This window comes from Panthera onca, chromosome B1 (genome assembly GCF_046562875.1).
Source record: "Panthera onca isolate mPanOnc1 chromosome B1, mPanOnc1 haplotype 2, whole genome shotgun sequence".
In the NCBI taxonomy this organism is placed as follows: Eukaryota; Metazoa; Chordata; class Mammalia; order Carnivora; family Felidae; genus Panthera; species Panthera onca.
Window position 1 is genome coordinate 91,498,597 of NC_138342.1, and position 137,052 is coordinate 91,635,648.

Genomic DNA, 137,052 nt, shown 5'->3' on the forward strand with positions numbered 1-137,052 from the left:
TAAAAACTTGTGTAATATAATGTAAGCTTACCTACAGTTTTATTAGAATTTCTGTTAAGCTTTTGGGGGTTTGGACTGTATGCTGTCATCCTTCATTCTCAATGAATACATTTTTTTACGATGCTGTTTCCCATATATATTCCCATTGTCTGCAACAACTACCCCGACTTATTTATAAACTGCTGTCAAACTCTCAAAACTTTTCTGCCCCACAGCATACTGAACTGATTCTTTTCCCTTCCTCTCTCACTATGGATGGAGAAACAGATGATTACAAAGCTTTAAGAGGCCCTTGGTGGGTTTGTGTGGTGGGAGAGAGCTTGTGGAGAGAAAGGAGGGATTGGAGTAGAGTCACAGAAACGATTCCTGGCAAAATGGCTTTGCACGAGAGTAATTCCATCTGGGTGATACCTCGGTGCAAGCCTGTAAGAAGAGAGAGCCAGCAGTGTGCCAATGGGAAAAAGTGATGTTTCCTGTGGACTGGCAGTGGGAGTTTGTCCCGTCTCTTCAAAATGTTGTCAGGAAACCTCTTTGCCAGTGAATGCAGCCCTCGGCCACTGAACGGGGCAAACAAATCCACCTATGTGCCTCCAGGTGAGAAGCATAGGAAAAAGGTTTCCCCTCCCCTGTATCTAGGAGACCTAAGTTCCAGTTCTGATTTTACAACGAGTTGTGTGGCCCAGGGCGAAATCAGTTAGCGTCTGTGAGTTCCAGTTACGTTTTGTGAATAAAGAGGGGATCTTCATAAATAATCCCCCCGGCCCTAAAATTCCCTACGCCTATAATCTGTCAGTGTCTCTGGTAGCTTCGACAGAAGTAAAAGTCTGGTACAGCAGCTCTTCTAACGCTTCTATTGTCTAGTCCTGTCTATAATCGGGCCAAGTCCTGTAGTTTGTGGGATTAACATGAGGCACAAAATAACTGTGTGTCATCAGAAACAAAGAGTTTGGAAAAGACATTTCCCCTAACTAAATTAAATATCACTGCTCAAAAATAATAAAATGCTATAGAAAGAAAATATCAACGCCACCACAAATCAACATCTGAAGAACAGCTCTAGAAAACATCTGGAAAATAGCATTCGGTTAACAAACCACTAGATAAAATGTTTGATTTCCCAGTCACTGATGTTACTAACTGCAAAAGCAGTTAAAGGGTCTTATGAGGAATAATATCTTGGCACTGGATGAACGGCAAGAAACCCAGCTGTTTGCACTTGCTGTATAACAAGTGCCAATGTACATACCGTAATCCACACAGTCTGCTGAGGATAGAGCAGCAAACCACACAATGTGATGCAAAGCCCCGATCAGGTCAGGGTGATCAGGCTACTGGGACGGAATAACAGGCAAATGCCTCTTTTTACTACAACAGTCCACTTCCCGGGCAACTTCCTTGTGAAATGTTGTTTCTTGCTATATATTCATTCATTTGCTTTCACTAGAAATTTATATCACGGTCTGGAAAGAACTTCTATTTCCAGGCAGAGTCCCTCTAAATCATAACAGATGTTGAGAACACTATGAGACTGGCCAAAAACGAAAAAAAGGAGAGGCTATCAACAAAGACCACATCAGCGACAGACACAAAAGGAAGGGGCCCACAGGTGAGTGGACAAGAAGACAGAGACGCTGATGAACACAATAATGCAATAAAGCAAGATACAGTGAATCCTTCAAATTCCTCACCACAAAGGACCAGAGGATTATACCCATTCTGCAACTGAGATTTTGAAAGAGACTAAGGTAAAATTGCAAGCAAAGGAAAAAGGTAGGAGTGTTCAGATGTTCAGATGTCAGGACAGTAGGATTATCTGCAATCCTATTTAAGCACTCATTGGAATCAGCAATTCTTTGGAATTTCAAAAGGAAAGTCTGATCATCTTTGCTATTGTTCATCCAATGATTAATTGTTAAGCTCTTTACTATGTATCAGGAAAGCTTCTAGGTACAGGCAGGGTGGGCGGAATAACAGTAAACAAAACAGATAAGGTCTTTATGGAAGACTCATTATTCAGGTTATCTCATGAGTAAACAATCACCACCTACTGATAGATGTTATGAAAACAAACCAAAAAAGATATGCAGAAAAGGGGTTTCTTCTCTTTCCTTCATTTATACTCCAGAAAATATAGATAGGAATAAAATAACCATAAAAATAAATATAAAATTGCAACTGTTTTGAGTGCTGCAAAGGAGAGGCAGATGGTTCTATGAAAAAATAATTATAAGATTAGAATTTGCCAGAGAGAAGAGACGGCTTCCTTGAGGAAGGGACATTGGAACGTTAATTTGAAGGATGAGTGGGCTTTAATTAGTTGAAGGAGGGGATGGAGTACAGATGGGGAAGAGTTCTCTAGGAAAAGATCAAAAGAAATGGGCTGATCAAGGAACTGCAAGGCCACTAGTCAGGAATGGAGCATTCATAGGGAGCACGCTGCAGACTGAAACCAGAAGAAAATGTAAAAGCAAAATTTACAGGAGTCTGTGGATCATATTTGTCATCATTCTCAAAGTATTAAAGGGCTTTTTAACGGGGGAATAACATAATCAAATGTGTTGAGAAGATGGCTCTGGCTGCAGCGTGTAAAATGGATTATGGGAACAAGAATGGATACAGAAAGACTAGTCAGTAGATTACTTCAGTCCAAGTGATCAGAGACCACAGCTTGCCCTAGGCTGGTGGTGACAGTGGAGGAGATGGAATTTCATCTAGACTCAAAGCCAGAACAAAGGTAAGCAGGTTGGGTCTATGATTGGGTGGGGCAGGGTGGGTGGAGGCCTAACACATCCCAAGAAGCCACTTTTCATTCAAACAAGAACTCGCTTTGAATGCAGAAAGAAGACAATGGTGTTCTAGGCAACCGGACCAAGGAATGCTACCATATCTTTCCTTATTCACATAACTTCCTGATATTAGCGAACAATTTATGCCAAAAATGATGACACAGGAGGAGAGGGAGATATAGGAGAGCACATAGCTCCTTTTCCCTTTAGTCCATCCTTATTCATCAGGAAGCTGGAATGTAAGCTGTGCATGTATAAATAAGTGCAAAAAGAGTTGAGTTCATTTTATGCAGCATTTCCACTCTTCTAGTAAGAACAAAATGCATATGCATGTACAAGCTAAGAAGGAAAAAAAGCTTCTACATTTGCATTTAAACTGGTATTGCGCAATATAGAGATGAATGGTAAAGCTCACGTCGATAATTAAAATTTTTATTTTTTCTGGGATGCCTGGGTAGCACAGTCAGTTAAGCATCTGACTTCTGCCCAGGTTATGATCTCACAGTTCGTGGGTTCAAGCCCCATGTCGGGCTCTGTGCTGACACCTCGAGCCTGGAGTCTGCTGTGGATTCTGTGTCTCCCTCTCTCTCTCTCTGCCCCTCCCTGCTTGTGCTCTCTCTTTCTCAAAACTAAATAAATAAACAAACATTTTTTTAATTTTTATTTTTTCTTTATTTAAAACGACATGAAATAATAAAAGACATGATAAGTTGAGAGAGACAGTTTGAAGAAGAGACAAAACATGTATTAGTATCTTTAATGGTATTTGTCCCCTGTTTGTTTGAACAAGGTATCCTGCATTTTCATTTGCAGTGGTCCCCAAAAATTATGTAACAGGCCCTGGAAAACACATTCCTTATCAGCTTGCAATTGGCATGTTCCTACTAGACTGCCCCGCTGCTGACCACAGTAGGCAGGAAAGAAATGCCAAATAGACACAAATCTGGACATAGCTAAGGAGAGACTGTATTTAAAAGGATTCTTGCAATCAGAGAAAAGGGACTATTGCAATGGACAGAATGCACTGGCCATACAAACCATCTGCAAGTGTCTCAATGGTCTTTAAAAGAAGAAAAGATTTGGGGCACCTGGATGGCTCACTCGGTTAAGCATCCGACTTCAGCTCAGGTCATGATCTTACAGTTGTGATTTCAAGCCCCGCATCAGGCTCTGTACTGACAGCTGAGAGCCTGGAGCCTGCTTTGGATTCTGTGCCTCCCTCTCTCTCATTCTCTCTCTCTCTCTCTCATAAATAAACATTAAAAAATATTTTAAAAAAGAAAGAAGAGCAGATTTGAACACAGACGTGTGCACAGGGTGGAAAGACTGGGTGAGGACACAGAGAAGGTACCATCTGCAAGCCAAGGAGAGAGGCCTCGAAGAAATTAAACTTGCCGACACCTGGGTCTTGGAATTCCAGTCCCCAAAACTTCAAGAAATTTCTGTTGTTTAAGCCACCCAGTCTGTGGTATTTTGTTATGGTGGCCCAAGCAAACTAACGCCATCTTCTTATTTTTGAGATACTTTATTATATTCTGTATACAAGAGATTTTCTTTTCTTTTTTTTTTTTTTTCTGTCAGAGGTATGTATTGCAAATATTTCCCACTCCACTGACTGTCTTTTCATTTTCTTCATGGTGTGTTTCAAGGAGCAAAGTCTTTCATTTTCATGAAGTCACATTATTTAATTCTTTTGTATTTTGGTTTGTGCTTTTTGTGCAGTCCTTCCCAACTTCCCCCACTGCCTCTTTAAATCAACCAAGGTCCGGGGTGCCTGGGTGGCTCAGTCGGTTGAGCGTCCGACTTCAGCTCAGGTCACGATCTCACGGTCTGTGAGTTTGAGCCCCACGTCGGGCTCTGGGCTGATGGCTCAGAGCCTGGAGCCTGCTTCCGATTCTGTGTCTCCCTCTCTCTCTGTCCCTCCCCCGTTCATGCTCTGTCTCTCTCTGCCTCAAAAATAAATAAACGTTAAAAAAAAATTTTTTTAAAAATCAACCAAGGTCCAATCAGGAGACAAAAAACAACATCGGTTATTTTAACAGAAATGTTTAGCATCAGCAATTGTGAAGCAATGAAATGGTGAAGTGCTAACAGAGATTCTAAGAGTATTCTCAGGGGTACAGAAGTAGGAACTGCAGAGGGCAACTACTTCCTCTACAGCCAATGGAGAGTGAACAAGGAAGGAATTTTCAAAATCTAGAAGCATCTCTAGGCTGAGACTGAGACCTCCAAGGGGGGTATGGCTGCCACAGGAGCCGTCAGCCTGCTGGTGGCAGCAGAGATGCTGGAAGGCACCAGGGGATCCAGAAAATTGATGGAGGACACAGACCTCAGCTGGTGAACAGGACTCACTGACGGCAGCTCAGGTCTCAAGATATTTGTTAGTTAAAACACCGCTAGTGAGAAAGTGAGGAAAGAGAAGGAGAGGGAACTCAGGACCAAGAAGACTGAGAAGAAACCAGGCAGGAGCCAGGACAGAAAACAGAATCTAATGCTGCTGAGAGAACTGTCTCAATACCAGGTTTTTGTACTTGCAATTTCCTCCATGAGATTTTCTTTGTTATTCCGTTTCTGTTTAATCCTATTTAACCTTTGTACCTTTCCATAGTAGTTTAACGTATCTCCTCTTCTGAATGCCTTCTTACATCTAGCACTTGGTTAGCTGTTCCCTTGGGTGCCAAATGCATTTCCACTTACTCTGTGATAAAAGTTAAGCTCCTTGAAGTCAGAGATTGTTTATTCTGCATTGTGTCTCCAGATCACAACACACTTCTCAGCATGTTGTTAGTATTTCGGCGTTTGATAAATGAAGCTTTTTCAAAAATCTGAATAAATCACTCTTTTCTCTGTCCCAAGCCACTTTATTTATACTCCTGTCATGGGATGCATTACCTATGATTATTTTTCTTGTTGTTTGCTCTCCCAAAGAGTTAGTTCCTACTAATCTTTGCATTCCTGTGATTGACAAGCATTGTGTTTTGCAGAATAAGCATTTTCTGAATATTTGCTGTATCAATTTTAGCAAACTCATAAAAGGCGATTTTAATGTAAGTCGAACTGATGTATGATTGGCTTGTGAAGACATTTCCTTTTATAATTTTATCAGGAAGCCCGCAACAAGCTTGGAGGTATTCATTCAAATTCATTTGGGTGCCAGAAACAAATGAGCTTACATGGAAAGGAGGGGAGTTTCTCTCTCTCCCTCTCCCTCCCTCTCTCTCTCTCTCTCTTTGAGGTGGGGGGTTTCTATGAGGAGTAGGATTGTGGTTGAAACTATGGATTGGGCTGGAACCGAGCCTTTCATCCCTGGCTCTGCCCCTTCTACGCATCCTCTTGGCTTTGTCCTCCACTTACAGGGATCTTTCATACCTTCCTGCATGCTCTTCGTCCTTTCCTTTCTTCCCTGATAGCAGTGATGGAATTATAAGGCACAGGAGGGAAATGTTGGTAAGCATTCCCTATGGTTGAAAATGGCCTCCTACAGCTCCAGAATCTGCAGCTCCTCCGTTGAGACAAATTCCAAACTAGAATAACTGAGACTGGATTATTTTTGTGTGTCCCAGATGGCAGGTTGGAGGGACTCTGGCTTACTCAGTTTGTGTCCAGTGCTTACTCTGAGTTCAGTCAACTGAAGGGGCATGCAGTGAAAGCCTGTGACTATGGGGCATGGAGGAGTAGAGGATAGAGGTTAGGAGGGAAAGGAAACTAAATGGAACTAGACAAGAAGAACCTAATACATCATGCCCCACACCAAGCCACCCAGGTCAGAGCTTAAAAGGAGAAAATCCTGTCTGGGTGGGAGGAGGGATCCTGCACGACCATTAAGGGCTGGCCCTAAATTGAATCGTCAGCAATGCAATGCAGGGAGGGTAGGGTCAGCTTGGATGTGACTTGGCAGACTAGAAGGGCCTAAAACTTGCCCCTAGTCATAACAGATATGACTACTTATGGGGCTGAGGCTTTTTTGGAAGGTTCCCGTCAGGTTCAGTGGTAGCTTACCAATGAGTGAAGTCTGGCCAGTAGGTGGCAGCATTTGGCTGGGGACAAATGGAGGCTTGTGATTTCTAGTGTATTTGCATACTAGCAGCATATCTTTACCCAAATTGTTTTGGAAGGCAGCATTTATTTATATAGCTAAATATGTTTTGGTGAGTATGAAAAAAGTAATTTTATTATATTTTATCACATATCATACCATTTGTGATATATTATGGGAGAAGATGACATTGAGCCAGCTATATATTTAATGTATCATTTGTTGTTGTATTAATGGAAAAATAACAAAGGAAACTAATTTAAAAAAAAAACACCCTGAATTTTTCGATTTACTCTGCTGCCTATTGTCAATTGTAAACTACTTTCCTAGAATCATATGGACTTTAAAATTTTTAATTCATAGCTCATTGACCAGAAAGGGCCCCACAGCCAATCTAACCAAGGTAAATGTGCTGAAAGGCAGGGTTTTGGAACTATTCTGTGACGAGCACTGCACACTTCTTTCCCTCTGCCAGCCACATCTCTGCCCTAGCTTTTTTTTTTTTTTTTTTTTTTTAATGTTTATTCATTTATTTTGAGAGAGAGAGAGAAAGAGAAAGCCAGGGAGGGGCAGAGAGAGAGGGGGAGATAGAGAGAAGTTGAATCCCAAGCAACCTCCGCGCTGTTAACACAGAGCCCGAACTGAAAAGCCTTGAGATCATGACCTGTGCTGAAACCAAGAGTCAGACGCTTAACCGACTGAGCCGTCCAGGCAACCCTCTGCCCTAGCTCTTTAAGGATGTGTGATACCCGTAAGGCTTATCTGTATTTTAAAAATTAAAGGAAATGGGGTGGGGGCACCTGGGTGGCTCAGTCAGCTGAGCATTTGACTCTTGATTTTGGCTCAGGTCATGATCTCATGGTTCATGGGATCTTTGCTAAGAGCACTGAGCCTGCTTAGGATTCTCTCTCTCTCTCTCTCTCTCTCTCTCTGCCCCTCTCCTACTTGAAGGTGCATGTGCTCCCCCACCCTCAGAAAATAAATGAATAAACTTTTTAAAAAATGAATTTTTTTTAATTAAAGAAAATAGAACAATCTTACCAAAAAAGAGTAGATCCTCAATGTTGAGAGTTTAGGTGTAAGAGAAGAGGGATTATAGAAATGAAAATGGATGTAGATAGAAGACTTCCTGTCCCCTCAAATGACAATGCTGAGTAAACATCTCTACTTAAGTTGGTCCATGGTGCTGGAAGTAGTTATGAACTGATATACACTGTGGAGTGTGACTAAAGATTATTTTCATTACTTTGGTTCCACGTCATCCTAGTTTGTGATCCAACACCTAAAAGTGATCCCCCTTTATAATTACCAAGAAATAAACTGTTTTTGTCTATGGAGTTGTTATATTCCCATGCATTCCTTTCAGATTAATTGCATTATTATAAAACTCTTATTAATCACCCTCCTCCTCACCTCCTGCAGTCTTCTCAAGTCAGAGCACGACTGTACCTTGTCCACCAGATGGCGATGGAAGCCCGCTGACGCTTTATTCCACAAAGCAGGAGAAAAATTAGTTAAGCCCAAAGGGAGAGGTAGAACTTTCTAACTTGTTTTTAAACTTAATTGTTAAATGGAAGAGGGCTGTTGCATTTTACAGCCTCAGAAGTTGGGCTTTTATAAGAGCCGAGTTAAAAAAAATTTAGGGGCACCTGAGTGGCGCAGTCAGTGAAGCTTCTGATTCCCGATTTTGGTCCAGGTCATGGTCTCACAGCCGTGATTGAGCCCCATGTAGGACTCCAAGCTGAGTGTGGAGCCTGCTTAGGATTGTCTCTCCCTCTTTTCTCTCTGCCCCTCCCCGCTCACACTCTCTCTTGCTCTCTCTCTGTCTCTCTCTCTCAAAAAAAAAAAAGGTAAAAAAAATTACATATGCTAAAGACAATGTTTTTACGTTTTTAGTGAGCTAGATTACATTCTCTGTTGATTTTTTTTTTTTTTTTAATGAAGCAAAATGGTACTGAACACCAGTGCCTGGGTAAAGTTTGCCAACATATTTTTTAAGTTCTCAGTAATCTGTTTATTGAACCTTCTTGGCTGGGGAGGAATTGAAAGAGGCATTCCTCAATATACTTGAAATCTCCTATTATTTTTCATCCCAATTAAAGCATACAAGAGAAAACCATCATTATGGATATCATTAGCTACCGGAGACTGGATGAACTACCTTTGTACCTGGATTCTAGAGTCTTTCAGGCAACCCTCCCTTCTTCCTCTGTGACTTCCCCCATTGTTTATCCCACTCACTAAATGATTGAGATAACTGTGATCGTGGGGTGTTTCTTAATTCTTTGAGTTTCAGATTTCTTGTTTATAGAGTTTTTAAGTGTCTACTATTTTTGTGGAATTAATATACTAGCATACCTAAAGCAATACCTAGCAAATAGTAGGTGCCCCAAAATAGCAATAATTATTATTTCCAACGCTTACCTTATTTTAAAAGTGAACCTGTGGCTTACTAATTATAGTGATTTGTATACAGTTCTTATTATTTGTACCCAATGATCATGGGACAAAATTATGACTGTGCCTTCTGTTTACATACATGCTGATTAACCATCAAAATGTCTACATTTTGTATCTATAAAGAACTCATGTATTTGCAGCCATTAACATTTTTTGTTGCTTTTTCCCCCGGTTGGCTGATTGCAGTGACAAAATACACACACATACACGTGCACACATATGCACACGCAAAGAAGAAATGTTCCCTAAGCCCAGAGTGTGTCTCAAAACACGTATTTTCCAAACTTCAGCTAGGGGGAAGTTAATAGATACCAGACGTGCTGACATTCCCTGCCTTAGTTATAGAGAAAGTACATGGATTATATGGTTTCAGCTATACAACTTATAGCTCTACTGGAGTTCCATGGAGAACAAAGTAAGAACTCTTTGTCTCAGAAAGTAGACAGGAATTACCCCACTCATATATCAGAAATTTCCTAGATCCAGGAAATGAGAACAGCTGGGCCTAGAAGATGCCTTTTGGTTTTTTTTGTTGTTGTTGTTTGTTTTTTTTCAATTTTTTTTTTTAATGTTTTATTTATTTTTGAGACAGGGAGAGACAGAGCATGAACAGGGGAGGGTCAGAGAGAGGCAGACACAGAATCTGAAACAGGCTCCAGGCTCTGAGCTGTCAGCACAGAGCCCGACACGGGGCTCGAACTCACGGACTGCGAGATCATGACCTGAGCCGAAGTCAGCCGCTTAACCGACTGAGCCACCCAGGTGCCCCTAGAAGATGCCTTTTGGAGGAAGTTTGTGTAATCTACAAACAGAACCCAGTTGGGGGGGGGGGGCGGGGGGAGTCTCATTCAAAGATAATGAGACTAACTTTGATAAAAATAAAGATCTTTAGTAGGTTTCCGTAAAGATGTAATACAGAAGTCTTTCACAAGGAAAAGAAAAAAGGAAAGCTTCCAACGATATCTCTACATGTTTCCTCACTCCTCATGACAGTTAAAACTCCTTTCCTCTTTCAATCCCTCAAACCCTTCCATGCTGTTCTCCCATTGTTGCTTCTACTTTGCTCACTACCTCCTTCCCACGTGGTATAAAAGTGAGAAGCCATAAATTCTTGTGTAACCACACAGCAGCCACACATAGAAGATAGGCTTTCAGATCACTTCTTGGGTGAGAAGCATGTAGCATCCGTTAGGATGTATATTTCTCTCCTCCTGAATGTTTTTCTCTCTTTTTATTCTTTAAGTTTATGTTTATTTATTTTGCGAGAGATCGAGAGCAAGCAGGGGAGGGGCAGAGAGAAAAAGAGAGAGAATCTCAAGCAGGCTCCACACTGTCAGCATAGAGCCCGGCATGGGGCTTGAACTCATGAACTGTAAGATCATGACCTGAGCCAAAGTCAAGAATCAGATGCTCAATCAACTGAGCCACCCAGGTGCCCCCTTAATGTTTTTCTTAAGAGAAATGTTCTCAGAGAATTTCTGGGAAATAACATTACCCACACTGTTGTGTTTAAAAGGAGAAAACCTCATGGGAGAAATTCCTGTTTAAAATAACCTCTCCCATATCAACTTTCCTGTAGCTTAAACCTCATAATATCATATAAGTTTGCAGGAACGTGGTAAGGATTTATTTTAGTCTATTCCATAGCAACTGTGTATAGGAATCTGCTTGATTTCTACTCTTCATTAGTGGAGAAGAAAGTTGTTATAAGAAAAAACCTTTTTGAAAGAAATTATGCACCAAGAAAATAAAGAAAATCTACTTCAATCCTTGAACAAAATATAGAGGAAAGAGACCCCATAGGAAGAACATTGTATTAACTTGCTAGGGCTGCCATAACAAAATACCACAGACTAGGTGGCTTAAATAATAGAAATTTCTTTTCTCGTACTTCTGAAGGCTTGAAGTTCAAGATTAAGGATTCAAGATAAGGTTTCTACTAAGGACTCTCTCTCGGGCTTACAGATGGTTGCCTTCTCTCTGTCCTCTCATGGTCTCTCCTCTGGGCAAACAAATCTGTGTCCTAATTTCTTCTTATAAAAACACCAGTCATATTAGATTAGGGCCCATCCATAGGGCCCACTCATTTTACCTTAATTACTTCTTTAAATGTTCTATCTCCAAATACAGTCACATTCTGAGTTATTAGCGGTTAGGACTTGAAGGGGTTCGGACGCGCCCCTTGAGAATGTACCTCTTTGGCAAGCAATGGAGACCTTGTGCGCCCAGGAGAAACTTTTCTCACACCCTTAACTACATAGAAGAATCTAAATTGGAGGGTCTTTCCAGAATAAGAGTTATTAGCAAAGATAAATTTTATCCGAGTGATGGGGCACCTGGGTGGCTCAGTCGGTTAAGCGGCCGACTTCGGCTCAGGTCATGATCTCACGATCTGTGAGTTTGAGCCCCGCATCGGGCTCTGTGCTGACAGCTCAGAGCCTGGAGCCTGTTTCAGATTCTGTGTCTGCCTCTCTCTGACCCTCCCCTGTTCATGCTCTGTCTCTGTCTCAAAAATAAATAAATGTTAAAAAAAAAAAAATTAAAAAAAAAAATTTTATCCGAGTGACTCATCTACATGACAGGGCAAACAGATATCTAATTACCAAACATCTCTTCTTATCACCCTGTGAATAACATTCCTTTCCTCTGAAGACCCAGACCCCTACTACTTTCTCCTTGGTTCAGAATAACATATATACCTCATTTTGCCTGTCTGTGGAATTTCCATGCCTGTATGATTTCCTTGTACATATGCTATTAAATCAGATTTTCCCCTGTCACTCTGCTTCATGCCAATCTGATTTTTGGTCCAGTTAGAAGGGTCTTTAAAGGGGGCAGGAATTCCCGCTCCCTGATATATCAATTACGAGTGGACACAATTCAGCCCACGATAGAGATTCAAATTTTACTGGAATTTTAGTTGGGTATGCTTTTGAAGACTTTAAGGATATTAATAAATGACTTTGTAATTACTGAAAATATCAAAGCAAATGAAATCCAAGTGGCAAGTACGACATGTGCTGGAAGCCAAAATGGGGAGTAAGTGTACAGCACATGTCGTTGAATTTCTCTCCCATTGTGGAGATACCTTCTCCAGGATTCCCAAGAATCCTGACTGAACATATCCCATGTATCAAAATTCAACTCATTTGTCCTTGGTCTGGCATCTGAAGCAAAGACTTACCACTCTTCAGAAGAAAGCTCTCTAATATTTTAGGAAGTTTACCATTTTCCCATGAATTTATCTTCTCTCGTCCACCCCCTCCTCCCATATTCTTGCACATTTTTATATGTCAAGCTCTTTAAAACCTTGCCATCATAGTGATTGTTAAAAAGTGTGTCCTAACTGAATTAGCATGTTCGACATTTTTAATCTGGCACGTTTCGAAGAGAATTGTATTCACACAATTGATTTTTTTAATGTAATTGAAGTTTTTCCTTCCAACTAGAAAAAAAAATGAACTAAACCTGTAATATAGAAGCACCAGGCATCTGGGAGCCTGGGTGGCTCAGTCGGTTAAGTGTTTGACTATTGGTTTCAGCTCAGGTCATGATCTCACAGTTTCATGAGTTTAAGCCCCACATCAGGCTCGGTGTGACAGTGTCGAGCCTGCTTGGGATTCTCTATCTCCCTCTCTCTCTGCTCCTCCCCCACTTGCACTCTGTCTCTCTTAAAATAAATAAACTTAAAAAAAAAAAAAAAAGGAAAAGAAACACCCCTTCTTATGATGTTTTAACTCACACAGCTTCATAAATAAAAATCTACCTTCTGGAGGAATACTATATCAATTTTGCTTGTTTCCAGCAGATGGCACTGAAGATTGTGCACAGTAATTTTTGCCAAGGGTAGCACTTCCCAGCCCCTTCCTGGCTTAGCCCAGCTGGAAAATAAGAATATTTCTGTGGGGTAAACAGGGAAGTTGCAGCCCAAGGAGACTAGGCTGGGGATCACCTGAAAGCCCCCTCAGGACAATCCTCCAATGTCTGAGGAGGATTGATATTTGGCACGTCTTTTAATGCATTGCAGCCAACAGCGTCCCCTGGTACTCTGGTTGGGAAATTCTGACCCAGGTCATCTTCTTATTAATTTGGAACCTATAATGAGTTTACATTTTTATTTTTTTAAATTTTATTAGTGTTTATTTATTTTGAGAGAGAACACACGTGTGAGAGAGGGGGAGGGGGCAAAAAGAGAGAGAGAGAGAGAGAGAGAGAGAGAGAGAGAGAATCCCAAGCAAGCTTCATGCTGTCACCACAGAGCCTGATCTGGGGCTCGATCCCACAAACTGTGAGATCCTGAACCAAACCCAAGAATCAGACACTCAGTTGACTGAGCTACCCAGGTGCCCAGAGTTTACATTTTAAAAAAAAATTTTTTTTTAACGTTTATTTATTTTTGAGACAGGGAGAGAGCATGAATGGGGGAGGGTCAGAGAGAGAGGGAGACACAGAATCTGAAACAGGCTCCAGGCTCCGAGCTGTCAGCACAGAGCCCGACGTGGGGCTCGAACTCACGGACCGCGAGATCATGACCTGAGCCCAAGTCGGATGCCCAACCGACTGAGCCACCCAGGCGCCCCCGGAGTTTACATTTTTAAAGTGTACTTTACAAATATTAATCCCAACATTTTTTTTTTAAGTTTATTTATTTTGAAAGAGAAAGTGAGCACAAGCAGGGGAGCGGCAGAGAGAGAGGGAGAGAGAATCCCAAGCAGGCTCCTTGCTGTCAGCACACAGCCTGATGCAGGGGCTCAGTCTTACCAATGGTGAGATCATGATCTGAGCTGAAAGCAATAGTCAGACACTTAACCGACTGAGTCACGCACATGCCCCAAATGTCAACATTTATGTCAGAGAGAGAGCAGTGAAAATTTTGACAGTATTTAGGATAAGAATTTAAGATAAAAGAGGTTTAAGAATGGAAACTCATAATAATTAAATCTACAGTGAATTGGGACAAACCACTTGAAAGTAGGAGCAATTCTGAAGGGCAAACAGTGAACTCATGCCTTTACAAAAATGCCATTTGTTATGGACTGAATTGCACCCCACTCCAAATGTATATGCTGAAGCACTAACCCCCATGTAACTGTATTGGAGCTAGGTCTTTAATGAGGAGGCGATTAAGGTTAAATGAGACCAGAATGGTGGAGATCAGATCTGATAGAACTGGCTCCCTTATGCAAAGAGACACCAGAGACATAGCTCTCCGTGTTATGTGAGGACATAGAGAAGGCCAGGTTCTGCAAGCCAGGAAGAGAGCTCTCGCCGGAACCTTCCCATGTTGCCACCCTGAGCTTGGACTTTCAGCCCCCAGAAGTGTGGGAAATAAATTTCTGTTATTCAAGCTACCCAGTCTATTGTATTTTGTTATGGCAGCCTGAGTCAATACAACATTTTTCTACAACAATAATCAGCAAGAGGAAAAATAATGACCCAAATGTTGAATATGTGGTGAGATGATCAGTGTCAACATCGGGCACCCATCAACCCAGTAGGAGCAGGTTCAGTATCTTATTTTTTTTTTTTTTGCGGGTTCAGTATCTTAAAGGCATAAGAAAGTACTGCCGCTGTAGGAAGCCAGGGTAACACCAGGCCCAGTTTAATCTGTACCACATCAACAGGAGTGGGACCAGGGAGGCCTACACTGCAGCGGCTAAGTAGTTCCCTTATCATCCGGGCAGGGCATTTCTTTCCTCAATGGACTTTCAAATGTAATTGAAACGATGCCCTTTGGAACCCTGCTACTCAAAGTGTGGGTCATGGACCAGCAGCAGCAGCAGCAGCAGCAGCAGCAGCAGCACCCCGGAGCTTATTAGAAATGCAGAATCTCAAGACATCCCCAAATCCACTAAATCAGAAAACTGCATTTTAGAAGATCCTCAAGTGATTCGTAGGCACATCGAAGTTCGAGAGGCACCACTTTACAACTTGCTACCAGTAAAAAGAAAAGAGTAAGCTTGGTTCTAAAGCTTCAAAGAACTGGCTCTTTCTGTTTGGTGAACATGCATATGGGGCCTAGGAGGGTAAACTCTTCTACTTACTCTGGACTTGTGAATATTAGAACAATGGGGCTTTAGAAGCCTAAGCTGATCATATGTACAAGAGTTTCTAAGGTTCTAAAAATAGGTTGTGTGGGGCGCCTGGGTGGCGCAGTCGGTTAAGCGTCCGACTTCAGCCAGGTCACGATCTTGCGGTCCGTGAGTTCGAGCCCCGCGTCAGGCTCTGGGCAGATGGCTCAGAGCCTGGAGCCTGTTTCCGATTCTGTGTCTCCCTCTCTCTCTGCCCCTCCCCCGTTCATGCTCTGTCTCTCTCTGTCCCAAAAATAAATTAAAAAAAAAAAAAAAAAGTTGATAAAAATAGGTTGTGTATCCCTGCTGTCTCCTGAATGTGTGTGTGTGTGTGTGTGTGTGTGTGTGTGTGCAAGAGAGAAAGAGAAATGTCCTAGAGATTTCAAGTTGTATAGTAGATGCTCAGTAAATGGGAATTCCATTCGTTCAATTCCCTTCAGAATGCGAGGTTAGAAATTCTCAGATGGCAGAGTTGTGGGCTATGTTTATCATATTCCCAGTGGAATATATAGGGTTGTTCAACTTAACTAATTGCTTCAGACTGCTGTGCATTTTCAGTTCTTCCATTTTGCCAATTTTCTTGTCTTTCCTGTATTTATTAAGGCCACTGATAATGATTGCTGCTCTCAATATGCCTATATCAATAGTACCTCCCCCGCCCCATCTTGTGATTCATTGTTTCTAACTTGCTATGGGCTGGATAAGCGGATAGCTACAGAAATTATAGTACTATATATCTGAAATAATAGCCAAATCTTCTAAGAACTTGACAGAATTTTCTGCATGTAGTTTTGTGCACAAGTTGACTATATGGTAATTATTTGCCTAATAATCCCCATCTTTTTTTTTTCTTTTAGGATCTTAGCTGTGTCTTAGATATTCGAGACTTACATGATAATTAAATGACATAAAATTAAATGACATAAACATAAGCAATCACATAATATAAATGTCAGTGAAACTGTTTCTTCCCATCACAGTATAAGTGGTAGAACTCAATTTAGAATGCCATAATAAAAAGAAGAAATATTCACAAGGAACAGAAGAAAAATAATAGAGCAAGTTTATAGGGAAAAAAATCAAGAAATTCCAAAATAAAAAAGTAAGAATATATGTAAAAGATCCTGCATAAAATATTTGGGAACAGATTATATCTTATTCATCTGTCCATTGCCAATACCAGCTGTAGAAAGCCAGGGAAGTGCCAGACCCAGTTTAACCTGTACCACATCAATACAAGTGGAGCCAGGTAGGACTACACTGCAGCTGCTAAGTAGTTCCCTTGGTATCATCCAAGCAGGGCATTTCTTTCCCCAGTGAACTTGCAAATGTAATAGAAAGATGCCCTTTGGAACCTTGCTACTCAAAGTGCGGGCCTACTAAAAATGCAATAAATGTGTAAATAGATCAGATAAAGAAGGAGAAAGAAGAAAATTGTTTTTCATATTGGGAGAGAGACACCCAATAGGGAATGCTACTAAAAGAGAAAAGGTATGGGGCACCTGGGTGGCTCAGTTGTTTAAGCGTCTGACTCTCAATCTCTGCTCAGGTCATGATCTCAAAGTTTCTGAGATTGAGCCCCGCGTGGGCCTCTGTGCTGACAGCACAGAGCCTACTTGGGATTCTGTCTCTCTCTCTCCTGCCCTCTGCCCCTCCCTCACTCATGTTTGCACATGCGCTCTCTCTCAAAATGAGTAAATAAACATTACAAAAAACACAAGAGAGAAAAAAAGTGTTCCACAAAGGTCAGACATGATTTAAAAACTAGAGAATAAAAAAACCTGTCTGAGGATGGGAAGCCAGGCTACAACAGAGAAAGGACTGCACTAGCATCTTCTGAGATCCACATAGGTCTTCAGTTGTGAAGTCTCCCGCAACTTCTGTTATAAAGAATGTAAGTCCTGAGTTAGGGGTGACAAATAGTGGCACATGTGTCAGAATCTAACACTCAGCAAAAATTTCCCTCCTGTACCTGCAGAAGGGCTTAATTTCAATTACAGCACTCTCCCACTGAACACAGACTTGGAGGTCAGCGTTTGCTTCAACACCGCCTATCGATGAGAATCGACAGGCACTACCATATTTGGCATTTCTGGCACTGTCATCACACATCTAAAAACGATCACTTTTAATGACTGGCAAAAAAATTGATGAGACATTCTGAAGAAAAGGAGCATTACCTCCCAATGTGAAAAAAAAAAAACAATGAACCAAGTCACCTTAACTTTGCCATTCAAAAGCGGTGGTTCTCATATTTTCCTATGCGTTCAGAATCACCAGGAGAGTTTGCTGTTGGGGCCCACGTCCAGTGTTCAGTAGGTCTTAGGTGGGACCTGTTAATTTGCATTTCAAACATTTTGAGATCCATCATTCTAAAGAATACTGGAATACATTTTAAATATGCAAAACTGAAAATCCTTTGACAAGCAAAACAGTATATCATAATTAGCATAGCTTTATGAAGAAAAATGTAAATGAACCCAGCATAGCTTGTAGTGAATGGAGTAAAGATTTTGGAACTAAATAGACCTTGGTTTGATCTCTGCTTCTGCTATTTACAGGTTCATGACTTTTGCTAATACTGAGCTCTAGAAGTCTTAGTTTCCTCTGGTAAAATGGGGATAAGAAAAATATCCCGTAGAGTTATTGCGTTATTGTGAAGACTAAATGGAAATATATATATATATATATATATATATATATATATATATATATATATCTCCACATATATATGCATCTCAAGTGACTAGTACAGTGCCTGGCACATGGTAAGCATTCATTCACTCATTCAAGCCTTTATCCTTTTCTTCACTGATAGCTGTCACGGAACTTAAAGCAAGAGAGCAAAATAACACATTTTCATAAAGTTTGTAGGATCTGGAGCACCTGGGTGACTCAGTCGGTTAAGCGTCTGACTCTTAATTTCAGCTCAGGTCATGATTTCAGGGTCATGAGATCAAATTTTGCCTCAGGCTCTGCACTGTCAGTGCAGATTCTCTCTCCCTTTTTCTCTGCTCCTCCCTTGCCCTTACTCTCTCTCTCTTTTTAAATAAATAAATAAACATTAAAAAAAAAAGTTGTAGGATCTGACATGCAAAAGATTCTTATAACCATGCTAGAAAATAGAAAATACTATGGTAAATTAGTGGACAAGAGGAAGCAGCTCAGATGATAAAGATTGTGGGGAAGATTGCTGAAACATGGTCCCAGTCCTCCTCTTCAGGAGTCTGCCCTAAAACAGATAGGGCTTGCCTTCATTACATATACCTCTGATTAAAGGAAGATACATTCAGGGGCAAAATGCCAATTGCCTAGTGATTCCCTTACCCTCATAATGGTAGCCCTTAATCCAGCGTTTTTTGGGTTTTTTTTCAAAGAACTCCTGGGAAGCCTTGGAACCTGTAACCATGTAATCTCCTTGATAAAGCAAAGTGTGATTTTTGCTCATGCAGGGCTTAGGTTTCTGTGGAAAAGCTGGGAATGCTGCGGAAGAGAGCTTGCCACTTCTATGTGGAGCATGACGTCTCTTTGAAAACCCTAAAACTCAAAAGTACCTATCCAACTACTGCAATCCTATTTGTAGTCCATTTGATGCATTAAAGCACCAAATACCATTAATTCATGGGAACAACAAAAGGGAAGCTTTGCATTATTCTAGATCACACTACATGATTTCCATAATTATTCGGTAAATTAGACTTATCACTCCAGAAATATCTTGCTACATCCCATTTCAAATTCAATGTTTCTGAACAATTTCACTTTTTTTAATTGTTATTTATTTTGAGAGAGAGAGAGAAAGCACGAGTGGGGGAGGGGGAAAGAGAGAGAGAGAGAGAGAGAGAGAGAGAGAGAGAGAGAGAGAGAAAATCCCCAGCAGGCTACCCCAGGGCTAGATCTCAGGAACCTTGAGATCATGACCTGAGCATAAATCAAGAGTCAGAGGCTTAACCCACCGAGGGCTTAACCATCAGGTGCCCTTGAGCAATTTCATTTCTAATAAAGATGGTAGCACACTAAGGGTTTTAAGATGGAAAAATGACTTGGGTAATCAAGTCCAAGATTTGCTTGCCAGTTAGCCTGCTGGCATAGGCCAGGGATTCAAAGATTTCAAGGTATATAATGCAGGCGGAGTTTCTGCTTTGGATGCTATAGCTTCTCATCTAAACATCAACAGAATGATGCAACTCTTGGCAAAAATGAGGAAGATAAAGTTTGTCTTCCAGTTTCTCTTGCTCTATTTCCTCCTTCCCCTTCCCTAGATTTAAGTTAGTGGGACAAGTTTAGAATAACGCACTTATTTCGATCCTTGTGTTTATCAAAGAGAAATGTTTCCTCTTCCTTTGCTGAGGATTACAATTTCCTACAGACAGGGACCCCGAATGCCGTATTTCCTTTAGAATTAACATTGAGAGGGAAAATTTCAAGATGAAAAACCAAAAGTGAATCCAGGGTTCCCGTTCAGGAAGAAGGGTGGGTGGGGTCAGGCCATTGCGGCGTGGCCCTGAGCTCCGGATGTCACCCCGAGGCTAGGGTGCGGCGCGGATCCCCCTCCCAACCCCGCGGGGCCAGGCTCGCCGTGCGCGCAGCCTCCGCACAGATGGGAGTCCTACCGGGGCCCATCCCTTCCCTCTCAAAGCGACCGGGGCTCCGCCGGTGCCGGAGCAGTTTAGTCGCCAGGCTGGCGGGGAGGCCGCGGCCCCGGACCCCGCCTCGAGCCTGAGCTTGCCGGGCTTCGACCTGCAGGGGGCGTTGCGTCGGCGGCCCAAGGCCTCGGTGCGGGGAGCCACCCGAGTCGGGAGCCCCGCACTCAGGGTTTGGGGCGCGCAGCACGGCCCGACGAGGCGGGCCAGGGGCCCAGCACCTGCGTCCGCAGAGCGGGTCTCCCCGGTGGAGTGCCGACACCCAGCCGCGGTCCTGGGCGACTCCCTCGGTGACGCCAGGCGCGCTCCTTCCTCTTCCTTTCGCCTCTCCGGCCCCGCCTTCCCTTCCCTCCGCCCACCTCCCTGAAGCTGAGCCGCCGCCGCCAGCAGCGCCGTCATGTCGGCCCCCGCCGAATCCCCTCATCCGGCCGCCAGCGCCCGAATCCCGCCCAAGCTTGGAGGAGCCGCAGCCTCAGGAGCCGCCGCGCCCGCCGGCCCGGGCCCGGCGCCGCACCAGCAGAACGGTGAGGCGGGCGGCCCCTGCGGAGCGCGGGGCCTAGCGCCGGCGGGGCAGCCTGGGCGGCCACTCGGGGCGGGCTGGACCGGGCCGGGCCGTGGGGGGCGTCGGGGCGGGGGCAGAGGCGGGTAGGGGCGCGGAGCCGAGGCCGCGGGCGGAGGCCGCGTGGGGGGCGGACTGTGGGGGGGGGGGGACGCGTGGTACGGGGGGGGGAGGGGCGCCCTGGCGCGGGGGCGGGGGCCGACCTGGGAAAGCTGGGGCCGGGGCTGTTTACGTAATGTGACCCTAGGCCGGAAAGCGGCCGGGGTTAGTGGGGACGGTGGAAAAGGAGGGGCCCAGGTGCAGTTTAAAAACCCTCATATCCAGCCTGAGCGCAGGCGAGTTGCCCGGAGCGACCCTTTCTCCGGCGAAAAGCCGAGGCCGCAGAGTGCGTGGTCTGGAGAAAACTGGTGTAGCCATGGAACTGCATGGATTGTGCCTTTCCCGAGTCAGGAAAATTGCTTTGATTTCTGCGGCCCAGCGAGCACGCTGCCTTGTAGGGAACTTAAGTTAGCGCTCAAGTTTGTAGACAAAAGGGTGTAAATATGCAACATAAGAGTAACCGTAACCCTGACCCAATTCGGCCTCAGGATCTGTCATTGCTGCTGCGGCTGCTGCTCTAGCGTTTGGAGTTTGCTTGTCGCGTTGTAAAGGGAGCAGGTGTCAAACGGATTTAAACGAATACCTTTAGATCTGGGTGGCTTTTTTCCCTCAGCTTCACTTTCAGAAATAAAGCGTGCCAGAGTTGGCCCTGCTTTGAGGAAAGAAAGGCCTTCGTACAGGCAGCAGCCTGTGCAACTTGAAAGCCGCTTTCATGCTAAGGTCGTAGGCTTTTAGTATGCAGGAGATTCAAGTGAAAAATAATCATTTCTAGGATATTCATTACCTAATCTTGAGATTTGAATGTTTGTGGATGGAGCCACGGTAGGAGGAACTCATGTTATAGACTTGATAGTATTTTAGATGAGAACTCTTGGAAGTAATGGAATACTTCAGAAAAAGTGCCCTGTGTTCATAAGAGAACAAAACTACACTAGTACACTGTACTAATACACTAGTACAAACGACTTTTGGATGGACCTGTTTTGTCCAGTTTGTTAATGAAAATTCATTGGGTTATGTCAGTTCAGCCAGTATCTAGTTTTTACAGCTTATGCTTTTCTAACATGAAGGTTACCGTTTATCCTGACAATCAGTGGTTGATGTCTTAGGCTTCGTATCCTTTGGATCAACCATACTTGGCAATATTATATGCTTCCAATGGTCATTGTTTGCTGTCGTGGGTTTGAATGTGAACATTGTTGTAGGTTTTGTGTTCCTGTCCTGAATGTACATAAAGATATTTGTGAGCAGTTTTTTTCTTGTGAACTTAATATAAATTGTTGTTTTTTGTTTTGTTTTTGAACAGTTTTGTGTGTGAAGGAACGAGCACATGGTCATTTAAGAAGAGATCCCAAGTCTTTTAGAATATTGTAAACCCATGTTTAACAGTGATCCAAGGATTGCCTTTTCTTGATTCTGTGTGATCATTACTGTGTTAGTGAATGATTTTTAAAGTGGGAGATATTGATCTTAGCCTTATAAGTTTTGTGAATGCTCAAGAAATGCCAGAATATCAATTGTAATGAGTGTAGTAAGTCTGTAAGAACGTTAGAAGCCAGTTATGGATGATGCTTTGTTTCTACCATTTAACATAATTCATTAAAGCATTTGTGGAATGTTTAATACTTGGGTACTCAAGATTAGCTTAGTGGAAAGTGAATCACTGCCTTTGTCCTAAATTCACCTGTATTTTGGTGACATTCGACTTGGTGGTGACCTTGAGGTATTTGACAGGTATGGATAGGAAGGCAAGACTGTCTTGAGTCAGAGGTTACAGCATGGACAAAAGTCTCAAATTGTGGAAGTGCACGGCATGTTTAGAAGAGAAGCTGTCAAGAGACAAGAAGTGTGCTGGGTAATAGGGAGAACCCAAAGCATTGAAGCTGAAAAGCATACTTAAAAAGGGGTCAGGTTGCAGAAAGGCCTTGAGTATCATTGCCAAAGAATTTGGAAATTAAGATAAAAAACTAGGCCAAGAGAGGAAATGGTAATAGTTCTCATCACAAGAAAAGAAAATCTGTAACTATGTATGGTGACAGATGTTAACCACTTATTGTAGTGATCATTTTGCAGTTTATACAAATACCGAATCATTCTGTTAGTCTACCGGAAACTAACAGAGCATGTGTCCATTATACTTCAAAAAAATAAAGTAAAATAAAAAACTACAGTCAATTTTTTGTTGTTTTGGTGGAAGGACGTAGCTTAAGTAGAGAAGTAGCAACATCAAATCTGTTTTTGTCTTTTTTTGCTAATCTTAGAAAAAAACAATTTTTGCTACATTGTTCTGGCATTTGTAGATAAAGATTAAGCAATCCTTTGGGGTTTTGGTTCATTCTTTAGCCCTGCATGAAATAGTTTTCCTTTTAATTTTCTGTATGGAATTCCAGGCATGATGAAAAAGAAACATGTCAGAAGTATGAGGATAGAACATTACAGGAGACAGAATTGTTAAACTGGAATGGTATCTATAGATCACTTATTTAGTGGTTATCCAACCTTTTTAAAAAACATATTTATTGCTCTGAAGGAAATGGTGGATAGACCACTGATGGAAAAATCAGACAAAAGCAGAGCCGTTAGGATTAAAATAGAGGTGGATATTGAGATGTTTTTGGAGTGCAGCCTGAACAACACCTAGTCCACTTCCCTAATTGTACAGAGGAAATTGAGATCTGGAAGGGTTAAGTGGGTATGTTCTTCACCAATTCCTGTGTAAACTTGGTGAGGGTAGCAGTTTTGTCTCCCTCATCACTGCTGTATATATTCAGGCCCTGGAACAAATAATGGGTATTCAGTAAACATTAGTTAAATCAACTCCAATTCAGTCTTCCTAATTCCAAGTCCAGTTCTCTTTCTATTAAGAGACTGTAAAAAGTTTCTTTTTCAGAGACTTTTTTTTTTTTTTTTTTTTTGGAAAGGGTAGGAAATAGGCAGAAAATTGAGTCTTTATCACTTTTGCTTTCTGGGTTTAACTGTTCACATGCTCTTTCCCACTTGAATATAATAGTTCGACTTGAGCTTGTGACATACTTCTCTTACACTTCCTTTTGTGGACTTGGATTTCTGTACTTCAGTTTTTCACTGATCAGCATATGGGCTTTTAGAATTATTTGTATTTCCATATGAGGTGTTAGTTGAATATTTTTCAACTTTTACTCTGCCTTTTCAGAGTCTTTCCAAAGTCTAGTCCTCAAAACCTGAAAGACTGGGTGAAATAATAATCCTGGCAATAATGATGGGGTAACTCCAAAATTTCTCCCAACTGACCTACATTGAAAGGGGTAATTCAAAAGTTTTTTTTGAGGGCAGGCACCCAGATTTAAGAATAAACCACTGCTGTTTAGTTCTACTTTGGGGAAGCAAATGGTGCACATTTTCAAATGAAAATGTGTTTTCTTTCTTCCATATGCCTTTATTAGGAATGATACTGCTGGCAGTTTTATCATGTCAATTGCTAATAATGTGAGAAAGAGGAGATAGTAATGGGAATTATTGGACTCCATAATGGCATAAGCATGCCGTTCACTCAGCAGTACTATCTGGTCAGTTATAGGAAACCCTTCAACTTTGCGAGCACATGCAAAATTTAAAATGATATAAAGCTCCCTAGTGTGTCTGAAGAAAGTTCTTTTTGATCAGAGCAGCATCTGTGTCTCAGGTTTCTACTCTTTATAGCTCAGCAGAAACATCAGGTCCTCTGGTAAAGATACTGGTACAGCACAATGTGACCATCTGGATACATAATTTCTTTCTAAACTGAATATAACTGATTAATAGATAAGGATCTTAAAAATTATTCCTTATATAAACAAGTGTCTTTTATGTGGGTTTAAATTTTATTTTTCGTTGCTGTATGTATTGCATTAGTTATTTGCAGTGTCTTTTCATTCCCACTGCAGTCCCTCCTCTCAGGTTTCTGAGATTATATCTGTAATGATTTTTGTAAACCACATTCATTGCCACTGATTATAGCATTTGAGCTAACTTCATCTTTCTAATTATCTGTAAACCCTGAAGTATTAGATCCTTAAAAACATTGAAATAGAACAGATTTTTGAGCCAGTCTTCAATGGACTTTCCTAGAAATGAGACCCTCATCTTAGCACTGCACGTTAGAGCAGATCATGTTATATTCAGCCCTGGGAAAGCCACTCTTTCCAGTAGGCTAAGCATACTCGGAATTGCAGAAGGTGTGGGCTAGTAAGAAGTCGTTGGCTTTGATACAGCTCAGGGTTTTGTAGAGATAATTACTTAACATCTCTGAGTTTCAGGGGATAATAATACCTTTCTTCTAGAGTTGTAGAGAGAGTTTTATTAAATGAGTTACTATTTTTAAAGTACCTGGTGCTTAGCAAAATGAGATATTTAGCAAATGAGAGTCCCCTTCATTCCGTTTCCTTCAGAACACCAGGATATAAATTCTTTGGATGGCAGAGACTGTATGAGTTTTCCTTATCATATTCTGCAGTAGGCACTCAACTGAGTAAGTGAACTTGGCTTCATATTCATTATTATTTTTGAAGACTGACCCCTGAAAGGATCTGTGTATGGCCAGCTCTCTCTTAAGGCTCAATCACTGTTTCAGTCTTTTTATTATTTTCTTACACTGCTCAGCCAGCCCTTCTTTCCTCCAACAGATCTACTCTTGAAAGGTTTCCTTTAATAGGCCATCTACCTCAGCTAGCTGGCTGCAGGAAGGTGGATTTAATTGGTGCTGAAAGCTGCTTGTGATAGGAACTGAGGAAAAGCAAGAGGAAATAGGGAGGCTAGAGGGAGTAGTAAAATGCTTCGCCGAGCCAAGCGAATGGCCAAGTCTTAACTTGCTTGTTTTTCTCAGTATTTCTGAGAAACAGGTATTGTGAAATGAGCTTTGGAACCTGCAATGCCTAGCTTCTTCACTATTTATCAACTGTTTGAATGTGTATACGTTAGTGACCTTTCATATCCCCATTTGTCTGTAAAATGACAATAGTGACACTTTCACAGGATTGTTGTGAGAATTATATAAGATGATGTAGAGAGAAGTAATGTGCCTGGCATAGAGTAGGTTCTCAACTGGTATTGGTTTTCTTTTAGTCCCTTTACTCTTAGTACTCATTATTGTGGCAGCCAAAGAGGGGAACTGATGTACTTAATGCGGTAAGATTTCATCCAAATGGTTACATAGGCTATGTCTGTGTAGACTGTCAGCCAGCAGTGACTGGGTCAGTTACTTTTGTAGCTATTAGCCTTCCATTAGAAGAGAGTAAACCAGGGTATACAGATGTGATTGGAATTACTCATTTTCTAAATCACTGGGGTTTCTAATTGCTGATTTCTGTAGGGGTGTGTGTGTCTTTATGTTTTTTATGTTTCTAAAAAATTTTTATTTTAGCAACATTATTGATACTCTATTGTCAGGAATCATATATTCAAAATATTTAACAATCAGTGCTACATTCACTGACGATGGAATGTATACTAGCCTTGATGCTACAGCAGGATGGTGTTCATGAGGTCTTGAAGGTCTGGGGCAAGGAAACAGCATTGTGGGATACAACAGGGAAGCAGGGTCGGGGCTGTGTGACTATTTACCAACTGGTTCAGAAGTACTATAATATTTTAATAAGAATGGTTAAAATGCATGAGTGGCTGAATATTGACCTATTTCTTGGTAGTTTGGTGATGGATAAATGATGTTCTTATATCCTTATATCTGATTGTGCCCCTCACGTTAGTATGAATGTATCTTTATCAGATAGAGGAGCTTATATTTTGCTGACCTTGATATTGTTTATAAGATAATGAAAAACTTGAATCTGACTTCTAAAATATATTGAAATTTGATTCAGGAAAAGACTAATGAAACAGAGACTCGATATTTAAAACGTTACTTTTTTGGCAAGGAAGAGGATGAGAAAACTCATTTATTTAAAGAGAGCTTATGATTAATTTTTTTGTATAGTGACTAGACATCCGTAAAATATTTACCTTATAAATTTGGATTCTTGTGTCTGGTTTGCTTACAGCAAGAATAGAATCAATTTTCCTTTGGTGGGAATCTAGTGTCTGGAAGGAGATTATGTCCCTGAGGCAGATGTATCATTTGGATAGATCTTGTGATAATTTAGTCTTGCCAAGAAGGACATAGATGCTTATGGAAAACCAGAGGCCAGGAGTGCCTGGCTGGCCCAGTTGGTGAAACATGAGACTCTTGATCTCAGGGTTGTAAATTTGCACCCCAGGTTTGGTGTAGAGATTACTTAAAAATAAAATCTTTAAAATTTTATTTATCTTGTGATGATGTAGTCTTGCCAAGGAGAGCATAGATGCTTATAGAAAATCAAAGACTAGGGCGCCTGGCTGGCTCAGTTGGTGGATCATAAGACTCTTGATCTCAGGGTTGTGAGTTTGAGCCCCAGGTTTGGTGTAGAGATTATTTAAAAATAAAACCTTTAAAAAAGAAAACCAGAGACTGTATCTAACTGGTATATGATGATATCAGTCAGGTTGACCAGCTGAGCAGCTCCATTAAAAGGTATATAGGCTGGGGCGCCTGGGTGGCTCAGGCAGTTAAGTGTCCAACTCTTGGTTTTGGCTCTTGGTCATGATCTCACAGTTTGTGAGTTTGAGTCCTGCATCATGCTCTGCACTGACAGTGCAGAACCTGCTTGGGATTCTCTCTCTCCCTCTCTCTGTGCCCCTCTCCTGCTCACATTCTCTCAAAATAAATAAGAAACTAAAATTTTAAAAGTATATAGACTATTTCTTAAAAATCTTTTGTTTACTTCTCAGGTCAGATTGGTACCAGTGAGTAGATAATGTGTTAGAATATATGTTCTTTTATACAGACATACCTCACTTGAGGCTAAGAATGTAGAAACTTTTCAGAGATTGTATGTAACCTGAACTTCCCTGTTTTCAGTGTTTATTTGTTGATGCTCCTTTTTTTGTGAGTCACTGTGTTAGGTTATTTGGTGGATGTAGTAAAATTATTTTATTTCATTGGTTCTAAGACACTTTTGTTTCACATTTTTATGTCTGAATTTAGGGGGCATCTTAGAATTGGTGAAATTTTAAAATTTGTTTTACTGAAGTGATAGAAGTCATGATATAGTTGCGTGAAAACTTGCCATTAACAGCTGATGCAGTGAGCTCAATAACGGCCCCCTAGTATGTTTCCGTCCTAATTTTTGAAACCTTTGCCCCTGTGATTAAGAGTTGGGGATATTATCTTGGATCTGAGTGGGCCTGATATAATCACAACATCTGATTAGAGGGGACCTGGAGGAGTCAGCATCTAGAGGTGGGAGTAGTGTGCTTTGAAGATGGAAGAAAGGGCCATAAGCCAAGGAATGCAGGTGGCCACTAGAAGCTGAAAAAGGCAAGGAAATGGATTCTCTTCTTGGAGCCTCAGAAGGAACCATGTCTGCCCATGACCCTTTGACCTTAGCCCAGTGAACTGATTTTGGACTTCTGACCTCTAGAACTGTAAAATAATAAATTTGTGGTGTTTTAAGCCAGTTTGTGGTAATTCATTACAATAGCAGTAGAAGCTAATGCACCTGGTGAGTGTAAAAAGCAGCAGTATCAAAACACCTTAGATGTAGTTAAATACTGTATATTATTACTTTCCTTTCGTTTCAAAGGCTGTTCTTCTACTTGAACTAATATAGTTATATTATCTATAATATAGATCTATATATAATATAGATCAAAAAACTTAGATACGTGCATTTGTTCTTGTACTAGAGTATAATTTGCTTTATGTAGTGAAAGCTCTTAAAGTTTTGTGTTCTTTCTCTTTACTTACGTAGTCCTTCTTGATACATTGTGATGAGAGAAATGTCTGATACAGAAGTGTTTGATGATTATTTACTAGGCTTAATTTTTTCCCAAAAATGTAGGAATGATTTCCATGAGCCAGGCATTATGCTAAGCTTTAGGAATATGATAGAGCTGGGACCCAACTAGACTCAAATTTTTCACTTAGAGAGTTTACAGTTAGACAATTACAGTACCATGTGAAAAGTACTGTCATTGTGGTCCAAGATGCTGTAGATGCACCATTAAGTAGGCATTCACTTGCAGGGTTAGCAGATGTTTTCTGGAGGAAGAGTTGAAGTGAGATCCGAAGAATTAGAGTTGGTCAGATGAAGGGGTAAGAGAGGATTTTTGATGGTTCCAGGTGGAGGGAAGAGCCTGTGTGAAGGGTCAGAGATGAGCAAGCATGGCTTAAGAAAAATTTAGTATGGTCAACGTGTGTATGGATCAGTGATTCTTGGCCTTTTCATACTCATGGCTACCTTAGTGCTAAAGTTTTAGTTGGTGGCATTCTTGAAGAAATTAAACTTTGGACATTTCTAATTAAAAAAAAAGCAGGGGCATCTAAGTTGGTTAAGTGTCGGACTTCGGCTCAGATAATGATCTCACAGTTTGTAAGTTTGAGCCCTGTTTGGGGCTCTGTGCTGACAGCTCAGAGCCCCCAGCTTCCTTTGGATTCTTTGTCTCCCTTTCTCTCTGACCCTCCCCCACTCTCTGTCTCTCTCACTCTCAGAAATAAACATTAAAAAATTTTTATTAGAAAAAAGCAAATTTCAGAAAAATATCACATATTTATTTGATCCCCTTTACAAGGAAGGCAGCGTACCTATATTCTGCCCTAACCAACCTCTTCGATGGCCTTTTGAAGCAAAGCTCTAGCACAGTCTTTCCTTATGTTGTGCTCTGGCTTTGCTCTCTACCAGGTCATCATTCTGTATCACTTCAACATAATGATAGGCACCTTTAGTGTAGCAAAATTTCATTTTCTTTATTGACCAGACCTCAGTAGACCCATGTGAATGCTTTGAATATAGCGGTATATTAAGGCACACCTGCTGAAAATCACAGTGGGAAGGAGTGGTGAGTGGTAAAGTAGAAGTGAGCAGCAGTTAGGTCGTGCAGGGCCTTTGCATTCATTTTCTCTTTGCTGCTGCAACAAATTACCACAAACTGGCAGCATAAAATAACATGAATTCATCATCTGTAGGTTAAAGGTCTAACGAAGCTAAAATCAAGATCAGTAGGGCTGAATTCCCTCCTGGAGACTGTGGGAGAGAATCCATTTCTTTGCCTTTTCCTGCTTTTAGAGGTGCCCACATTCCTTGGTTCATGGTCCCCTCTGTCTGCCTTCAGAGCTGGCAGTATCTGGCTTCATCTCTGAAGAGTCTTCTGTAGTCACTTCTCCCTGCCTCTCCTCTGCCTCCCTCTTGTACTTTTAATTTTAAGGACTCTTGTGATTACACTGAGCTCATCTGGATAATCGAAGCTTTTCTCCCTATTTTGAGGTCAGATGATTAGCAGTCCTAATACAATCTGCAATGTCAGCTCCCTTTTGCCATATAAGCTGTCATATTTACATGTTCCAGTGATTAGGTCATGGACATTTGGGGTCAGGGAGAGATTGTTGTGCTTTCCACTGTCTTATAGACCATATTAAAGGATTTGAACTTTTTATTAATGGCAAGAAAAACCATTAGAGGGGGGCCTGGTGGCTCTGTCGGTTAAGCCTCTGACTTTTGATTTCAACTCAGATTTCAGCACAGAGCCTGCTTGGCTTCTTCTCTTTCTGTCCTTCCCCATCTCTTTCAAAATAAATAAACATTTAAAAAAATTAGAAAGCTTTAAACAAAGAAATAACATAATCAGATTTGATTTTTAGGAAAATCACTCTGGTTCTGTATGGTGCAGTCATTTGTCTAAAAAATAGTGTCACAGTCAATTTAGTAAGTCATTTCCAGCACTTTTTCCCTTTGATGTTGTAAAAACTTATTTTGCAGTAATTTTAGATTTGTGGAAGTGATGCGAAGATAGTACAGAATGCAGTGTTCTTCACTCAGCTTCCTTTAAAGTCTTAACATCTTCCAAAACCGTGGTACCTTTATCAAAACTAGAAAATTAACATTGCTGACATACCATATTAGCTAAACTATAGATTTTACTTAGGAGCACCTGGGTGGCTCAGTCGGTTAAGCATCCGACATCGGCTCAGGTCATGATCTCTCAGTTTGTGGGTTCGAGCCCCACGTTGGGTTCTGTACTAACAACTCAGAGCCTGGAGCCTGCTTCAAAATCTGTGTCTCCCTCTCTCTGCCCCTCCCTCACGTGTGTTCTGTCCCTCTCAAAAATATAAACTTTAAAAATTTTTTGAAAACTATAGATTTTATTTCTGTTTTCCCACTGTTTTTTTTTTTTCTCCTGTTCCTGAATACAGTTCAGGATATCATACTGCTTTAAGTGTCATGTCTCCTTAGTCTCCTCTGATCTGTGACAGTTTCTTAGCCTTTTTGTTTGTTTTTTAGGACTTTGACAGGACTGGTTAATTATTTTGTAGACAGTTCCTCACTTTGCTGATGCTTTCTCATGATTAAGTGAGGGTGAATTCTTAAGACTGTCAGTTTACTGGGGCACGTGGGTGGCTTAGTCAGTTAAGCATCTGACTTCAGCTCACATCATGATCTCATGGTTTGTGAGTTCAAGCCCGTGTCAGACTCTTTGCTGACAACGCAGAGCTTTGGACTCTCTCTCTGTCCCTCCTCTGCTCATTCTCTCTCCCTCTTGCTTTCTCTGAAAAGTAAATAAACTTAAAAAAAATAATTTATGACTTTTTAGAAAGAATACCACAGAGGTGAAGTGCCCTTCTTATCACATTGTATTAAGGATCAGATGATATCAACTTGTTTTATTACTGGTCATGTTAACCTTGGGCACTTGATTGAAGGAATGTCTTAGCCCAGAGAAAATGTCATAGACTGTGTGGCTTAAACCGTAGCCATTTATTTTCTCACAGTGTTGGAGTCCAGAAGTCTGAGATTAGAGTGACAGCATAGTTGGGTTCTGGTGAAGACCCTCTTCCTTGCTGTTGTGCTTAAATGGCTTTTCTGCATGCATGTGGAAAGAGAGGGATTTCTTCTTCTTACAAGAAAACTAATTCCATCATGAGAGTCCTTCCTACCATTGTGACCTAATCTAAACCTAATTACCTCCCAAAGACCCCATCTTAAGACCATCGAATTGGGGTTAGAGCTTCAACATACATATGGGGGGGGTGTGCATTTAGTCTATAACAGGGGCTGCCAGGTTCCTCCACTGCAAAATTATTTTTTTTTTCCTACTCTGTTTGTTAGGAGTTACTTAACTCCAGCCCACATTCAACAGAAAGTAAGTTGAGAATTAAGCTCCACCTCCTACAGTGAGGCATATCAAATAATTTGTGAACACATGCTGAAGTGATCACAGTAATTCAAATATTCTTCGGGAAATACTTGATTCCTGTTTCTCCTTAAAGTTTGGCCCAGTAATTTTAGCATTCCTCAGTGGCTTGCACCTGCAGTGATTTTTACTGTGGAATTCTGATGGTAATTTTCTCTTTTGCTCATTTATTCTACATTTATTATTTGAACTATTTCTGTAAGGAAGACACCCCTTTTCTCCCATTTTAAAATGTATGCAGTCATTTATTTATATCATTATAGACTCATGAATATTTACTTTATTCTTTGGATTATAATCTAAAACTATCATTATTTATATTTGTTGCTCGAGTTGTTTTGAGTTTTGGCCACTGGGAACTCTTTCAGGTTGGCTCCAGTGTCCCTTTACCTCCATCCTTTTGTCTTTTGACTGCTTCCTTACTTTCTGACACTACAAGGTACTCTACTCTGCACTTGCCCTATCCCAACACTGGAATCAGTCCTTTGTCCAAGGAGCCCTAGTTCCTTTTGTTGGGGCATGGTTTTTAGAAACCAAGACCTGGGCCCTGGAGGTGCTCATAGCTACTGGGGTGTCACTGCTTATAGACTTTCTCAGTAGACAGAGTTAGGAGATATTTATGTATATACTCAATTATGTATGTAAACATCTCTATAATTACATCTGTGCCTATTCATCTGTGTATATATTACCTAAGTATCCTTCACTCAGGTTATCATACATGTAATGCAGTTAGACTGATCTGTCACAGTCTTCATTCTGTCCTAGATTATCTTGACATTCTGGATGTTGTTTTACAATTTGCAGATAGTAAAACTTGCTTTTATTCTTTGTGGTGTACAGCTCTATGAGTTTTGGCAAATCCGTGCAGTCAAGTATCTACCACCACCGCAGTATCATAGAGAACAGTTCCATTACTATAAAAAATGTCTTCATGTAGTCCCCTGGTAATCATCATCTCTTCCTCCACCAGCCCTGACAACCATTGCTCTGTTCTACATTTCTGTCATTCTGCTTTTCCAGAATGTCATATAAATAGAGCCATAAAATATGTCTCTTGGGTCTGGTTTCTTTCACTGAGTTACATTCATTTCTGCTGTTGCATGAATCAGTTGTCTGTTCCCTTTTATTGCTGTGTACTTTTCTATGGTATGTGTATACTAGGATTGTTTAACCATCCTCTGTTGTTGAATATCTTGATTGTTTCTAGTTCTTGGTGATTGTGAATAAAGCTGCTGTAAACATTCATATACTAGTTTTTGTGTGAACGCAGGTTTTCTGCTCACAAAGGTAAATATGTGGGAGTAGCACTGCTGGGTCAAATGGTAACTACAGTTGACCCTGAACAACTCAGGATTGAACTGCATGAATCCACTTATATGCAGATTTTTTTCTATAAATACAGTAAGGTACTCTTAATGTGACCTCTTCCTTATGATTTTCTTAGTAACACTTTGTTTTCTATACCTTACTTCATTGTAAGAATACAGTGTATAGTACATATAACATATAAAACATGTGTTAAGCAACTGTTTATGTTATCGGTGAGGCCTCCAGTCAATAGTAGGCTATTAGTAGTTAAGTTTTAGGGAAGTCAAAAGTTATCCTTACTTTCAGCTGCACAGGGAGTTCATGCCCCTAACCTCTGCATTGTTCAAGGGTCAGCTGTATATATTTAACTTTACTAGGACTTGACAAACTCTTTTCCAAGGTGGCAAAATAGTACTATTTTCTGTTCCCTCCAGCAATGAGTGAGAGTTCCTTTTGCACCACATCTTTCCCAACATTTGATATTTTTATTTTTTTGTTGTTGTTTTAGTCATTACAATGGCTATGTAGTGATATTTCATGGTTTAATTTGCATTTCCCTAATGATTTATGATGAGCAGCTTAATGTTTATTGCCATCCATATATCTTCTTTGGTGATTATTTTCAGACCTTTTACCAGTTTTTTTGGTTGGGTTGTCTGTTTTCTTACCGTTGGATTTGAAGAATTCTTAATAAATTCTGGATATGAGACTTTTATTAGGCATGTGATTTGTAAATATTATCTCCTCATCCATAGCTTTCTTATAATTCTCTTGGTGCTTTTTGTAGAGTAAAATTTTTAATTTGATGAAGTCTCTTTTCTCAATATTTTCTGTTCCTGATCATGCTTTTTAGTGTCATAGGTAAGAACTTATTGCTAATCTCATATTTATCTATATATTCTAAATTTTCTCCTAGACGTTTTCAAATTTTACATTTAGATCTGTGATTCATTTTGACTTAAGTTTTGAGACCTTAGACGTGTTGAGGTTCATTTTTTTTTTTTTGAGGTTCATCTTTTGAATGTGGACTATGACAGCACCATTTGTTGAAAAGATTATCTTTACTTCATTGAATTGCCTTGACATCTTCGTCAAAAATCTGTTGGCTTATGTTTTTGTGGCTCTATTTCTAGATTTTTTATTATGTTCTGTGTATCTGTCCTTTCTCTGGTACCACACTTTCTTGATTATTGTAGCATATAAAGCAACCCTTGAAATTGGGGAATGTGAGTCCTCCAAATGTTCTTTTTCAAAGTTTTTGTTTTTTTGGTGTTTTAGTACCTTTGCCTTTCCATAGAAATTTCAGAATCAGCTTGTTGATATTTATTAAAAAACTATTGGTATTTTTATTGGCATTGCATCAAACCTAAAGATAAAAACTGAAATAATTTATATCTTAATTGCAAGTCTTCCAGCCCACAAACATGGTATATTAGTCCTTCCATTTATGTAAAGAAATCCTTGATTTCTTTCATCAGTGTTTTGTCATTTTCAGCATATAGATCCTTTACATATTTCATTAGATTTATATTTTAAGTACTTCTTTGTGATATTATAAATAGTATTTATTTGTTTATTTTGAGAGAGAGCATGCACACGTACTTGAGCAGGGGAGGGGCAGAGAGAGAGGGAGAGAATCCACGCAGACAGCACAGAGCCTGATTCTGTGCCACAAACCAGGATATCATGACCTGAGCCAAAGTCAAGAGTTGGACGTTCAACTTACTGAGCCATTTAGATGCTTGGTTTTGTTTTTTATTGTAATTTTGAATCCTATTTGTTCATTATTGTTTTGAGGAGTGCATTTGACTCTTACATGTTGACCTTGTATCTTGTGACTTTGATAAACTCACTTATTTTCTTTCTTTTTTAAAGATTCTTCAGATTTTTCTACACAGCCCTGTCATTCTGCAAATATAGTTTTATTTCTTCTTTTCCAATCTGTATGCCATTTCTTTGTCTTTTTTTTTTTTTTTTTTTTTTTTTTTTTGCGTTTTTAAAGTATCTAGTAAATCCTGAACATTGTTGAATAAGGGAATGGCTTTTATTTTTTTACTATGAGTGCATGGTAGTGAAGAATACAGTACTTACTAGAGTTGCTTGGTGCCACTGCTTTACTTTATGCCACAGGGCCAGTATGGTACCCGTCATTGCTTCTGTGCCATTAGTACAAATGTCAACACAGCAAAGAAGGCAAATACCATTTTAGTACTCTTACGAACATAGTTTCTACCTATGGATCCCCCATGAGTCTCCAGTATTACCAGGGTTCTGTGTACTACACTTTGAGAATTGCTGTTCTATATCCTTACTGTACAAGTTTCCCAGGTCTGCTGTAACAAAATCCTACCAACTGGGTGGCTTAAAACAACAGAAGTTTGTTCTCTCCCGGTCCTGGAGACTGGAAGTCTGAAGTTAAGGTGTCGCCAAGGCCATATTCTCTCTGTAGACTCTAGGGGAGAATCTTTTTCTTGCTTCTTCTAACTTTTGTTTGACAGTTGACGTTCCTTGTGGCTGCATCACTCTGCTTTACCCTCTCATTGCCTTTTCTTCAATGTGTATATCTTCTATTTACATGCATCTTATAAAGTTACATGTGTTTGCGTTTAGGACCCACTTAATCTCAAGACCCTTAACTTAATCTTGTCTTTTGTCATAAAATGTAATAGTTATTCTTTTCCCTATAAGATCATTTTCACACATTCTGGGGATTAGGATGTGGATATATCTTTTGGGAGGCCGTTGTTCAACCTTATTGTTTACATAAATGTTAGACTGCTTCATCTTGTTCCACAGGTTTCTTAAATTTTCCTTTTCTTATGTTTTCTCTGTTTTTAATTACATCATTTTACTTATTTATTTATTTATTTATTTATTTATTTATTTATTATACTATTTTGTTTCAACTAAGCTCTACACCCAATGTGGGGCTTGAACTCACAACCCCGAGATCAAGAGTCACGTACGCTGACTGAGCCACCCAGGTGCCTCAAATTTGGATCACTTTATTGACCAGTCTTTAGATTCATTGATTCTTTCTTCCACTATGCTGTTGAGGCCATCTAGTATATTTATTTCAGCTTTATTCTGAATATTTTCATTTTCAAAATAGTTTTCATTTCTCATTTTATATTATCCGTTCAGTTACTGATTTTTTTTTCAATTCTTTGAATATATTTTCTTTCTTCTTTTGAACATATTTACAGTAGCTGCTTTAAAACCTTTGTCTGCTAAATTCAACTTCTGGGACGACTTTGATTCTGGTCTCTGCTGGGTTTTTTACTGGGCATCTCGATGTTTCTCCTGTGTCTGTCTATACAGTTAGGTTGCTAACTAGGGACTTCGCCCAACTATTGTAACTGATAGGAAATTACTTTCAGAAGAGTAAAATGAATGAACACACAGACTTAACCTACAAATGTATTTATTATCATATTGTTCAATATTTTTAAATATGGAAAACAACCTAAATGGCTATTAATAGAGAAGTGATTAAAATATGGTAAATCTATGTAATGGTATGTTAGAATTCTATGTAATTATATAGATTCTAATTTATAGATTCTATAAATCTATGTAATGGTATGTTATAATGTAAATGTATGTTATAATTCTACTTTTGCTTAACTAAATTAGATATATCCTAAAAGAAATTAGTGGGTAGTTATACATCAGAATATTAATAGCAGTTATCTCAGGTAGTAAGATTATGGATGATATTTTGTTTGATAATTTTCTATACTCCTTTTTGCAATTATTGTATATCACATTTGTAATAAGAAAAATACTCCTAGAGTTATTTTTCAAAATTTTGACTATCTACATATATAACTAATTTATCCTTTCATCCACAATCTTTGTCTCTCTCCATTTTAGTAGTTGTAAAATACCAGCAGTCTTTTCTTATATGCTACAGAACCATTTTGAATTCACAAAGAAAGATGCACATCTAAATAATCCCAGAAAACCAGTTATTTCTCTTTTTTTTTTTAATTAGTAGCATTAATGAAATTTGGTAGTACCTAAAAATACTTTTGTAATTAATATTTCTACTGATGTCCAATTTAAATGTTTAGGCCTAGGGGCGCCTGGGTGGCTCAGTCGGGTAAGCTTCCGACTTCAGCTCAGGTCATGATCTCACAGTCCGTGAGTTCGAGCCCGTGTTGGGCTCTGTGCTGACAGCTCAGAGCCTGGAGCCTGCTTCAGATTCTGTGTCTCCCTGTCTTTCTGCCCCTCCCCTGCTCATGCTCTGTCTCTGTCTCAAAAATAAATAAAAACATTTAAAAAAATAAATATTTAGGCCTAGATTGAAAGCATTCCATATATGCTGACATTAATTCACCTTTTCTCTTTGTATTTTTCTGTCTTATAGTTGTATTCAGTAGGAGTCTAATGCAATCTGCATATGTAATTTTAAATTGTCTGGAAGTCGTATTAAAATAGCTGAAATAAGTACAATCAATTTCAGTTTATCCAGTTACCACAATATATAAAAGGTTGTTATTTTCACATGTGTTCATGTTCAGTATTAAAAAGTTACTGAGAGGGGCACCCTGAGTGGCTCAGCTGGTTAAGCATCCAAGTCTTAATCTTGCTCAGGTGGATGATCTCACAGTTCATGAGATCCAGCCCTGAGCTGGTCTGACAGCACGGAGCCTGCTTGAGATTCTCTCTCTCTCTCTCTCTCTCTCTCTCTCTCTCTCTCTCATGCACTCACTCTATCAAAAAAATAAACAAACTTTAAAAAGATAAAAAATTAAAAGTTACTGACCTATCTTACTTTTTTCATATCATTTCTTTAAAATTGAGTGTGTGTTTTATACTTTTTTTTTTTACAAAGGTTTTTTTTTTTTTTTTTTTAATGTTTTATTTACTGTTAAGACAGAGAGAGACAGAGCATGAGTGGGGATGGGGCAGAGAGAGAGGGAGACACAGAATCCGAAGCAGGCTCCAGGTTCTGAGCTGTGAGCACAGAGCCCGACGCGGGGCTCAAACCCAAGAACTGTGAGATCATGACCTGAGCTGAAATTGGACGCTTAACCAGCTGAACGACCCACGTGCCCCTGAGTGTGTGTTTTATACTTAAAGCACTTTCAATTCAGATTAGCTATGTTCTAGTACTCGATAACCACGTGTCGCTAGTGGCTACCATATGGGGTAATGCAGGTCTGTCACATGTGTCTATGGTTCCAGTTGTTTTTACCTCTCCTAGTAAACCTAGTTTTCAGCCCTTAGTTTTTTTTTTCATTCTTTCCTAGTGTACCTGATTCAACTCTTTTTCTATGTTTTACGTAAGCTTTACAGCTCTCAAGTAATATGTTATCTACAAAGGAACTATTTTTCTAATGGAATAGGACAACTTAGTGCATTCTGTACATATGTACACATAATTATATTCAACTGATTTAAAGATAACATGTTCTTTTGTAAGAATTATCGAAACTGATGTCTGGACTTTTAAGAATATAGTACATTTTTGTGTTAAGTAAAGTTGGATGTAGTTCAGTTTTAGAATCTGGATTCTGAATTTTTAAAAATAGTAATTAGTTGCTGTGTCAGTTGCTATTGGTATATAACAAATTATTCTAAAACTTAACAGTCGAAAACAACTATTTTATTATGCTCACAGATTTTGTTGATCAGGAATTTGCACAGGGCAGAGTCAGGATGGCTTTTCTCTGCTCTATGATATCTAGGGCCTCAGCTTGGAAGACTCAAAGGTGTTTTGATGACTGGAGTTTAGAATGATCTGGAAGGCTCATTTATTCACATGTCTGGCACCTGGGCTAGAATGACTCAAAAACTTGGGAGTTCAAACCTGGGTGCCTAAATGTGACCTCTCCATGTGGTTTGACTCCCCCAGACCATGGCAGCTGTGGAATAACTGGACTTCCTGCGCAGCTAGCTACTCAGGGGTCCACATGCACATGTTCCTTCAAACAACGTAGAAACTGAATTGTCTCTGATCAAGCAGGGAAGTCACACAGCTTCGCTTCTGCCATTCTTTATTGGTGGAAGCTATTCAAACCCTGCTCGAATTCAAAGGAAGGAGACAGATTTCACCCTTTAATCAGAACAGTATCAAAGAATTTCGGGACCACGTTTTAAAACTGCCACAGTTGCTGAGGGAATTATAGGAAATACAGGCAAATGCAAGTGCTAATACTACTGAAATTTCGATAACTTACAGATTTTGTTAAAAATAAAAGAGCATAGGTGTGTGTAACCTCTGTATTTGTAATATTTGTCAGGTTCAGTTTTTAGTATGTGTAGAAGAAATTAAACTTTAATATTAGTTTTGGTATTATACCCTACTACAGTTAGTAGAATTATCTAATACATTTTAAAGTTGAAGAGGAACGCCTGGGTGGCTCAGTGAGTTAAGCATCTGACTTCAGGTCATGATCTCGCAGTTCATGAGTTCAATCCCGGTTTCAGGCTCTGTGCTGACAAGGCAGCTCAGAGCCTGGAGCCTGCTTCAGATTCTGTGTCTCCTTCTCTCTCTGCCCCTCCCCTGCTCATGCTCTGTCTCTCTCTTTCTCTCTCTCAAAAATAATAAAAACATTTAAAAAATAAATTTGAAGAAAATTCTCTCTCAAAAAAATAAGTAAATAAATAAATTTTTAAAAAAAGGGCACCTGGGTGGCTCAGTTGGTTAAGCATCCAACTCTTGATTTCAAGGCCATGATTTCATAGTTCATGACTTAGAGCCCCACATCCGGCTCCGTGTTGATATTGATAGTGTAAGGCCTGCTTGGGATTTTCTCTCTCTCTCTCCCTCCCTCTCCCTCCCTCCCTCCCTCCCTCCCTCTCTCTCTCTCTCTCCCTCCCTCCCTCCCTCCCTCCCTCCCTCCCTCTGTCTCCCTCCCTCTCCCCCCTCCCTCCCCACCCAGTTCTTCCCCCCATTTATGCATGCTCACACTCTAAATAAATAAGTAAAATTGAAGAAAATGTGTTTCTTGTTAGGTCACAGTAAGATAAAATTTTTAAAAATATTTTACTTGTCCTGGATACCATTTTCTTTTCATTTAAGCTGATCTTATGTTTATTTTTTTAAGTAGTCTTTTGAAAATTGATTTAAAATATTTGAAAGGAAACATTTTACTTCCAAAGGAGTCTTGATTCATTTATCATTTGAACCAGATTATCTTCACATACTTTTCATATATTCATAACATTTGGATCTTGATATTGAATAAAGATTGGTAATCATCAACATATAATTAGCTATTCACACCTTCACATCCCCTCAAAGTAAGTAACTTTCTTTGATGGGCTGAAAAGTGAAAAAGGTTTCCTCTAGTAGGTAGTTCACTTCTGATAAACATTAGCATGTACAACATTCCTGTTAGCTTTAGAAGAATGGCATTTGAATAGCTTGGACATACTGATGATTATTTCCCTGTTTTCAGATCCTATAGGATGGATGAGCCACATCATTTATTAAGTGGATAGATATTTAAACAGACTTATCTAACTCTGATGTGGGTCTTCTCTTGATTGATAATGCCTTACCAGTATAGAGTTTAGTTTTTTGTTTTTTTTTTTTTCTTTTTGCCTAATTTGTAAAGTAGGTATAATTATAACTGTTTACTTCAAAGGACAGTGAATGGCACATAATGTAATATGTTTAATGATACTTGTAATATTAATAAAAGAGCACTGGGTGTTATATGTAAGTGGTGAATCACTAAATTCTATTCCTGAAATTACTGCACTGAATGTTAACTAACTTGGATTTAAATTTTAAAAAAATTAATAAAAGTAATACTAAGGTTAATGTTAATTTGAATGGTATTGATACAAAATATATTCTGTAGTGATCAAAAATATGAATATATGTCAATGGAAATATTAAAAGTATTAGAGGAGGGACGCCTGGGTGGCTCAGTCGCTTGAACTTCGACTTCAGCTCAGGTCGTGATCTCAAGGTCCGTGAGTTCAAGCCCGCCTTGGGCTCTGTGCTGACAGCTCAGAGCCTGGAGCCTGCTTCAGATTCTGTGTATCCCTCTCTCTCTGCCCCTCTCCCGCTCATGCTCTGTCTCTTTCTCTGTCAAAAAAATAAATAAACATTAAAAAAAATTTTTTTTAAGTAGTAGAGGAAAACATAGGTATATATTTTTATAATATTAGAATGGGGCTCTATTAAGTATGACTTAAAAATTTATCAAGCATGAAAGAAAGATTTTACTATATAATAATAGAGAAACTATAGCAAAGGGCACCATGAACAAAGTAAAAAAACAGTAACCCAAGGGAAACAGTAACCCAAGGGAAAAAAGAAATTTTTTGAATGTTTATTTTTCAAGAGAGAGAGACAGAGCGTGAGGAGGGGAGGGGCAGAGAAAGAGGAGACATTGAACCTGAAGCAGGCTCCAGGCTCTGAGCTGTCAGCACAGCCCGATGTGGAGCTCGAACCCATGGACTGCGAGATCCTGTCCTGAGCTAAAGTCGGACACTTAACCAACGCTTAACTGACTGAGCCACCCAGGTGCCCTGGTTAAACTTCTTAATATACAAGAACACTTATAAATCATTATGGAAAGCACAACCCTGTGACAAAAGGACAAATAACAGAGAAAGACACCTAAGTAGCTAAGAAATACTTGGAAAGATTCTCAGCATTACTCAAAGTTAAGTATGCAACCTGAAATGTTTCTCAGGTTGGCAAGATTGAAATGTTAGTGTTGGGAAGATGAGGCATTCTTAAGCATTATTCATAGGAAGTATAAATTGATAGACTTTTTGAAGAGATATTTGGCAGTAATGGTCAATTTTAAAAGTACAAACCCTTTGAACCTCCAGATTCATCACAGAGGTTGACCTCATAAATATAAATTAGTTTACTCCCTGAAATAAATATTCATCAAAGGAGATTTAGTGAATAATATTACATCTCCGTAATGAAATACTATATAGATTTTTAGAAGAATAATATATGCTAACACAGAAGGATATTCTGGATATTTAGTAAAAAAAGCAAATTACAGAACTGTGTCATGAAAGATATGCAAGAAACCATTAAGTATAGCTACATGTAGGAAGAAGGATATCAGCTACCAGGAAAAGGAGTGGTACTTTTTATTTTATATTCTTCACTGTTTGAAAAAAAAATTTTTTTACAATGGGTATCTAGTGTTAGTTTTTTAGTTAAAAAAAAAAAAAAAAAAAAACTAATAAAAAAGGTTTGTACTTCTTCCATACTGGGAATGGTAGTTATCTATTGCTGTCTAAGAAAACACTCCAAAATTTAGCAACTTAAACAACAAATATTTAATCTCATCATTTCTGAAGGACATGAACTTGGGAGCAGCTGGGTAGTTTCTGGCTTTGGATGTCATGAGATTGTAGTCAAGCTGTTATTTGGAGCTGTAGTTTTCTCAAGACTCTACTGAGTATGAAGGATCTGTTTCTAAACTCACTGATGTGGTTGTTGGCAGGCCCCAGTTTCCCCTTGGCTGTTGGGCACAGAGTTCAGTACCTTACCTCATGGGTTTTTCCATAGGCTCCTCACAATTCGGCAGCTTTGTTCAAACTTAATGATCTAAGAGAGAGCTAGCACTCAAGATTAGGCTAATCTTGGAAGTGCTAAATCATTACCTCTGCTTATGTGCTATTGGTCACACAGATCAGTCTTAGTATATTGTGGGAGGATGTGAATTCACACCCAAGGATATCAATACCACGAGGTAGAGATCACTGGGGGCCATCTTGGAGGCTAGCTACCACAGTGGGTCATAATAGTATATCTTTTGTGACAATTTGGGATTATGGCAATATTTACATGGGAACTGTGTTTAAAAACTAGTATCTCCTTGCCAATCCCTATAAATGTTTGCTTTTCTTTTTCAGGTCCAGCACAGAATCAAATGCATGTTCCATCAGGGTATGGATTGCATCCTCAAAACTATATTGCTCCCTCAGGACATTATCCTCAAGGACCTGGGAAAATGACCTCATTGCCATTGGATAGCCAATGTGGTGATTACTACTCTGGTCTCTATATTGTACCGACACAAAATGTGGTGACTCCTAACACAGCAAACCAACAACCAGGAGCACAGCAGATGTATGGCAGGGGTCCTCCTGCTCCTCATATTGTAGGATCCACTCCGGGACCTTTCCAGGGTGCCGCTTCATCAGCATCCCATTTGCATACGAGTGCCTCCCAGCCGTACTCCCCTTTTGTGAATCACTACAGTAGTCCAGCCATGTACTCTGCCAACTCTTCTGTTGCTTCTCAGGGATTTCCCTCTACTTGTGGTCACTATGCTATGTCAACTGTTTCTAATGCTGCGTATCCTAGTGTTTCATATCCCTCTCTGCCTGCTGGTGATCCATATGGGCAACAAATGTTTACCTCACAGAATGCTCCGACTGTCCGGCCGGTTAGAGATAATTCATTTTCTGGTCACAGTACAGCTATCAGTCATTCATCACCGCTTCCACCTCCACCGTCACACCAGTACCACCAGCAGCAGAGTCTTTCAGGATGCAGTACTCTCTCGTGGTCAGCTTCAGGCCTTCCGTCAACCCAAGATAATCTCCTCCGAAACCACAGTGGCTCCCTGGCTACAGCCAACAGCAACCCAACAAATACTGGTAGGTTGAATGAAAAGTACACCAAAGCATGGGCTGAAAATCAGTGCATTTCCAGTCAGGTTTTTATTTGCATGAAGGTTAAAGATAATATTGCCTAATGGAAAAATTGGAAATTAGCTCACCTTTGCGGTTTATTTGCCTTATTTATTATGGTATTTTGCAACATTTCCCTGAACCCTTTTCCTTCACCTATTCACAATCAGCCACCCAACCATCTACCATACATAGGTGTGTTCTTTGTCATGATTGGGATCTCAGGCAATGTTTATTGATACATTTTATGCCTCTGCAATCGTTGTCTTTAGTATGAATTAGGTCTAGGGCAAAATAGGATCCATTTGGATTTATGCTTTGTTAGCCACTACTTTTTTTTTTTATACCGCTCAACCTTGGGACAGTTACTATTTCAGCCAGAGCCCTACTCACTATAGAATACCACACTGGTTTCCCAAATGAATCCCTGTTAGCAATGCTCACAGAAAAAATATATATGTATGTAATATGTCAGAATACATACTAAAGCTTATGTTTTCTATTCCCTATTGGTAAATTAGGATGAAGGATGGGGAAGAGGAAGAAAGATACATGAAGAATACTCTTGTAGTCTTTCTAACCTTCCTAAATCAAGATATGGTTAAATTTATTAGTTTGAAAATTACATACATGTCATTTTAGTGTGGGGTTTCCATAGGATATACTCATTTTAATTCAACTTGTGAGCTTGAACTTCACAAAATATGCTCTTGAACTGAATGAAAATGTATGTAAAGAAAGAGAACTGGTCAAGATGTGGTAGTTTTCTGAACAGTATCTTTAAATTGTATATCAGAGTCCAAAGAGCCAGAGTTTAAAGATGATGTAGAAAAGTATCCTTCCCTGGACAATTAGATTATTTAAAATTAGAACTTTGGAATATTATGTCTGAACTATATACTTGAGATCATCTGTTCTTTCACTGCTGTGTTATGTAAAAACACTTTTGGCTGTAAGCAACTAATAGTGGTTTAAACAAAAGTGATATTTTTCTCAGATAACAAGAAGTCTAGGTAGATATAGTGGATCCAGATGTCCTCAGTGTCTTTTCTGCCGTCCTTTGCTCATTGGCGTATAGAAACAGTTGAACTTCTGTATCTGTAGGCATCTAGTCTTGGTTAAAAGCAGAAAGAAGGGAGAGGAAAGAAGATAGGGTGGTGGTACTGACAGACTTTTTATATCATTTGCCATAGCTGTTTTAAAGGCAGTCCCTAATTTTAGGGAGGATTGGAAAATGAACATTTAGCTTTGTAGCCTTCATGGTAGAAGCAGGTGAGAAAGAAAGTGTTGGTATCAACTAGGCCTTGGGTAAGTCAACGTAGAGCATCTCTCACAGCTCTCAAATCTGGCTGTGCACCAGGTTCCCTTGCACAGATTGTGATCTTCAACCCTACCTACTGAGCTAGAAGAGAATCTTCAGTATAGTCTGTGGAATCTATATTTCTGATTTGACCTCATGACGCCTAGTACAAGATTCAAATGCAAATTCCATTTCTTTTTGTTTTACAAATGAGGAAAGCTATCCAAGTTGGGTTTTGCCTTCTGGTGGTGATTAATGTTAGAAACAGAGTTTGTCCCGGAGCTCAGTTTCTTTGACTCTCAGCCTTCCCTCCTCAGAACCAGGGCTTTCTGTCCCCTAGAAATTGTTTTCTTTCTCTCTTCTTTCAGCAGTCCTTTTACAGATCAGCTTATCCTAAGGTCCCTCTGACTTAAGGATTTTGTGACTTTCGGGACAAAAAAAGAAGAAATACAGGTAATTCCTATCTTATTTCTGAGATGGGAATGGGACCCTGGATGGAACCAATTATACTGAGATACAGGGTCAGGGAAATACGGGGCCACTTGGCCAATGAATAGAACACCTAATTGTAAAGAGCTATCGCTGAAAAAAATATTGAATAAAGAATAATTACAAAATTACCTTCTTTTTGAATAATAATTAGTCCTTTACATAGAGAGATGGGATATATTTCCATTCTTTTAATCCTAGTACCGTACCATGAAAGCCATAAAAATATAATTTGAGAAGTTAATTCATGTCAAATAGGGTTTTGTTTTGGGTTTTTTTTGCCTTTAGATTGGTAAGTTACTTTTTAATTCTAGTTCAGAACTTGACAAATATGTCTCAGGTTAATTGGATACTTGTTCTTCCCCATTTCAAAAGAAATAAAGAGGTTATTTTTGAAACCTACTTTGAAATGAAATATTACAGAAGTTCCCAGACTTTCTCAAGTTGAATCGATATGTATCAATATTTCTTTTCGTGGCGCCCCAAGCAATGTAGTAGTAATAGTTCATAAAGTATTTGGCAGATATCACTGTGTTTCTCTTAGAAATTTAAAACATCCTTTGGTAAGTTTTTATAGTGAAAAATTAACAAATACACATAGAAAGAGTTTAGATATAGATAGAATGAAAACTAAAAGTTTACTACCATTAGAAATTTTGGCCATTAATTTCCAGAGATAATCACAGTTAGCAATTTTTTTTGTGAATCCTTCCAGAAATCCTCTACACGTATACAAATGTTCTATATTAGAGGTATCATAAGCACATACATACACATTTAAAGTTAATCATTAAATACTAAGGAATTATTTTGTATGATACACTAAATAACATGAAACTATTGAAATTTGTAAATTTTTGGTTAATTTATGTTACTTTTACTAAATAAAACCCATTTAATCCTAATATATAAATGTACTATATTGGAATGGAATAAACTACATTCATTTTTTAAAAAATAAGGGGCTCCTGGGTGGCTCAGTCGGTTAAGCGTCCGACTTCAGCTCAGGTCATGATCTCGCAGTCCGTGGGTTCGAACCCTGCGTCGGGCTCTGTGCTGACAGCTCAGAGCCTGGAGCCTGTTTCGGGTACTGTGTCTCCCTCTTTCTCTGACCCTCCCCTGTTCATGTTCTGTCTCTGTCTCAAAAATAAATAAATGTTTAAAAAAAAAATTTTTTTTTAAATAAAAAAAAATAAATAAATAAAACATCCCTTAGAACCCTGTAAATTTTTGCAAGGGTGACTTGTGTGCTTAGGTACCAGTTTTGGGAACCACAGGGATATTGATTTAAATTTCCTAGAAACACAGGAAACTTTTTAATTGTTTTGGTCACACTTGTACAATATTATTAAATTAGAATGATAATCTTAGGTATTAAATATAGTTTTGGGTGAAATTCATGGAATAATTGACGAAAATGATTGCATTTTTTTATTGATTATACTAGTTTCATTTTAGGTGTAGTAAAAGTTCTTCAACAATTCATAAAGTGTTGGAGATCCAAAAACATGAACCTGAGTTAAATGATTACCAAAAACATGGTGATGCATACATGCTATTATTTTTAGGCAGCCAATAAGTTCATTTTTAAGAGCATTGGAATAAAAGAGAACTTAAATATTATCTCATTCGCCTCTTATTTTATAAGAACTTGTCACTGTAATTTAGCACTAGAACTTCAGTTTTGTTTTTTTTTTTTTTTTATTAAAAAGCTTATCCCAATTATATATGTCTTGGGTGCTATGTTTAGTTATTAGGGTGAAATTTTGGCTGATATGTAAAAGGTGTCCTTTCATTAGGACTGTTACTGTAGGTAAATCTCTGAAGGTTCAGAAATTCTAGTTTGAGATGAAGTTAGTTGAGTGGGTGACTAAGACAAAAAGATACCCATCTTTGATAGCAAGATGAGTACTGAAACTTTAAATTCATTTAAAATCAATTTTTTACATTTTTTACTATCCTTTGTTTTGAAAATACATAATTTTAAAAATTAGCAAGATAATCTTGCCAAGACATACAGTTTTGCCAGGAAAGTTGTTATTTTTGTAATAAAGGTTCATTTCTTTTGAGAGAGAGGGGCACGTGTGTATAGGGGAGAGAGAGAGACCCAAGCAGGTTTCACGCTGTCAGCACAGAGCCCACTGTGGGGCTTGAACTCACAAACCGTGAAATCATGATCTGAGCCGAAATCCAGAGTCAGCCGCTTAACCGTCTAAGCCAACCAGGCGCCCCCAGAAGTTATTTTTATTAAAATTATTTTGACTTTTTTTGCTTAACGAGAGTCCCATATTAATAGCATATTATGACATAGTACTGTCTGAGAATGGTGTTTTACTATGTGCAATTTTTTAAAATAAAAAGCATTTTAAAAACTGCTTATGTAAAAATAATAAACACCTATATAATTCTATATAAAAATCTACAATACACATGACACCATGATCTAATTACTGATAAGTTAATATTATGTCTGTCATCTTGGGGTACTCATGTGCCTGAGGAAAAGCAGAATAAGTTCTCAGGAAGTTTCCCCTGATATTTCATATTTGAACCGCAATCTGAAAAATGAGTTCTTCACGTGTAAAATAAATTGCAGGCGAAATAGATATTTTATATTAGTTTATTTTTTTAATGTTTATTTTTGAGAGAGAGAAAGAGACAGTGTGAGCAGGGGAAGGGCAGAGAGAGAGGGAGACACAGAATCTGAAGCAAGCTCCAGACTTTGAACTGTCATCACAGAGCCCGATGCAGGGCTTGAACTCACAAACTATGAGATCATGACCTTAGCCGAAGTCAGATGCTTAACCAACTGAGTCACCCAGGTGCCCCCAAGATAAATATTTAAATGCAAAAGGCAAAACTTTAAAAACTTCTGAGAAAGTATGGAGGACTATCTCTAGAAACTTGGAATAAGGAAGAGTTTCTTAAGGCAACACTCATATAATAAATTATCACTATATTGAATAAGCATGTTCAACTTGACTAATTTCTCTCTCTCCTTTTTTTTAATGTTTATTTATTTTGAGAGAGAGAGTGCAACGAGGGAGGGAGAAAGAGAGAGGGCGAGAGAGAACCCCAAAGTAGGCTCCACGCTGTCAGTGTAGAGCCTGATGCGGGGCTCGATCCCAGGAACCATGAGATCATGACCTGAACTGAAACCAAGAGTTGGACGCTCAACCCACTGAGCCACCCAGGTGCCCCCTGACTAATTGCTAGTTAAAAACTTTTCTTGGGACACCTGGATGGCTCAGTCAGTTAAGCATTTGACTTTGACTCAGGTCATGATCTCACAGTTCACAAGTTCAAGTCCCACATCAGGCTTTGTGCTGACAGCTCGGAGCCTGGAGCCTGCTTCAGATTGTGTGTCTCCCTCTCTCTCTGCCCCACACCGGCTCATGCTCTGTCTCTCTCTCTCAAAAATAAGCATTTTTAAAAAAATTAAAAACTACTCTATGATCTAGGAGCCATTATTTAAAAAAATTTTTTTTCTTCACTGAAAGACATGAAGAAAACAAAAAGACAAGCTCTGAACTGAGAGAAAAAACTATTTACAGTATTTATCCAGAATACACAAATAACACATACAAATTAATAAGGAAAAGACCAACAACCCAAGAAAAAAACAGATGAAATGAAAACATACTTTATCTCATTAATTTTGAGGAAAAGAAAATTAGAACCAGAATGAGATTACCTCCCTGCCCTTTTTTTTTTCTTTAATTTTAGCACAAGTGGAGGACAGGGGCGGGGGGGGGGGGGAGAGAGAGAGAGAGAGAGAGAGAAAGAGGGAGAGGGAGAGAGAGAGAGAGAGAGAGAGAGAGAGAGTCTTAAACAGGCTCCACACTCAGCACACAGCCCAACATGGGACTTGATCCCACAACCCTGGGATCATGACCTGAGCTGAAATCAAGAATCAGATGCTCGACTGACTGAGCCACTCAGGTGTTCCATAGAATGGGATATCTTTTTATACCTAGCAGTGGAATGGTAAAAATTTGAAAGTCTGACCGTACCAAGGGATGGCAAGGGTGTGGAGTAACAGGAAGACTCTTAGACACCGTTGTTGATAGGATTTATTGGGTCACTATTTTACGAAAATCTGGCACTAGTGGAATTGAAGATAGCCATCCCCTAAATGCAGTGATTCCATTTCTAAAATTTGATGCAGTGAGTCACCTAGACTCGTTAAAATGCAGGTTTTGATTCACCAAGTCTAGTATGGCTTGGTCCAAGATTCTACATTTTCATTAAGTTTCTATGTGAGCTGTTGCCAGCCTAGAGACTACACTTTGAATGGAAGGCTCTAGACTACCGCATCCTGTTTTAGATGTGTGGCACTTCTAGGAAATGATGACATTTGTTTGGGATACTGGGCTAGTAAGGACTACTGTGCTCTCTAGGCCAAAAGAGCTTATTTCCCACAGGCTGCCCTCAGGGCTAAGGGGATTCTGAGTCTCTTGCTGCACACCTACGCCCCTTTGACCTACAGTTCATACCTTAAGAAGCTCTGCCCTAGAGAAACTTGCGTATCTGCACCAGGAACATGTTCAGGAATATTTATAGCAGCGCTGTTTGTGAAAACAAAAAATTGGAAACCCAAAAGCCAGTATAATAGAATGGATAGATTGTATCATTCCAATGGACTACTGAACAGAAATGGAAATGTCATATACGGTTGCACACATTAACCTGAGTGGACCCCAGAAATTTAATGTAGGAAGTCGTGGACTTTATCATGGGAAGACCCTGTTACTTAAAAATGGCTCAACTGAAATATGTGGAGAATATGTTGTGTGTCCAAGAGGACAGAGAACAAATAAACGGAAATACTGTCAGCCTTGCACAGAGTCTCCAGAATTTTATGATTGGCTTTTTCTTGGACTTATGGCTGTGCTGCTGCTTTTTTTATGTTCGTTTGTTGGTTCTTCATCAAATGGATTTTGTGTGTGTGTGTGTGTGTGTGTGTGTGTGTGTGTGTGTGTGTGTGTGTTTGGTGTATTAATCGACCTTTAATGTCCAAAAGAGGCATGGATGCAGAGCATAGGAGATGTGGTGGGGTCTCAACTTTTGCTTCAGAAATGAGGGAGAGATGAACACAAACCAGACATTTCCAACTGGCCACACAAGTCTGGGAAGGCAGGGGAGAAACACAGACTTGGACATTCATAAAAAAATTCAATAAAACCAACGTATGTAGTGTGATATTGTTACCTAGTTAAAAAGCAAACAAAAATAATGTTTAGGAATACTTGTATGTGTGGCAAATTATTTAAAAACAAATGCAAGGGAATAATAAACAGAATTCAGGAGGGAGGATTTCTGTGAGGAGTACGCTGATAGCTTCAGCAGTTTGGGAAATATTTTATTTTCACAACTGGATGCTGAGTTCATGGGCATTTTATTATGTTTTTATATATGTGTATATGTATATATGCACAGATGTATCACATAAACTCTTATCTATACCAACTGTTTTATTAAAGAAAAAAGTTTGTCAAAGCGAGGAGTGAGTTTATTCCTCTTTAATGGGAAAGAGCATGGCAAGTTCAAGGGACTGGAGGAAGAACAGTGAAGCTAGAGGAGAAGCACAGGCCAGGGTGAGGCTAGGGACTTAGGATCATTCCAGGCCTTGTTAACCATGTTAGAAAGTTTTGAGGGTAAGATGTTTTGTCTTCACCCCGAAGCACTGGCAGAATTCTGAAGGATTATAAGCAGGTTGGAGACTGGCTGTAACGTTCCGGAACAGAGAGGGGCCCTGTTTAAAATTACTCATCTTTGACTTTGTGCTTGGAATTGCTTTTGAAAAATTAGTTGTGGGAATCGTTTGAGGCCTAGGATGATGGAATTGTTCTCCATAGAGGTTTTTTTCTTTCCTTCTGCCAAGTGCCTCTGGGTACTACCAGCTTATTGCACTAATTCATTTCCAGGCCTCTTGATTTCCTGGACTATATGAATGATCTGAACCAAAGCTCCTTGTGTTTATAAGGATTAGATTCCTGGCTTATCCTTATCCTAAAGTTATAACCCTTCAGAGTACTATCTTAAAAGTGGAAGTACGGGTACCTTATCAGGTACCCCATCTGGTATGCCCTGGCCTCTGCAAGTCCACAGAAAACAGATCAGGTGTGTAGCAGATATCCACAGTGTGCAATGCAAGCAGCTTTGAGTGTTAGCTATTTTTCTGAGTTTTTAATTTCTTACAGATTTGGGCCTGGAATTTCATTAATATCCTGTTAGGTCTTTGATAATTTTTAAAAAGTTTTTTTTTTTTTAATTTTTTTTTTTTAACGTTTATTTATTTTTGAGACAGAGAGAGACAGAGCATGAACAAGGGAGAGGCAGAGAGAGAGGGAGACACAGAATCCGAAACAGGCTCCAGGCTCTGAGCTGTCAGCACAGAGCCCGACACAGGGCTCGAACTCACAGACCGTGAGATCATGACCTAAGCCGAAGTCGGACGCTTAACTGACCAAGCCACCCAGGTGCCCCTAAAAAGTATTTTTAAAGCTATCTTTAATGGGAGGTTTGGTCCTTACTGAGGCAGAAATATCCTCTCCATTTTTTAGACAGTACCTTTTAATTACCTACCACAAGCTAATGTAAAACTAGCCTATTTACTGGGTCGTCATGCCCCCTTCTCTGTTCTCTGTCACCCAATATTAGATGACTGTATCTTAGTTTTCCCTTTGTACTGTTAACTCTATTTATCATTCTGTTATGTTAGCAGTTTTAGTGATTACATCAGTTATCTAATTCTGGTTTAAGACAAAAATGGCTTACTATTTTTTGTGGTCTGTGGGTTGGACAGTTCTGCAGGTTTTTCCTGGACTCACCCGTGTGTCTTCATTTAGCTAGAGGCTTGGCTGAGTTGGAAGATCCTAGGACTTCACTCATGTGTCCAGTAGTTGGTGCAGAATAGTTCACTGGGGTACCTAGGTTTTTCAACACTTAACTAACTTCCTTACATGATAGTCCCAGGGTAGCTACAGGGTGTCTTGAGATTTGAGTTCTGGGACTTGCATAGCATTACTTCTGTCACATTCTGTTGATTAAAGTCAGTCACGAGGTTAGTCCTAATTCAGAGAGAGGGAAAATAGACTCCATTTCTTCATGAGAAGAATTGTAACATATTGTGACCATGTTTTCAGTTCCCCACAATGACGTTTGTCCTTCCTAAAAATGATGAAGTAATAACACATTTAGACTACCTTCCACCTTCTTCCCCATTCCCCACATTTATATCATTTATACACTATGGGACATATAACATGTTGTGTGTGTGTGTGTGTTTTAAATTTTTGTTTATTTATTTTAAATAATCTCTATTCCCATCATGGGGCTTGTACTTACCACTCCAAGATCACGAGTCACATGCACTTCCAACTGAGCCAGCCAGGTACCCCAACATATAACATATTTTGTTCTGTCACCATATTCCTACATTTGTTTTAGTCTTACACATTCTAAGTTTGTCTATATAGGCACAGACACATTATACATGTTTAAACATACATACGTGTATGCATATATATAGATATATTTTCACTGCTCACTAGTCTTTTTGTCATAGGGTGTTCCCCCCTTTTATTTTTTTAAAATGTTTATTTATTTTGAGAGAGAGAGTGCGCACAAGCCAGGAAAGGGCAAAGAGCGGGGGAGAGAGAATCACAACCAAGCAGACTACATGGGACACAATCTCACGAACTGTGAAATCATGACCTAAGCTGAAATCAAGAGTCAGACGTTTAACTGACTGAGCCACCCAGGCACCCCTTTCTTAACTTTTAGATATAATTGGCATATAACGTTGTGTAAGTTTAAGATGTACAATGTGATGATTGACATGACATATATATGTACTGCAAAAAGATTACCATAGTAGGGTTAGTTAATATATCCATATCATCTCACATAATTACCTGTGTGTGTGTGTGTGTGTGTGTGTGTGTGTGTGTGGTGAGAATATTTAAGATTTACTGTCTTAGCAACTTTCAGGTATTGTTAACAGTAGTCACTGTGCTGTACATTAGATCCCCAGAACGTACTCATCTTAAAACTGAAAATTTATGGTGACAGATGGTAAGTACACTTATTGTGGCGAGCATTTCATACTGTATATAATTGTCAAATCACTATGTTGTACACCTGAGACTAATACAATATTGTATATCAACTGTACTTTAATAAAAGAAAAATAAAAGTTTACACCCTTTGACCACTGTCTCCCTATTTCCCTTCCCCCCAACCACCCAGGCCTTGGAAACTACCATTCTGCTCTGTTTCTATGAATTCAGCTTTTTAGATTCTACATACAAGTGAGATCATGTGCTATTTGTCTTTCTCTGACTTGTTTTACTTAGCATAATACCTTCAGGGTCCATCCCTGTTGTTGCAAGTGGAAGGATTTCCTTTTTTATGGTTGAATAATGTGTGTGTGTGTGTGTGTGTGTGTTTTATCCATTTATCCATCAGTGGACCCTTGATGGATAGGCTGTTGCCATGGGTTTTTAATTACCTCTTGGTTGGCTGAAGATTATCCTCCAAATCAGGCAGTTTGACCTATCACAAAAGACCCACTGTGAATCACAAGTACTTTATTCCAGACGTCCAACCTAGTGTTACCGTTGAGTCCTTACTTAGCTATATGTGAAATACAGCATTTGATTAGCAGCAGCAAATAAGATGTGGCAGTTTATAATAAAATATGGGATCTGAGCTGATACTGGAAACATTTGAACTGGAATTCGTGGACATTACTGCAGAAACAACCTCTATTCATCTTATCTTAGGTACCACTGCATAGTACAATAATGAATTAATAGCAGTGATGATTAGTAAAGTAAAACTGTTTGGGATTCATTTTGTTTAAAAAGGTAAGGAAGTTTATGAGATGTTTTAGGAAAGTTGCCATTAAAGATTATTAAAACATTTGGTAAGTTTCCAGTTTTTCTTAAAATCATATCTTTGAACCACCTTATTTTCTCTATATAATACTAGATATATGTGATGCTACTGAAGTTTCTACAAGAACTTCATATAAGCTGTATTTTGTTAGTATTTTGATGTCTTTCCAGTTGATTCCTGTGAATGAAATAGTTTTCTGTCTTTAGTTGCAGATTCTTTATCTTGTCCTGTTATGCAAAATGTTCAGCCTCTCAAGTCCAGCCCAGTCGTATCCTCTGTTTTGTCAGGAGCCTCATCAACAAGAACACCTCCTGCTGCAAATCGCCCAGTTGAGCCTGTAGCCTCAGTTACACAGCCATCAGAGTTATTACAACAGAAAGGTATTTGAAAAATTTATTTTACTGTATACAGAGAGAGTACACAATCACATATATACACACACACTGATTCAAATAGCTGATTTTAGAAAGTCAAACTGTATAACTATAGTTTATATAAAATATGAAGTGATATAATGTCTAATCTCAGTTCAAACACTGTTTTTTGTATATTAACTTCCAGTCTCTGCTTATGACTATATATTTTACATAATTGTAGTCATAGTATATATACCATTTTGTGTTTTGCTTTTACATTTATTACATTATACACAGTTCTTCATATATCCCCATAGTTGTCAGAGTCATTTTCATGGCTAATACTTCATTGTGTCAATGTATTATAATTTACTAATCCATCCCTCTGTTATGGAACATTTCTTTCCTATTTTTTAAATATTACTATAGTTGTAAGATAAAGCACCCCAGATTTTTTAATTTAGTGACTCTCCATATCCTATTTGATGTTCTCTCTATTTGTCATTATTATTAATGAAAGTAACTTTTGAGCCACCTTTGGTACTGAGAGGGATGAAAATTAAATTGTAACCCATACCCTTGCAGCACTGACAAACAATATGGTTTATTCGTTTGTTGAATATTCTCCGTGTGTTAAATAAGTGACAGGTAACTAAAAGGTGTTGTTTTGACCCTCCTTGCCTATGTTGCCTTTTCTTTTGGCAGTATTCTTGGTTATTTTCTACCTGGCTGAAACTCCAAATCTATTGATGTTTCAGGTTGATGTACTGTGTTTTTCATTTGATGAGAATAACTGAACTATTTTTAGGAATCTGTAGTTTGTATTCCCAGAGCAACCATTAGTAGTAATATTTTAGAGACTATGCTTACTGTATAATGACAGCTTCTTACCTTGAATATGAAGAATTCTCTTTCATTTTTCTCTCTTATGTTCTGAATCTCAGAAAAAGCATCTTAGGTTGATCTCACAACTTATTATTATCTGTTGAGTATGCGGTCAAGAGGACTTTCTATCATTTAATCAGAGTATAAATTAAAAATGTTCTTATTTGGCTTTATAGGAAAACCACCTGCAGCACCATGGAGTGTCCATGGATTCCCAAGAAGCCAGTGGGTATATTGGGAATAAAATCTAGTTTTTTAGAAGTGTTTGCCTTTAAAATGAAGGACTGGTAGGAAATGTTTGCTTATCATGAGTAGAACAAATTTAAGAGTAGGTTGAACCCCTGACTAAATGAATGGTATCTTTCCTCGGCATTGATGACTGCCTTCCATTTCTTAAATATCTTGCTTGTTTTGACCCTTTACATTGCCCCTGCTGGTATCTTTTTTCCTATTATATTTTCTTTGTTAGCATTTTACTTTAAGTACCATCCTGCCATTGTAAGTATCATTTTGTAAACCACATCCCTACAAAATAATCCTAATTATGTGTTTTTCTTACTAATAAGATAGATTTAATAAAATAGGTTTGAAAAGAGGGGCTACCATTTATTGAGCACTTACAGTGTGCCAGATACTTTTATCTTACTTAACCCCCATTATCATCCTACAATATCCCTGTTTTACAGATGAGAACAGTGAGATTCAGAAAGATTAGGAAGTTTGCCCAAGATTATAAATTACTCTGCCCGAGTAGCAGAGTGAAAGATTTTTAACTGAAACTTTATCTTTCTGTAAAATAAGGTGAATTGTTTTGTAGGCTGTTAACAAGCTCTTGATTTACCTAAGAGAAGCTCCTTGAATAAGTAACAGAAAAGAGAATACTAGAAACATTTGAATTGTAGTTTTTTTTGTTCCTTTTTTTTTTAAGTGGGAGATTGGCTCCTTAGTGGCCTTTGGATAAATGTGCAGTGTACAATATATCATGTGAGGTAGGGCTACCACGTGTGTTGTGCAAGTTATGGTTTATGTGAATGGTGCCTGTTGTAGTTGGATGGTATGTGGGCTGCACAGGCTATGCTGTGGTTCTGATATGACTACTAAAATATTAATACTTCAAAGAGATTTTAGTATTTTTCTCCTAGCTTCAGAGATACTTTTGCTTTGTTGTTCTCAGAAGGACTACACATTCTTGTACTGGTTTTAAGATAGGAGGCTGCAAATTTTGGTTTGTATACCTCCTAAAAAGTTTTTGTAAAAACTCTATAACTACTTGGACATTGGTAAGATTGACGGCTAAAATTTTCACCAAAAGTTTAAATAGTTGCAGTTATGTAATTTCAACATATTGCATACATTGACTTTTAAAACAAACAGGTTATATTATTCTTTGTATCCACTAGAATGATACCTATTGTCATCCTTTTTAAAAATGCCTAAATGAGCCCTTCTTTAACATTTGGAAAGTTTACATTTTTTTCTTTTTCTCCTTAATGTCATACTCTTTCCCCCTGAATATAATATGATCATTTTATATATATTAATATATATAATAACATATTCTTAAGCTAGAAACTCTTTTATCATTCTGTCGTAGTTCTTTGCCATAGTAATATTATATAAAATTTAAATTTAAATTTTATAAATTTTGCTTTATGATCGTACATGTCTAAGCATTAACTTCTTTTTATTCTTGATTGAACTATCAAGATAATTATTAGTATATAGTTGGTCAAAATAACATATAAGAATTATGAATTTGGGTATTTTTTTTATGGAAGGTACATTTTGAATGGAAATACATCTTTCAGTGAAATGAATGACTCTCCCCCATCCCCATCATAGCTTTGTGTACCTGACTTGTATGACTCATTATTAGATAAACTTAAGATAAATTTCATTCATAGTTTTTATCTTCACACATACAATTGCTAAGAAATTTTTTCATGTAAAGAAGATAGGAATGGTATTGGAAGGCTTTTATTAAAGTAGTGTTTTTCTTTAGACTTTTTTAACGTTTTTAATCTTCTGGGTTACACGTCAGAATTTTTATTGTTGTTTGTTAGATTTTATTTTCCAGCTTGTAGATAGATAGTACCATTATTACTTTCATGTAGCAGTTTATAATTTTAAAATACCTTTAATTTTTATTACCTCACTCAACCATCAGGTAAAGCAGGCATATCACATTTCATCTTCCTTTTATAAAAGGAAAAATTGAAGGTTAGAAAGGTTTAGGTGTGTTCCCCAAAGACACAGACTCTCTAGGTAGGGGGTGCCAAGACCCCATGTAGGTCCTCTGGCTCCAAACCCAATCCTTGTTTTGCTGAATCACCAATTATTCAGAGTATTGTGAATTTCATTATACTTTTGCCAATATAACATCTCATCACATCCTTTAAATGTGTTTTTATCAAAAACTTTAAACTGTAATGTAGGTCATTTGTTTTATATATGGCATCGCCATATAACCTAATTGGCAAAGGCAGTCCTCATTTTCAAACCAGTGAGACAAATTTAATTCTTTGCCAGAAAATCTGACTTAATTTTTTTAATCCAAGGGGATGTGTTCCTGGAGTTTCAAAGGGGTATCATAAACTCCACTGAGAAATAAATTATAGCATATATCTTCTAAGCCAAATTACTAAAAGCAGTCAAATTTAAATGTCAAAGACCAAATATGATTAATGTATCCTTTTTTATGGTAGATTATAAAAATTGGGCGGGGCGCCTGGGTGGCTCAGTCGGTTAAGCGGCCGACTTCAGCTCAGGTCACGATATCGCGGTCTGTGAGTTCGAGCCCCGCGTCGGGCTCTGGGCTGATGGCTCAGAGCCTGGAACCTGCTTCCGATTCTGTCTCCCTCTCTCTCTGCCCCTCCCCCGTTCATGCTCTGTCTCTGTCTCAAAAATAAATAAAACGTTAAAAAAAAAAAATTAAAAATTAGGCAATGAGTTGATAAGCTGTTTTTCATTACCAAATTTGAAATAAAGGAGTGTAACATCTATCTGATATTACACTATTTAAGAAGTGAGGATTTTCTTGAAAACCATTGTATTCCTATAGTAAATATACGCATTATGTGTATCAAACTCTGGTATTTGGTGTCTTTAAAATATTTAAATAGGAATCAAGTATAAAAATGAAAAGTAATTCTGTTATTTAATCAGGCATCATGATTAAAATGTTCTCATGTTGGAGTGCCTGGGTGTCTCAGTTGGTACCTGACTCAATTTCGGCTCAGGTCATGATTTCACAGTTTGTGAATTCAAGACCCATGTCAGGCTCTGTTCTGACAGCCCAGATCCTGCTTGGGATCCTCTCTGTCCCTCCCCCATACTCTCTCTCTCCCTCTTTCTCTTTCTCAAAAATAAACATTAAAAAACAATGTTCCCATGTAATTAATTGAAAAAAGAAAAACATATACCACTAAGTACTAACAGATTTACCCACTAGTAAATATTTTTGTTATTGTTAAAAGGAGGTAGAAATAACTAAATATTGTATAAAATATAAGGAGGTGAGAAGTGATTATAATCAAAAATATTTTATGATAAAATAGGTTGTAAAATACTTTATTGAATATTTCATGTTGACTTTGAAAGAAATTATGTAAAATTTTTATCTATGAGTTTTATCCAATGTATCTTGAAAAAAAATTGGTCATCCTAGAAAACATTCTACTTGTTTTTAAAAGAATTAACATGGCTAAGAATACTTTTCAGATTGGTGGAAGTTTATTTTTTGTAATGACTTGTTCTGTCCCCTGTAGGGATAAATATTAAGAATAGCTGAAAATAATTGTTTTTAATGAAATATACACAAAAACATGTTTTTTAAAGTTCAATAATAATAATAGCTAATAATTATATAGTATTTAGTATATTTCAAGCATCATTTTAAGCTTTGAAATATATTAATTCACTTTATCCTCACAACAACCACTATCTGAGGTAGTTCTTACCCCCTTTACAGATGATGTAGATGAAAACCAGAGAGGTTAGTAATTTGCCCAGGGAAACACAGCTGGTAATTGATAGAACATAGAATTGAACCCAGAGCCCCCATCTTTATTCAGTGTTCTGCTGCTTGTCTCTTCAGTATTTCTTACTGGTTTTGCTTTGTCCTCATGGTACTCTTTCAAAAGCAGTGGGTTCTTTGGCAGTAGTGCTTGTGAGCTGCATACGTGCAGAATTATTAAATAAATTCATCATTACTCCCACCAATTTACTTTTCACTATTTTTGAATTAAGAATATTCCAGTGAGCCCCAACCCTATTTCTAACATCTTCTGTCTTTAACCGAAACATGTATGGCAAGATAAAAGAAAGTCTGTAGATTGAAGGTGCCTTGATTAATCATTTAAAGAAGGAAGAAGCTTTCCCTTTAGTCCCAGAGACATTTTTATATCTCAGGGCAATGTAAGATTTAGGAGAAGTTAAGGGTATGTGTTTCCTTTGTAAAGTGAGAGAATGGCTGTTAACACAGGCACTTTCTAAGGTGGGTATGTTTTAGAAAGACTACCATGGAAACTGATTCTCTTAAAGCCATTATTTTGCAGGAACTCTTGGAAAGTTTTAGAGTATGCATATGTAGTTTGAAGACCAGCTTAAAGAAAGGTAACAGTCGCTCAAAAGTCTGAACTCTTGAATTTAAAAAAGCTAGCTTCCACAAGGGATTTGTTCTCTTCAGACTAATTTTATTTATTCCCAGTGTAGCTGTATCCAGGGAACAGTGAAGATGCCCTTTATTAAGCAGCTCCAAGGATACAGTCTCTTGGAGAGTTTGCCTGAAGGTACTTTAATGCGACAGGTAGTTTAAACTGAATGTCCTTTTTAAGATATTGGGGCCCTGTTGGTAACAAAGCTCTTCATCGTGTCAGATTCTATGAAGTGGGTCTTGCCTCTTGGTTTACTAAGATTCATACCTTGAAAGTTCTAAGTAAAACAGTAAGTTAGGATGTAGCATTCCTGCCCCATTTGGCGCAGGTGGAGATGGAGGTGGTGGTGGTTGGAGTGGAAGGTACTCCATGTACATCTCTACAGTGGCTTTCAGGCTGAGCTCTAGAAGACCTTACGTTCTACCACCTCATATATGCAACCTGAGTATCTCATGCATAGGTTCTGGCTCTTAAAGGAGGTCTGAATAAAGGCACTCAGGAAGTTCGCACATATCGTAGAGTAGATGACTTGGCTGTCAACCCCCTTTTGGCTGTAACTCCCCACTTGTTGCAGTTTGTATGAACTGTACCCAGCCTAGAGCAGGGCTTTAAATAAGGGTTGATTGTTATTCCAGAGCTCTTATCATTTCTCTGTGGAGTCACAAAAATATCATATTCTTGTGCCATTAATATTCTCAAGCTTTAAACAAAGTTTACTTGGACAAGCAAAGGAATGCTAAATTCTGAGCATAGTAAGAGTCATACTTGGGGAAGGACTCAAATCTTGACACTGTCATCTCTAGAATTTCTCAAAAAGGACTGCATCCTTTTTTGAGAAAGTAAAAATTTGAGTATGTTGTGTGACATTCTGTTAATACGGTACATTGACAGCCATAGTATAACCTAAAATGATACATTACTCTATTTTGTCTTATTCATAGGTTTGTTCCAGTTCATTAAGTAGTTCTTTAGATTTTTTTTTTAATCGTATAGTCTTCTCATTTGTTTCCAATGAAGCACTGCATATTTTTCCAGTAATAAGTGAATCTGTTAATTCAGTAAATCTAGACAAAGAGAGGAAAATGTTTTATCATGCGTATAGGTTTGTGCTTTATTTTGGCTTTTTTGATTAGTTACAGAGTCAACATCCTGCATATTGATTCAGTCATGAAAAGAATGGATTCTCTTCTGATTTTTTCCTGCTTAGTGGCCTGTCTTAGCGCAGTAAACGGATTTTCTTTTTTCTCTTGTTTCTTCTTATTGTATACACACGTATATACTTTTTAAAGTGCAATGCTAATTGCATTTTGAGAAAGTACTTCATTTTTAAAGAAGTTCTTATTAAATTGAAGAATTTATTTTCTCTACTATCTTTTTACTGTTAACTTGTGTTTTATTGCAGACTTCTTAGTATATTTAACCTAAGGTCTAATATTAGTCAAATTTTCATTTTAAATAGGTTTTGTTAGAGGAACAGGCCACTCTGAATTTGGTCTTTCAGGGTGTCAAGTTGATTTCTCAGATAAGTTTGTAATAACTACTGTTTATCTATATTTAAAAGATGTTTCAGCAAAGCCAGCAGATTTTTCTCTGACTTCTTTGGTCCCAGTGAGAAGATTAGAGCTTCACTCATCTGCAGTTTAACCTTTGCTCTCTTCTGAACTCAGATTTTTCTCTTTAATAGCATTTTTCCTATGATAGCCATGAGTTATGTTTATTAACATAACGTGCTAATTTAAAAGGTCACCTGAAAGAAAAAAGACAGCAAGCGTCAGGGGACTACCATGTGAGTTTGATGAGACATCGCTTCATTGTGCTTCCAATATTGTGAAATGTTCTTAAATATCCACACTGTGTTTCGGTGTCATTTTTTTTTTTTATCTTTTTTTCAAGTTGAGCTATAAGATTTTCTTTACAAGGATATTATTTTTTATTTTTGTATTTTTAATTGGGATTATTTTATTTTCCCTCTTAAAATTTTGTGGATGTTAGTCTAATTTTACCACATTAATTAAATTATAAAAACACCCAGTCACTGTTTTGGGGAGGTGGGGGAGAAGAGTTACATAGTTAAACCCGCTGTGCCTTTTCCACAGAATCTTTCTTCTTGGTGTGTCTTACAAGACCAGTCTTATCCACCTACCTCAGACTCACATGTAGGCAATAGGCTGAAGCTGAGATGATTGGCCATCTCAAAATTCACTGTTTTGTAATTGTCACACTTGTAGGACCACAGGTAATTAGCTTTTTTTTTTTTTTTTTTTGAGCACCTGTGAGCAGAGAACTATTCTGAATACAGTTCTTTAACTGTCATTCTTTTTCCGTTACGAGAACTGAGTTACCATCAAGGTGGCATTAACAGAAGGAAGGTATCAAGTATTTGTGTGTGTGTTGAATGCTGTATAAATTCATTTGAGTAGAAATGATCACTGCTCACCAAGAATGTGCAGTCCCAAAGGATGTGTGCCACAAGGGCCCCAAGGTCAATGAAGGTAAACATGTATGGAGCTCAGTTAAATTTTCAGAGTATCACTGCAGTTTCCTAATTATTATCAGCGTAATACGTGGTACGTTTTTCACACTTAAACCAGTTATTATAAAAGCTGCTTTTACTAAACTGCTTTGCAGAGATTTTCTAATGGTTCCAGTTTTGATAATAAGTTTGCTAACATTAAAATGCATGCTGGGATGTTCTTTAGAATGTCAGAGTTCTTTCTCACTTTTGATGCAATGTCAAAATTTTATTTCTCATCTTTCCTGTTGGTTTGACTCTTGTGTTTGTGCTTTCCACTTTACAGGCATGCAGTATGGTGACTATGTTAATAATCAAGCTAGCTCCGCACCAACTCCCTTGTCATCAACTTCCGATGATGAGGAAGAGGAGGAGGAGGATGAGGAAGCAGGTCTGCTTTAGCTTTACACCAGTTCTTGATCTTTTCCTACTCAAGCTTTCTTTTTATGTCCACAGTCTGTTAGCCTTAAAAAAAAAGAGCGTCTGCAGATTTAGCTCAATGAACTTGCTTGGTTTGGGTTATAGAAGGTTGGTTCACTTGAAATGAGGTGTTTTTGTTTGTTTTATTTTTCCTCCTTTGGACATCTCTACCATTTTGTAAGTAACGACACATCTTTCATGATGATAGAGTGCTTTCTTCTTTCAGAAATGCATTTCCTCTCATGTCACATGCCAAAGAATGAGTCCTAACTGAAGCTTTTGGCTTATGGATTGCTTTAGCACCCTTTGAGGAATAATGTTTTGTTTTCTGCTCTGCATGCTACCTAAACTAATCAAAATGAACCACATGGATTTTATAATACTGATAGAGAAATTAACAGTGTTTCTTTGAGGTCCTTTTTGGTCCTTCTTGTCATATACTTAGGAGGCCCAAAATTTGTAGTTATGATCTTGCTTCATGAAGTAGTAGTTCAGATCTTGGTAGGGGAAGAAGTTGTATATATGATTATGTGTTGCAGCCTGTTGAATATCTTTTTCTGGCTTTGCTGGGTAGAGCACTACTAAACATTAACCAGTTCAGTTCCTCCATTACTCTAACAGTTTAAGACAAACATTAAGTGCAGATATTTCAAATTATATATAGCCATGATTCTCCTGTTATTTTTATTATTGAATGGAAGGATTTGCTCTATAAACAGTATGTTTAAACAAAAGTTTATTGGGGCGCCTGGGTGGCTCAGTCGGTTGGGTGTCTGACTTCAGGTCAGATCATGATCTTGCGGTCCGTGAGTTTGAGCCCCACGTCAGGCTCTGTGCTGACAGCTCAGAGCCTGGAGCCTATTTCAGATTCTGTGTCTCCTTCTCTCTCTGACCTTCCCCCATTCACGCTCTGTCTCTCTCTGTCTCAAAAATGAATAAACGTTAAAAAAAAAAAAATTAAAAAAATAAAAATAAACAAAAGCTTATTTCCTGTGCATTTTTAAAATATTCAGATCCTGGGGCACCTGAGTGGCTCAGTCGGTTAAGCGTCTGACTTTGGCTCAGGTCATGATCTCACAGTTCGTGAGTTCAAGCCCCACGTCGGAGTCTGTGCTGACAGCTCGGAGCCTGGAGCCTGCTTCAGATTCTGTGTTTCCCTCTCTCTGCCCATCCCCGGCTTGTGGTCTGTCTCTCTCTGTCTCTCAAAAATAAGTGTTTAAAATTTTTTTTTTTTTAAAAAGAGGATTGACTATATTCAAATACTGGTTAAAAAAATATTCAGATCATTATGCACAATTTGAGGAAGGGTAAAAAATAGAGGGTTACAGTGGGGAGTAATATTTTTTTACCTTAAATATATAAAATACCCATCTATCTTTTTGGATTTTTAGTAATGTTTAATTTTTATATAATTTTTTAAAATTTCAGCCTTATAGAAACATTGGTAAGAAGAGCAAAAGAAATTCCCATATACACTTAGATAAACCATTTTTGCCCCACTTACTTTATAATTCCACATTTTTTCCTGCATCGTTTGAAAGTAAGTTGGAGATATCATATAGTTCCTTATTATAGGAACAATGTCTTACATAACACAATGCAGTTATCAGGATATTAAACACTGGTGCAATATCAGCTACATAGCCCATAGTCACATCTCAACAGTTGTCTCAATAAGATCATTTATAGCTATTTTCATGGTCCAGGATCCAATTCAGGGTCATCCATCGAGTTTTGTTGCCATTTCTGTTTAGACTCTTACCATCTGAGATAGTCCGTTAACCTTTCTTTTTCTTGACTATGACAATTTTGAAGAATATAGGCTAGTTGTTTTGTAGAATGTACCTCACTTTGGGTTTATCTGATGTATCCTTGTGATTAGATTCAAATCATGTATTTAGGCAGGATTACCACTAAAGTAATGTGTTCTCAGTGCATTCTCTCCCAGGCACATGATGTTGATTTGTTCCCATATTGATGGTGTTAACTTTGATCACTTGATTAAAATGGTGTCTTCCAGGTTTTTCCACAGTAAAGTTACTTCTTTTTCCTCTTGGAGTTAATAAATAATTTGTGGGGAGAGGTGCTGGAGTGGCTCAGTCAGTGAAGCATCTGACTCTTGGTTTCAGCTCAGGTCACGATCTCAGGGTTTCGTGAGTTCAAGCCCCACAACAAGCTCTGTGCTGGCAGCCGGAAGCCTGCCTGAGATTATCTCTCCCTCTCTCTTTCTACCCCTCCCCACTTGCGCTATCTTGGTCTCTCTCAAAATAAATAAACTTAAAAAAAATTTTTTTGGCGGGGGCACCTGGGTGGCTCAGTTGGTTGAGTCTCCGACTTCAGCTCAGGTCATGATCTTATGGTCTATGAGTTCAAGCCCTGTGTCTGGCTCTGTGCCGACAGCTCAGAGTCTGGAGCCTGCTTCAGATTCTGTGACTCCTCTCTCTGTCCCTCTCCCCATTCATGCTCTATCTGTCTCTGTCTCAAAAATAAATAAACATTAAAAAAAATTTTTTTTAATAAATAATTTCTGGGGAGATTTTTTGATAGTATGTAATGCCCTGTTCTTTATTATAAACTTTCATTCAGTTTAAGTATTCATTGCTGATTTTCTAATTCCAACATTCCTTCAATATTTATGAGCCAAGGTTTCACTGTAAAGGAGAACTTTTTCTTCTCCCTTGTTGACTTCTTTGGGTTCATATTGATTCATGGATTCTTACTTTATTCACTAGGTAATAATCTATTACAAACATTGGTTATTTTGATAGCAACTTATGCTAGTTTTGGCCCAGTGACTGCTCCTTCAAACTGTCTTTTAAAAATGTTCCCATGGGGTCACCTGGGTGGCTCATTCGGTTAAGCATCTGTCTTTGGCTCAGGTCATGATCTCACGGTTCGTGAGTTCAAGCCCCACGTGGAGCTCTGCTGACAGCTCGGAGCCTGGAGTCTGCTTCGGATTCTGTCTCCCCTTTTCTCTGCCTCTCCCCTGCTCATGCGCGCGCACTCTCACGCGCGCTCTCTCGCTCTCTCTCTCTCTCTCTCTCTGTCCTCCCCCTCACTCTGTCTCAGAAATAAACATTAAATAAACAAACAAATAAATAAATAAATAAAAATATTCCCATGAAGGCCACCTGGGTGTCTCAGTCAATTCAGCATCTGACTTTGACTCAGCTCATGAACTCACAGCCTGTGGGTTCCAGCCCCGCATTGGGCTCTGTGGGAACAACTCAGAGTGTGGAGCCTGCTTCAGATTCTGTCTCCCTTTCTCTCTGCCTCTCCCCTGCTCATATGTGCGCACTCACGCATGCTCTCTCTCGCTCTCTCTCTCTGTCTCTCCCCCTCACTCTGTCTTAGAAATAAACATTAAATAAACAAACAAACAAATAAATAAATAGAAATATTCCCATGAAGGCCACCTGGGTGTCTCAGTCGATTAAGCATCTGACTTTGACTCAGCTCATGAACTCACAGCCTTTGGGTTCCAGCCCCGCATTGGGCTCTGTGGGAACAACTCAGAGTGTGGAGCCTGCTTCAGATTCTGTGTCTCCTTCTCTTTCTCTCTGCCCCCCCACACTTGTGCTCTATCTCTCTCTCAAAAATAAATATTAAAAAAAAAAATTTTTTTAATGTTTCCATGAGTCTTTAAGCATATATTTTAAGCACATTGAGGTCTCAGTAAGATGTTCCTAGCTCATCTTACATTGCTTCAACCATGGACTGAGGTTTTTCTCCAAATAGTCCTATTTTCTTTAGTGGAAAAGGGTATTTTAATGAAACCAAGATCTGATTGTAGTGTGTGGATATTGCTACTAAATGGATTATTGTTCCCAGGCCCTGAATTATTACTGTTTAAGGTATATATTATTCAGATCCTCTCATCCTTATTTTGCACATTTCAAAAATGTGTTATTTTGTATAATGTTGTCAGCCTAAATTACTCTCATTAAAAAAAAATCTTTTTAATTCCAGTATAGTTAACTAAATTACTCTCATTTTTATTCTGCTTGCAATTAAGTGCAGTTGTTGAAACTTCTGTTTCCTTAGACTGAAAAAAATTGGGAAATCAAAAAGATTAAGCATTTATGGTTTTTCTCTAATTACCTTATCTTGTTTAACCATTTTTTTCTTGAATATATTACAGATTTAAAATTCTGAGTTCTTTTTTTTTTTTAAAGGTTTTATATAAATTCCAGTCAGTTAACATACAGTATAATATTAGTTTCAGGTATACAATAGTGATTCAGCATGTCTGTACATCACCCTGTGCTCATCACAGCAAATGCACTTTTTAATCCCCATCACATACTTCACCCATCTCCTCACCCACCTCCCTTCTGGTAACGGTCAGTTTGTTCTCTATAGTTGAGTCTGTTTCTTGGTGTTTGCCCCTTTCCCCCTTTTCTTCCTCTTTGCTCATTTGTTTTGTTTCTTAAATTCCACATATGAGTGAAATCATGCGGTATTTGTCTTCTTTCTCTGGTTGACTTACTTCACTTAGCATAATATTCCAGCTCCATCCACATCCTTGCAAATGGCAATATTTCACTCTTTTTTATGGCTGAGGAATATTCCATTGTAGATATTCATATACCACATCTTTATCCATTCATCAATTGATAGTTGGGGCTATTTCCATAATTCGGCTATTGTAGATGATGCTGCTATAAATATCGGGGTGCATGTATCCTTTTGAATTAGTATTTTTGTATTCTTTGGGTAAATACCTAGTAGTGTAATTGCTGGATCTTAGGGTCATTCTGGTTCTAACTTTTTGAGGAACCTCCATACTGTTTTCCAGAGTGGCCACACCAGAAAAATTTCTGAGTTCTTAACTCATGGCATTTAAACTATAATAATACCTAACATTTTTGAGCACTTACTGTATGCCAGTGCCGGTACTGAAGAGCTAATACGTCTCCCTGGGGTTTTGTGTCAGTTTTTCTAGATTCAAGTCCTGACTTTGACCCTTCCTAGAGTTGTGACAAGTTTCTTAAACTCATTGAGTCTCAGTTCGTTCATCTGTAAAATGGGAATAACAATACTAATGAGATTACATATGGTTATTTTAAGGGTTTAAGGTTTTCTTTGTAAAGAGCCTAGAACACTATCTGGCAAATGGTAAGGACTCAAAAAGATTAATTGTCATTGCTAACATTGAGATGATGTTTGTTTGTTTGTTTGTTTTTTAGATAGTGAGTGGGGGAGGGGCAGAGAGAGGGAGAGAATCCCAAGTAGTCCCCATTCTGTCAGCACAGAGCTCAACATGGGGCTCCAACTCACAAACTGCGAGATCATGATCTGAGCCAAGATCAGGAATTGGATGTTTGACCAACAGAGCCCCCCAGGCGCCCTGAGATTATATTTTTATTTCAGTTTATTCTTCTCCACAATCCTGTAAGGCAGAGATAATTGGCTCCATTTTTACAAATGAGTTGACTATGATCTGAACAAGCTAAGTAACATTTGTCTCTGGTCCAACAACTACTAAGCAGCAGAGTGGGGAGTCAAACCAAGGCCTCTTTGTCTACACGAAGGTGTGAAAAAGAAAAGGAAAAGAGTCTCTATCTCCTAGTGAGAACACAAAGAACTGGAGTAGGAAGGAACTAAAGGGCACGTGGCAGTAGTCACTACTCTATTACTCACATATTATCTTCCTCCTGTGCCTTTTTTTTTTTTTATTATGAAACAAAATAATAAGACTATACCATGGACAGTTTTACTAGAATCCTGGTGTTCTCAATCCATGGTTTGTTAAAAAAAGTCATATATTTGTTGATTGCAAATTAAAGACATGTTTTGAGTAGGAAAGAAAGCAGTCAAGGAAAAATTTGCTTTTTTTCTTAAAGATTTTATTTTTAAGTAGTCTCTGACACCCAACATGGGGCTGGAACTTAGAACCCTGAGGTCAAGAGTCACATGTTCTGCCAACTGAGCCAGCCGGGCACCCCAGAGATCTTAGCTTTTAAATGAATTTTAGGGGCACCTGGGGACAGGGGCACTCAGTCAGTTGAGCATCTGACTCTTGATTTCTGCTCAGGCCATGATTTTAGGGTCTTGGGATCAAGCCCCACATTGGGGTCCGTGCTAAGAATAGAGCCTGCTTAAGGTTTTCTGTCTTGATAAAATTTAAATGAATGAATGAATGAATTTTAGTTTTATTTTTTTTAAACCTGCTCAGTTGCAATAATTTTTTCCTATGTAAAGAGGTAAAAGACAGTGGTTCAAGTTGTTGTGGGGATTACATATAAGTATCTATAATAAAGAGATTTGGAGTCCTCTACTTTTTAAGCATTTCAGTGGTATTCATTCCTTATATTCATAAGATTTTTGTGTGTTTTGTTCACATGGAATTGTTCTCCAATTTTGAAAAAATTTATCGAACAATAACAAAATATTAATGGGCAGGTTTGGAAATCAGTAATATTCCTCTTTATGGTAAAAGAAACTACTTGTTTAGCTTTTCACTTACTAAAAGCTTATGGTTTTCTTGACAACAAGGTTACGCAACAGTCCAGTACAGGAATATTTTTTTTTAACTTTCGATTTTAAAGGAAAACTTTTATTTCAGTTTCAATCTTACATTTACAATCTAATTGTATTTTCTAAATGACATGCTATAGGTAGACTTTCTTTTAAAAATTTTCTCATGAAATACACACTAGAAAACTACAATAGGATTTTTACTAGGGGCAGTCATATTTTGTTAGAAGCTCCTAAAAGTTCAGAATTGTTGGAGAATGAACTTTAAAGGAAGCTTGAGCAACTAGCAAGCTGTCAGGTTCCCATATGGTTTTATCTTAAATTCTTCTCTTTAGTTTATTTGGTCTCAGGTATTGACTCCTTTAGTTGTTAGTGCTATAGTGGACCTTCTGTTAGTTTTAGGTACTGTACTGCGGACAGATACTGTCAGACTTGTAATAGTAAGGGATACCAACTTGAAAGTGGGAGTGAAAGGGAATAGCAATGGAGTAAAAATGGAGAAGTGAAATAATGTCAAAGAGGGAAGTAACGCAAAGACTAATTCAGACTTTAGGCTGTGCTCAGCCCTGTTCCCTGAAAAACACTGTCAGTTAATCTTCTGTTACCTGCTATACAAACTCTCAGTCGCCTTTCCTCTAGGGAGTTTTCAGGTTAGGAAATGACCAGAGAACAACAGGAAGCTTTCTTACATGGCTCTGGGAATGTGACAGCTTGGTGCTACATTTTGTAAGTGCTATTGGAATAAAACTTTTGATTTTTCGTAATGAGTTTTAAGGTCATAGTTCTTGTTTGACTTTCACACAGGCTAATAGTAATTATTCAGTGCTAGGTGCTGCATCAGAGTTAATGATATGTTTATGGTTTGCCTTGGGAATTTTAAAAGATAATGTCATATTTTGACACAGAATGAGTTAAAGTCGACTCCTATAGATAACAAGACCTTATTGGCCTACTTAGGTCTCACTTCCAAAGAGAATTTTTCTTTTTGTTTATTCAAATATGTAATACAATATTATTAACTATAGTACTATAGCTGTACATTAGATTTCTAACCGTATTCATCTTACAACTAGAAGTATGTATTCTTTGACCAATATCTCCCCCCTTTTCCCACCCCTGAAGAGAATCCTTAAAAGGTTCAAATCTGTCTTTCCCTTTATTTGATGTACTATTTTATTATTTTAACAAGTAAATATCTTTGAGCTGAATTCAATACATATGGAACGCATTTTTTAAATTTTATAAATTGAACACATGTCCTGGGTCTCTGAAGGATATAAAAGGATATTCATACCACAAGAAAAGTATTTGAGGGTTTTCAGTATTCATATACATTTTTTTTAATGTGCTACCTGTTACCCAAATAATTAGCTTGTAAACATCCTGTACATAGATATATGATTGCTATAGCTGTAAACTCCCAACTTTCTGTAAGTTGAGAAGCAGAATATTAGGGGTTCAGTGGGAGGAAATTTGGTACCAGCATCTAGAGTTAAAATTTTAAAGGTACTTTCAAATAGAAATAGTATTCAAGTAGTAATTAGATGTCTAGGCTAGCCCCAAATATGATTAAGTGCAATACTAAACATTTGAAAATGCTTTATTTTTTTCCCCAGCCAGCAAATGTATAGTATTTAGTCAATAATATAGATTATGTGGTATATAAGTGTCTGCAAACTGGACCTATGTAATGTTTAAGAATGTGGACAAGTCCCAAAGCTATTCGTTTAACTAAAGCCAGCTTGTACCCAGAAAACAGTATTTTGCTTGGTATTATGGTTCCAGAGATTAAGACAGCAGCATAGCCTCCTCCTCAAATATGATAGGAAAGCATATATGATTACAATATATCTTGAAAAGTACATTAATTAGGAGTTGAAAAAATGTTCCAGCATAGGAGTAGAAATGATTTTCCATGCACGTATCAGAAAGGTTTTATGGAGGATTTGAAATTTGAAGGATGAGTAGGAATTTGCCATGTGGAAGAACAGAATCTAGGCTAGTGAACCAATATATACGGTGTATAAATGCCAGGAAAGATGGTGTGTTGGGTGCAGAATGAGATCAGTGTGATTGCATCATAAGGTAAAAGAGAAAATGGTATAGGAATAGGAGAGAAATAGAGGTGGAGAGAGCAGGTGGAAGCCACATTTTGTAGTTCCTATTTTGATAAAAGGCATTTAGACTTTATTCTGTAAGATGGTAGGAGAATTGTGAAGGTGCTTTTAAGCATGTTCAGAATGTCAACTTGTAAGTTACATAATGTACCTCTTTAAAAAAAATGCCACTTTGACTTGTGCTGGCAGTGATGGCATGACCTAAGTAGAATTAATCTAAACATTAAATTTTAGAAAAGTTTGAGTCTGTGGTTCATCTGGATTTATCCAGATAAACTTTTATCATTGATAAACTTTTTTTATCAATGATAAACTTTTATCATTGCTTTGCTATTTCAACAAGTTCAAAATAGAGATTTGCATTGGTTCTTTTCTTAAAGTGAATTTTAAAGTTTATTTGTTTTGAGAGAGAGTGAGCAAAGGAGAGGCAGAGAAAGAAAGAATCCCAAGCAGGCTCTGCGTTACACGCTGAGCCCGACGTAGGGCTCGATCTCAAAATGGTGAGGCCATGACCTGAGCTGAAATCAAGAGTCAGATGCTTAACTGACTGAGCCACCCAGACACCCCTGAAAGTGAATTTTAAAGTAAACTAGCAGGTTTCAAATTTTTCAATAAATAAAACAGTATTTGTACAAAATTAATACTTTAAAGTTTGTAGATATAGCATTATTATTAAAATTGGCCAAATTTTTAAGCATTAATATTTGATTTGGCATGCAGGAAGATAAGCAGCATAAGTAGTATGTTCCTTAAAGTAATTTGATACTTAATTTTTTTTCAAGAATAATTATTTCTTGATATTTATAAAAGTTTTTCTTGATCAGAGGAATGCTATGGTATTTTTTTTAACAATAGCTTTATTGAAATACCATAAAATTCACTCATTTAAATTGTACTATTTGGCAGTTTTATATTAACAAAGTTCTGCAACCATTGCTATGTAATACCAAAACATTTTTATCACCCCCAAGTAGAAACTTTCTGCCTTTTAGCAGTCACTTCCTGTTCTTACTTCTTGTATGTACACACACACACACACACACACACACACACACACACACACACACTTACAGCTCTGGGCAACCACTAATCTACTTTTTGTGTCTAGATTTTTCTAATATTTCATATAAATAGATTATTTAATATGTGGATTTTTGTGACTGGCTTCTTTCTCTTTAAGGCATGATGTTTTCAGGGTTCATCCATGTTGTTGCATGTATCAATACTTCATTCCTTTTTATTGCTGAATAATATTTAATTGTGTAGAGACATCCCATTTTGTTTATCCATTCACAAGCTGATGGACTTTTGGGTTTCCACTTTTTAGCCATATGACTAATGCTGCTGTTAACATTCATGTGCAGCTTTTTGTGGAGGTGTGTGTTCTCATTTCTCATAAGTGGAATTGCCAAGTCATAAGGTAGCTCTGTTTAACCTTCTAGAAACTGTCAAGGTGTTTTCCAACACGACGGTGCCGTTTTCCAGTCTCATGAAGTTTTCAGTGTCTGCACATTCTTGCCAAAACTTGGGATTATCTGTCTTTTCAATTATAGCCATCCTGGTGGATATGAAGTGGCATCTCATTGTTACTCTGATTCTCATTTCCTTAGTGGCTGATGATGTTGAGCATCATTTCATGTATTTATTGGCTCTTTATCTTCTTTGGAGAAATCTCTTTTTAAGCCCTTTACCCATTTTTAATTTGGTTGTCTTTTTATTGTTGAGTCATAAGAATTCTTTATATATTCTGGATACTAGACCCTCATCAGATGTATGATTTGCAAATATATTCTCCCATTCTGAGGGTTGTCTCTCTTTTTTTTTTTTTTCCCATGGTATTGTTTGGAGCCCAAAAGTTTTTAATTTGATAAAATCCAATTTATTTTTTTCTTTTTGTTGCTTGTGGCTTTAATGTCATATTTAAGAATCCTTTGCCGGGGCGCCTGGGTGGCTCAGTCAGTTAAGCGTCCGACTTCAGCTCAGGTCATGATCTCACACTCCGTGAGTTAGAGCCCTGCGTCGGGCTCTGGGCCGATGGCTCAGAGCCTGGAGCCTGCTTCCGATTCTGTGTGTGTCTCTCTCTCTGCCCCTCCCCCGTTCATGCTCTCTCTCTGTCTCAAAAATAAATAAGTGTTATAGAGAAAAAAAAAGAATCCTTTGCCAATCCAAGGTCATGAAGGTTTACTCCTGTACTCTAAGAGTTGTAGTGCTTACGTTTAGGTCTGTGATCCATTTGGAGTTAATTTTAGTGTAAGGTGTAAGGATGGGATGAAAGTCATGTAACATGAAATTAACCATTTTAAAGTGTATCATTCAGTGTCAGTAGTATAACCGCCTCTATCTGATTCTAGCGTTTTGGTTGCTGTGCAGTCACCACTTCTATCTAGTTCTAACTTTGTGAAGGTACTGAATGGATAGAACTAAACTTTCATCCTACCAAAAGGAAACTCTTTTCATCAAGTAGTAACTTCCCAATTTTCACTTCTCTCAGCCCCTGGCAGCTGGTCTACTTTGTATCTCTGGAGACTTAACCCATTCTGGATATTTTATATAAATAGAATCATATAATTGTGATCTTTTGTGTCTCACTTCTTTCATTTAGCATGTTTTCAAGGATCATTCACACTGTAGCATGTATCAGTACTTTATTCCTTTGTATAGCTGAAAAATATCCCAGCCATTTTGTTTATCCATTCATCTGTTGATGAATATTTAAGTTTTGGTGTATTGCGGAGGGGAGGGGTGGATTTACTAAACAAAGATTTTATTTTACTATTGAAGAATAGTTAACATACAATGTTATGTTAGTTTTAGATGTGCAGCATAGTGATTTGACAATTCTGTACATTACTCAGTGCTCATTGCAATAAATGTAGTCACTGTGTGTCACCATACAGTGTTATTACAGTATTATCGATTATATTCCCTATGTTGTATTTTCATCGCCATGACTGATTTTATTTTATAACTGGAAGTTTGTACCTCTTAATCACTTTCACCTATTTTACCCATACCCCTACCTGCCTCCCCTCTGGCAACCACCAGTTTGTTCTTTGTAGTTAAGAGTCTGTTTTCTTGGGGCGCCTGGGTGGCTCAGTCGATTAAGCGTCTGACTTCAGCCCAGGTCACGATCTCACGGTTTGTGAGTTCGAGCCCCACATCGGGCTCTGTGCTGACAGCTCAGAGCCTGGAGCCTGCTTCAGATTCTGTGTCTCCCTCTCTCTCTGTCCCTCCCCTGCTCATGCACTCTCACTCTCTCTCTCAAAAATAAATAAACATTAAAAAAAATTTTTTAAGTGTTTTCTTGTTTATTTGTTCACTTGTTTTCTAGATTCTACAATATGCCATTTATTCTCTGATTTATTTTACTTAGCATAATACCCTCTAGATCCATCCATGTTATAGCACATGGCAAGATGTCATTCTTTTTTATGACTGACTAATATTCGTGTGTGTGTGCGTGTGAGTGAGTGTGTGTGTGTGTGGTGACATCTTCTTTATCCATTCATCTGTCAGTGGACATTTGGGTTGCTTCTGTATCTTGGCTATTATAAATAATGCTGCAGTGAACATAGGGGTGCATATATCTTTTCAAATTAGCTTTTTGGTTTTGGGGGGTAAATACCCAATAGTGGAATTTTTGGATTGTATGGTATTTTGGGGTTTTTTTGAGGAACCTCCATACTGTTTTCCATAGTGGCTGTACCAATTTACATTCCCACCAACAGTGCGTGAGGGTTATGTCTCCTTCACATCCTGACTGACACCTTTTTTTTTTTTTTTAATGTTTATTTTTGAGAGAGAAACAAAGACAGAGCATGAGCAGGGAAGGGGCAGAGAGAGAGGGAGACACAGAATCCGAAGCGGACTCCAGGCTCTGAGCTGTCAGCACAGAGCCCCACATAGGCTTGAACTCAAGAACCGCGAGATCATGACCTGAGCCGAAGTCAGAGGCCCAACCGACTGAGCCACCCAAGTGCCCCTGACCAACCAACACTTTTTGTTTCTTGTGTTTTTGATACTAGCTAGTCATTCTGACTAGTAAGAGGTGATATCTCATTGTGGTTTTGATATGCATTTCCCAGCTGATTAGTGATGTTGAGCGTCTTTTCATGTGTCTGTTAGCCATCGGTATGTCTTCTCTGGAAAAAATGCCTATTCCAGACCTCTGCCCATTTTTTAATCAGACTGTTTTTTTGATGTTGAGTTTTTATGAGTCCTTTATATAATATTAGCCCTTTACCAGATATAGGATATACAAATATCTTTTCCATTCAATAGTTTGCCTTTTTGTTTTGTTAATGGTTTCCTTTGCTATGTGAAAGCTTTTTATTTTGATGTAGTCCCAGTAGTTTATTTTTCCTTTGTTTCCCTTGCCTGAGGAAACATATCCATAAATAAATTGCTAAGGCCACTGTCTAAGAGATTACTGCCTGCATTTTTAATTTAGGAGTTTGATGATTTCAGGTCTCACATTTAGATCTTTAATCCATTTTAAGTTTATTTTTGTGTATGGTGTAAGAAAGTGGTCCGGTTTCATTCTTTTGCATGTAGCTGTCCACTTTTCCCAGCACCATTTATTAAGATGTATATTCTTGGTTTTTTGGTCATAGATTCATGGGTCCTATAAGCATGGGTTTATTTCTGAGCTCTCTACCCAGTTGCATACATCCGTGTGTCTGTTTTTGTGCCAATACCGTACTATTTTTATCAGTATAGCTTTGTAATGTATCTTGAAACCTGGGATTGTGATACCTCCAGGCCTGTTCTTCTTTCTTAAGATTGTTTTGGCTATTTGATGTCTTCTGTGGTTCCATAGATATTTTCAGACTGTTTGTTCTAGTTCTGTGAAAAATGCCGTTGGTATTTTGAAAGGGATTGCACTGAATATTGCTTTGGGTACTGGTGTATTGTTTTTTAATGTTTTACTTTCAAACTTTTCAAAACGACCTTATATATCAGCATTCTTTTTTAGTTGTATATTTACAAACACAAAGAACAAAAGGAAGAGCCATCATTTCCCATTCTTAATTAAGAATGACATATATATGCATCCATTTTCTATTTATCACAAAGCATTTAGTAAACATTAGTATCTTCTACCTATTACTTATTTTATAGCCCTTATATTTTCTCAGTTCATATTCACCATCTCATTTAAGCCTCACAGGAACATTAAGAAGCACACATGTAGGGCATTTTTAAAATTGTTCCCATTTTGCAGAAGAGAGTATTAGTACTGACGATTGTCACTTACCCTAAGTTATATAGCAAGTAAAGAACACAGTCTAAGTAACTTCAGTCTTTTGCCTCTAAATCATGTTTTTTGCTGATAATAAAATGTTCCTTTGCAAAAAGCTTTAGCCATTATGCCCTGAGTCAGTATACCTAATTCTCATGGCACCTAAAATTATTCAATGAAAGATAATTATGCATACCTGTTCTCTTTATATCGCAGTTGAAAATTAACCTAAAATGCAGTTTAAACCCCCGTTATAATATTGGTGGTAAGAACTAGGGATCACCTCTCTACCAGATATTTGTCTTAGAGTGAAAGAGCCCAAGATCTCTAATGCAAGAGAGGGACCATGTGAATCTTCAGTTTTATTCATCAGTATATACTCTTGCATATCGCCCTACGATAACTGTAGGCTCAGAATATTTATTGAGTGGATGAATGAAATAAATATATTGTTTATTTTATCCATGTGACCTGTCACTAAGTCTCATAAATTGCCACTGATGGTTCCTGTTAATCTCACAGATTTTTATTCGCCAATCTGGGGATATATAAACTAAGGCATAGAAATGCTTGGTAACATGTGAGGTAACAACCAAGCCAAGACTCCTCTTCTAAGAGGTTCCATACAGCTATGCTGCCTTATAAAAGTCATTAAAATTGATTAAATTTTGTTCCACTTGTCAGCTCCATATTCTCCCCACTCTTACTAACATAAGTTTTTATATGATTTTTAAATGTCATGAAACATCAGTCACTTTTAGTTTTTACTAGACTCAGGAATTTTCCTAGTTCAGCAAAACATCCTTTTCAACATTGCCAAAGGCTGCTTGCTCTAAGATACATTGTCCCGTTAAACTTAGTAGATGTTTTGGTTTCCTTTCAGGTGTTGACAGCTCTTCTACCACAAGCAGTGCTTCTCCAGTGCCCAACAGTTACGACGCCCTGGAAGGAGGCAGCTACCGAGGTAGTTTGTTTTGTGCTTATTTGATGCTTACTGGAAACATTACTGACCATCAGTTGTTTCCAGACATCAACATATATTACACATAATTAGCAGGCTATGTTTTTAACAGAACAAAGAGGCATTTTCTCATACTCTCAGCCTTAATTTAGTAGTTTTAATGGTCCTATAGCAACTACAAGTGTTGTTTCTGGGAGGCCTAAGAAAATTTATTATTTTATTTTTGTTATGCTCTTTATCTTTTTCCTCTTTCTAAAAGACTTTTAATACTTTAAATTTTAAAGTATTAAATGCTAAGTAACTTTTAATACTAAGTAATTTTCCTCTTCCCTTTTTTATGCTAATAACTTCTTAAGTAAATTTTATATTTCTGTTCTCATGCTTAGGTCCTTGAATTCCTTCCAACTAGCCTCTGAATATAGATAGTCTTTGACTCTTTACTCCCCCTATGGCTCCTGGCTGCCTCCACCAGGTAAATAGATTAACCACTTGGGGCTAGATTTTGGAGGCATTACTTTTAACCATATCTAGAAATAACTTTGGTCATTACAAAGGAATAGGAGTGGTGGATGGTTTTTAAAAAAAATGCAAGCTTAGGTTTTATAATTATTAGTCATTTCATTATAATGTCTTGTATTGTGAAATTCCTTTTCTGTCTGTCTCTTACATCACATCTGACTTCTCTCTTTCTCACTTTTTCTAATGATTTGAAACATTAGGTCTAACAGGACAAGCAATTTTGCTCTTTTCTTTACTTCTTACCACTTTGGTAATAATCCAAGATGGAGCTTAATTTAAGTTGGAGCACGCTGGACTTAACATACTATCTTGCTATCACTCTCCTACAGATTGGTAGAAAACTTGCATCTTCTCAGCTTAATATAGAGTTCCTTTTTAATATTTCAAGAATACTCCAGTAAGCTACTCGGTCTTTTGTGAGTAGGGATTTTTTTTTTCCCTAGGCATGCACATGTGTCTAAGAAATTATGGACCATTCCAAAAACATTCACCATTATCAAAATATTTTAAAAGAGTAAATTTGCTCACTATAAGGCAAATACTATATGTAGGATCACTATATTGTATACTTGAAACTAATATAACACTGTATGTTAACTATACTGGAATTTTTTTTAACTTTCTATTTAAAAAAATTTTTAAGATGAGTAACTATATAATATTTCATAAGCTTCAAATTAACCTAAAAAAATTAACCTGATTATGAAATGCCAAATGTGGTTTAATAAAAGGTCATGGCCTTGGAGTTTGACTGTGCTTTGTCTGTCTATATTCATTTCCTCAACAATTTTTTTTTTTTTTAATTTTAATGTTTATTTTGAGAGAGAGAGCGAGAGAGAGCGCGTGCAAATGCGGGGAGAGGCAGAGAGAAAGGTGAGACAGAATCCCAAGCAGGCTCCGTACTGTCAGCACAGAGCTTGACTCACGGCTTGATCCTACAAACCATGAGATCATGACCTGATCTCTGAGCCACTCAGGACTGACTGAGCCACTGGCTGAGCCACTGACTGAGCCACCCAGGCACCCCTTTTATTAACCAGTCTTAATCTTATTATGAACTGTGCTTTGACACTAAGTGGGTGAACTTGGGCAAGTTTTCTAGCTGTTTATACTGCACCAAAATTAAAGATGTGAACATTTGTAAGAAAATGTATTGAAAATACTATATGTCAGATACTAGGATAGATCTTAGTACTATAGAAATATGTAGTTTTAACTCCTCCCTTTCCTAAAGAAGAGGAGAAGTCTTAGACCTCCATGTTTAGGAATCCAGTTTTTTATTTCTTAGGCTGATGACTGTTACCATGTTAAGAGACCGTTCTACTTATATTCCCTGTGAGGAAGGATAAGCAGGACATGACACTACATAAATGCTCTTGTTCTATTAAGAAATCTGGGAGGTTACCAGAAAGCCAGTAAGCCAGCCCTTGCCTCATTAGCACAAGACGATAGAAGAATATTTAGGAACATATCTTCAAAATGCGAGCCAAGAGATATTGTCAGTAGAAAGATAAGAGTCTTCAAGAATCTTCAAAGAAAAAATATTATTAAATCACATGATTTTAAGAGCATATTTTTTGCAGAGTCTGGTTGCTGGTGAAGAATGTAATTTTTATAGGAAAAAATAGAGTAAAATTCATGTATACTATATAGATTTTACTTTAAAATAAGACTAACCGTATAGCAGCATGTTAATAATGGTATGTGTAGTAGAGTAATTTTTAGGGTTTCTTGTTATTTTTGTCTTTGATGATTAAATTTTCTGCAGTTTTTTCTCAGTGTGACTCAAATTTTAGTTTTTGTTTTGAATTTAAATAGAAGAACATTTATTCACTAAATTTTATTTGGCATCTATTATATACCAAACATTGTTTTAGGAGCTGGACACTATTCTGTACATTGTCTTTCATACTTGTACAGTTTGCTTCTGCAAATAATACAGACTTCTAAGGGATTATGGAAATATCTACCCTTTCCATGGACTTTTTTTTTTTCAAAAAAATTTTTTTTTTTCAACGTTTTTAATTTATTTTTGGGACAGAGAGAGACAGAGCATGAACAGGGGAGGAGCAGAGAGAGAGGGAGACACAGAATCGGAAACAGGCTCCAGGCTCCCAGCCATCAGCCCAGAGCCTGACGCGGGGCTCGAACTCACGGACCGCGAGATCGTGACCTGGCTGAAGTCGGACGCTTAACCGACTGCGCCACCCAGGCGCCCCTCCATGGACTTTTTAAATAATGGCAGGGTCAAATAAAAGAATGGTTGATACCCTTTTTATTGCTTTGTTCTTTTTTCTGCTTCTTAGCCCCAATTCCTGCTGAGAGAATAAAAGTAAAAATGATTGTATCATAATGTATTCATTTATAGTATAGTACATTTATATATTTTATATAATATATAGTATATTTTATATTTGTATAAATATGAAGGTCATACCTGTTAGAAATACCAACTGAAGTATTTGTCAGTGAAATGATAGGAAATACGGGGTTTTCTTCTGAATACTTCTGTAAAAAAAAAAAAAAGATAGGGTGTAAACACTATATTGTATACTTGAAACTAATTTAAAAAACACTTTTCTGGGGCGCCTGGGTGGCTCAGTCGGTTAAGCGTCCGACTTCGGCTCAGGTCATGATCTCGCGGTCCGTGGGTCCGAACCCTGCGTCGGGCTCTGTGCCGACGGCTCAGAGCCTGGAGCCTGTTTCAGATTCTGTGTCTCCCTCTCTCTCTGACCCTCCCCCGTTCATGCTCTGTCTCTCTCTGTCTCAAAAATAAACGTTAAAAAAAAAAATTTAAAAAAAAAACCCACTTTTCTAATGAATGCAAAAAAAAAAAAAAAACCAGGATGAGAACACATGAAATAAGATTAGCAAACCACTGGCAGCTATTAAAGCTGAGTGAAGAGGTATAGGGTTCATAATTCTGTTCTATTTCTGTGGATATTTGCAATTTCTCAAAATAAAAAGTTTAAAAAGGCAGGGGTTGGGTGGGTGCCTGGATGGCTCATTCAGTTAAGCATCCGACTTTGGCTCCAGTCATGATCTCACAGTTCACAAGTTCAAGCCCCGCATCAGGCTCTGTGCTGACAGCTCAGAGCCTGGAGCCTGCTTCAGATTCTGTGTCTCCCGCTCTCTCTCTCTGCCCCTCCCCCACTCACGCTCTGTCTCTCTCTCTCTCTCAAAAATAAATAAAAACATTAAAAAAAATTGTTTTTAAGTTTAAAAAAGGGAAATGCCAAAGATTATAGCTTGCCCAGGAGCCAAGTCTTTATAGAATCCTGATTTGCAGTGCTAACATAATGTTTTTCCCTCTGTTAGATATGCTTTCTTCATCAGCAAGCAGTCCTGCTCCTGATCCTGCTCCTGAACCTGACCCTGCTCCAGCTTCAGCTCCTACTGCTCCTCAGCCTTCAAAAATGGCTAAGCCATTTGGGTATGGCTATCCAACTCTTCAGCCTGGTTATCAGAATGCTACAGCACCACTTAATTCTGGAGTACCTCCCAGTAGCCCAGTGTATTCTGGATTCCAGCAGTATGCTCAAGTATGTATAAACTTGACATTGCATTTCTGGGGTGCATGGTTGGCTGAGTCAGTTAAGCATCTGAGTCCTGATTTCAGCTCAGGTCATGATCTCACAGTTCATGGGATTGAGTTTCACGTTGGGTTTTGCACTGACAGCTCAGAGCCTGCTTCGGATTCTCTTTCTCTCTCTCTCTCTCTCTCTCTCTCTCTCTCTCTCTCTCTCAAAATAAACAAACATTTTAAAAAAAGACATTGCATGGGGCGCCTGGGTGGCTCGGTCGGTTAAGCGTCCGACTTCGGCTCAGGTCACGATCTCACGGTCCGTGAGTTCAAGCCCCACGTCGGGCTCTGTGCTGACAGCTCAGAGCCTGGAGCCTGTTTCAGATTCTGTGTCTCCCTCTCTCTCTGCTCCTCCCCTGTTCATGCTCTGTCTCTCTCTGTCTCAAACATAAATAAACATTAGAAAAAATTTAAAAAAAAATAAAAATAAAAATAAAAAAAGACATTGCATTTCTAAAATCATGAAACTTACCAATTCTAACAAATACCTGGTGATTCAGATGGATAATAGGTGCAAATACTGATAAGCCTAGATCAAATATACATAGAATTTGGTTCTAGTTTTGTTTGTGTGTTTGTGTTTGTGTGTACATAGATAGAGATAAAAGGAAATATAAATACCAGATTTTTAAAGAGATTATATCTGGATCAGGATATTAGCTATGATTTTTCTGGCCCTCGTGGTACTTCCATTTTTTAGAGTCTTGCAATGTGCTGGTAATGATTTTATAATAAAGTAAGTGTTAAGTTTTTAAAATTCTGTATTACCAAGCTGGCTTTTTCCTCAAAAAAAAAAAAAAAAAAATGACATGGTATAAATGTGATTTGGAAGTTTGGTTCCAATTCTTAGATTAAAGAAATCTTGGGCTGCCTGGGTGTCTCAGTCGATTAAGTGTTCTACTTAGTTCAGGTCATGATCTTGGGATTTGTGAGTTCAAGCCTCACAAAGGGCTCTGTGCTGATATCTCAGAGCCTGAAGCCAGCTTTGGATTTGGATTGTGTGTCTCCCTCTCTCTCTGCCCCTCCCCTGCTCATGCTCCCTCTCTATCTCAAAAATAAACATTAAAAAAAAAAATCTTCATAACATGACACATAACTGGTGACAGCCTCCATATACATAAATGCTAATCAGTAGTTATGTTTATTATTAAGTACTGCTGTGACCCATTCTGATACGACCTTTTTTTGGAGACACCTCTTAAATGCCAAATCAATTTAATAATACAGAATAGTAAGTATCTTACATTTATATTTATTAAGAAAGTAAAATATAAGGTAACAACTGAAATGGCAAAAGCATTCTACTTATAATGAAAAAACTGCTAGTAGACTAATCTTAGAGAAATTTCATCTTATGGTCCACTAAGAATAAAAATTAGAGGGAGGGGCACCTGGGTGGCTCTGTCGGTTGAGCATCCAACTCTTGATTTCAGCTCGGGCCATGATCCCAGGGTCATGGGACCAAGCCCTGCGTATTGGCTCCTTGCTGAGCATGGAGCCTGCCTAAGATTCCCTCCCTCCCTCCCTCCCTCCCTCCACCTCCTCCCCCTCCCCCTCCCTTGTCCCCCTGCCCCTGCCTCTCTCCCTCCCTCCCTCTCTCTCTCTCTCTCTCTCTCAAAAACCAAAATTTAAAAAAATAGAGGAAATAGGACAATCATGTTTCTGGAATTTAATCTTAGCATTAAGGCACAAAAGGAATAAAGATACTGGGAGAGGCACTAAAGAAATGTGGTTAGTTGGTACACATTTTTCTGCCTTCTGTTCTGTTAGAGTTTCTTTATGACTCTAATGTCATATGAAACACTTTTTAAATCATTATTTTCTGACTCTTGTGCTTTAGACAGATTGCTTTTGGGGGTCATAATATATAATGTGTTTCTACATTTTAATGAGACGAAAACCAAGTTCAAAGAAAGGATCTGGTTCTTAGAGGAAGTTTTAGGCACAGAAAAAAAAATTGTAGTGGTATTCCACAGTGACAAAGGAAAAGGTTCTTTGACCAAATCTAGCCTCCTGCCCATTTCTGCAAATAAACTTTATTGGAATAGAGCCACAATCATTCCTTTATGTATTATCTATGACAATTTTGCACCACAGTGGTAGAGTTGAATAGTTGCCAAAGAGATACGCATCTCTTAAAGTTTTTAAATGTTTACTACCTGACTCTCTACAGAAAAAGTTTGCTGACCCTTGACATAGAGAATGGACAGTATTCTTTTCCCATTTTATTTAGGAGGTTATTTTGGAAGTTAAGAGATTGTCCTTGGAATAAAAGTGAAAATTAATATTTATTATACTAGATTTTTAAAAATAACTTCATTCTATTCTGTGACCCCAGTCCTTTTTATACTCTAGTTCCAGTGCAAGGATCACAGGAGTTTGAATGAAGGGGACAGAGGCAGACTAAAAAGTAACTTGGGTGGCTCAGGTTGGGCATCCGACTTGATTTCAGCTCAGGTCATGATCTCACAGTTTGTGGGGTCCCTGTGTCAAGCTCTGCATCAGGCTCTGCACTGACGGTACGGAGCCTGCTTGAGATTCTGTCTCTCTCTCCGTCTCTGCCCCTCTCCACATGCACACACATGCTCTCTCTCAAAAATAAATAAACATTTTAAATAAAAAATAAAAAAGTAACTTGGATTATTAAATCATGGGGGAAATGAGCATCACAAAGCCAAAGCTTTAGACTTTATACTGTTAGAAATCATTCATTCCTACCTTTAATTTTTTAAAACTTTTTATTGAACTATATATTACATTTATGTACAGGTATATAAATCAACATCATACAGTTTGATACATTTCAACAAATTGAACACACGTAACCAACAGCCAGAGTCCTTTCTCATGCCTTTTCTAGTCACTAACCCTCGAACTAGAGTTGGCAACTGTCTTGACTTCTAATACTACACATTAGTTTTGCCTCCTTTTGTTCTTAATATGAGTAGTATCATAACTGTGTATACTCTTGCTGTGAGTCTTTGGCTCAACATTTTGCTTTCTGTGTGCTTGTTCTCCTTGTGCATTCTCATTGTTCTTGTTGTACAGCACTCTGTTTTGTGAATATACTTGTTTATGTATTTGTTCTATTGTTGATGGGCATCAGGGTAAATTTCCAGTTTGGGGCTATCATGAATAGTGCTGTTGTGAATATTTCCATTCATGTCTTTTACACAAATGTATGTATCTAGGATTGAAATTGCTGGGTCATGGAGTACCCAAACGTTCAACAGTTAATGCCAAACAGTTTTCCAAAGCAGATGTTCCAATATATACTTCCCATTAGCAGTTTATGAGAGTTCCAGTTACTGCACATTCTTGTGAACACTTGGAATTTTGACTTTTTTGTAGTAGTTACCTTCCTTTCATTATTTAAGTGAAGAAATTGAGACTCAGATAAGCAAAATCATCTAAGACCAGGCTTAGTCCTGAGAATACAAGTCTTTGCAGTTCAGAATTAAGCATTTTTTTTTCTCTCTTTAACTGGTAGGGACTTGTGCAGAAAACCAAAGTCAGATTTGATATATGAATCTAAGGAAGAATACAAGGCAGCAATTTAATTTTGTTTAATGTGAATTTAAAATAGGTTTTCGGACCCAGTGTTTCTGGGCCAATGAACAGTAATGATTTAAATGCACAGTTAGGACGTACATTTAAATTCTTACCTATCTGCTAAAAAAAGATTATACATTTTAATCTAAGATTAACATTATCAAGCTAATTTTAAAAGAAGCCATTTATTTTTAAAGTCCTATTTAGGGGGCGCCTGGGTGGCTCAGTCGGTTAAGCGTCCGACTTTGGCTCAAGTTATGATCTCACAGTTTGTGAGTTCAAGCCCTGCGTCGGGCTCTGTGCGGTCAATTCAGAGCCTGGAGCTTGCTTCGGATTCTGTATCTCCCTCTCTCTGCCCCTCCCCCCTCACTCTCTTTCAAAAAGATGAATAAACGGTAAAAAAAAAAAAAAAAAATTAAAGTCCTACTTAGGATAAGAATATCTTTTTTTTTTTTTTTTTTTAGCATTTATTTATTTTTGAGACAAAGAGAGAGCATGAACAGGGGAGGGTCAGAGAAAGAGGGAGACACAGAATCTGAAACAGGCTCCAGGCTCTGAGCTGTCAGCAGAGCCTGACGCGGGGCTCGAACCTACGGACCGCGAGATCATGACCTGAGCCGAAGTCGGACACTTAACCCACTGAGCCACCCAGGCGCCCCAGGATAAGAATATCTTACTTTAGCTTTAAGCAACCCTTTATAATGAAATTGAAATGCCATTAAATGTTGTACTTAGTATTAGCCAGTGGTAGGGTTCTAAATTTTTAAGGGTTTTTTTTTTTGTATTTATTAATTTGAGATGACCCTTATTAAGAAATGGGAAACCTCAGTAGTTGGCCTTTGAGGAAGAAAAAAAAATTAAAATTTGTTTTTCAGCCTTGAAATATGTTTGAAAATGAAAATAAGAATTAGATAAGTATTTTAATGAATATATGAAAAACCAGATGTAATGTTATATAGTGCTTTTTTTTTTAGTCAAAAGCTTTTTTTATTTTATTTTTTTTCTGTTTTAATCACAAGTGCACTCCTTAATCCCCATCACCTATTTCATGCATCCCCCTCACCCTCATCCCCTCTAATAACCATCAGTTTGTTCTCTATAGTTAAGAATCTGTTTTTTGGTTTGCCTTTCTCTCTTATTTTTCCCCCTTTGCTCATTTGTTTTGTTTCTTAAATTCCACATATGAGTGAAGTCATATGGTATTTGTCTTTCTCTGAATGACTTATTTCACTTAGCATCCATGGACACTTGGACTGTTTCCATATCTTGGCTAATGGAAATAATGTATTTAGCACTTTTTTTTTTAACCTCCCCCCTGAAAAAAAAAGACATGATCAAGTGTAGAAAAGTGCAGATAAGCACAAAGAGGAAAATAAATACCAAACAATATTCCCACTATCAAGATGTAAACAGCAACACTTGGAGTCTGTCCTTCCAAGTTTCTTGCTATGCATTTTGGGGGAAAAGCTAGTAAAGAAACTGGACATCTAATGGCTTTTTTAAACAAACAAAAGAAGTTGATAAGGAGGGATATTGTTTTAGAAACTTTTTGTTCTTTTCATAGCAAAAGACAAAACCTTTCTATATATCCTTCCTCTAGTAGCTGCATAGTGTTTTATAATCAACCAATTTGCTATTGTTGGGCATAATTGTTAAAGTCAACTTTTATATGTGCACACACCTTAATGCATCTGTCTCGTTTTCTTAGATGAAATTTCTTCAGGTGGAATTACTGAATCAAAGCACCTAATTTTATAAGACTTTAAAATTTCCACTTATGCATTCAATAAAAACTTACTGAGTTCATACTGTGTGACAGCACTACTTTAGGCACTGAGGATACAAGAGGAGCTAAGTAAACAAAACAAAGTTCTTGCTGTCAGAAATTTGTTGGGAGGGGTAGGTGCACTGGGACAGTAAATAAGTAAATCAATAAATTAATGAGATAATTTCAAATAGTCACAAGTGCTGTGAAGTAAGACAAGTTGAAGAAATTGCTAGGGTTGGGGATATAGGATAGATAGTCAGGAAATCCCTCACTGTAGAAATTCTGTTTGAAATACCATTTTAATGACAAAAACCAGGCATGGAAAAATCTGGGGGTAGAGCATTTCAGGCTGAGGAAGCATACATGCAAAGACTCAAGGCAGGAGCAACTGTGATGTGTCTCAAGAATAAAGTCTCAGTATGGCTGGAACTCAGCAATAGGAATAAGATCAGAGAGCTAGGGAAGGACTATCATCGGAAGCTTGGATTTTATCCCAAGTACAGAGGGGAGACAGTGGAGATTTTTTGTAATGAAGTGATATCCGATTTACGTTATTTAGAGAATCATTTTGGCTACTGTGTGAAGAACAGATTATGGATGGAAGTATTTGAAAAGACAAAAATGGAAACAGAGACAAATGGAAGCTTTGCCACAATCACAGAAATGTAGGACTATGCTTTGTTCTAAGGTGGTATCAGTAGAGGTAATGAATAGTGGATGGATAAAAGTTGACTTATTGATGAACTGATTATGATAAGTGAAAGAAAGGAAGACAGCAAGGATAACTTAGGTTTTTGGCAGAGCAACTGGGTATAGGGTAGTGCTTTTACTTTGATGATGAAGAGAGACAGCAGGTCTAGGAGTGAGAATCGAGTTGGCCATGTTAAGTTAAAATGCCTGATAGACATTTAAGTGTAGATATCCAGTAAGCAGTAAAAGTGTATATGACTGCCCATTCTTCTGTATTACAAAGTCCACCAAGAATTATTTTTTATAAGCAAAGATTTTTTTATAACTATTAGTCATTTATGTTTCTTTACTGAAATTCCAGTTCATATTATTTCACCATTATTTAGGTCTTCTGGTTTGTGAAAGCTATCTATAATAAGTATAATAACCTTTTGTCTAATACACATTGTAATTTTTCCTTCTAGCTCGACATTTGTATTTAATTTTAGTGGGGTTTTTTTGACATTGAAGGAATGTCTAAATTTTAAATAGTCCTGTTGTGATTTTTGTTTTAACTTTTGTTTGTGTCCTTTAGAAGATCTTTTCAGCCTTCAGGTTAGGAAATATTCCAGCTATAAATTGTATTAGTTCTTTGGTTGTTTCAATTTTGCATCTTTAATCTATTTAAGGTTTTATTTTGGCTCATACTGTAAACAATAAATCTCATCCCCCTCCCCACCTCTATAAATAGTTAGCTCTGAGTTCACTATCATGTATTAAATAATCTATCTTTTTTCCACTGGCAAAAAATTGTGTAGTTTGAGCATTAAAATAAATAATAACTGTAATTCAGTCACTTGGAGTTGATAGAAAGCCATGCATTCATAATAATACTAAATATAACAAAGGTAACAGAAAAAATCAGCAAAGCAAAACAGCATTGTACATTTTTATGGCATCAACTCATTATTCCAAAAATTGATCATTGAAAAACCTTGCAAACGTAAGCATGTATGTATTCATTATGCCTTTCTGTATTCACAGAAACCAGATTTTTAATGTTGAAAAACATTGTTGCTGAAAATTTTGTTATGAGGTTTAACTGTACTAATACTGTAACTGTACTAACTGTTAGTTACAGTAACTGTAACTAGTAATTAGTACAGTAACTGTACTAATACTAATACTGTTTTTTCAGTATTTTGTTTTGAGGTTTTTTTCAAGAATGCTTTAAATTGAGCTACCCTTTTAAATCATTCTGTTACCAAGCCAGGCTTAATATTTTTTAATGTTTATTTTGAGAGAGAGAGAGAGAGAGAAGCAGGAACAGGGGAGGGGCAGAGAAAGGGGAAGAGAGAAGCAGGAACAGGGGAGGGGAAGAGAAAGGGAGAGAGAGAATCCTAAGCAGCTTCCACGATGTCAGCACAGAACCTGACACAGGGCTCAAACTCATGAACCCATGAGATCATGACCTGGGCGAAAATCAGGAGTGAGACACTTAACCAACTGAGCCACCCAGGCACACTGCCTCCCCTTTGTTTATGTTTATTAAATTCTTATATTTTCTCATTTACTCTGAATGTTAAAATCCTGTAATAGAATACATTGTATTCAATTTGATTTTATTGTTGTTTTGTTTGTTTTGTTTTGAATTGTGTTTTTAGCAGTATCCTGGTATGAACCAGCTATCCTCCAGTCTGGGAGGACTGAGTCTTCAAAGTTCTCCACAACCAGAAAGTCTGAGACCTGTAAACCTCACCCAGGAGAGGAATATTTTACCCATGACTCCTGTTTGGGCTCCTGTACCTAACTTGAATTTAGACCTCAAAAAATTAAACTGTAGCCCAGAGTAAGTATTTATTTTTATGATCTTTAGTAAGTAATACACTTTGTCAGAAATGTTGTTTGAGTTTCAAAACTAGTAAAAGTGATAGGATATTAATTCCTTGACTGGAAGTTTTGTTAATCCAGACTTTTGTATTTTAGTTTGTATAGAAGTTCTAGGTCCTGTTCAGTTTAGGTAAAATTCAGTTAGGTCCTGTTCATGCCTCCATCTCTGTCTCCAGTCCTATTCTCTGTCACCTAATGTGAGGGAATTTTTTTTCTATTTGAGTGAAGCGTTTCAGGAACCCAGATTTAACTATATTTTTCTTAAATTTCTTTTTCCTTACTTTTCACCAGGAGTAACTTCTGATGTCTCTTAAAATAAGGTGGAATCTTTAAAAATGTATACCCTTCAATCTTTGCTTGAAAAGGATGCAGACTTCACATATATGATCCCAAGAACAGGTTTAGGTAAATGGTTTATCTCTGAGTTTTCCTTGCCTACTCAGCATAGAATGCAAAGACCATTATCCCCAGGCTTAAGATTTCCTTTTTTGAGTTTTCCTCACCTCATGGAGAAGTTTCACTGACAGTTTGCATCTGGTGGCCACCAAGCCCTGGTGTATCCTCTGGGTAGGTGAGCTCTGTCACTCACATTACAGTACCTTCAAAACTACGAGTTCTGTTCTTGTTTGCTTTCAGTACTTCTTCCTCCTAAGAATAGGATATTTATCTAGGATAAAACCTAGATGCTTTTTAGAAAACATCTTTCTGCTCCTAAAATCTCTCCTTCATAAACTCTGATTCACAGAAAAATGTTGTCTTCTTCCTTGCATTAGAATTAGTGTTCTTTTTTACAGCCAGCATTTTCCTTTATTAAGGCAGTGATGTTCTACCTTTTTTAAAAAACCGTAAGCTTCTCTTTTTTTCAACCAAAATTTTGTAGAGAATTCCAATACAGGAAACAGAAAATAGAGCCGCTCCGAAGATTCCCCCTCTTCTCCTACCCACTGCCACCAATCCCCCATCGGTGCCTAAGGCAGCATCAAGATCACTGTCATAAAAATGTATAATCACTGATTCTAGGATAAAAACAGCTGCCTATTCCTGTGAATATAAGTTGCTATCAGGTCGTAAGTATGTGGATTTTGGCCTTGTATTATAGAAGATTAGGCATCCCCTAAGTAGGTGAATGTGGTCTATGTATATGTATGAAGAGATTCCACAGGTTCAGGGGATGGTGTGTGTGTTTTCTGTGAAAATCTCTGTTATCAAAATAGCAATGCAGAGTAATTAGGAGTGTAGACTTTAGAGCTGGACAGACACAGGTTCTTACCATGGTTCCACTGATAAATAGCTGTAAGGCTCTGCACATTTTTTTTTAATACTCATTTTTGAGAGGGGGCAAATGGGGGAGGGGCAAAGAGAGAGGGGGACAGAGGATCTGAAGTGGGCTCTGCACTGACAGCAGCGAGCCCGACGCGGGGCTCAAATTCACGAACCGTGAGATCATGACCTGAGCCAAAGTTGGATGCTTAACCGACTGAGCCACTCAGGTGCCCCAAGACTGTGAAAATTTCTTAACTTCTCAAATTTTCAGTGTTGTCAGCTGTAAAACAGGAATAATAATTGTGCCTACATAAAACGATAAATCATTTATTCAATAAATATTTATCAAATGCCTTCTAAATTAAGGGCCAGGCACTGGTTTTAGGTGCTAGGAATGAAGCAGTAAGCAGAGTTCCTAATCATATGCAACCTTTATGCTATTAGGGAAGACATACTATGAACAGTCAAAAAATCGTAAGTTAACCTTCATAAGTTAGGGATCATGCGTGTAACGTAATGTCAGAATATTACTATGAGGTAGAGAGTAGTAAGGGTAGAGGTTGGCTGTTTTTAATTGAGGAGTCGGGATAGGTTTTTCTCAAGGAGTTAACATTTGAGCAGAGATCTGAATGAAGTATGAGAACAAACCAAGTGTGCCAAGCTGCATGAACAGTAAACACAGAAGTCCTGAAGCAGGGACCACCTTAGTGCGTTCATGGAACACCACCAGCCTGAAGTCTGTGCGTATCTGGATATCTCTATATACTGTCAACTGCTCTTCTTAAAATTTCTTTTCTGGTGTCCCGTACTTCTTGCTTCTTATCTCTTTGATTGCTCCTTTATTGATTCTGTGTCTACTGACCTTGACTTCTAACTTAATGAGCTATAAGCACTTTTTCTAAGAGAGGAATAGTGCTAGGGTCACACAGGACAAAATGATCTCTGATCTCAAGGAGAAAAGACAGACAAAGCACACAACCCTAAGGCAAGGCAGAGTAATACATAGAAGCATAAACTGATCTCAAAGCACAGGAAGACGTCATTTCTTCTGACTTGTTAGCAGAAGGAAGGGTGGCTTCAGAAGAAGCGATAATTTTGAGGAGTCTCATAGTAAGAGAGTTTCAACAGGTGGAAAATGGGCAGGAAAGCAGAAACAGCATTACTAAAGATGCGGGGGTATACCTGTTCACTTGTGTTTTCTACTCCCTCCGATTCACGTTCTTGGTCATAATGTTTTTTCCCAAATGTGTTAAACGTTTCCACCATGAAAATGTTGAGTACTTGATTTAGGTCTTTTGACATATATTGCAAATATGCCTGCTTAGAGTAACACGGATCTTTCTAGTTCTAGTTCTAGAATATTCTCAGATAATTTTCATCTGTACCCTTGAATGTTAATTATCTACAGCTGTCTACTTCAGTATGTTTTTTTCTCTGATAGCTAATATAGTCCGTGTTGCCTCTGTTTTTTGCAGTTCATTTCGGTGTACTTTGACAAATATTCCACAGACCCAGGCTTTACTGAATAAAGCTAAGCTTCCTTTAGGATTGCTGTTACATCCTTTCAGAGACCTGACGGTAAAGTGACATATTTCAAAATATTTGTGGATACTGATGTATGTTTGTGTGCAGGGTGTTTGGATTGTATATTTTCTGGGAGATTGTTTTTCATCTTCTCTCATTTTTTAAGTTAGAAATAATCATTTTTGTCAAATTCAACTCAGCAGACATTGTTTTTTAAAGTCCCTGCTCTGTGACAGGCTCTAAGCACCGATAAATACAGAGATAACTAAGTCATTGACTTTGCTCCTAAGAAATTTATATGTAACGGGACAAAGATGTAAAAACAAATAAACGATGGTATAGGGTAACCAATACGTAACTAACCAAATTCTGTGAGGTACTTAGGCACTGAGTACAGGATGGGAAGTGATTTTCTCTAGGTGCAGTAGCAGAGGTTTTCTGTGACTGACGAGGTCTGAGCTGGATTTTGAAAGTCTAGTACTTTTGGAAATTGGAAAGACCATTGCAGATAACCTTTGGGAGCTCTATTAAACATAAAGGTTATACCAACAGTAATGTCCAGTTAGGGAGGAAAACTATATGATGTTCCTAACTGTAGTGAACAAATAACCTTTGTAATAATACGTCCAAATGCTTCAAGTCTATTGAATTAAAACATTACTTGTTTATGTTTCCACAGTCTGTTGGTTTAATGCTGAGCTTGCTGGATTTTTACATATATTTCTGCTATTTTATGCAAATATGTTGTCTTTAAACTAAAATTCTAAACTTCATAAAGTTTATCCAGATATATTTTATTTATACTTTGTAAGTTCTATTTCCCCCTCACATTTTTTTACTGCTGTGGTTTTCTATCCTTACTGCTGCTGAGTTTCTTTTGCCCTCATTTATCAAAAAAAAAAAGTGTTTATTAACTACCTATTGTGCCAGATGCTGAGGTTATAAAGGTCAGTAAGGTTTCTTATGGAACTAACTTTCATAATAGGATGTATAGAAAGGAACAGAGTGAATAGAAAATAAAACAATTATGATATGCAATAAATACCTTGAATTTACTCATTCAGTAAATACTGCATCATCACCTATAATACTATTTCAGCCATTATCTCTAAACCAAGATAGTTAATTTCCTACATACATAAGTGAGAATTTTTGTCTAAACACAGATGCCATATATGATATTTTCTGGAAGTGTATACACTAAATTGGCAACAGTGGTTTCCTCTGGGCTGTAGAATCCTGGGTAATTCTTTGTTTTCTCATTTTCAGTTAATTGTGCTTCCCGATTTTTTCATGAAGTGTTTTGTCATTACTTGTGTAATAAAAACTGTATATGTTAAAGAAATTAAATACAAAGATATAAATATTTATGTATAGATGGAAAAAAGCGAGAAGGAAATATACTAAAATGTTATCAGGGATTAATTCAATTAATTGAATAATATTTGGGGTTTTAGTGTTTTTTCATATTTTCTAAAGTTCTTAAATTAAATATAAAGTTCCCTTCCCAAGCCCTTTCTTCCCTTTTCCCTTTTTTTTAAAGGAGTCCAAAAGAGATTTATAAGTTTATTTTTGAATATTTTTCATGCTGACTTTTAAGTTTATGTATTTATTTTGAGGGGGGGGGGAGAAAGGGCAAGTGAGGGAGGGGCAGAGAGAGAGGGAGAGAGAATCCCAAGTAGGCTCCACAGTGTCAGCACAGAGCCCGATGTAGGGTTCAAACTCACAAACCATGAGATCATGACCTGAGCTAAAGTTGGACACTTAACCGAGTGAGCTACCCAGGTGCCCTTATAAGTTTATTTTTATATATCATAATTTATAATCTTTGCCCCCTCAACACTTTTAAAAAGATCACTAAAATTACCAGCATTTCAGTGGTCTCTTTTTTGATAAGTTTAACACCAAAATATTCTCATTCTCTTAAAAAATAACTCGTTCAAAACTAGGTAGAACTTCTGCCTTTGATTATCTAAAACTGTCACACACACACACACACATATTTTGTTCATGTATTTTTTGTTGTTGTTAATGTTTATTTTTGAGAGAGAGAGAGGGAGAGCACAAGCAGGGGAGGGCAGAAAGTGAGGGAGACAGAAGCAGGCTCCAGGCTCTGAGCTGTCTGCATGGAACCCAGTGCAGGGCTCGAACTCACAAACCATGAGATCATGACCTGAGCCGAAGTTGGACTCTTAACCAACTGAGCCACCCAGGTGCCTCTCGTGTATTTTTTTTTTTTAATTTTTTTTTAACATTTTATTTATTTTTGAGACAGGGAGAGACAGAGCATGAACAGGGGAGGGTCAGAGAGAGGGAGACACAGATCTGAAACAGGCTCCGGGCTCTGAGCTGTCAGCACAGAGCCCGACGCGGGGCTCGAACTCACAGGCCGTGAGATCATGACCTGAGCCGAAGTCGGCCACTTAACCGACTGAGCCACCCAGGCGCCCCTGTATTTTTTTTTTATTTTTTTAAAAAAATTTTTTTTAACGTTTATTTATTTTTGAGACAGAGAGAGACAGAGCATGAACGGGGGAGGGTCAGAGAGAGGGAGACACAGATCTGAAACAGGCTCCGGGCTCTGAGCTGTCAGCACAGAGCCCGACGCGGGGCTCGAACTCACAGGCCGTGAGATCATGACCTGAGCCGAAGTCGGCCACTTAACCGACTGAGCCACCCAGGCGCCCCTGTATTTTTTTTTTATTTTTTTAAAAAAATTTTTTTTAACGTTTATTTATTTTTGAGACAGAGAGAGACAGAGCATGAACGGGGGAGGGGCAGAGAGAGAGGGAGACACAGAATTGGAAACAGGCTCCAGGCTCTGAGCCATCTGCCCAGAGCCTGACGCGGGGCTCGAACTCACGGACCGCGAGATCGTGACTTGAGCCGAAGTCAGACACTTAACTGACTGAGCCACCCAGGCGCCCCCTGTATTTTTTTTTTAAAAAGCACATCGTGTTTGTGTTTTTGTGGCCTCGGTTCCCATCAGGACCGTGTGGCTGGCTGGTGAGCAGTGCCTGATGGTCTAGTACCAGGTGCTGTCGGGCAACAAAGACAAAGACATTTTTATGTGGTACATTTTTCTTTCTCACTGATATTTCTTGAGTCTACCTGATGAGCTCTGAGTTATTTTCTTGGCCAACCAGGCTTTTCTTATGAGCCGATAACTTTTATTACATTTGGTAATAAAATGTTTTGGTGTTATTTTACAGTTTGTGACGAAGGGGGAGAAAACTTGACAGCTGCTTGTGTTGCTCAGCACATCACTGGATTTTATTAAAAGGCATCAATTCCAAAACTCAGTTATGGTTTCTGTTGTGTATGTGGAGCAGAGCAGTATGCGTTCCGTTTTCCCCTGTGGTGATTTTTCTGCTACAGCGTCTTTATTTTACTTCCTAGCAATTACCAGTGATAACATCAAACACCATCGTGAGGTGCCGGTCGTGTCGAACATATATCAACCCTTTTGTATCCTTCATTGATCAACGTAGATGGAAATGCAATTTGTGCTATAGAGTTAATGATGGTGAGTTTCAGATTCTTAAAATAAGTGTGTTTAATATTATTTTTAACATTTTGACAATTTTGTCATTATCTGGTCTCTTTCCTCATTGCTTCAACAACTTTCAGGCCCCTTTTAATGGAGAAAATGTAGGCTAGGGACACTTCATCTTGGCTGGCCCGGGGATGATTGATAATAAGCAGAGTGACAGTGAGGCCAAGTAAAAAAATATTCACAGAACAAGCAGTGAAGGTTATGTAGACTAACTGTGCTTGATCCTGCCAAGTTAAGATTATCTTCGGTTTCCACATTACCAAATATAATTGGTCCATTTAAGCAAGCATACGTTTTTACCAGTATGTGTAGACACGTGCCTACCAGCGTGTCTGTCTGGTTTCCCTTTAATCATTTTTTAGGTCCTTGTAGTATAATTGCTTTCAAATTTGTGTTTCTGTCTGATTTCTTTTCATGTCATTTGATATAATAAATAGGACACAAGCCTGGGAAACAGGGTTGCCCGTGTCCTGGTTTCCTCACTTGATTTCACTATGTGTTTATTTTATCTTGATATTATTTTTTAAGGAGTGTTTTTACCACTAGATGTTCACAGAATTGTTGAAACTTGATACAGATATTGACGAAGGTGTTTATTTCTTGGTATGTACATGCGTGTTTAGTTACAAAACATACTACTAACTTTGTACTGGATTTCTGTTTGTTACCTAGTTCCTGAAGAATTTATGTATAACCCCCTAACTCGATCTTATGGAGAGCCTCATAAACGACCAGAAGTTCAGAATTCAACTGTGGAATTCATTGCTTCTTCAGATTACATGGTAACTACTCAGTGTAAAAATTAGCCATAGGATATAACTGTATTGGTCATTTATAATTTTCTGTGAGGTAAATTCTTGCAAAATTTTGTATTGTCCCCAGTATTAATTTTTTACAATAATACTGAAAGTTTGTACTTAATAGAAAACTTTTCATAAAGGTTACTTGATGTCCTAAAAGAATGCAGTTATGTCACTAAGAAACATTAGTAATGTTTTGTGATAAGCACTTACATTTATAATTTGTTGTCATTTTGATTTGATTACTGTCATGGAATGAATATAAATATCCTTTTGCCATTTAATATTTAAGACCTTCAAACAGAAAAACTCATGTTTTTGCCAAAAACTGCAGTTTTCCGGCTCCTAAAGATATCACCATCTTACTGGTTCACCCAGTACAGATATCAAGATAAATGGATATTGACCTCACTTTAATTTTTCTCTCTCCAGTTCATCACAAAATTCTACTTGTTCTTTAATTATACTAGTCCTTTAAGATCTCATTCTTCTTTTCTATTTACAAAAATGAATTCTTAGCCAAAGTTCTCCTCTTTATCATATCTATTCATTTTAAATGCATTTATAGGGGCGCCTGGGTGGCGCAGTCGGTTAAGCGTCCGACTTCAGCCAGGTCACGATCTCGCGGTCCGTGAGTTCGAGCCCCGCGTCAGGCTCTGGGCTGATGGCTCGGAGCCTGGAGCCTGTTTCCGATTCTGTGTCTCCCTCTCTCTCTGCCCATCCCCGTTCATGCTCTGTCTCTCTCTGTCCCAAAAATAAATAAAAATAAATAAATAAATAAAAATAAAAATTAAAAAAAAAATGCATTTATAATAACCTACATTTCTTCAGTATCCTCATTACTAATCTTTGTCGCCTGCAAAAATGTAAGGTGTTGCTAGTGGGGAAAGGTGAACAGGGACAGTTAATGTGTATCAAATTCCTGCTGTTCAACCCATCTCTCTCTTTATTTTTTGTGATTTTTATGGTCCTTTGTGTCCAGTTTAGTATCTCCCCACTTAACTACTATTTCCTTGTCTGTTTCCATATATTAACTTTTACTTTTGGGCACTTTCACTCTGAACTTCTTGCCTTCTTTACAACTTACATTCCCAACTCTGTTATGGCTCCTTAGGATCTCAATCTAATTGAAGTGGTGAAGCAAGAAGTTAATCTTTAATTTTTGCCATATGATCTTTGGTTGGCATATTAAGAAAAAAAAAAAAGATGTTATATATCCTTTTAACTTTCTATAGCGTAATTTTTCAAGCCTACTACAAAAAAGAAATAATAGTATAGTGAGCCATTATTTACCTATCACCAAGCTTCAACAGTTAGCAACATTTTGCTAAATACATTTCATCTAAACCCAGTCCACCCCAGTGTTCCCTCCCCTCACCCACCCTGGAGTTTACTAAATGCTGATCCCAGCATCATGTCATTTAACCTATAAATACTTCAGTATATATTTCTACCAGATAATGACTGAACATACTTAGAATACCATCACAAGCACTTTCTTTACACTTAGCACTTAATACTTGTGATTTAGCCACCACCAGGTGACCCAACAGCTAGTACTAATGGCTACTACTATCAGTTGTAAGATTCTAAAAACTAAATATAAAAAACAATGTTTTTTGGAGTAGGGAAGGGATATAGAGGTTCGCATTAAATAGTAAATAAGCTTAATTTTTCTTTGAAAGATAGCTCAGCACTCTATCAGGAAGACCTTTAGCTTATTTAACTATTACTGTGTAACAACTACCTTATTATGCTTAATCCATAACCAACTTTATAAGAAAAAAAGTTAAAGGAATGTCATTTTCTTTAGCACATTAGATGTTATAAAATATAGATCCTATGTGTGTATTTTTCTGTGTCATCAGTAAATAGCCAGTGGTAACAGTGGTATGAAAAGAATAAACTGTGCCTACTAAATAAATTACATTATTTTTATTCCTTTCAGCTTCGTCCTCCTCAACCTGCAGTTTACTTATTTGTTTTAGATGTATCTCATAATGCAGTGGAAGCTGGATATTTGACAATTTTGTGCCAGTCGTTGTTAGAAAATCTAGACAAGTAAGAAATGTTTTTACTCATAATGTGTTTGTGTGTGTACAAATATATATAAATGTGAAGTTTATTAGCAATTTATGGGGTTCGTTTTTATTACAGTTTGACTTCATTTATCTATCACTGCACAGTACTTCTTGTCCACCTCAGACCAAGGATCCTGCTACTTCAATTATTATGATTTATGACTTGGTGTCCAAATCATAAAATTGTAAATGTTTAATACTTGCTAAGGAATTTAGATCTCATCTAACTGTTCCTCTGACTTGACAGATCTGAACACTGACCAGGATATCAAGGATCCAGATGAGAGAAATCTAGCTGTAATTTTTGCCTGAGCAAGGAGTTTTTCATGAGTTTCAAATGTCCTAATGAGAAAATGAGCCAGATAAAAGGGAAGAAGGAATTGATTTTGTGCTGAATATTTCAGGAAGCCAGAAACTGAGCTCTTCATTTTGACACATTAGAAATGAGCTATATCGTGCAATTAGAAACAGGGTATAGGATATTGACTCTAAATCCTGCCTAGTATTGGTCATGAAGGAGACCCTCAACTAGCTTCAAAAATGGACCTTCCAAATCTCTGGAAAACAAAGTAGTTTGTACATTTCTTTTTTTACTCCCCAAACCTACAGGCTATATGACTTAAGGTTATTAGTAAGAGTGGCTCACACCTGCATTGGTTCTTGCCATGTGTAGAGGAGTAGGGGTGGTTATATATAAATGCTTCGTCAGAAGTACTCCTGGTGATTTCAGAAGGTTCTCTCCCACCTTCCATTTAAGTCTGAGAATCCTTGCTCTGTTACCATAGTCTACATATCACTGATCTGGGCCTATGACTAGTGGATAACGTTGAGATAAAAATACCCAGAAACTTTAAATGATTTGCTTTTAGTTTCTTTTAGTAACTTAGAGTTTCCATAATTTCATCCTTGATTGAAGCATTTGCCCTGTTTTTAGGCACAAGTACTTATTAATTCGGGTGTAGTTTCAGCAGTGAGTAGCAATGGAAGACTGCAAAGAAATAGGTTTAAAGCTGAAGAGTCAGCTTGCTGAAAAAGTATGAGGATATGACCCTAGAAACAGGAGCCTGTCCAGTGCATGACTATTTGTGAGTTAAATAGACCATGCCAAACCAAAAGGATAAAATTGGGAATGGCAAATTATTTAAAACATAACATACAAATATATATATATACACACACATACATACACACACACACACACACACACACACATATTTTTTTTTTTTTTATTAAGCAGAAAATAGGAAAGTAAAAAAAGAAGATAATATGTTTTTGGAAAGGGCTATGGATATAACTTGGAGAAAAAGCCATTTGATATGGAGCAATTGCATCTCAACTCTGAATTTTGAGCTTGGAGTAGAGTAGATAGGGAGTCTCCATTCTAATCGGTAACAAACAGCCCTAACACTCCATGACCTTAGAAATTTCAGAGGAGTAAAGAATCATCTGTAGAAACATCATAAATCTTGACCAGTATTGGTAAGCTAAACACCCACATAACTTGGTGCATTGTTTTCTGAAATTTTCTTTGACTTTGCAGACTATCTGGCCTGATCAATCATGCATAACAGTAATAATGTTTCTTGTTTTTGATGTACACTGTTTTGGCATCCTGTGATATTCAAAAATATTTTAAAAGCATTGCTAAAATAATAAATTATATAACAGCATTTAACATAGTGGTACTTAAAAAATATTTTTGTAAGATGAAGCATCCATTTTATCAATAAGGAGAACCTGATGGGCAAAGAAATGGTCATTTATTCTTTTTTTTGCCATGGCATTGACTCTTGAATACTGAGTTCTTGCAGAAAACTTTTAAAGGACTGATAATAGATAAAATGTCTTGATGTTCTTAAATGTGATTTTTATTTAAAAATTTCCACATTAAAATCTGATTTACAGGGGCGCCTGGGTGGCTCAGTTGGTTGAGCGTCCGACTTCAGCTCAGGTCATGATCTCACAGTTCATGGGTTCGAGCCCCGCATCAGGCTCTGTGCTGACCGCTTTCTCAGAGCCTGGAGCCTGCTTCAGATTCTGTGTCTCCTCCTGTCTCTGCCCCTCCCCCGCTCACGCTTTGTCTCACTGTTTCTCAAAACTAAATAAATACAAAAATAAATAAATAAATAAATAAATAAATAAATAAATAAATAAATAAAATAGAATTAAAAAATAAAATCTGGTTTACATTAATTACATTGTCTTTTCTTGGAAAGTACTCATTTGTCATCTGCCCTTAAACAGTTTGAGCTACATACACTCTTTTTGTAGCATTGGAACTGAAAATATGAGTAAATGTTTAGTTAAAGGAGTGTGTGCTAGAGGAAAGTTAGTAAGAAATCTTTGATTTTTTTAATCATTTCATTTTTAGTTTTGGTTTATTATTTGAACATGGTTCAGTTTTCTTGACCATTAGCTCTAAACATGTTGGTTTCATCTGAAAATGGGATGTTTCATCTTTGTTCTCTTCTGATGTATGTTGGTTTAGAGAGGAATAACTTTCCTCTATGACAAAGCATGTGTAATTATTCTTAGACTTTGTTTACTATTTCATTCTTTTTTTTTTAATAAAATATGTTACTAAACACTTTGAATTTAAAATTATCATTTTTATCCTTAGGCTTCCTGGAGATTCACGAACAAGAATAGGGTTCATGACCTTCGATAGCACTATTCATTTCTACAATTTACAGGAAGGATTATCACAACCTCAAATGTTGATTGTGTCTGATATAGATGGTAAGCAGTGAATAGAAGTCTTTGTGACTATAGATTTTGGAATTGAGGCTACTGTATTTGACAGTACATCCTGTCATAGTGCTGTAAGGATAATTTGGTGCACTTTGATACTTTAAAAACAGTTTGCCGGCAAGGTGCCTGGGTGGCTCAGTTGGTTGAGTGTCCATCTCTTGATTTTGGCTCAGGTCATGATTCCAGGGTTGTGGGATCCAGCCCCATATCAGGCTTTGTGCTGAGCATGGAGCCTGTTTAGATTCTTTCTCTCTCCCTCTGCCCCACTCCCCAATTCATGCTTTCTCTCTCTCTCTCTCTCTCTCTCTCTCTCTCTGTCCTTCTCCCTCTCCCTCTCCCTCTCTGTCTTCTCTCTTCTCTCTCCTCTCTTTCCTCTCTTCTCTCTCTCTAGATAGATATGGTTTGTTTTCTGGAACATATTTCATTCTAAGTTTTCTATGTCTGTGTGTGTACTTATGTGTGCACACACATATGTGTAATATATATTTAATAAAGCAGTATCATGGTTCCCATTATATATACGGCCTGTTAAAAACTAAGATTTTTAAATTTATGATATTCTTTTGACTTGATTTATCTATTGATTAAAATATATGTTTTCCCTTTAGATGTTTTTCTACCTACACCGGATAGCTTACTTGTGAATCTGTATGAAAGTAAAGAGGTGAGATTGACTTTTCTCTTAAAGTATGAAAATATTTCTGTTATTTTAACTGTTTACTAAAATCTTTAACATTTGTTTACTTAGTATATTAATATTGCATAGACAATGTAGGTAGCATACTTACTGACCCCTCAGTTTATATCCCCTAAGATACAGTGGTATATATTATACTCCAGAATGTTTTAAAGAAGAAAATTGCCTTGCCCTCTGAGTAATTCAACTTTTAATCTTTGTTTTCCCAGCTTATAAAAGACTTATTGAATGCATTACCAAATATGTTCACCAATACAAGAGAAACACACAGTGCCCTTGGTCCTGCGCTTCAGGCTGCCTTTAAATTAATGTCTCCAACAGGTGGCCGTGTGTCTGTATTTCAGACACAGTTACCTTCCTTGGGTGCAGGACTTCTGCAGTCCAGAGAAGATCCTAATCAGAGATCAAGCACAAAGGTATTTTAGATTTGGTTTCTCTGTCATGTTTATGATTTTGTTTTGTACCTCCATAGCCCGTGTAATTATTTGTTCATTATTCTGCTTTTTTACTTCATTGATAGTAAAAATCTGGGGAGAAAATGTATCATTTTGCGTTCTTTGTATTACTTTCTTTGCAAGTCATAGAAATTTAAAAATAACTTACTCTAATCCTTTCATTTTACAGATGAGGAAAATAGATTAAATTTGCCAAAGGTTAAGTAACTAATGGTGAAGGTGTGACTTGATTTTCTGGCTGCAGTTCTCTTTTCTCTTATACAACTGATAATACTAAATCTGAGATATTACAATTTAACATGTTCATACTAATAAACATTTAAAAAAATTTTTTTAATGTTTATTTTGAGAGAGACAGAGTGTCAGTGGGGAAAGGGCAGAGAGAGAGCGGGAGAAACAGAATCTGAAACAGGCTCCAGGCTCTGAGCTATCAGCACAGAGCCCGATGCGGGGTTCGAACTCAGGAACGGCGAGATCATGACCTAGGCTGAAGTCGGACACTTAACCGACTGAGCCACCCAGGCGCTCCCATAAACATTTTAATTATAAAGATAATACAAACCATTGTATAACAAGAATAAACCATCAATAATCTTTACTATCAAGATAATAGCATTTAGGGGTGCCTCACTGGCTTGGTTGAAGAACATGTAACTCCTGATCTTGGGGTCTTGAGTTTGAGTCCCATGTTGGGTGTAGGGATTACTTAAAATCTTTAAAAAAAAAAAAAAAAAAAAAGATAATAATGTTTATATAAACACATACAAATATGCATAATCAGGCATCATACGTATATAGTATATGTTTTAACTGACTTTTTTTCATTGAAGGGTACATTGTGAGCATTTTCTGAGGTCCCGAAAATTGTCTTAATTTTTTTTTAATGTTATTTATTTTTGAGAGAGAGAGAGAGCACAAGCAAGAGTGGTGCGGAAAGAGAGGGGGACACAGAATCCAAAGCAGGCTCCAGGCTCTGAGCTGTCAGCACAGAGCCCGACACGGGGCTCAAACTCACGAACCTTGAGATAATGACCTGAGCTGAAGTCAGAAGCTTACAACTGAGCCACCCAGGTGCCCCTGAAAATTATCTTTAAAAAATATTTTTTAGAGGCACCTGGCTGGCTCAGTCAGAAGAACACGCAACTCTTGATCTCAGGGTCGTGAGTTCAAGCCCCACTTTGAAGGTAAAGATTACTAAAAAACATAAATACACTTTCAAAAATAAAGAATATCTTTTAGTAAATATGAAAGTACTCCATTTAATTAGTTGCCTCCTAGCTACTGAACAGTTGTCTCCAGTATTTTCTCTATTAAAGAAAAACAAAAAACAAAAACTATGAGACTGAATATTACTTGGGTTTTACGTGAAGATTTGGTCAGAATATTTTAATCCCTTGTTTCAAATAATAAATGAGCTAGAATAATCATTTTTGTGCTGTGTATAAGTTTTATGTGACCTCAAGGGAATACTATTACAACTAATTGTGAGTCTGAACTAAACAGTTTTAGTAATGCCATAAACATTTAGCCACATATTTAGTTTTTCCTTAGGAAAAATTCCTAGAAGCAAAATTATTGGGTCAAACTTAAGTTATTAAAGTGTTTTAGTTGCTTGGGGTTTTTCTTTTCTTTTCTTTCTTTCTTTCTTTTTTTTTAATCAACTACATCCTTAAGGACTCTCAAATCTTCTAGCCATTATTTTTACTGTTTTTTTATTCTTCATCAATTTGCTAGAGAAAAATAGTGCCATATATTACTTATTATAGAAACTGTATTATTAGGAAGGTTTTTTGTTTTTGTTTTAAGTAGGCTTCATGCCCAATGTGGAGACCAAAGCAAGTTTTGAACTCACAATTCTGAGATCAAGAGTTGGGCACTTAACCAACTGAGCCCCCCCCCCCCCCCAGGCATCCCAGAAACTGCATTTTTTAAGTTGTTTTTCAGAAAAAAATCTAATTTTAAAATAAATTAGGGCAAGTGTATTTTTTAAACTCATCAAGTACAGCTAGCATTCAGTTCATTGATCTATTGCAATCCATCATAGCATACTGAGGGGTTTTGAACAGAGGAAGGTGTTAGGTGTTACTGAAGTCTCCAGTGCAGTTTTGTTTTATTTATCTCATTTAACTTTTAGAAATACTCTTTATTTCCTGGGACTCAGAAGCTTAAATACCTGTTCTGATATACATATTTCTTCATATCTGAGTAAACTCTAATATAGTAATCATACATTATAATTAAGAGGATTGAAATATTTTGTTACGCAGTGTAGCATAGGAGTTAAGAATTGGAGTCTGACTCTTGCATTTTTAACTCTTCACCAGTGCCACCTTCTCAGCTCAAGTGTCCTCATGCCACTAGGAAAAACCTTCATCAGTCTTTGATTCCGTCACATTGTCATGTTAACAGTACATAGTAATGGTTAACAGCACTCACTCTGAGCCAGAGCCAGACTTCTCAGTTTTATATTCCAGCGTCCGCCACTCAGTAAACGTGTAATTGGTTGTTACTTAATCATTGTTTGCCTCAGTTTCCTCACCTGTAAAATGTAGGTAACTTTAATTTATTTAAAACCTCTCGAACAGTCCTTTATTAGTGCTTTATAAATGTTAACAATTAGTCTTGTAGGATCTACGCCAACTACCTAGATGTTTCAAAAACTTACTTAGTTTGATAGGAGGACAAAGTATCATCTTCATTAGTGTAAGAGATGTAGAAATATGTGCATAGCACAAGGCTTCCAGCTCTTTCTTTATGGCCTGTTGACTTAGGTTGTACAGCATCTTGGTCCTGCAACGGATTTTTATAAGAAACTGGCTTTAGATTGCTCAGGGCAGCAGACTGCAGTGGATCTGTTCCTCTTAAGTTCACAGTATTCTGATCTTGCTTCTCTAGGTAAGGAGATTCCATGTTCATCTGTTTACATAAACATTTTTAGCATATAGTCAAATCTAAACTCTTTAGTAAGGGTTCTCAATATTTGGGGATAAAAAGCATGTGAATTAGATAGATGATATCTATGAAAATTACCAGTAACTGTACAGCACTGTACAAATCTAAAATGCTATTACTATTTGTTTTTAAAATCTAATTCCTTTGCCATTCTGCTCAACAATAAACCCTATCCAGATATTTTACAAATATTTGTGTTTTCGCAGATTTGTATTTTCTTACTTTGACAGCCTAGGCTTCTTCCTTAAGACTTAGATTTTTTTCATGATATAAAAATCTGTACTATTGTTGGGCAAGTAAGATATTCCTGGATATTATTATAGGATATCATTGTCTCTGTAGCTAATATTTTTTATATTTCTCTCTAAAGCTTGCATGTCCAAGTATTCTGCAGGGTGCATCTATTATTACCCATCTTTCCACTATACTCACAATCCTTCACAAGCAGAAAAGTTACAGAAAGACCTGAAACGGTATCTCACAAGAAAAATTGGGTTTGAAGCTGTTATGAGAATAAGGTGTACTAAAGGTATGAAATTACAAAAATCATGCTTTATATTATATACTTTTGTCAAAATTACTTTGACTACCTATAATGATTCTTCATCGTTCAGGACTCCCTGCTTGAACCTGTCAGCTATAAGCTGTTTTAAATGTATATAGTTATTGAATAATCATTGCCTAATTTTTTAAGTAATTTGAATAAATGAGAAAAAGTAATGTTTGCTTTATTAGGAAGAACCTAAGAAGCCATACTGGAGGTGATTTTAGAAGGAGAATTAGAGGAGTAGGGAAGATCATAAGTGAAAATTGTTTGATGAATGATCTTTGCCTTCATAATCATTCAGTTAGTCTTCAGTTTGCATTACCTCAGTTTTATGTGAATGTTTGCTGGAGGGATTCTCATCCCTAATTTTAATTTAAAAAAAAAAAAAACTTTTTTTAATGTTTATTTTTGAAAGAGAGAGAGAGCATAAGCTGGGGAGGGGCAGAGAAAGAGGGAGACACAGAATCCAAAGAAGGCTCCAGGCTCTAAGCTGTCAGCACAGAGCCCAATGCGGGGCTCAAACCCACAGACTGTGAGATCGTGACCTGAGCAAAAGTCAGACCCTAAACAGACTGAGCCACCCGGGTGCCCTTCCCACCCCCCCCCCCCCAATTTTAATTCTTAAATGAGTTATATAGTAACCGTCATTAGTTTCATTTTGTATATTAGATCTTTGTCTGACTTCAAATCATGTATGAGAAAATATAAGATTACTTATCAATACAAGTTAAATGTATACTGTCTCTTTTATATAACATGCATTGTTTGTTAGTTTTGAATTGGTATTTTTAGAACCTTTACTAACACCCTAATCCTAACCCTTTTGATTTAGAATCACAGGGGCACCTGAATGGCTCAGTCAGGTAAGCATCTGACTCCTGATCTCAGAGTCTTGAGTTCAAGCCCCGCATTGGGCTCCATGCCTCCAGCATGGAGGCTACTAAAAGAAAAAAATTCAAAATCAGAGACAGTTTTTACTTTAAAAAGTAGCTTTAGCCTGAGGTAAAGATACTTCTGTCGCTTTATCTTTTATAACAAGTTTTCTCTTCCTTAGGTCTTTCAATGCACACTTTTCACGGAAACTTCTTTGTCCGTTCCACTGATTTGTTATCCCTTGCCAACATCAATCCTGATGCTGGATTTGCAGTACAGCTGTCAATCGAAGAAAATTTGACAGATACTTCCTTAGTGTGCTTTCAGACAGCTTTATTATATACATCAAGCAAAGGTAATGTTAATAGATATGAAATATAATCAGCCGTAATTTCCCCCTCCTTTTACATGCTGGTGGAAATGGGGAGAAAGAATGAATGTACAGTGGGAGATAAATGGAATCTGCATTAGTTAATCAAATATATGTTCTGTTTTTTGTTTTTTTTTAACTCATTTTGAATCTTTAATATCATTTTTTTGTTGTTGTTGTTGTTTTTGTTTTGTTTTGTTTTATTAAGGGAGAGAGCGAGCACACAAGCAGGGGAGAAAATCCCAAGCAGGCTCCACACTCAGTGCAGAGCCCGATGCAGGGCTTAATCCCACAACCCTGGGATCATGACCTGAGCCTAAATCAAGAGTCAGACACTCAACCAACTGAGCCACCCAGGTGCCCTTTTAATATCTAATATTTAATATTTTTGACTCGTGGAAGTCATGGATTCTCAGTATCATATGTGTCTGGTAAACTCATGCTAAATCCAGCTATGTCATCCTTAGCATTATTTTTTGCCCCATAAAATAAATAAATCTGTATATCATGTAAGACCCATGTTAGTTACTTGACAGTCAGGTTTTCCGACATTTTACTATGCTGTATATAATTTACAATGATTGATATTAAACTGAAAACCAGGAGGCACCTGGGTGGCTCAGTTGGTTGAATGTCCAACTCTTGATTTCCACTCAGGTCATGATCCCAGGGTCGTGGGATCAAGCCCCGTGTCAGGCTCTGCACTGAGTGTGGAGCCTGCCTAAAATTCTCTGTATCTCTACCTCTGTCCCCCTCCACAGCTTGTGTGCACGCTCTCTCTCTCTCTCTCTCTCAAAAAATTAAAAATAATAAAAAATTTAAAAATAAAAGCCAGAACCTAATGTTCAACTGTATACAAAATATATATCACAATCTATAAATATGGAGAGTGTTTGATTTTCTTTAAAACCCATTACGTGTAAAACTTTGTTTTTACATTTCAGAATCCTGTTGGTTTAATTCAGTCAAATAGTAACCTGAATACTGTTTTGACCTGTCTGCTTTATTTCTGTCTTGGTCTAGTGTGTTTTGACATTATTTCATCATTTCCTATAGGCGAACGGAGAATTAGAGTGCACACGCTCTGTTTGCCAGTAGTGAGTTCACTAGCAGATGTGTATGCGGGAGTGGACGTGCAGGCTGCCATCTGCCTTCTGGCAAACATGGGTGAGTAAGAACGTGAACGACTTGGATTCTTCTGTCATAAAAGCTGAAACCTGGACGTTTTTTACCCTAGAAATTACTTACTTAGAAAGTGTATATGTTTTACATCTTCACTTACAGAAGTGTGAATTCGACTGTTCTTACATTTCTTATTAACTCTTTAGTTTAAAACCTTCTGGGGGATTCATAATCACTAAAAACTGGTAACAACCCAAATGTCCTTCAGTTGATGAATGTTTGAACAAACTATGGTATATCCATACCATTAACTGTAACTCAGTGATAAAAAGAAATGAATTGTTGATACGTGAATAGACATGAATGACTCTCAGAGGCATCATGCTAAATGGAAGGGAGCTAGCTTCAAAAGGAGACAGCTGTAGACATACTCATATGACATTCTGGAAAAGGGAAAATTCCAGGAGTGAAAAACAGATCAGTGATTATCAGGGTTAAGGATAGTGGGAAGATTTTACTACAAGGGGCCAGCACCCCTGGATATTTTTGGGGTAATGGAACTGTGGTGTATTTTGATTGTGATATTGATTACATAGCTGTGCGTTTGACATATAATCACCATAGAATTATACCCAAAAGAATAAATATTATTATATGTAAGTTAAAAAAAAAAAAGTCTTTTGGGGGAATTAATATAACACTGGGAGTGTTGTTTTTAATGAATTTTCCTTTTTGACATGAATCTTATTTTTCATGTAGTCCTAGAGAAAAGTAGTCATTGTTATCCATTTTGGGAAAAATTATAATACCATATACTAAAGTATCCCAATATTTTATTATTTTATCTGTATTTCAAATTCAGTATGTTATAACTGATTGTTTTTCAATATAGTTTTTTTTATTCAATATAATTTTTATTTTTAATACTTGGGCATACCTATAGGCTATCTCTAGTTTAATAAAATATGTGCTTGGAAGAAAATAACTTTCACACTGATACCTGGCTCTTCAGTGTCTGCATGAGAAGCTATGTTCAGTTGCCCTCTTTTTTTTGTTGACCTGGAAATGTTTTAATAAAGAAAATTTTAGAGGATCACAAGGTATGACTCAGATAGCAGAACCCAGCATTGTTTATGCAAAAAAAAAAAAAAAAAATGATACTCTATACATGTGACTTCTACTGGAGAAATGAAAACATCCCTAGAGCTTTCTTGCTCAGATGTAAATGGATGGTACACATTCCCTTATATCAATAGAAGTTAAGCATTTTTAGATGTATAGAGACTAAAACCAAAAGGTCCAAAACAATCTAGATTTGTTCTGATTGACAGAATTGTTCACATTTACCTCACAAAAAATGTGTCATGAGTAGACACTTGCAAAATGAAGGGGCAGGTGATATGTATTTTTCTATCCTGAAAACAGTGTTTGTTGCTTTCTTAAGAAATGCATGTAAATTTTATCTCTTTTAGCATTCATTGGAATCTAATGGTGAAATACATTTTCATTTTGATTGCTTTATAGCTGTTGATCGATCCATCTCCTCAAGCCTATCAGATGCAAGAGATGCCTTAGTGAATGCTGTCGTGGATTCCTTATCTGCATACGGCTCAACAGTCTCAAATTTACAGCACTCTGCCCTGATAGCACCCAGCTCCCTCAAGCTGTTTCCTCTCTATGTTTTGGCCCTTCTTAAACAGGTAGCTCTCTGTCTACACTGTTACATTTCATAAAGATGAAGAAATGAAATCCAGGTTTTCTGGGGTTTTTCATATTTAACTAGACAGTTTTGCAGCTTAGCACTGGAAAATTTTTGAAAAACAGAAGATCAGTGGAAAATGAAAGTATATAAAAACAGGATGTTTGAAACCATATGCTCTCTTTAATATGTGGAAGCAACAAGGGGCACCTGGGTGGCTCAGTTGGTTAAGCGTCCAACTTTGGCTCAGGTCATGATCTCGCAGTTCGGGAGTTCAAGCCCCGCATCAGGCTCTGTGCTGACAGCTCGGATCCTGGAGCCTACTTCAGATTCTGTATCTCCCTCTCTCTGTGCCTTTCCCTGGCTCATTCTCGCTCTTGGTGTCTGTCTGTCTCTCTCTCTCTCTCTCTCTCTCAAAAATAAATAAACATTAAAAAAAATAATATGTGGGAGCAATTTAAAGAATGGTATGCTTTTATAGCACACTCTTAGTATGTATGTGCTTCTGGAACAAGACTCTAAGGAAAGGATTTACTGTCCATCGAACATCTTTCCAAGTCTCAAGCACTATAATACCTGTTATATATGCATCATCTTATTTAATCCTTACCACACCCTAAAGAGGTAAGCATTGTTTTGTTTTTCTTATAATAGTATAGCTTTGAGAAGCTAATAACTTGCTCACCTATCTACCTGTTCAGTGTCAGAGCTGAGAATTTAATCCAGGTCTGTTTTGAAGGCCATGCTTTTTCCATGACTGTGATGGTATATATATTTGTTTTAATGTTTGTCTATATTTGTTTTATTTGAAAATATGTATTTTTTTTCCTCGTAGAAAGCATTTAGAACTGGTACAAGCACACGCCTGGATGATCGTGTATATGCCATGTGTCAGATAAAGTGTCAGCCACTTGTTCATCTAATGAAAATGATTCATCCCAACTTATACAGGATAGACAGATTGACAGATGAGGTAGGATTTTTTAAATATATTTGAGCGTCTTGATTCTACAGCTAGGCTGCTAATGTAAGGTGCTAACAATTTTTTACATCTGCTCTTTCCCTATAGTAGTAATATAGTAAATGACAACACTAGCTGTAGAGTTGGTTGAACAGTAGGACTATTAGATACTGTCTATGGTTATGGAGTTTTCAAAAATAACGGGAAGTAATTCAGCTTATGGGTTTGGTGGTATTTATTACAAAGTAAATTGTAGAGTGGACATTTCCATTTGTATTTGGTAGATACTGACTGTTCCTGATGTGATCAGAATGCAACTTTTGTTTTTGTTTTTAATTCCAGTATAATTAATGTATAGTATAATGTTATATATAAGGTTCAGGTGTACAATATAGTGGATCAACAATTCTGTGCATTACTCAGTGCTCATCATGATAAATGTACTCTTAATCTCCTTCACCTGTTTCCTGCATCTCCCCCCACCTTCCCTCTGGTGACCACCAGTTTGTTCTCCATAGTTAATAGTCTATTTTTTGTTTGTTCCTTTTTTTCTTCATGTTTTCTTAAATTCCACATATGAGTGAAATCATGGGGTATTTGTCTTTCTCTGACTGACTTATTTCATTTAGCATGGTACCATCTAGATCCACCCATGTTATTGCAACTGACAAGATTTCATTCTTTTTTATGACTAATATTCCATTATCTGTATATACCACTTCTTTATCCATTCATCTGTTGATGGATACTTGGGTTGCTTCCATACTTTGGCTATTTTATATAACACTGCTATAAACATAGAGATGCTTGTATCCTTTTGAATTAGTGCTTTTGTATTCTTTGGGGAAATACCCAGTAGTGGAATTACTGGATCATATGGTAATTCTATTTTTACCTTTTTGAGGAACCTCCATACTGTTTTCCACAATGGCTGTACCAGTTTTCATTCCCACCGATAGTGTACGAGGGTTCCTTTTTCTCCACATCCTCGCCAACACTTGTTATTTCTTGAGTTGTTGATTTTGGTCATCTGACATGTGTGAGGTGATATTTCATTGTGGTTTCGATTTGCATTTCCCTGGTGGTGAGTGATGTTGAACATCTTTTCATGTGTCTGTTGGCCATATTGGGTGTCTTTGGTGAAATGTCTTTTCATGTCTTGCCCATTTTTTAATTGGATTATTTGGGTTTTTGTTCTTTAAGTTCTTTGTGTATTTTAGATCTAACTCCTTATTGGATATGTCATTTGTAAATATCTTCTCCCATTCAGTAGGCTGTCTTTTGTTTTGTTGATTGTTTCCTTTGCTGTGCAGAAGCTTTTTATTTTGACATGGTCCCAACAGTTTATTTTTGCTTTCATTTCCTTTGCCTTAGGAAACCTATCTGAAAAAATGTTGCTGTGGCTGATGTCCAAGAAATTGCTGTCTGACATGCCCTCTTCTAAGATTTTTATGGTTTCAGATCTCAGATTTAGGTCTTTAATCCGAGTTTATTTTTGTGTATGGTGTAAGACAGTGGTCCTGTTTCATTCTTTTGCATGTAGCTGTCTAGTTTTCTCAACACCATTTGTTAAAGAGACTGTCTTTTTCCCATTGCATATTCTTGTCTCCTTTGTCAAAGGTTAATTGACCAAATAATCACGAGTTTATTTCTAGGCTCTCTATTCCGTTCCATTGATCTATGTGTCTGTTTTTGTGCCAGTGCCATACTGTTTTGATTACTATAGTTTTATAGTATAACTTGAAATCTGGGATTGTGATATCTCCAGTTTTGTTCTTTTTTTTCAAGATTGCTTTGGCTATTCAGGGTCTTTTGTGGTTCTATATGCATTTTAAGATTGTTTTAGTTCTGTGAAAAATACTGTTGCTATTTTGATAGGGATTGCATTAAATCTGTAGATTGCTTTGGGTGGTATGGACGTTTTAACAATACTTGTTTTCTAAATCCATGAGCATGGAATATCTTTCCATTTGTTTGTGTCATCTTCAATTTCTTTCATCAGTGTTTTATTGTTTTCCGAGTACAAGTCTTTCACCTCCTTGGTTAAGTTTGTTCCTAGGTATTTTATTATTTTGGGTGCAATTGTAAATGGGATTGTTTTCTTAATTTCTCTTTTTGCTACTTCATTATTAGTATATAGAAATGCAATGGATTTCTGTGTATTGATTTTGTGTCCTGTGACCTTTCTGAATTCATTTATCATTTCTAGTAGTTTTTTGGTGGATTCTTTAGGGTTTTCTGTATATTGCATCATGTCATCTGCATAATGAAAGTTTGACTTCTTCCTTACCAATTTGGATGCCTTTCATTTTCGTTGTCATCTGATTGCTGTGGCTGGATCTTCCAATACTGTGTTGATGAAAGTGCTGAGAGTGGACATCCTTGTCTTGTTCCTGATCTTAGGGGATGGAAAGAGCTTTCAGTTTTTCACCATTAAGTATGATGTTAGCTTGGGGTTTTCATATATAGCTTTTATTATGTTGAGGTGTGGTTCCCCCTGATACAAGTGCAATTTTGATTATATTATAAACCAAATCTCGTATCCAATAGTTATTTTTAATATGCAAATTTTGGTTCCCCCTGATACAAGTGCAATTTTGATTATATTATAAACCAAATCTGGTATCCAATAGTTATTTTTAATATGCAAATTTATAGTGTCTTTTCTTTCTTGTGTTAAAACTCTACTCATTTGAATCTTCTTTATTTTGTTACTAGAAAAACGTGAAAAAGTAGCTTGCTTTGCAGCAGATTTAATAGTCATACTTTTAATGTGTCCAGATCCCAGAAGGGAAGGAAATGGACATATCATTTTACATATTCATGTTTTTTATCTTTGTAATTTGAATATATCTGAGTGTCTTGATTCTATAGCCAGGGTGGTAATATATTATCAATAATTTTTTTGCAACTTAGAAAATTCTCAAGTGTCATTTTTTAGTATTTCATAAAACGCTGGTAGTAGCCTTTACGTTCCAGACTGTGATGATAGTTATATAAGTTCCTTCACGTTTCATCTCTTTTTTTTTTTTTTTCAGGGTGCGATACATGTTAATGACAGGGTCGTACCTCAACCACCTCTTCAAAAATTGTCTGCAGAAAAACTGACAAGAGAAGGTGCTTTCCTTATGGACTGTGGCTCTGTAAGCACCCTCTACTGATGATGTTTAACACTGTTGTGGCTGGCAAAAGCAGAAACACTTACAGAGGCCAGCTCTGTTATCGTAGGTCAGGCAGTGAAAGGTGGGATTAGGAACTGAGAAGCAATAAATTGGTACCTGGCACGAGCAGTCACTTTATTTTAGACTTTTCTAGTCAGAGACCATTTTATTATTATGGATTATTTATTGTCATGGGTTATGTATACTTGATAAAGAGAAGTAAAGAGATAAATTCTGTCTAGCATCTAGAATCATTAAATTCAAAGGGACCTCAAGAATCTTAGCAGTTTCAACTTCTCCCCATTGTCTAAGCCATTAGTGATTAGGAGTTCAGGAGAAGTCACTGGGCCAGATGGTGGTGAAGGGTGTCAGAATGATCAAGATAGCTTCATAAACTATACCTTATGAGCAGGAAAGGAGGGGTGAGGGAGAGCCCTTAGTTAAAATACACAGATAGTAATTGAAATAGTGGATAGGAAATACAGTGAGTCAGTTATCCTGGCTAAAGCACTACCTCCCTATTGGGGGAAAAAAGTAAGGAAGATGGTGAAATAAAATAATATTTTATGGAAAGTCTTGAAATTTAAGCAAAGAAGACATGAACCACTCTAGATTCTTGAATATGGATTCCAAATGTACCAATTATGAGTTTCCTTTTACTTTTATGTTTGTTCCTACTTTAAGATGGTATACTTTACCTCTTTTATGCTTCACGATTTTGAGAAAATTAGTTATAATAGGTTTCTGAGTACTGAGCTTTAATATGTTGTTGGGTTTTTTTTGTTTTAGGTTTTTTACATTTGGATTGGAAAAAGCTGTGACAATAATTTCATAGAGGATGTGCTTGGGTATCCTAATTTTGCATCAATACCACAGAAAATGGTCAGTGGGCTCTACACTTTTATCTTTTTGTATGCTTGTTTGTTTAAAATGTTCAGTGAGATCAAATTCACATACAGTTCACCATTTTAATTATCATAAAGTCAACTCATTAGCTTTTAGTATATTTACAGTGTTGTACAACAGTCACCAGTACCTTAATTTCAGAGCATTCCCATCACCCCAAAAGGAAACCTATATTCCAAATTCTCCCTCCTGCTTTCCCCTAGCAACCCCAATCTACATTCTGTCTCTGCAGATTTGCCTGTTCTGGACATTCCATATAAATGGAATCACATAAGATGTGGCCTTCTGTGTTTCGTCTCTTTTCATTTCTCATAATGTTTTCAAAGTTCATCCCCATTGTAGCACATATGAGTACTACTTCATTCTTTTTTTTAGTTTATGTGCTGTGGAAGGAAGCACAAGTACTTCATTCTTTTTTATGACTAAATAATAATTGTGTAGTTACGCTACATTTTTAAATCCAGTCATTCATTCATTCATGGACATTAGGGTTGTTTTCCTTTTGGAGTTACTGTGAGTAGTGCTACTGTGAACAATTTATGTACAAGTGTGTGTGTGAACATATGTTTTCAGTTCTCTTGTGCATACCTAGGAATGTGCATACCTAGGAATAAAATTGCTGCGTCATATGATAAACCCTATGTCTGATTTTTTGAGGAACTGCCAAATTGTTTTCCAACAACTTTAACTTCTAAGTTTTTTTGCTGATAATAAACATAATTTTTTTCAGTGGGCCTTTTCTGGATGTATATTAACCCATACCAAAGAAATACGATTCTGAAAATAGTTCTCTATTTTATTAACGAAAAGGCCTACTTTAAAGTCAACGTAATTTTTATCACATTCTGGTATTGTTTGATTGATTGATTTTATTTTGACACATTAATTCCAGAGTTCGTTTCTAAAACTCAACAAATGAGGTAATAAGGAAAAGTTTAAGAAAAGGGAATAATGTCAGCAGAGGGGAAAAGCATATGAAGAATAAGTTGTTGTTGTTTATTTATTCATTTTGAGAGACAGAACAGGCAGGGGAGGAGCAGAGGAGAGAGAGAATCCCAAGCAGGCTCTGCACTGTCCGCTCTGAGCCTGACGTGGGGCTCAAACTCACAAACCACAAAGTCATGACCTGAGCCGAAATCAAGAGTCGGACACTTAACCTACTGAGCCACTCAGGCATTCCTAGAAAATAAGTTCTAAATAAAATAGTAAACTTTCTTCCAAAGCTGTAGTTATTTAAGCACTGTGATAGTGGCACAATAAATATATCAGGGGGACAAAATAGAAATGGATGTAATTCATGACAAATAGAAGGTGGTAAAGATTGCATTTAAAGAAAAAAATACTAGAAAAATAATCTTTATTGTATTAAAATGGGTAGGGCCTTTGTAAGTCTGTGATGGAAAAGATTAATAAATCTGAGAGCATTAAAAAAAACATTTCCATGTGGTAAAATAAATAAAGACAAACAATAAAATCAGAAGGTTATCTCTAACTCAGGACAGGAAAAGGGCTAATTTCTCCAGTATTAAAAGTTTTCTTACAAATCTTTAAGAAAAAGACACCCAGTCCCCTCAGAAAAAAAGGAAAGGAAAAATGGGCAAAAGATTTGAATAGGCAATTTATAGGAGGGAAAATCTAGTAGTAGCCATGTGAAACAATGTTCAGCTTCAATCATAGTTAAAAACAATAACAGTAAATAAAGTTTTCTATTTAAATATTTTCTATTTAAATTTTTACTCTATACTTTGAGTTATTTAGTTTACTATTAATTTGGCTTTGTAAAAAACTTCATCATATAACATATATATAACTTACATATATAAATATATTTATTAAATTTATAAAATATACTTATGAAGACATGTAAGAATAGACTTTTTAGGTCTTTTAAAAATAATCTCGCACATAGTTTTAAATATGCATACACTGTTCTTTAGAATTCCTTGTCCTTAAATTTTCTTTTAAGTTTTATTTTAATTCCAGTTAGTTAACATACAGTGTTATATTAGTTTCAAGTGTACAGTATTAGTGATTTAACACTTCCACACATCACTCGGTGTCATCATGACAAGTGCCCTCCCTAATCCCCATCACCTATTTAACCCAACCCCACCTCCCTTCTGGTAATCATCAGTTCTCTAGAGTTAAGAGTCTGTTTCTTGGTTGGTCTCTCTCTCTTTTTTTTTTTTCCCCTTAGCTTGTTTATTTTGTTTCTTAAATTCCACATATGAGTGAAATCTTAATAGTATTTGTCTTTTTCTGACTGGCTTATTTCACTTAGTTTATACTCTAGCTCCATCCGTGTTGTTGCAGATGGTGAGATTTCATTCTTCTTTATGGCTGAATTATGTATATATATATAAACACCACTTTATCCATTCAGTCAATGAATACTTGGGCTGCTTCAATATCTTGGCTATTGTGAATAATGCTGTTATAAACATAGGAATGCTTGTATCCCTTTAAATTAGTGTTTTTGTACTCTTTGAGTAAATGGGTAGTGTGACTACTGGACCATAGGGTAGTTCCATTCTTAACTCTATGAGGAACCACCACACTGTTCTCCACAGAGAGTGCACCAGTTTGCATTCCCACCAACAGTGCAGGAGGGTTGGCATCCTTGCCAACACGTGTTGTTTCTTGTGTTGTTTATTTTAGCCATTCTGACAGGTGTTCTCATTGTAGTTTTAATTTGCATTTCCCTGATGGTGATGATGAACTCTTTTCGTGTGTCTTGTTGGCCATCTGGATGTCCCCTTGCCCTTAAATTTTAAGGACTAAAGGAAACATACAGTTCTCTGAGGATGACTGTTATTAGAAGAGGATGTAAGAGGGGCGCCTGGGTGCCTCAGTCGATTGAGTGTCCAACTTCGGCTCAGGTCATGATCTCACAGTCCGTGAGTTTGAGCCCCGCGTCGGGCTCTGTGCTGACAGCTCAGAGCCTGGAGCCTGCTTTGGATTCTGTGTCTCCCTGTCTCTCTGCCCCTACCCTGCTCATGCTCTGTCTCTCTCTGTCTCAAAAATAAATAAAAACAATTTAAAAAAAAAAAAAAAAAAGGATGTAACATACAACTGTTGAGCAAATTTGGAAATCAGCAATAGCCCCTTTCAAATGCATGTTTCCTTTAGATGAAACATAAAAGTGCAACACAATACCAGTGGCATATTAATCATGGTTTATGTTTTATCGACTTAGAAAAAATATAATATGCAGGTAAAATACCAGTGATATGTACTTACCATCAAACATGTTTTATTATCTTATCCAAAAGAATATAAACAGGTTTGTGAATAATTTCAATTTCACTCGTTTGGTTGCTGCTTTATGGCTGAGGATAGAGTACTGGTGGTTGGTGGTAGGGGGAACGAATCATGATTTAGCTCTAATATTGCTGAAGTGTGTGAGAAAGGGAAATAATTTCCTAACTATGTTACTTTTACCAGACGCATCTTCCAGAGCTAGATACACTTTCATCAGAAAGAGCGAGATCCTTTATCACTTGGCTTAGAGACAACAGACCATTAAGCCCAATTCTTCATGTGGTAAAGTAAGTACTTCTGTAACTCAATTATGAAATTGCCGTATCCTGTGCAATCTGTGTGAAATTGCTTGTCTGCAAAGCAGACTTTAAATAATATTATGAAAATGTATTCTAGTAGAAGAATGCTGTTAATTGATAAATATCCCTTACGTTCCATTTTCCTAAAGTCCCCATGTATTGATTTTTTTAATGTATAATTATTCTTTTTAATAATGTGCATCTCTAGATAAATACCCCTTTTTCTTTTTCAGAGATGAGAGTCCTGCCAAAACAGAATTTTTTCAACATTTGATTGAAGACCGAACAGAAGCTGCATTCTCTTACTATGAATTTTTGCTTCACATTCAGCAGCAGATTTGTAAGTGAAGTGAAATAAAATTGAGTAAGAAGCAAAAGATCCGTAGCCTGAGTAAAGCGTACTCTGTCAGAGAAGCACACAGGCTGTTTGAAATGAAGGCATTTGTTGTCACAAGACACAGTGCGTAGCATAGCACCCCGAGGCTTTGGCAGAAGGTAAAGGGGAAGAGAGAACTCGACAGATTTTCTTCAGCCCGAATTAGTGGTCATGACGATGCTGTTTCACCAAGTATATTTTGAGTTGGTTTCTACACATTTTCAGTAGTGCAGCAGTACAGTGCCCTGTTCATTGCAAGCTGGCAAATTTATGTAGCTATGTGGAATGGTATGTCCTAATGTCAAGTTAGGTAAATCCCTTTTTCCTATACTTAATATAACATTTCTGGACTTGAAACTCTGACAAGAGATGCCAAAAGGCAGTGGTACCGTGTTACTTGTTTATATGAATTACTTTTTAACAAGGAATGATTTGTATTCATTAAATGAATTCAATATTTTCCCTGTAAAAACAATAGAATTTCAGTACATGAACTATAGAAAAATATATATAATGTACATAAATGTTACATTTGTAAAGAAAATGTAAAAATGTAACTACAAAATATGAATTGCTTAAACTGTGCTGCATCGTTGGATGACAACTCTTTTGTCACAGTTAGAGAATGAGGTTGACTAATGCATATGATGAATTGAGTCCACAAAAGAAATACAAAACTCTTTGTAATTCTGTTAAATCTTTTATGTGGATTTATTTATGATCAGCCTACTAATTAAAAATATTTTGCTTGACAATATTTGGTGTCTTTTTGTGTGTGGGCAGGGTTGTTGGTGTTACTTTTACATATAGGATATGTTGAATTTACTACTTGAATTTAGTAATATCTGTGAATCAATACGTTTTATTACTTTGTGGACATTACCGAGTACTTATTCTGTTTGTATTCTAAAAGCCAATGTTACTTTCAAAATACATACAAGTATTCACTAGGAATAACTTAATTTGTCTTTCTCAGTTAAATTAGGCTTTTTTTTTCCTATACATTCATAGCAAGAAAATTTTCATGACATAGTGACTATCCTATTTGTTAAGATTACCATCTTGAATTTTGAGAGTCATTTTATTCTAATGAAAAAAATCTCATTTACTAACAGGTTATTTACTATAAAAACTATTAATGATCTATTAGATCATTGAATGGAATTTTATAACTATAAAAGTCCCATCAGTTAACTTCAGAAGGAAGAAGGAACTTAGTGTGTTTAGTGGGTGATTTTTACTGGTTATGTATTTGGTGGCTCTATTTTCTTTAGATAAAAATAAACGTATTCTTCTCACATTCCTTGATGCAAATGAGAAGTTAAATGACTCACTCTAAATGACTTCACTAATTAATGACAGAGCTAATAGTAAAAACCAAATGTTCTCCCCTCCCACCACCTACTCCCATCCCAACCTCACCCCCAAGACTGTACTTGTCTCTGTACCATGATGCCTCCAGCAAGGGTGAATCTTATTGAATTTTAGGAAAAACTACAGTATTCTAAGGGCAACTAAATATTGTAATTTTATAACAAAAACTATCTTGTTTCTACTTTGAGAAAGAAAAAATCATTTGGATATTTTGTTACTCATTCAGGAGGTAATTTTAAGCACTTAATAATTGTCAGACTTTGTTCCAGGCATAAAACAAACAAAATCCCCACTTTCACAGAGCTTACAGGCTAGGGTAATGGTGTGGAGGACTGAGAAAAAGACAATGTATTTATATGTCAGGTGTAATGAAGGCTACAAAACAAAATAAAGCTGGATAAGGGAATCAAGAATGCTATTTTTGGTAGTAACTAGGGAAGGCCCTTCTGGAAAATGACAGCTGAGCAGAGACCTAAACCCACACAGGTGTCTGGAAGAAGAGCCAACCAAGCGGTAAGTGAATATGGAAAGTACCTTTGGATTGCCCTTGTTTTCTCTGTAAAAGAAGCAGCAGAGTTACCAGCTGAGAGAGGGGGAAAGTAGGAGAGGCTTCAAGAAATAGTCGCTTAGGGGAGTGAGAGGTTAAATAGACCAGTGGCATGTAGTAGGATTGTCAAGCAGCACTTAGGACGTTGGGGTGTGAGTCTTGAACATAAAGTGGAACCATTGAGCTCAGCAGTGCCTCTTGCCTCTGGCCACATCCAGCTGCTTCGTGGAGGGTTGGACTTAAGCAGGATTGGTATGAGGAGGAACGGAGGAGCAAGGGAATTGAGGACGCATGCAAGGGAGAGATTCATTTAAAGGAAAGGTGCACATGAGGCACCTGGGTGGCTCACTCAGTTGAGTGACTTCAGCTCAAGTCATGGATTCGAGCCCTGCATCAGGCTGTGTGCTGTCAGCTCGGAGCCTGGAGCCTGCTTCAGATTCTGTGTCTCCCTCTCTGCACCTCCCCCGTTCTCGCTCCATCTCTGTCTCTCTCAAAAATAAGTAAACATTTAAAAATTTTTAAAAAGAGTATGGACACCAGATGGAATGAGCTGGAAACATAGGAAGCGATAGTCAGGATATGGAATGCTTGAAATTGAGATTTGGGGAAGTTTAGATTTTGGTGATGACAAGATCTAGGGTCTGTCTGTGGGAGCGGATGATTGAGGTGGTGTAAAAGATCACAGGAGGTGAAGAGGTCAGAACTTAGAACCCAAGGTTTTTAGATGGATCATTTATTCGACTATTAAAATTTCCAAGGAAAATGACAAGAAATAGTCATAGAGAGATGGGGACTGTAAAAAAAGGGAGCAGGGAATATGCTGTAGTGTGATAGCATGAGCTCAGAGGACCTGGGGGAGGCAAGGAGAAAGGATAATCTGGATGTCCACAATGAGGAGCTGAGGGGTGCCTACCGAGGGTTTGAGATAAAAAACAGACACCTCTTGAAAGGTTTGCAAAGGAAGTTGTCTCCTCAGAAGACAGCCAGGTCCGTTAGAATGTGTAGGGACTGACATCAAATGGAATGTAGACATGATGAGTTAATCCTCATGTGAGATGGAGAATCTCCTTGCCTCCGGGGGGGACGAGTCTCTGGCCACTTGTTTTGTGAAGCAGGGACTGACGAGAGGGACAGACGTGCTTACTAGGAATTCTCTGAGCCCCTTTTTAATTAATTGAAGCTGTCATTAAGTCAGAGGTTCTTAGTGTGTGTAGTGGGAACGGAAAGAGAATTTCCTGGGAGACCTTTTTTGATATACATCTCTTCTGCTTCAAATCATATTCACCATCTGGTAAGGGGTTGACCAGAGAGATGTATTTTAAAAGAGTATCCCAGGTAATGTGAAAAACTTCCTAATCCCCTGCTAGAACCACTGCTGAATAGGAACATACAATTTGATTTATAGAGTTGCTGTTTACATGCTACTTTTAAGGAATACTTCTATAGAACACATCGAGTATAGTTCACAAATCAGTGGAAAAAGAATTATATTTTTTATACATTAACTTGTATTGCAAAAAAATATTTGGAAGCTATTTGTGGATATTAATCTGTTGTGGTCAACATGTGAGGCTATAATCTGCACATATCAGCAACATGTAATTCTAAGAAAACCATAAGTACTTTATTCAAACTAACTTTTTTTAGAATTTAAAGTAACTTTTAAAGACACTAAAAATACTTTCAAAGCCCCTCCCCCCTAAAAAAAACCCTCACAAAGCTAAAAACAACACTGCAGATATTATCTAGGTGGAATCACTGATAAGTGAAAGAAGACTTTAAGTGGAAAATAAAGCACTTAAGCTTTGGCATATGAAACAGATACCTCCTGAGAAATAAAAATGGTAGGTAGATATTTTATGATTCACTCATTTTTTTAATCTCTGAATTCAGAGATAGAATCTGTGTCAATCAGAAAATTGTGTCTCTTCCCGTCTGCCGCCTTATAATACCTGTGAGGCATGGCACATAAAACACGTGGGCAGGAAGTGTCCATGTATATGGCTTGAGGGGGGAAGGTAGCACAGCTAGGGGACACAGGCTATTGATGCGTTGCCTTCTGATCGGTCACAAGCTAATCCAAAAATGAAAGCCATTTCTTCAGTTGCCATTAGTAAACAATGCATAGTTCTATAAATTTTCATTTCAATTTGGAGACCAAAAGTATTACTTATTAGTAACCCACTGAGTTAAAGATTGCTAAAATTCGTATTCACTCATTTGTGAATTAACAAATACATGAACTGGTGTTATTATAATTTACTTGGGGCACCTGAGTGTCTCGGTTAAGCATCCAACTTCAGCTCAGGCCATGATCTCCTGGTTCATGGGTTCGATCCCCGCGTCGGGCTCTGTGCTGACACAGCTCAGAGCCTGGAGCCTGCTTCAGATTCTGTGTCTCCCTCTCTCTCTCTGCCCTTCCCCCACCTGGGCACACGTTCTCTCTCTCTCTCTCTCAAAAATAAACTTAAAAAATTTTTTTTAATAATTTACTTGAGACTCTACTTCTATTCTCCTAATAAACCTGGTTCCCATGCAAAGTTCATAATTTTTCAAAAACTCCCCAAAGTGCACAGAGTCTGTCAGACAACTGACAGAAACTACCCTCCGGCAGGACTCAGGCATTTCCTTATGAGTACATCATCACTGTTGGGAGATGTTCATGGTTTTTGTTATTTTTGCTTTTCAGGTACCTGTTGGTAGCCATTTAGGTTGTTGATAAATTTGATTAGTGTGTAGTGATGTATATATGCTTATTTTTCCACTACAATTTTCTACTTTTCTATAACTACATTTTAAGTATATTTTTTTGGTACAATAGATGTAAAATAATTATACATACTCTCATTGCTAAAACAGAAATATGTGTAATTTACACATCTATCTAGCTTGTAACAGTTTATTGATAACTAATCTGTGCTGGTGGCTCAGTCAGTTGAGCATCCGACTTCGGCTCAGGTCGTGATCTCATAGTTCATGGGTTCGAGCCCCGCGTTGGGCTCTGTGCTGACAGCTAAGAGCCTGGAGCCTGCTTCAGATTCTGTGTCTTCCTCTCTCTCTGCCCCTCCTCTGTTTGCACTTTGTCTCTCTCTCTCAAAAATAAATAAACATTAAAATTTTTTTAATTTAAAAATAAAAAACTGTGCTAGTTTAATTTGTAAATAGAATTAAGGTAAGTGCAGTGTAATTACTAAGAATTTCAAAGTCTTTTGAAGTTAATAGCCTGTGGCTTTATAATATTAAACGTGTTTAAGCTTATTCTTTTCTTTAGGAATGAATAATATGCAATTCCTGTATGTTCCTCTCAATTCCTTATTACATAGAACGTTAACTTTATGGTACAATTGTATCTGGGGTGTTTTAGTATTTATCCTGCCTCACATATCCCTGAGCCCCTTTCCTAGAAAAGGCAACATAACAGAAACACATTCAATTTAGTGACTGGAAAACTGATTAGCCTTTCTTACAATGGAGTCATTTCACAAAGACCCTTGGGAAAATTGTAAAGCACTATACTAGTTTGGAAAGTTGGTTTCATTTTTTATGGAATTTCTTTTTTCCATATTCCAGTTTCTTTCAAATCTTGCTTCTTTGGGGCTTACATCTTGTGACCTACATAGTAACAATAAGAAATCCTATTAACATATGCTTCACATTGAAAGCTGAGTAATTTTACTAGAATGCAAGGTACTGTGCCTCTAGACTATCTGCTATTAATTAGCTAAATAATTAATTATAGAAACTGATAAGTAGTTATTTGCAGAGTCAAGATTAATAGAAATGGAGGAATAAGTTGTTAAAGCAAGAAGGGTCAAAGCTGAAAGAAGAGTTCTTTAATAGCTAGGATCCAGAGTTCTGTGTCCCCAAACAATAAGGGATCTGAAGGGTGTTTCCCCCCAAAATGTAGTGAAGCTACATTGTCTTTGTGGAACTCAAGGCAACCTTTGGGTCATAGTTGGGGAAGGAATGGGGACAAAATTGTAATGGAGAATGGGTGGGAACCAGAAGGATAACCGTGAAAGGAAAAGAATGACTGTACATTATAGGAGCTGCCCTTTGTCCATATCCAGGCTTTGCCTGTGCTGCTCCCCTTACTTAGAAAAAGGAAGCCTCTTACTTAGAAAAGAGTAAAGCTCCATCCTGGCTTTACTCACTGAGCCCCGCTCATCTTTTGGAACTCAGCCTGAAGATGGCTACCGCCTGGCAGCCTTCCCTGACCACTCCCCCACCTGGCTTAGAAGCCCCTCCTGTGTATTTCCATGCTACCTTGTGCTATCTCTGTCATAGCCCCTGTCGTACTGTGTTGTAATTGACACTCTCCCTTAAATAGAGGAACTGTGTTCTCCCTCAGACTAAGCGTGTTGTCTTTGTGCCCACCCCCACCCCCGCCATGCCTGGCCCTTCAGAGACATTCAGTAAATGTTGAATCAATTTTTAATAATTCTAACTTAGAGATGAAATGAAAACCTGGAAACAAAAGTAAAGAAACAATCTCTTTGGGATAAAAGAAGAAACTTACTATACAGCACTAGGTAGAAATTGAAGGAAAGTCTGAGGGAGAGAATGGGGATAGTGCCGGAAGGTGAGTACAAGCCCCATGAAAACTCAGGAGTGCACCATGTCGGAAGTTTCTGCAGAGTCCGAGGTCTGGAGTTTGTTGCAAGACTCCCTCCAAAAGGAAAGACAAGTTGCCGTTTCTTGTGTCACCTTCCACAGCACTATGTACGATGCTTGTGTTTTTTTGGATCTTAGAAGCTACCCATCCCACAGTTCCGTGTGCTGCTCCCACCCGTCCAGCAGGTAACGTATCAGGCTGCCCGTCTGCAGTGCGGTCAGAGCAAGAGCCAGCTCCGCCCCAAGTCAGGCCGCAGTGCAAACTGCTCTGGCGCTCAGGCTTCACTGACCTGGCAGATCCAGCTGGAGTGTCTGTGGCAAATATGAATGCCGTATGCCGTCTCAGTGGAGATTTACAGACCTCTCGAGGGTGTTAGAGCACCCATATCTTCTGCAAAAAAAACAAAACAAAACAAAACAAAACTTCTTTCTTTTTGAGAACATCTCCTAGACTGCTACTGGACTGTCCGCTACAAGATATCAAGTGCTCTTGTGATGTGAGCTGACCGGTGTGAACCGGCCAGTAAGACTAAGCAGGCCCAACTGTGGTCTACTGTTAAATGGAAATAGTGTATAAGATACTGGGCCCAGCTGGGCCTGAGGTGAGTTGCGTGAGCAGGTGGCTTAGATGATGAGGGCAGCTGCTCCTTCGGCCTTCGCGTCACTTCCCATCTATGGCCTTATGAGGTATTTCCCTGTAACCAGTTAACTAAGGAAGAAAACATGAGAACCCAGCACCAACGGGACTGCTATAGTATTAGTGTAGTGGTGAATGGAAATCCTCTTTATGGACAGAACACAAACTGTACAAGTGTCCAGACTAAGATGGCCTGTACGGCCTCCCAGGCAGTAGCTGATGGCTACTTAAATGATAGGGGACTTGGAAGGAACAAGATTGGAAGTTAATGACAAAGAGGTTTGGAGACACAGGTATATGGATGGATTTCATAAAATGGACACAGTGAGATAGTATCTGTATTCTAAATGAATGTACAACAAAGGGCGTCTGCAGCAAAAATCGTCCACCTCAGTCAGGTGGCCAAAGTGACCCTCTGTGAAGGTCAGCCTTTTTCCTTAGCCACCCCAGCATTTGGCTCAGTGGCCTGTGTACGAAGTTGCTGTATCTGTGAGAATAGAAGCTATGCATGGGCTAAATAATATGGATGTCCCCTCACCAAGGCTGAAATGGCTACCAACTACTATATTCCTAACCTGTTCTCAGCCGAGACCTACTTTGATTTCTCAATGTGGCATCATTCCTTGGGAAACAAGGCAGCTACCCACTAGCAGGTTGATTACACTGGACCTTTTGGTCATGGACCAATTTGTCACCAATGGAGTAGACACGTAATCTGGGTATGACTTTGCCTGTCCTGCCTGCAGTTTTTCTGCCAACACCACCATCTACGGGCTTACAGAATGCCTTCATCATTACCATGGGACCTCCACAACATTGCTTCTGATCACATAACCCATCCCATGGCAAAAGAAGTAATGGCAATGAGAATTCGCTGGTCTTACCACAACCTGTCAACTCAAAAGACAGCAGTCCTGATAGACAAGTGGAATGTCCTAGCAAAGACTCAGTTAAAGTGACTGCTGGTGTACTGTTTCACAAGATGTAGTATATGTTGTAAGTCTGCAACCAAAATTTTTCTCCCATAGCCAGAACACACGGGTCTAAGAATCAAGATTGGAACTAAGAGCTTTCGCTCTTAACCTGTTCACAGAATTTGGGTTCTTAGTTCCCAAAAGCGACATGCTTCTACTGGGCGACACAATAATGTTCCCACTGAATTGTAAGTTGGCTTTGTATACCAACAGCCAGAGGGAATTGATTCTGACTGTGAAAAGGAATTAATTTCCTGCTATACAATGGGGCAGATAGGACTATATCTGGGACCTACAGGGTTTTTCAGAATGCCTCTTAATATTTTTATGTTGAATTCTCAAAGTTAATGGAATATTACAGAAATTCAGTTTAAAAAAAAAAAGGAGGGGGTCACTGATGACCCAAACTCTTCAAAAATTAAGGTGTCTGTCTCCCGCTAGGTAAAGAATGCCAGCTAACATTCTACACTGTGCTGAATAGAAATTGGAAAATGGTCTGAGAGATATGGTCAAACAAAATTGACAGTGAAAAAGAACTCAATTCTAGCCCTGGATCTGTCCTATCACATTAGACCAACTCTAGTAGAAAAAAACAGGGTTTGAGAGCCACACAGAACAAAATTTGAATTCTAGTGTCTCTGGCAGGGTTAGGGTTAGGGCAAGTCCCTAAACTTAGTATCCCTATTAGAGATCATTCTGTGCTAAGAATTTTTTGAGAATTATATGGTACAAATATGCCAAGTCTTGTGTAACTCCCAGACATAGTAGATACAGTTGACCCTTGAACAATAATGGGTTTGAACTGTTAGTCTGCAGTTAGCTTTTATAGTATTCAGTTGTTTAATTTTGATCAGCATTATGCTAGTTTTATTAAATAAGTTCAATAGCTTCCCATCTGTTGTGATGCTTTGGAACAATTTGGATAGATTTTGGTGTATAAGATAGGTATTATCTATTCTTGAGGTTTTGATTGAACTGGTCCATGGGCCTAGGACATTTTTCCAGGTAGATCATTAACCGTTGTTTGAATCTATGACCATTGATCTATTCAGGTTCTCTTTGTTGAGGTTTGGTCTTTATAGTCTTTATAGTCTTTATAGTTTGTTTATTGGTATAAGCAACTATTAATTGATGGTTAGCTTTTTTCTTTTCTCAATTAGCTTTTTTCGTCCTTTCTGTTATGTTTATGTATTTCTTCTTTCTTTTTTCTTGATCATTCTTGTTTCAGGGTTGCCTGTCTTGGTGTCTTAAAAAAACAAACATACAAAAAAAAAGTCTTGGGGCGCCTGGGTGGCTCAGTCGGTTAAGCGGCCGACTTCAGCTTAGGCCATGTTCTCACGCTCCGTGAGTTCGAGCCCCGCGTCGGGCTCTGTGCTGACAGCTCAGAGCCTGGAGCCTATTTCGGATTCTGTGTCTCCCTCTCTCTCTGACCCTCCCCCATTCATGCTCTGTCTCTCTCTGTCTCAAAAATAAGAATAAAAAAACGTTAAAAAAATTAAAAAAAAAAAAAGTCTTGGTTTTATTGACTCACTCTATTATGGGGAGACGTTGCTTCAGAATAACCGTAGAGGAAGTTGGATTCATTCTCTGCTTCTACCTTTATCAGTTCCTTTCTACTATTTCTGTTGGGTTTATTTTTGCTGCTGTTTTTCTAGCTTCTTGGATGGTGAGCTTAGTTTATTTTCAAACTTTTCTGTTTTCTGATAAATTCATTTAAGACCATGTAATTTCCTGAGTAGTGAAGTTTTAATATTAAGTCTTTCATTTCTAGTCACTTTTAAAATAGTTCCCAATTTCCACTTATTTTCTATTTAATCCATGACTATTTGTGTCATTTAAATTCCAGTGGGATGGGCATTGAGGAGGGCACCTGGGATGAGCATTGGGTGTCGTATGGAAACCAATTTGACAATAAGTTATATTTAATATAAAAATAAATTCCAATGGTAGTGATGCTTTGCCTTTTTGTTAATTTCTAACTTCATAAACATAGCTTTTTGTTATCAGGTTTAAAAAATTTTTCGAGAATTCCTTTGAGGCCTGATATATGATCATTATATTCTGAGTCATCCATAAGTGTTTGAAAATAAATATTCTAATTTGGGTACAAAGTCCTTTATGACTCTAATTGTTAAAAATGGAGGCCTTAGGGGCTTTGGGGTGGCTCAATCCCTTAAGCGCCTGACGCTTGATTTCAGTTCATGTCGTGATCTCACTGTTGTCAGGTCGAGCCCAGGGCCAGCATGGAGCCTGCTTAAGATTCCATCTCCCCATCTCCCTCTGTCCCTGTCCCTCCCCCGCCCCCCCTCCATCACCTCTACCCAACGAGTGTGCACCAACACACACGATGAATGAATGAATAAACAAATAAATAAATAAAAATGAAGGCCTACAGCCTGGAGGCAGAATAGGGAAAAGGAATATCCTTCTCTAGAATTTAATCAGGGGGAGCCTCCAAGTAAGGTATCTGAGGGGATCGAGCCCTCAACCGTCCTGCCTGTCCATCCTACAATCCAGTATTGCTGGCATCTGCAGAGGACCTATGAGAGGTTGTTCAGTTCAGATGATTTTATAAGATCAGGTGACAAAAAATATAACGTTTTTGTAAATAAACTTTCCTTTAAGCACCTTAACTGAGGCTAGACTCTTTGCCAGTGGCAGACAAGCAGTACTAACCCTAAATAATCCAATATCATTATTGTTTGGCTTATCTGTGAAAAATTGAGTTCTGCAAATGGAAGGTGGTTTGAGGACATAAGTGAGTAGTGTCTTCAAGAGCAGTTTGTATAAGAGTCAGTGGATAAAATCTATGGACTAGTTTTATTATAAGTTAATGTACAAACCTAAATGTTGAAGTCCTAATTAAGAATATAACACAAGGCTAAAACAAGGGCTCAAAATTTTAAAGGGGCACTAAAGCCTCAATCATTAAGATAATATGTAAATCTAATTTTTCAATTTATTTATTTTGAGAGAGAGAGAGAGAGAGAGAGAGAAACAGAGCACAAGAGCAGGGGAGGGGCAGAGAGAGACGGAGAGAGAATCCCAAGTAGGCTCTGCATTGTCAGCACCGTGAGATCATAATCTGAGTTGAAGTCATGAGCCAAACACTTAACCAACTGAACCACCCAGGTGCCCCTAATGTAATTTTTTTAGTTAACATACAGTGTTGTATTAGTTTTAGGTGTACAATATAGGGATTCAACAGTTACATGCATCATCTGATGCTCATTATGACAAGTGCACTCCTTAATCCCCATCACCTATTCATCTCTGATAACCATCGTTTGTTTGTTTTTTTTATAATTACGAGTTTGCTTCTTGATTTGCCTTTCTCTCTTTTCTTTTTAAGAATTTTTTTAAATGTTTATTTTTGAGAGAGAGACAGAGACAAGAGTGTGAGTGGGGGAGGGGCAGAGAGAGAGGGAGACACAGAATCCGTAGCAGGCTCCAGGCTCTGGACCGTCAGCATAGAGCTCAATACAGGGATCAAACCCATGTGAGATCATTACCTGGCCAAAGTCGGATGCTTAACTGAATGAGCCACCCAGGTGCCCCATCTTTCTCTTTTTTCTTTCCCCTTTTGCTCATTTGTTTTGTTTCTTAAATTCCATGTATGAGTAAAATCATATGGTATTTGTCTTTCTCTGACTTACTTCATTTACCATAATACTCTCTAACTTCATTCACGTTATTGCAAATGGCAAGATTTCATTCTTTTTGATGGCTGAATAACATTCATTGTATATATACCGCATTTTTATCCATCCATCAGTCAATGGATACCTGGGCTGTTTCCATAATTTGTAGATAATGTTGCTATAAACATCAAATGCATGTATCCCTTTGAATTTGCATTTTTGTATTCTTTGGATAAATACGCAGTAGTGCAATTTCTAGGTAAGATCGTAGGGTAGTTCTGTTTTTAACTTTTTGAGAAACCTCCACGCTTGTTTCTTGTGTGTTTTATTTTAGCCATTCTGAAAGGTATGAGGTGGTATCTCATTGTAGTTTTGATTTACATTTCCCCTGATGATGAGTGATGTTGAGCATCTTTTTATATGTATGTTGGCCATCTGGATGTCTTCTTTGGAAAATGTCTATTCATGTCTTCTGCCCCTTTTTTAATTGGATTATTCATTTTTTAGCTGTTGAGTGTTAGTTTTGGATACTAACCTTTTAGCAGATAAATCATTTGCAAATATCTTCTCCCATTCCATAGGTTGCCTTTTAGTTTTGTTGATTATTTCCTTTGCTGTGCAGAAAGAAACATTTTTTATTGTAATGTAGTCTCAACAGTTTATTTTTGCTTTTGTTTCCCTTGCCTCAGAAGATATATGTAGAAAGAAATTTCTATAGCCCATATCAAAGAAGTTACTACCTGTGTTGTCTTCTAGGATTTTAAAAAGATCACTTGTATATCTTTAATCCATTTTGCATTTATTTTTGTGTATGTATAAGTGGTCCAGGGGCACCTGGGTGGCTCCATCGGTTAAGTGTCCAACTCTGGGTTTCAGTTTAGGTCATGATCTCATGGTTGTGAGTTTGAGCTCCACATTGGGCTCTGTGTTGACAGTCCAGAGCCTGCTGGGGATTCTCTGTCTCCCTCTCTCTCTGCCCCTTCCCCACTTGCTCTCTCTCTCTCTCAAAAATAAATAAATGAATAAATAAATAAATAAAATAAACTGTTTAAAAAGTTGAAAAAAATAAGGAAGTGGTACAGTTTTCCCAACACCAGTTGTTAAAGAGACAGTTTTTTTCCCATTGGGTATTATTTCCTCCATTGTCAAAGATTAATTGACCATATAATTGTGGGTTCATTTCTGGGTTTTCTATTCTGTTCCATTGATTTATGTGTCTATTTTTGTGCCAGTACCATACTGTTTTGATTACCACAGCTTTGTAATATAACTTGAAGTCCAGAATTGTGATGCCTTCAGCTTTGCTTTTCTTTTTTAAGATTGCTTTGGCTATTTGGGGTCATGTGCATTAACATACAAATTTTAGAATTGTTTGTTCTAGCTCTGTGAAAAAAACCACTGTTGCTATTTTGATAGGGATTGCATTGAATGTGTGGATTGCTTTGGGTAGTATGACATTTTTAAAAGATTTGTTCTTCCAATCCATGAGCATGGAATATCTTTCCATTTCGTTGTATCATCTTCAATTTCTTTCATCAGTGCTTGATAGTTTTCAGAGTACACATCTTTCATCTCTTCGGTTCGGTTTATTCCTAGGTGTCTTATTGTTTTTGTTGCAATTGTAAATGGGATTGACTCCTTAATTTCTCTTTCTGCTGCTTCATCATTGGTGTATAGAAATGCAACACATATCTGTACTCTGATTTTGTATCCTGTGACTTTACTGAATTCGTTTATCAGTTGTAGCAGTTTTTTGGTGGAGTCTTTCCAGTTTTCTATATATATAGAAATCCTGTCATCTGCAAATAGTGAAAGTTTTACTTCTTTCTTGCTGATTTGGATGCCCTTTCTTTTTGTTGTCTGATTGCTGTGGATAGGACTTCCAGTACTATGTTGAATAAAAGTGGTACGAGTGGACATCCTTGTATTATAGAGGAAAAGCTCTCAGTTTTTCCCCATTGAGGATGACACAAGCTGTGGGTTTTTCATTGGCCTGTATTATGTTGAGGTATGTGCCCTTCTAAGCCTTTGTTGAGAGTTTTTATCATGAATGGATGCTTTGCCAAATGTTTTTTCTGCATCTATTGAAATGATCATATGGTTCCTATGCTTTGATTAGTGTGATGTATCACATTGAGTGATTTGAAAATATTGAACCACACTTGCAACCCAGGAATAAATCCCACTTGATGATGGTGAATGATTTTTTAAATGTATTGTTGGATTCAGTGTGTTAGCATTTTATTGAGAATTTTTGCATCTATGTTCATTAAGGATATTGACCTGTAGTATCTTTTTTAGTGGTGTCTTTATCTGGTCTTGGTGTCAGGGTTCATGCTGGTCTCATAGAATGAATTTGGAAGTTTTCCTTCCTATTTTATTTTTTTGGAGTAGTTGAGAAGAATAGGTATTAACTTTAAATATTTGGTGGAATTTGGGGCACCTGGGTGCCTCAGTCCATTAAGTGTCCAGCTCTTGATTTCAGCTCAGGTCATGATCTCACGGTTTGTGGGATCAAGCTCTGTGTGGGGCTCCATGCTGAGCATGGAGCCTGCTTGGGATATATTCTCTCTCTCTCTCTCTCTCTCTCTCTCTCTCTCCTCTCTCTCAAAATAAACAGAGAAACATTTAAGAAATTAAATAAATGGTAGAATTTGCTGGTGAAGGCATTTGGTCCTGGACTTTTGTTTGTTAGGAGGCTTTTTTAATATTTATTTATTTATTTTTAAGAGAGAGTGAGTGAAGGAGGGGCAGAAGGAGAGGGAGATAGAGAATCCCAAACAGGCTTTGTGTTGTCAGCATAGAGCTCAACAGGCTCGACCCCAGGAAGTGTGAGATCATGACCTGAGCTGAAATCAAGAGTCAGACGCTTAACCGGTTGACTGGGCCACCCAGGCATCCTGCGAGTTTTTTGATTATTGAGTCCATTTCTTTGTGGGTTATTGGTCTATTTAAGTTTTTTATTTCTTGCTCTTTCGGGAATTTTTCCATTTCTTCTAGGTTGTCCAATTTTTAGCTATAGTTTTTCATAATATTCTCTTATAATTGTGTGTATTTCTGTGGTGTTGGTTGTTTAATGTAATATTTAAAAAAATAAAAATTAATGAAAAAAAATCTATAATGAACAGCATACCAAAATTTTAAATAAAGACTGACTTTGACTCTGCTCATCAACAATTCACCTCACCCTAATCCTAGCTGTGGTTATGGGAAGGTCAAGTGTTAGGTGATATCAAAAGAGATAGGCAAGATTATCTTGGGGTTGTGAGTCTAAAAATCTTGGGGTCATAGATGTACAATTCCATACTTGAATTCTGACTATATAACCTTAGATAAGTTACTTAACCTACAAGTTTCAGTTTTCTCATGTGTAAAAGGGAGCGAATAACACTTAACCCATTAAGTTTTTGTATTGATTAGACAAGACAATATAAAGTGCTTATACTTGACCCACAGAGGCTCATCCAGCTTTTGTGGAGAATAAAGCTTATATAATTTGGAAGACTCTCTTTAAGAAAAATAATAAAAAGTTAAGAATAAAACTTGGCATGGTAATGAATAATTAGAGTAAATAAGTCATAAGTAATAATTGTTTTAAAAGCACAAACCCCTGAAAGGAAAATATTTTTAAAAATCTTTTGTCCCTACACATCAACTGTAATACTTTTTTCCAACGGTATTTTGGCTACATTCCCGTTAATTAAATTTTCACAGCACAATTTTGTAATACTTCCTATAGAGAGAATAGAAAAGATAACTTTTTTCTCTAGCATGTTGATCTGTTTTATGTCACTGATAGTTTAGAAAAGTTAAGCATTGCAACTCACCATTGGTAATGTTATATTAATTCTTAGGATTGTTCTTAAATTTGGGGAAACTTCCATCAAGTGTTTTTCATATATGAGTTGTAATAATTAGAAAACTATTCCACAGATCAGAAATGTCCATTTATTTCAAACATCATTTCTTTTTACTAACCATGTATTTCCGGTCTACCGCGATACCACCCTGAACGCTCCCGATCTCATCTGATCTCAGAAGCTAAGCAGGGTGGGGCCTGGTTAGTACTTGGATGGGAGACTAACCATATATTTCTGGTAACTTAGGGAGTAAGTTGCTCCACCCACGCACCCCTGGCAACTGACACTGCTAGGAGAGAGCCTCTGGACACTGCCGATGGAAAGGGCTTATTGCGGAGGCTCTGTCTACACAGCAGCTCAGCACACATAGATCTCTTTGGTACACAACAAACTTCCCTACAACGTATGGGAATCTCGGGAGAACAATTACCTAATGGGAGCTAGTTCATCTATGCTAGTTACATATTATTACAGCCTTTTCAAATGGGAATCTATGATCTCCCTTTTCATAAAAAACTAATTTAAACAGCTTTATCGAAGTATGATTTACATGCTATAATGTCACTCATTTAAAGTGTACAAATGATTTTTGGCAAATTTATAGATTTAGGGAACAATTACCACAATCCAACTTAGAACATTTCATCACCCCAACAAGATTCCTCATGCTCATTCATGTCACTCCCAATTCCACTGCCGGTCTTTGGCAACTACTAATTTACTCCCTGTCTCTATAGATTTGCCTCCTCTGGACATCTTATATAAATGGAATCACAAGGGCAATTTTTAAGACCCTTCCTGTAATCTTGCATTTCTCTTTAGTTCTGAGGTCTTTGTTCCTTCCCTTGAAGCACTTGACCTAAGTACTTCCTATTTCTGCATATTGCTTTCCTGTCTACCTGCATCCATAGTGCCTGGACTTCTATTCAGTCACATCTGTTTTAAGTTGTTCTTGCAATATCTCTTCCTTTCCATTAGCATAATTTTCTTTCATTCATTGTTGGCTGAGTTTCTTAAGCAGGTACAGTGCTAGGCACTCTGACACAAAGATTAATAAAACCAAGCACCTGCTCCTGCATTTATAATCTAGCTGGAGAGCCAGACATAAGTGCAAATACATAGTGTGATAAATGCTACAAAATAGGCAGGCGCTGAGTGCCATGGAATGGTTTATATTATAATAACAGCATTTATTGAGGACTTGGGTGCCAGTAAAGTTGATTCAGTTTAAAGTTTCAGGGGCTCCTGGGTGGCTCAGTTGGTTAAATGTCTGACTCTTGATCTCTGCTGGGGTCACGATATCGCAGTTTGGGCCCCACATCAGGCTCCGTGCTGATAGTGCAGAGCCTGCCTGGGATTCTCTCTCTCTCTCCCCCTCCCCTGCTCCTGAGCACACATGGACATGTGTGTACATTCTCTCTCCCTCAAAATAAAGAAAAATAAACTTTAAAGTTTCAGGGATCTTTACGTGCACAAGCCTCTTCCAAGACACTTGCAGTGGAGTGAGGGTCTGTAGCAATGTATTCACTTACTGATACGTTTTTGTAATTTTTCTAAAAGTAAGACTTTTTTTTTTAAGTTTTATTTTCTTTATTTTGAAAGAGAGAGAAAGCA

General features: G+C 37.7%; 1 protein-coding gene across 4 annotated transcripts; it reads left to right on the forward strand.

Annotated features, from left to right (window-relative positions):
• Window positions 1-20,263: 20,263 nt before the first annotated feature.
• On the forward strand, window positions 20,264-120,546 carry SEC24B (SEC24 homolog B, COPII component). 4 transcript variants are annotated; one of them, XM_060654456.3, is made up of 24 exons: window positions 20,264-20,520; window positions 43,053-43,802; window positions 54,735-54,908; window positions 63,223-63,327; window positions 78,079-78,159; window positions 81,994-82,217; window positions 89,912-90,096; window positions 92,876-92,978; window positions 96,324-96,450; window positions 97,153-97,262; window positions 99,229-99,341; window positions 101,982-102,100; window positions 102,721-102,776; window positions 103,019-103,225; window positions 106,036-106,159; window positions 106,587-106,745; window positions 107,818-107,991; window positions 109,063-109,173; window positions 110,653-110,828; window positions 111,663-111,800; window positions 114,827-114,931; window positions 115,739-115,831; window positions 119,300-119,403; window positions 119,649-120,546. In XM_060654456.3, exons 1-24 carry the CDS (start codon window positions 20,394-20,396, stop codon window positions 119,761-119,763), a joined length of 3,780 nt encoding a protein of 1,259 aa, XP_060510439.1. In that variant the 5' UTR covers window positions 20,264-20,393; the 3' UTR covers window positions 119,764-120,546. The 4 variants fall into 4 exon arrangements, with proteins under 4 accessions (XP_060510439.1, XP_060510440.1, XP_060510442.1 ...); XM_060654457.3 differs by having other exon boundaries at window positions 89,915-90,096; XM_060654459.3 differs by lacking the exon at window positions 63,223-63,327 and having other exon boundaries at window positions 20,265-20,520.
• The last annotated feature ends 16,506 nt before the right edge of the window (window positions 120,547-137,052 follow it).

Excerpts from the sequence above, each read along its gene's own strand:
- SEC24B (XM_060654456.3), top strand. The coding sequence starts at position 20,394 with ATGTCGGCCCCCGCCGAATCCCCTCATCCGGCCGCCAGCGCCCGAATC. Across the intron at positions 107,992-109,062 it reads ATTATATACATCAAGCAAAG|GCGAACGGAGAATTAGAGTG; the intron begins GTAATGTTAATA and ends CATTTCCTATAG. Across the intron at positions 111,801-114,826 it reads TAGACAGATTGACAGATGAG|GGTGCGATACATGTTAATGA; the intron begins GTAGGATTTTTT and ends TTTTTTTTTCAG.